Source organism: Akebia trifoliata, chromosome 14 (assembly GCF_017979445.1).
Source record: "Akebia trifoliata isolate Shusen 1 chromosome 14, ASM1797944v1, whole genome shotgun sequence".
Taxonomy (NCBI): Eukaryota; Viridiplantae; Streptophyta; class Magnoliopsida; order Ranunculales; family Lardizabalaceae; genus Akebia; species Akebia trifoliata.
Window position 1 is genome coordinate 4,266,103 of NC_141388.1, and position 138,797 is coordinate 4,404,899.

At 34.8% G+C, this 138,797-nt stretch overlaps 13 protein-coding genes and 1 pseudogene across 20 annotated transcripts; 6 read left to right on the forward strand and 8 right to left on the reverse strand.

The window, feature by feature from the left end:
• Nucleotides 1–9,846: 9,846 nt before the first annotated feature.
• Nucleotides 9,847–12,687, reverse strand: LOC147385654 (UPSTREAM OF FLC protein (DUF966)). Of its 2 annotated transcripts, none has more exons than XM_086424150.1 (4): nucleotides 12,298–12,685; nucleotides 12,085–12,154; nucleotides 11,115–11,987; nucleotides 9,847–10,144 (listed from the first exon to the last, which is right to left on the reverse strand). In XM_086424150.1, the coding sequence occupies exons 1-4, from the start codon at nucleotides 12,524–12,526 to the stop codon at nucleotides 9,979–9,981; spliced, it is 1,338 nt and encodes a 445-aa protein (XP_086280276.1). In that variant the 5' UTR covers nucleotides 12,527–12,685; the 3' UTR covers nucleotides 9,847–9,978. The 2 variants fall into 2 exon arrangements, with proteins under 2 accessions (XP_086280276.1, XP_086280277.1); XM_086424151.1 differs by having other exon boundaries at nucleotides 10,017–10,144; nucleotides 11,110–11,987; nucleotides 12,298–12,687.
• A 15,244-nt stretch (nucleotides 12,688–27,931) lies between these two features.
• LOC147385655 (transcription factor MYB59-like) lies at nucleotides 27,932–29,646 on the forward strand. Its single transcript, XM_086423398.1, has 3 exons — nucleotides 27,932–28,104; nucleotides 28,448–28,577; nucleotides 29,028–29,646. The coding sequence occupies exons 1-3, from the start codon at nucleotides 27,981–27,983 to the stop codon at nucleotides 29,536–29,538; spliced, it is 765 nt and encodes a 254-aa protein (XP_086279524.1). The 5' UTR covers nucleotides 27,932–27,980; the 3' UTR covers nucleotides 29,539–29,646.
• Nucleotides 29,647–35,113: 5,467 nt separating this feature from the next.
• Nucleotides 35,114–46,949, reverse strand: LOC147385656 (diaminopimelate epimerase family protein). 2 transcript variants are annotated; one of them, XM_086422931.1, is made up of 9 exons: nucleotides 46,606–46,946; nucleotides 46,343–46,510; nucleotides 45,893–45,963; nucleotides 40,168–40,225; nucleotides 38,854–39,033; nucleotides 38,502–38,586; nucleotides 35,850–35,909; nucleotides 35,471–35,544; nucleotides 35,114–35,370 (listed from the first exon to the last, which is right to left on the reverse strand). In XM_086422931.1, exons 1-9 carry the CDS (start codon nucleotides 46,867–46,869, stop codon nucleotides 35,254–35,256), a joined length of 1,077 nt encoding a protein of 358 aa, XP_086279057.1. In that variant the 5' UTR covers nucleotides 46,870–46,946; the 3' UTR covers nucleotides 35,114–35,253. The 2 variants fall into 2 exon arrangements, with proteins under 2 accessions (XP_086279057.1, XP_086279058.1); XM_086422932.1 differs by lacking the exon at nucleotides 38,854–39,033 and having other exon boundaries at nucleotides 46,606–46,949.
• Nucleotides 46,950–51,513: 4,564 nt separating this feature from the next.
• Nucleotides 51,514–54,495, forward strand: LOC147385657 (Protein-tyrosine phosphatase-like, PTPLA). 2 transcript variants are annotated; one of them, XM_086424422.1, is made up of 10 exons: nucleotides 51,514–51,728; nucleotides 51,834–51,919; nucleotides 52,003–52,050; nucleotides 52,161–52,249; nucleotides 52,422–52,475; nucleotides 52,886–52,953; nucleotides 53,083–53,132; nucleotides 53,261–53,358; nucleotides 54,083–54,231; nucleotides 54,266–54,495. In XM_086424422.1, exons 1-9 carry the CDS (start codon nucleotides 51,670–51,672, stop codon nucleotides 54,185–54,187), a joined length of 657 nt encoding a protein of 218 aa, XP_086280548.1. In that variant the 5' UTR covers nucleotides 51,514–51,669; the 3' UTR covers nucleotides 54,188–54,231; nucleotides 54,266–54,495. The 2 variants fall into 2 exon arrangements, with proteins under 2 accessions (XP_086280548.1, XP_086280547.1); XM_086424421.1 differs by having other exon boundaries at nucleotides 51,515–51,728; nucleotides 54,083–54,495.
• Nucleotides 54,496–63,885: 9,390 nt separating this feature from the next.
• LOC147385658 (uncharacterized) lies at nucleotides 63,886–66,750 on the forward strand. Its single transcript, XM_086423940.1, has 2 exons — nucleotides 63,886–64,039; nucleotides 65,892–66,750. Exons 1-2 carry the CDS (start codon nucleotides 64,013–64,015, stop codon nucleotides 66,648–66,650), a joined length of 786 nt encoding a protein of 261 aa, XP_086280066.1. The 5' UTR covers nucleotides 63,886–64,012; the 3' UTR covers nucleotides 66,651–66,750.
• LOC147385659 (receptor-like protein kinase THESEUS 1 pseudogene) lies at nucleotides 66,750–69,957 on the reverse strand (annotated as a pseudogene).
• Nucleotides 69,958–71,213: 1,256 nt separating this feature from the next.
• On the forward strand, nucleotides 71,214–71,573 carry LOC147385660 (50S ribosomal protein L16). The gene has a single exon (XM_086423178.1). The coding sequence runs from the start codon at nucleotides 71,214–71,216 to the stop codon at nucleotides 71,571–71,573; it is 360 nt and encodes a 119-aa protein (XP_086279304.1).
• Nucleotides 71,574–76,662: 5,089 nt separating this feature from the next.
• Nucleotides 76,663–88,839, reverse strand: LOC147385661 (SAND family protein). Of its 3 annotated transcripts, none has more exons than XM_086423936.1 (15): nucleotides 88,062–88,837; nucleotides 86,808–86,887; nucleotides 86,622–86,693; nucleotides 86,480–86,519; nucleotides 84,860–84,961; nucleotides 83,847–83,968; nucleotides 83,005–83,137; nucleotides 81,028–81,119; nucleotides 79,286–79,367; nucleotides 78,994–79,058; nucleotides 78,453–78,755; nucleotides 78,261–78,352; nucleotides 77,806–77,870; nucleotides 77,131–77,222; nucleotides 76,663–76,966 (listed from the first exon to the last, which is right to left on the reverse strand). In XM_086423936.1, the coding sequence occupies exons 1-15, from the start codon at nucleotides 88,572–88,574 to the stop codon at nucleotides 76,921–76,923; spliced, it is 1,899 nt and encodes a 632-aa protein (XP_086280062.1). In that variant the 5' UTR covers nucleotides 88,575–88,837; the 3' UTR covers nucleotides 76,663–76,920. The 3 variants fall into 3 exon arrangements, with proteins under 3 accessions (XP_086280062.1, XP_086280063.1, XP_086280064.1); XM_086423937.1 differs by having other exon boundaries at nucleotides 77,097–77,222; XM_086423938.1 differs by lacking the exons at nucleotides 86,480–86,519; nucleotides 86,622–86,693; nucleotides 86,808–86,887 and having other exon boundaries at nucleotides 88,062–88,839.
• A 1,951-nt stretch (nucleotides 88,840–90,790) lies between these two features.
• Nucleotides 90,791–93,513, forward strand: PNSL1 (PsbP-like protein 2). 2 transcript variants are annotated; one of them, XM_086422043.1, is made up of 8 exons: nucleotides 90,791–90,965; nucleotides 91,060–91,144; nucleotides 91,733–91,816; nucleotides 91,940–92,013; nucleotides 92,147–92,269; nucleotides 92,352–92,423; nucleotides 92,627–92,723; nucleotides 93,229–93,513. In XM_086422043.1, exons 1-8 carry the CDS (start codon nucleotides 90,912–90,914, stop codon nucleotides 93,330–93,332), a joined length of 693 nt encoding a protein of 230 aa, XP_086278169.1. In that variant the 5' UTR covers nucleotides 90,791–90,911; the 3' UTR covers nucleotides 93,333–93,513. The 2 variants fall into 2 exon arrangements, with proteins under 2 accessions (XP_086278169.1, XP_086278168.1); XM_086422042.1 differs by having other exon boundaries at nucleotides 90,793–90,965; nucleotides 91,048–91,144.
• A 145-nt stretch (nucleotides 93,514–93,658) lies between these two features.
• Nucleotides 93,659–106,576, reverse strand: ABCB6 (P-glycoprotein 6). The gene is made up of 11 exons (XM_086422041.1): nucleotides 105,722–106,576; nucleotides 100,772–100,826; nucleotides 100,495–100,670; nucleotides 100,171–100,371; nucleotides 99,239–99,498; nucleotides 98,815–99,125; nucleotides 98,484–98,707; nucleotides 98,044–98,384; nucleotides 96,473–97,263; nucleotides 96,111–96,352; nucleotides 93,659–95,424 (listed from the first exon to the last, which is right to left on the reverse strand). Exons 1-11 carry the CDS (start codon nucleotides 106,097–106,099, stop codon nucleotides 94,195–94,197), a joined length of 4,209 nt encoding a protein of 1,402 aa, XP_086278167.1. The 5' UTR covers nucleotides 106,100–106,576; the 3' UTR covers nucleotides 93,659–94,194.
• Nucleotides 106,577–113,797: 7,221 nt separating this feature from the next.
• LOC147385664 (large ribosomal subunit protein uL23-like) lies at nucleotides 113,798–116,974 on the reverse strand. Of its 2 annotated transcripts, none has more exons than XM_086424167.1 (4): nucleotides 116,876–116,974; nucleotides 116,706–116,763; nucleotides 114,790–115,156; nucleotides 113,798–114,090 (listed from the first exon to the last, which is right to left on the reverse strand). In XM_086424167.1, the coding sequence occupies exons 2-4, from the start codon at nucleotides 116,722–116,724 to the stop codon at nucleotides 114,006–114,008; spliced, it is 471 nt and encodes a 156-aa protein (XP_086280293.1). In that variant the 5' UTR covers nucleotides 116,725–116,763; nucleotides 116,876–116,974; the 3' UTR covers nucleotides 113,798–114,005. The 2 variants fall into 2 exon arrangements, with proteins under 2 accessions (XP_086280293.1, XP_086280294.1); XM_086424168.1 differs by having other exon boundaries at nucleotides 116,706–116,751; nucleotides 116,876–116,938.
• A 1,872-nt stretch (nucleotides 116,975–118,846) lies between these two features.
• On the reverse strand, nucleotides 118,847–121,779 carry RIBA3 (monofunctional riboflavin biosynthesis protein RIBA 3). The gene is made up of 7 exons (XM_086423298.1): nucleotides 121,685–121,779; nucleotides 121,272–121,596; nucleotides 120,957–121,178; nucleotides 120,542–120,870; nucleotides 120,089–120,218; nucleotides 119,546–119,842; nucleotides 118,847–119,445 (listed from the first exon to the last, which is right to left on the reverse strand). Exons 1-7 carry the CDS (start codon nucleotides 121,738–121,740, stop codon nucleotides 119,200–119,202), a joined length of 1,605 nt encoding a protein of 534 aa, XP_086279424.1. The 5' UTR covers nucleotides 121,741–121,779; the 3' UTR covers nucleotides 118,847–119,199.
• Nucleotides 121,780–123,195: 1,416 nt separating this feature from the next.
• Nucleotides 123,196–129,402, forward strand: LOC147385666 (serine/threonine-protein kinase AFC1-like). Its single transcript, XM_086422209.1, has 12 exons — nucleotides 123,196–123,557; nucleotides 125,073–125,244; nucleotides 125,376–125,402; nucleotides 125,609–125,762; nucleotides 125,846–125,894; nucleotides 126,010–126,124; nucleotides 126,352–126,443; nucleotides 126,650–126,800; nucleotides 126,891–126,955; nucleotides 127,579–127,676; nucleotides 127,767–127,872; nucleotides 128,941–129,402. The coding sequence occupies exons 1-12, from the start codon at nucleotides 123,450–123,452 to the stop codon at nucleotides 129,097–129,099; spliced, it is 1,296 nt and encodes a 431-aa protein (XP_086278335.1). The 5' UTR covers nucleotides 123,196–123,449; the 3' UTR covers nucleotides 129,100–129,402.
• Nucleotides 129,403–132,143: 2,741 nt separating this feature from the next.
• Nucleotides 132,144–134,347, reverse strand: LOC147385667 (glutelin type-D 1-like). Its single transcript, XM_086422210.1, has 3 exons — nucleotides 133,986–134,347; nucleotides 132,547–133,270; nucleotides 132,144–132,457 (listed from the first exon to the last, which is right to left on the reverse strand). The coding sequence occupies exons 1-3, from the start codon at nucleotides 134,179–134,181 to the stop codon at nucleotides 132,304–132,306; spliced, it is 1,074 nt and encodes a 357-aa protein (XP_086278336.1). The 5' UTR covers nucleotides 134,182–134,347; the 3' UTR covers nucleotides 132,144–132,303.
• Nucleotides 134,348–138,797: the final 4,450 nt, after the last annotated feature.

The window sequence follows — 138,797 nt, forward strand, 5'->3', positions numbered from 1 at the left end:
TTCGTTTGATGCTGATGAAGCCGTAACAAAAGACATGGTGCTGGTATTTGGGTTCATTACGCTAGCATTTAGAAAATGGAGGTTGCATTGGCAAAGGAATCTTGCAATCTTTATCGGTTAACATTTGCAGCACTTCAACCATATATGGCCTTAATGAAACCAACGCCTGTATGCATAAAAACCCAATTTGGAGGACGTTCGATACCTCCGTAACTGGAAAATTTCCCATCAAAGATGGGTCAACAGAGAGAGAGAGAGAGATCGGCTTCCTTGAGTCTTCTATAGATCAAGAGAGAGAGAAGAGAGAGCTGGAGTGTTCAAAGGAAACGAAGGGTTCGTTGAGAGTGAGAGGGAAACATAGTTATTTCCTTAAACAACTTCTCTATTGGATTTAGTTTAAAAAAAAACGAGGGACTTTTATAAAATTACATAAATTCTTTGGAATTGATGTCTAACGGGTTCTCAGTCGTTGGTTTCCTTTAATCCAAAACACGTCCCTCGAACTGCCCCATATATATATATGGGTCCCGTTCAGCAACAAACATTTTGGCAAACAATTTGGCAAAACATTTTTCAAAACATGGGTTAGAGGTTTTGGAATGGGCTGATCTTTGGTGAGGATGATCTCCTCGGTGAGGAGATCATCCTCACCAAAAATCAGCCCATTCCTCTAACCCATATTTTGAAAAATGTTTTGCCAAAATGTTTGTTGCTGAACATTTCCCCATATATATATATATATATATAAAAATAAATAATTATAAAACAAGTTAAATGGTTTATCTCGTCCAAAACAAGATGACTTGTCCAAGAAAACTCAATCTCGTCCATGAACAAGAAGGGATGTCAAACCAAAATTTGAAACCATGGTTGAAAAACTAAATATAATTTAGCTAAAATTAGAATCCTAGGCCTCAGTTGGATTAGTTCTAGTGGGAAGGTATTTATAATTGATTAATGTGTCAAGAGATGTCATCATTTTTAAAACATAGGGATATCTCAAATAATGACTAAAATTAGGAGCGGTATATCTAAATCACCAACAATATAGCCAAATAGATCATGTTTACTTTAAGGACATTTAACATAAAAATTCCCCGCCTATAATTTCTCTAATCAACCCTTGAAAATAGTCTTCTAAATTGTAATTCCTCCCTCCCAACATTTTATACCATCGAAATAGAGAGATATTTATTCTCTCTTCCAAAATCTACCCAAAATCTATTGGAGTTCACTACAGAGGATCTAAATTTGAAAAATAATAGTGAACCTTGTAGCTAAGCACTCTCGTGTTTGATCCACGATCTATTGAAGATTTCAACCAAATGTTGCTATCAATCTCTCCTCTATTTCATTCAAATTTTTTTTTTAAATTGTTTTTATACTCTTATAATCTTGATATATTTTTCTATATAAATGGAAAATGGTAGCAAAAAAATATGATTTCATAGAATTTTTGTAATTTTATTCATAATTTACCCAGTGTTGAACCTCGATACTGGAATGTATCATTGAGACTCAACGATATCTATTGTCGAACCTCGATGAAATTGTCTAACAAAAATTTCTATAAGTGAAAAATTCCACAACGTCAAATCTTAACAATAAAGGAAATAGAGGAGATATTGATAATCTTTGGTTGAAATCTTCAATAGATCGTGGATCAAATACAAGAGGTTATTACTCAAATCTAGAGTCTCTTTAATGAACTCCAATGACTTTTTGGTAGAGAGAATGGATCTCTCTCTCTCTCTCTCTTTCAATGATAGAAAATATTGGGAGGGTGGAAGTTACATTTTAGAATATTAATTTTCAGGGGTTTATTAGAGAGATTACAGGTGAGGGCATTTCTATCCAAAAATATGAGTTATTGTAGCAAATAGTCTTATTTTGAGTATTAAAAAAATGGCGTTTTTTTTCCATTGCCATAAACCTGTGGAATTTTTATGCTAAATGTCCTTACCTTAAAGGTCAGATGGATTTTTGAGGAAAATCAAAGATCTTTTGGCAAGTGACAGAATACAAGGATACTCCAGTCATTTTCGATTGACCTCTTCTAGAAGACTATGGTCAAGTGGTATGTTGTCAGTTTGAAAACCGAAAGGGAGTGTGTCAAAATCACCAAAATCATTTTTAATTATTTTTTGAGAAACATAACTCAAAGTGGGTCTCTGAACTAGACCCTGACCTAAGTTAGACTCAACTCCTACAATTGCACCACAGTGTCACAACGTTAAATTCATGAGATTCATTTTGTTACAAAGATTAGGAGAGAGAGAGAGAGAGAGAGAGATGAACGTACTAGGGGAAGGTGTATGTTACAGATTTGACGGGGTGATGTTCTAATAGCATTGGAACAAATTTTAGATTTTCAACAAACCCAATAATTAAAATAAAAAAAAAAAAAATCTCCCAATAGAGGTATTTGGGCCTCTTAGAGCATCCGACTAATCCTTAGGGGTGTAAGAGAATATGATGCATAAGATACATTGTATCTGTGTCAATGTATCTCATAATAAAAGAAAGGTTAAGGTTGTGATTCAGAATAAAATATTTAGCAATATCTATTAAGATATTTTACATTACGAATTATAGATAATTAATATATCTATATTAGGTAAGTTTCTAATATCTTGGTTGATGTAATTTCTATAATTACTCTAGTAGAACTCATGTAATATTCATCCAAGAAATCTCAATAAAATTCGAATTTCTTATGTGAAAGCTGATTTATTGAATATTCTTGGATGAATATTATATGGATCATAATAGGATATTTACAAGGATTACATCAACCAAAATAAGGAAACTAACCTAACATAAATATTGTAATTTATTAGAATTTCCTAATGTAGAATATCTAATAAATTAGAATATCTAAATTGATATCGCTACATATATTATTCTCCAACATTCCCTTCCTTTTTAGATGAGATACACTGAAATGATACAATGTATCTCATGTATCATAATATGTTACATCAAGTTATCTAACATTCTCCAACAATTGCATGGCCCTTTGTAGAAGGAATATGCAATTGGTTTCTCCGAATAATTTATCTTGGTCTCATGAAGAGACATGTTATTAGATTGTCAAAAATCTAATTCTACTTTTTGGTAGGCATCGCCTGTCTGTGAAGTCCATCACTGTCACATCCCGCTCTTCTTCATTTTTTGAGTCTGTCGGAATCAATGGCTTACGAGACTAAATATGACATGATCTCTCCCAAAAGCAAAAAAATTAGGATTGCGCTATTTAAATGAAAGAACTCTCGTTGGAGAGATTTTTTTTTATAAGGTAAAAAAACGTAATCGTAAGAGTTGAATGTATAGATGTGAGAGATTTGTAGAGAAATAGAAGGAGATATGAATTTATTGAAAAAAACTATAATAATAATTACATGAATCCTAATAAGATATTTATACGGATTACATCAACCAAAATGAAGAAAACTAACCTAACGTAAATATTCTAATTTATTAGAACTTCCTAATGTAGAATATCCTAATTGATATTGCTACATATATTATTCTCCAACATTCCCTTCCTTTTGAGATGATAATACAATGTATCCCATGTATCATAATATGTTGCATCCAATTCTCTAAGGGTACGTGTGATCCCCTCCCCCAAGTGCACCAAGTGAGTTTTGGGATAAATCCGAAGTGATTCAAACTCAAGACCTCCACTTCATGAGCCGGGCGTGGAGTTGGCCATCTCACCAACCCTTTGGGGGTTAACCTCCCAATAATTTGATCTCTCTATAATGGGTGTTCAAGATTCATGTTAGGAGGGGATAGTTTTTACACCAATGGTTAGTGTATTGAATTATTTTTCATGTATTCAAGCTCTCTCTCTCTCTCTCTCTCTCTCTCTCTCTCCTCTCTCTCTCTCTCTCTCACACACACACACACATCCTTCATCCCTGTAAAAGTTGATAAAATGCGTTGTCCTTCTTATGATTCGACCATCCATCCGTCATCCAACATTTTATTAAATAGACAAGCGGATGGTGGTTAGTAAGTAGTAGTTAATGTGGGATTTTGAACCCAAATCATGGTATCAACACTCACAGACTTTAATCAATTTAGCAAGTTGTCAATCTTTTTGTTATCGTAAAGGAAAATATTTACCATAACAACTTAAAGGCCCATGGCCCACCTAAAGCATGTAGGTTGATATGGGATATAAATCAAAATGATCATCAAGGATTTATTATTTTACTCAATTATGTCGAAAGTCAACTTTTTTTTTTCTCTCTTTTTGAATCAAGGTAACTGGGCCACTTAGAGCATCTGACTAATCTTCGGAGCACGTACAATCCCCTCCCCCCACACGCACAAGGTAATTTTTGAGACAAATCCCTAAAGAGATTTGAATTCAAGGCCTTTGCTTCCTGAGGCGTGATCTTGGCCATCTCACCAATCATGGTTAAAGGCCACTTTTTTTGTTATTGAAAGTATGTTTGTATCAACTTCACTATGTCAATATGTAATCTTAATGACTTCAACGTGCATATTCATTCTAATTGATGTTTGTTGAACGTTTTTGGATCAACTCCATCAATTTTCTCTTCAGATATTGAACAATACTTGACAAGATTAACATGGGCTTGACAATTGTGAGACGGCAACACTTCAAGCAACTCATGATTTTGACTAGAAGAAGAATCGGGATTACATAGGACATGCCCAACAAATCAATAGAGATGGTTCCTTCAAAATTTTGAAGTGGGCTGCTCGTTTCAAAGTTTTTTCCGGTTACCTAGTTGTCATAATAATCTTCTTTTTTTAATTTTTATTTTAATAACTGGATATCCTGTAGACAGCGGACCGGGCCCATATCTGAGCTTTTCCGAGTCCATAGACCATGGTCTTGTCCAAGGATTAATCCCGTTCTTGTCCAAAGACTAGTCCCGGTGCACGTGCAACGTCCACACATCACATGCATCAGGTAAGTGAGGGTATGCCCTCGTGGGTGGCCCCTATGGAATTATCGAACTCTCGACCTATGAGCATTAATTGCTCATCGGTCCAAAATTGCCATTGAGCCAATCCCTCGGGATTTTGTCCTGATAATCTTCGTATCAGTTCTGAGACTTATATTAAAGGAGCATTAATCTGTGAATAAGAATTAATTATTAAAAATAAAAATTATCAAATCTAATGATTAGAACTCATTAATCAAGTTGAATGTCAATTTATTGGTCTACAAGAAGACCCCCTTACACAATTAAGAGGCCCAAAATATATTTCACAAACCTGTACACATAAACGATACATGTAAATGGGCTACGACAAGGCCCAGACTGCTGAAGTTTGGGCTACGAGAAAATGAGGAATGGAGGATAGAAACTTCTTTTTAAGGATTCTGATGAACACGCCGTGAGAATGCCATGTGGAACGTTATTAATATTAGGGAAATTATTAAAAAGGACCCTCATGAAGGGACTTCTTTCAAAATAGTCCCTAAATTTTCAACGGTAGCTTGGCAGGACATTTAGTGAACTTTTCTTTTCTAAATGGTTCCTCGTTATTGGTGGACTCTATTTACTGTCGAATTACGGTAGAGTTCACAATTTTTACTATTGAACTCATCACTATTTACTGTCAAGTTCACCACTTTTATTTATTTTCTATTTATTGTCAAAGTCAACGCTTTTTATTTACGATCAAGTTCACAATTTTTATTATTGAACTCACCACTATTTACTGTCGACTTCAAAATTTTTATTGTCGAACTCACCACTATTTATTGTCAAGTTCACCACTTTTTATTTACTGTCAAACTTGACACTAGTAGAACCCACCCATTTTCATTTTTTGAGCTTTTTCGACTAAATTGCATGAAAAGATTAACTGAAAAATTTAGATAACGACTTGTTTAGATGATTTCAATTCAAAAGAATCATTCTGATCGATTTTCATCTAAAAATAAAGAAAAAAAAAGTGAAAAAAATCTCTAATTTTTTACATGCATCTTCAAAATATTAAAAAAAAAAAAAAAAATCCTTGATAATGGCTTCTTCTTCCTTCTTAAATCCTTTCCGACATAATGGAGTATCCGAAACTTGATTAAGATGCTAAAAATCTAATTTTGTTGGATGAAACAATGAGTTCGAACGGTTAAGACATTCAATTGTGAGAAATATGGGAGATGAGATCCAAGCCTGGCGTGTTTGCCCATTTCAAAGTCTTCGCCTTTAAATAAAATAAATAAAAATATAAAATATTAAAAAAAAGTGTTTGCCCCTTAGATCGCCAAAGAGGAGAGTTTTTTGCCTCAGAAGGGACATTCGGACTCTCCTACAAGCATACACCGAAATTGTCTCGTTCTTTCTCATACTTGAAGAGCTAAAACATCCAACTCAAGCTAGACCCGAAAGGCTCGTTTGTTGTATATGGGGGTTGCCCCAATAGGGACTGTTAAGAAAAGAAAAGAAAAATTTACCAAATGGGCTACTAAGACATCGTCCAAAACTTAGGGACTGTTTAGAAAGAAATCCCTTTATGAGGGTCTTTTAAGCAAATTTTTCTTAATATTATTATTAATAGAAGGAAATGTGAACAACCACGACAGGAGAATTTGGGGGGAGTTTGTCAGAGGGTTTATCATTATTCTTATATAAGTCTCGAAACCCTGAAATCCACTTGCAATTTTTTTAATTTTTAATTTTTGGATCCAATTCCTAACAACCCTATCCTTGGACGCGTTTAATGTGAACTTTGGAAAAAAATTATATTTCAAGTTCCAAAGTCAAAGTGGGTCCGTGATATTGGGACTATGACTCGAATTAGACCAAAATAAAAAAGTGTATAATTATTTAAAAATTTAAAATAAAATTACAAAATATAATTAAAAATAGTACTGAATTATTATCATATAAACCAAAAAATGAAAAAAAAAAAAAGGTGATTTAGACATACCCTTCATGTTTTCTTGAATATTAGATATACCCCCTATATTTTGAAACTGATGACATGCATCCCTTGACTTCAGTCTTCTAAATAGATTAAGGGTATGTTTGATTGCACATGGAAAATAGGGTGGAAAATCAATTTCCATAGAAAATGACATTTTTCAAGTGTTTGATTGCACATGGAAATGGAAATTCATTTTCCACCCCATTCAAAAAGTCCACTAAATCATGGATTTCACTTTCCCACCCATATGGGTGGGAAAATGAAATCCACCCATATTTTCCATCCTCAATTCTTCCCTACCACCACCACCACCACCATTACACTAACCTCGTCGTTGTCGTGATCGCCGTCGTCGCCGTCGTCACCATCGTCGTCACCGTCGCCGTCGACTCCGTCTCTGACCACCTTCTCTCTCTCTCTCTCTTCTTCTCCATCCCTCATCTCCTCTGCCACCGCCACCACCACCACGTTTTCCCCCCATCTTCCTCACTTACCGTCGTCGCCACATCCTCCCTCTTTCCTCTTCTTCTTCCTCTCCCCCTCCTCTCATCTTCTTCCTCCTTCTCCTCTTCTTCTTTTTTCTCATATTTTTCCATGATTTTATTCAAGTGAAATCAAACAATGGAATTTGATTTTCCAACCCTACCTATTTTCCACTACTAATTTCCCATGGATTTTAAATTCCATGGAAAGTGACGTTCCATGCAATCAAACATACCGTAAGGAGAAAAGACTGACATTCCCTTATTAAACATTAGCCAAAAAGATCATCTTGTTCTTCAACCTCTAAGATAATTTTAATTTATTCAACCTTATTTTCATCTATTCTTTTTTATCTTACCTCGTTTTGTAAAGCATTCAAGATTTTTCTATCCAAAATTTCATCATTTTATACTTCCTCAAAAATTGTATCTTGCCTTGAGATTTGAATGTTTAACATTTTAAGTAGATATAATCTTAAAATAGATGATGAGAGTTAAAAAATTTATCCAAAAGAGATTGAAGATGACTAATTTTGAGAAGAAAAATATAGATTTTTGGTTAAAAATTAAAAATGAGGGGCATTTGAGTCTTTTCCTCTTAATCTATTTAAAAATTTGAGGTCAAATGATGCATGTCATCAGTTTCAAAACATAGGGGGTGTCTCTAATATTCAGAAAAACATAGGGAGGTATGTCTAAATCACCCAAAAAAAAAGCAAAAATAATGGATGCTCTCCAAAACTATTGAATAGCTAGAAAATAATGAAAATGTAACATTCCTTCATGGATCTGGTCTTAAAAAAATATTTTCTAAAAATGGGCTCTAAAGAGAATTATAGGGGGGAATCAAATAAGAAATGTGATATATAATTGATCGTATATAATAATAGTTGTGGGGAAAAATAAAAAATATTACCTTGAGATACAAGAAAACAAGTCAAGATCTTAAGAGAATCTTATACTACATGGCGTAATAATAAGAGTCAAGCTCAGTAGTTGAAACCCCCGTTTAGTAGTCGGACTTGACGGACACCAAAACCTCAGCCATCTCAAAAGATGCGCAAACATTTGCTATTAACAAATTTTTGTGATTGGATGGTGGGGAGAAAATTTTTGAACGGTTAAGAGTTCCCATTTTTGCTCTTAACCGTTCAAAAATTTTCTCTCCACTAACCAATCACACTTGCTTTTTCTTTTTTGCAATTCACATATCATCATGCCATTGGTTCATCAGCTTAACATAGAAATTTGTTAACATCAAATGTGAACTCTCAAAAAATAGCGACAAAAACAAGAAAAAAGCACCAATTGTGCAACAGTTACATAATATGACTAATGTGGAAAAATACTACCACAACAAGTATAAATTATTATAAAACTAATAGTAAACATTGCTAAAATTTATGTCACAATAGGAAAAACGAGTAGATTATTTTAATGTGCATTACTGCATTTTAATTCTAAAAAATCAAGCTTTTGAAGTCATTATTAAATAATATTCATATTAACACTAAATATTTTTAATGAAGTCTTCAGTAAAGAGTATCGTGAAGAGAACTTCTTATCTATATTATTTTATATCCGCAGTGGCCAAGCTCCCTTGTTGGCCACCCACAGGAATTTTTCCTGGGGATATTACATATACTCCAAGAGACTTGGGTGAGATATGCTGCTTTAAGAGGTCAGTTGCCTCGCCCTTGTTCATTCGGCCTACGGGTTTGAAATCTTCAATCATAAATAAATAAATAAAATTTATTTTATATTAAACCAACTCATAAATTTTTTTTAAATTTAAAAATAAGAATAAAAGATAGATCCTTTTATCTAGCAAGCCCAAGTAGAAGTACATATACATTTTCTACCCAACTATCCCCGTACTGTTATTTTTACAACTTGATCAATTAGATATGCTCCATTGACATGAACCCCACACCACAAGACATGCCAAGTAAGCCACAATTCAAGCAAATTGTGAAGGGAGATACTTGAGATTTGAATTTCTAAGATGGTGGCTTACCTAACATGTATTGAACCGTGAGAGGAAGGTTTCAATGCTTCAACCAGGGTGTATAGGATCCGAGCTGATGATTAAAATGCCCTAAAATAATTAATTCAATTACCGTGATTGGTACGTGTACCAAAAATATTATAGTCTAATAGTATTTGAATGTAAGATGTTCAACACCAGTTAAATAACATACATATGATACCATCTCTTTATTAGTGTCCAACAACAGTCCCACTTAAACTTCTTTCATTGGATCCCACTTGAGATAGAAGTCTAATTATAATGAAAACCTATACCTAATCCCTAGTACAACTCCAGTAGATTAAATCAACATAAAATTTTTCAACCCACCTTAGAAGAAACATTTATCAAAAAAATATAAAATTGCTGGAAAAAGCAAGAAGAAAGAAATTTGGGGTTTTAGCATCAAAGTTAGCATAATATATTTATATTGATTTCTACAACTACGTGCCGTGGCTTGCAAGCTAACGGAAAACACTAAAGTCTCTCTCCATTGTTTTTTTCTCCGACTCTAGTTACAAAGCTTGTCTGTTTCTTCTTCTTTTATTTGACGGGTTCCTCGCTATTTCTCTTACTAACTTCAAGACCATTTGTCCTTGAAACGTTGATGTTGTTGCCTTCTTTCTTCGTTGACGTCTTTAGCTTCCTTGGTATGCATTTCGCTCGCACTCCATCTATTTCTTTCTCCCTTAATTCCAACTTCGAGCTTCTGATCACGGATCACCCAATTTAAAAGTAAATAAATAAATAAATAGATCAGGGGTATTGAGGTCAAAAATTAGTCTCACGTGGTGCCAAAGTAAATAAAAAATAAAAAAACATATGGGCCATATAAGCCATCCCCTTACCATCAAATCAATTGACCGAACGCTAGCAAACAACGCCATAGGGCGAGAAAATCGCTTTAAAGGCGCTCACACCTTTTTTTTCTATTAAAAAGTTAAAGATTTGACTTTTCTTTTTGACAAGTAAAGATGTGATTTGATTGGTGGGCCTTCCTGAATTCTATTACCCATTTTATATTTGGTGGGAATTTTTGGTATTTATCACTGTTCCATCATCAGATATGGAGTTGATTAAGTAGTAGGCCATTTTATGGTCAGTGGGTCCACATAAATCACCACGTGTCACTGTCTGGCATTGACAAACATACGGAGCAGGTACACGCGAGTCATACCAAAGTTTTTTTTCTTAAAAAAATTAGGTCAACTTGTAGAAAACTAAAATGGAATCTAGAAAAAGCGATTCGGGTTTTATTTCCCCCAATCATCATCAAATTAAAAAATAGATAAAATAAAATTAGCTGGCACTTTTCTAAAGCACCGTACGATTATCAGATTCAACTTTCAAATTGCAACAATGGCAGTTTCGTAATTTATTAATGTGCTTTCTTTTTTAGTGCAAAAATCTAAACTAAACACAAGAACTAGTAATAACTTGCAGTGTGTGTAAGAATGGTACTCTGGAATCTGAAGAAAAAACAAGGCTAATGATTTTCTGACTCGAAATTTCACTCGATTAATACTCCCCTGACGTCGCAGTGGTACAGAACCATAGATCATTTTCCTAGCGTATCCCGAAGAAAATGATCTATGGTTCTGTACTCTTGCCACGTCAGACAAGTGAAAAAATTTTAGTCCGCAAATCATTAGCGAGAAAAAAACAATAAAATACCTTACCGATCTGCATTGTAAGAAGACGATCTCTTTAAGGCTGGAAATTCGTCCTTCTTCGTCTCAATTAAACTCCCGCTGAAGTATTCTTTATCTTCCAATCGAATCCCTGCAAAATTAGGGTTTTCCATCAAAGTCTCCATCTCCTTGGAGGTCTGTTTCGGTGCTCCGCGGGGTAGCCTCGTTTTGTACAGCGAAATCAAAGAGAACCCTTGATCTTTCCCTGATGTGGACCCCAAATCTTTAACGGAGATTGATCCGCACGAAATCAATTGCATTAGCACTGTTGAAGCCTTGATTCTTCCGCTTGGATGATTATTAACCGTCTGATCTCGAACATCTGATTCATCAATGCTTCTAGAGATGTTTATTATGCTTCCATCAGCTTTAATCAGAGATTCTAGAGTTTCTGGACTGGAAGACGAAGGAGGAGGCGAGATCTCGTCTCTACTCAACTCTGTAGTGTGATTTTCACATTGATCCTCAAACGAAGGGGCATTATCGTCTTCTTCTTCCTTCTCATCATCTTCTCTAATTGTTCTTCTTCGCCGCCTCTTTTCGTCGGTTTGTGTTGATGCGTCCGCGGCTTTTCCGATGTACTCACCTGTGGATTCAGCCTTGTAAACCTTGTATTCGTGGAGATCGACAGAGCTCCATGACTGATTTCTCCGCCGGAAAACGACCGGAAACTCGCAATCTTCGACTGGTTTGTGTGCTTCCGGCTGCTTTTCCGAGCTTGAAGACTCTGTTTCTTGAGATTTGAAGCTGAGAGAACTTTCGAGAAGCTCTGATCCCTTGAGAACGTATTCTTGGCCGTGAGCAGGGTAAATGAAATCGTTTTCGGATAAATCATGCCATACGAATCCGTTTTTATAGCTCCTGAAGCAACAACAACAAAAAAAAAAAGAGATCGCATTAAACATAGAAAAATCAAAGATTAAACATGAAGAAATCGATAATTTTTGGTTGAATCTACCGTTTAGAAGACCAAGAATACATGCTCGCCATGTTTTTTCCTCGCAAACAGTTCAATCGATTGATTACATCTGAAATGCTAAGAAAGAGATTCAGAGGATAAACTGGAGAAAAATATTCAAACTTTGATCTCTCATCAATCAGAAAGAAAAACATGAAGGAATCATAAATTTTTCTCCCTTTTTTTTTCAAATATAAATAAAATAAAAAATACCTCTGAGATAGAGTCCTTCGGTTGATGAGAGAGGAACCTCCATGAAATGAGGATGCTCAAGATGACCCTCTCTGGAAAGATAGTAAACAACGGCCACTTTTCTCTCCATTTTTTTGGGCTTTGTGTTGGGTTCCATCCAAACTTTAGTTCTCTCAGGACTAATCTCTCTGTCTTTCCACTTCTTATTAAGTACTTGAGCCTCTGCTCTGCCTCTTGAAGCAAGCGCCATTATTCTCCTCTTCAATGTTCAGAGAGAGAGAGAGAAGGGTAGAAGGGGAAATTGAATTTATAGGGGAAGGGGTCGGGAAAGAGTTGAGAAAGGGTGGTGTGGACGGAGGCGGGGAGATTCAAAATGGGGATGCTCGTGCTCCTGAGTCTAAACAACAACAAAACAACAAAAAAACTTTACAGATTTCAGTACTAAAATCACAATAATTATTATTTATTATAAAGAGATGCCATTGGCAACCCCAACTTTACTTATTACACCTTAGTTTTTTGAATTTTTTTAACACACCCAAGACAATGTTTAAAACACACTTTTCATACAAATATTTATTTAAGTTACTATTTCAACATTGCAAAGCATTATAACACCTTGAAACAACTTCATCAATGATTTACAATTTGAAATAAGCTTATATAAAATTTTAAATCTAACAAAGAAAAATCTTTAAAAAAAATAAAAGAGAGAGCTTCTTTTGCCACTCACACTTTATATTATTCTCAATTATTGATTTATTATTATAATTTTTTATTGGAGTGTAACAAGTAAAAATTGGGATGGCAATAACAACTCTCCTATAGAGAAATACAAATATATAATATAGTTACTTGCCTTTATCCGAGAAATCGTAAAGTCTCGTACAATAAAAAATCTCGGAAAATTTTAAAGATGCAGCTTTTATTTTGCTATCATGTAAAGATGGACAACTATATCGAGTGTATTCATACTTTTCCCATAAGTTTTTGAGTCAACTAGTGTGACTTTGTGGAGTCAAAACGGTCAAACTCAAACGGCATGCACACCTTTTTGTTTATAGCTTTTCCTTTCATTTTCTTTGACTAATTGTATACTTTGCCTTTGGTATTTCATTTTCATTGACTACTTGCTTAAATTGGGCTATTCACATGTAATCGTGTTAGAGTAACATTTTCAGGACATGATGTAGATGTGTGCCATACTTATAGATGTTTTCGTATTTCGATGAAAAGTATCAATGATTATAACACATGTCTACATGGGCAAAATCATGACTCCACCCTCGTGATTGGGGTATGTGGGCTTTCAACCAGGGCAGGTTGGAGGACAAAGTTACGAGTTTCGAGTTCAACTCAACTTGGGTTGAGTTCAAGTTAACCCCAATTAGGTAGTTTTGAATGGGTTGGGTTCATTGCCAAATTTTGTTTTGATCAGTAATGAATTTCATATCTTAAATAATAGATATAATATCACCAGTGTACAAGAACATCAACCCCTAAAAACATGTCACAACAATATTCGTAAGTCAAACAAACACAAAACCAATTTATAATATAATTAATATAAAAGTATCCATGTCTTACTATACGGTCTTGGGTTCGAGTTGAGCATGATTTCTCGAACATTTAACTTTAGCTTGACATGAAGTAAGTCCAGAATGAGTTATTCTAACCTGAACACTACAAATGTTTTACATAACTTGACCTAGGCTTGCCTGTCAAACAGGTCTAAGTTGGACCAACCTGCCCCAGTTGCAGCTTTTCCACCTAACAACCTTATTTAGATGGTTAGATATTATTACCTAAGATGTGTGTCAATTGCTAGCTTTTTTATCATTTAGGTAATTCATCGATGTAGATCTTCATCCTTATCATTATTTACTAAAGTTTACCTGTGCCTAAAGTCCCGGGCATCCTTTTTAAGAATAAGAGGGTAAAAGAGGAAAAATAATAAAGTTAAAGGTATATTATTGAAAAAAGGGGGAGAAGAGAAAAGTAATAAGCTTCGAGGGGAGGGATAGTATTGGTAGTGGTTAAAAGAGAAAATGTAATAAAGTTAGAAGGGTATTTTTGAAAAAAAAGAGAAGATGAGTGACAATAAAGTTGGAAATTATCTTCAAGGTTCTTAGTGAATGAAATCCCAATCCTCTTTATCTAAAAGTTAGAGGAAGTGGGATCAAATCTTGACGTTTAAGGGGTTTTAAAGTTAATGGGCATTCAAGAAAAATGGATAGAAGATGAAATACAATAAATTTGGGATAGTTCTTGGAAGGTAAAAAAAGAGAAAACACGATAGTGGTAAAAATTATTTTCTCAAGATACGTTGGTTATGAGTATTAATCTTGAAATAAAGAGAGTGTGCCCAACAATTGTGTCTTTTTATATAAACTGTTCCATCAAATATAATAGATCATTGTCTTGATTTTGTGAAAATATGGGAAAAAATGGTAATTGGAATATATTTTTAGCCCTAAGTTATAATTTTTTTAAAAATTAACTTGAGTATTATATTGTACTCAACAAGAAAACCTTCTTAGGTAGAGAATAAATAGACAAAATAGAGATCTCAATGGGTGAAGGATGTGCATTGTTGATATATAAAAAAAATCACGTTAATTAATGTTTTAAAATTATAAAAATACCTTTAGATAAATTCATAAATGTATCAAAATAATCATTTTATAGTATAACTAGCAAAATGCACATGTGAACTATTAAATAATTATTAAAAATTATATTATTTTTTCTACCGACGACTAAAATAATTGACTTGTCTTTACTATTATAATGAGAGAAGGCAGATTAGGATTGTTTTGCCACTATATTTTGGATTATGCCAATGCCCTCACTTTTACATTTAAACGTAATATAATCAGAATCATTTTTGCCAAAAACCAATAAAATTGCAGCCCACAACCCGGTTTTTAAACTTACAAAACATCCTTTAAATAGCAGATAAACCCTTTTGATACGTGTGCATTCGCACATTCCATCTTCTAGTTTCTACATAATGACGCTTATTCCAACCTTTGAAGATACCTAAATGGTAACTTTCGTTAACATTGCAAGGATGTTTAGTATTTCTTATAAACTCTTTTTATATTATTTAAAGTTATGTATTTTATACTACTTTGAGAGAGTTTTGAATCTTAATCTTTTTTTTTTTCCTTTTTTTCGTGGGACGTTAATCTATCACATTAAATAATATTAATAAATTAATCTAATGATTGCAGGCATTCATATCTCTAACTATAAATGAATTCGTGTGTTTGATATATATAATCTAAATCATATATAAAATACTTGCAAAATAAAAATGACCCTCTACCTAATAAACCACTCACACGTATTAGTTGTGATATTATATCATGGATAGACATAATTCATAAGTTTAAATTTCTTGATGATAATTGAGCATTATTACGTTTTCCTTTTAGGTGACATCACATTGATATATGAACTTGGGATTATAAATATCACATCAATTTAAAGTTGAGAGATTTACCTCATAGATCTATCAAGTTTGTTACTCTTTCTTTCGTTTCTTATTTTGTAGCAATCAAGTTTGTTACTCAACAAACCTTGGAAAGAGACCCACATCATTTTAAAATATTTAATACCTATAATATCTTGAGTTTATATATATATATATATATATATATATATATATAAAATACTATTATATCCTCTTCTCAACATCCATTCTCCTCAATGGCCACAGTGGCTATCCAATGGTAAAATTCAAATACAAAAAAAAAAAAAAAAAAAAAAAGGACTTGATCATTGGTTTTACAAGAAAGATCATTATTGAATGGAGAGAGAGAGAGATGATATACTAAGTATTTGATTTAAAGTAAGAGTGAGGTGTGGACAGTGAATTTCTCTCATAAGCATAGTAACAAAGTCATGGTTTGGGAATAATTCAGCAAGAGAAAACTTTGTATAAAGTTGGCAAGAGTTTGTAAAAGGATAAATTAAAAAAATAAATAAAAATTTAAGTATAAAAATGTAAAAGAAAAATATATTTTATATATTAAATGAAAAATATATATTACTTAAAAATACTAAAAACAAAAAATAATTAATGATTTTTCAAAGAACGTTGATTAAATCACTATTAATCGTGATTTTTTGAAGAAAAAAAAAACCATTATTTAATTACAATTTTTTTCTTCAAAATAATAATAGATTTTTGTCATCATGATCATAAATTTAAAGTTTTAGAAAAACACTTTCCTATTTAGTTTAAAGTTTTAGAAAAATACTTCATGTAACTTCAAAGAGGAAAGTTTCCTCACCACATCATCTTGTGGCATCCAAAAACACGTTCTAATGCCATAAGGTTATAGAGGAAAAAATTGTAAGACCTTTGATTTTTTATTTTAATTTTTAATTTGGGAGTTATGTAGCTATCCATTTTAAGCACTTTGAATTAAGTTCAAAAAATATATACATATTTTTTAATTTGATTTTTTTCAATAAAATTTAGAAGGATGTGGTATTTGATTTCCAATGTGATAATCCATATGACCCAACGACCCTTAGTAAGATTTAAGTAAGGCTAACCTATTTCAAAGTTTTAACCACAAATAGTGTGTTGTGGACAATTATTAACTTTATACAGCAAGCTTCCTATAAAAATAATAATAATAAAAAAAATAAAAAAAATAAAAAAAACTTCATTAATTAATAAAATAAAATAATTAATTAAAAAAATACTTTTCTTACTAAATTCAAGAGGGAAAGTTTCCTAAATGCATCATCTTGTCGCATCCAAAAACATTATCTAATGCTACAGGGTTGTTGAGGATAAATTTCTAAGAATTTTATTTTTAATTTTATTTTTTTAAAGGGGCTAAATTTGGGATTTTTGTAGCCGTCAATTTTAGATTCAATATATATGTATATTTTTATTTTAATATGAGTTTTTCTATAAAATCTAGAAGACTGTGTTGTTAAATTTTCAGTGAGATAATCCATATGGGTCCAACAACCCCTGGTGAGAATTGAAATCTTACTAAGATAGTAAGGTTAGCCTATTTCAAATTACCGCAAAGACGTGTGCTATGAGCAATTATTAGTTTTATATAAGGAAAATGTTTGATTTCTTACATTAAACACTAGTTTGGCAATGTATAAAGAATCATTGATTTTTAAACTTGTATCTCAAGAAATTAAATCAATGGTTATTTGTGCACTGTCAGGTCAACTCAGTGTAGCACGACTCTAGATAATTTAAGCTTCCAATAATAGAGATGAAAATATCAATAATTAATAAGATAAATTAATTAGTTAAAAAAAATGTAATAAAAATAAAATCTCATATTTGCTTTTTATGGGGTAAGAAGGTAGAGGATATATAAGATATGAAAATATCCTCTTAACATGTAATTAAAATTTGCAAAACCACTATTTTCACAAGGCCTTTATTCTACATGTGCACATGTACTCGTTCCTTCTTTATTATACACATTGTACCATGTAAGTCCTTAGGTTTTGTAAATCGACCAAACATTTAGTTTTAAATGGACAATTTTGCCCCAACAGCAGGAGGTAGCCTACGCCAAATTAAACATCATGATAAAATAATTTATGTGTATTGTAGATACTGAATTTTGCTCAACATTTTTCCTTCCTCCCGTTGCTCGGGCGAACCTACGAATTAGTCCACTCCAACGATTAAGTTAAAGACAATAATATTCGAAACTGTAAATCTTAATCTATTTTTAGAGAGAAGAAGAAAAAAAGGAACCTCCCCTTTTACCCACGGTCCTCTTCTTTTCATAGGCGTCTATTATGATTGTTTTCTGTGTCATTCTTTGATGTAACTCATGGTAATTTGCTTACTCTCTAGTATGTCAGGTGCAGGGATAGTTGCAATTGCTCTGGAGTAATCAGAACTGATCTGATATGGTAAGGATTGTCAGAGCTGTCAACCAATGGCTCATCTATCGTATCCATCTTGCCAATCTATACTGACATTTGATATCCATAGAGTACTCCATCCGAACTACTTGATGGGTTGGTGGTGCATGTTCGAGCTGAGCGTCCGTGAATCCGAGGAGTTTTGTCAACAGTGCCCATCAAGCAGTCCATCCGAACTTCAAGTCCCTGCTTCAAAAAATCGTTCGAACCACGTGTCCATGTTCGAGAATTCCCCCCCCCCCCCCCCCCCTCCCATAATGTCTTTTAACCATTCGGTAAGAGCCAAGAGCCAATCTACTTTTGTACGTCTCACCCATTTATAGATCCCCTTTATACGGGCCAATAATTCGACACAGAATCCGTGACCCGAACTATTCCATAAATAGCCTGCAATAATATTACGAAAGGCCCACAAGTTGCATGATTGATGTTGTAAGATCAGATCAAATCCATGGAAAGATGGATCAGATTGACAGGGCAGAAGGTAGTACAATTATGTGGGGTCCGTTCAAAGATCAGGGCCCATATCTTTGAGATTGTACGTGTGGATCTCATTGTGGCGGTGCTCTTCCTTTATTATTTAAAATTGGGGCTATATTGTCATGTAGCGTTCGTCTCCACTCGATCAATCCTTGTCGCCTAGTGTGGATCAAATAAAAACATCAGGTGATGCGCGCAGGATGGAAACTCGAGTTGGCTCGGTACTTGATGACTCGAAACTCTATTTGAGTCAAAATATTGTCTTTAAGTCAAAGAAATGGACGGTAGTCCAAACAATCGACAGAAAGTCAAAGTCTATATGGTCTTAATGACACATTTTATTAGGCTTTCCCAAACAGTCACACGTGGTCGAAGATATTTAATGTCCAACGCCCTATTTGATGAAGGACGGAATGCTGTTATCAATCCGAGGGACTGTCGTCCCTGAGATCGGAGAGTTTATATTCCTCGAGATTAAATATAAAAATTTGAAGAAAAACCTTTCAAGCCATGATGAAATCATAATAAAAATACCAATTTTACCAAGAAATTAAATTTTCAATGGGTTTTCTCTCAATGGTACACACCCTAATTCTACTCTCACATTCTTTCTTGAAATTCTCAAAGGTTGTGTTTGGATCGAAAGAAGTGGAGGGAAGATAAATTCATTAAAAAAAGAGAAACTCAATTTCACTCCACCATATTTGGGTTTATAGAAGAGAATTTGAGATAATTTTGAAATTTTAAAATATCTTAAAAGAGATACAGGGGTAGAGTAGGCATTATAAAATATTTAAAAGGGTTTCTCTCCACTTTTGGAGAGAAAGAAAACCCACATATTTTTTTCTCTCCAATTCTTTTATCTTCTCTGCTCACTTAACAATCTAAATAGAAAAAATGGAGAGAAGCTCATTTATTTTTCTTTCTCTTCTCTCAATTTCTCTCAATCCAAACACAACCTAAGAGTAATGGTCTTGTAACTCAATTTGACAAGGTGACTCAAAAACTCACTAACATGGCATGGGCAAAGAACTATATATTCTTTCCCTCGAGATAACAATTGACTGGTCGTTTGCAATGTAGTTATGTATCCCGAGCAAAAGAATCTAATTTCTTTGTGCATGCCACTTCAATGAGTTTTTGAGTCATGTTGTTAGGTTGAGAGTTCCAAAAGTCCAATTAAGAGATTATTAGATCATTTATCCATAATTCTTTGGCCATGTGAATAAGTTTTGGAAGTCTATCTCATCAAATACATGTACTTGATCCTTATCAATGTTGTAATTTATGAAAATATTGAAAGTGATATTGTAAAAGAATACTAAATAGAAGATTAGTGAATTTTGGGTGCATCCCATGAAATGAAATCAAAAGATCAAGTTTTTTTTTATTTATAGGAATTTTATAAAAATGTCAAGGGAGAAATTGCAAATTTTCTCTACCATGATCCATTGAACAAGGATGGAGAGAACTCAAATTATAATACATTATTGTGTCCAGTGCAGAAAACAAATATGAATTTCTAAAACACAAGATAAAGGAATGTGAGCAAAAATGAAAACAATCTTTGTATGAAAACCTAGTGGATGTGAGCTACTTGAATAAGAAGATGAGCGGAAGGATCTAATATGGACACATCGTTAGAGTTACAAATATGTTGTATTCCTAAACACAAGGAGCCTGATGATTTTTGGATCTGTTAATCCTATACAACCGAGACATTAACATTCAACTTGATTGATAACTTCTATTGCTTAGATTTGATAATTTTTCACGATTGATACCCAACCACATAGTTGATCATTTTAGTCATTCAAAGAACCTTTTTCTTTTGTTTAGATATGACAAGAGATGGTTTGAATGCCATGGACTCAATTAAGTGTGCAACAAAGTATTTTTAGAAGAAATTTCGGACCAATAAACGATTAACGCACATAGATCGTAAGTTCGATATCCAATATGAACATTAATTCCTTAAGAGCTACTCATGAGGATGCACCCTCACTTACTTGATGCGTATGATGTGCAGGGATTGCACATGCCCTGAAACTAGTCTTTGGATAAGACCATGGTCTACTAATTGAGCAAAACCTAGATGAGTATCTGGGTCAGCAATCTACAGGGAAAACAGATATGTCAGCGTCTACACAGTTCACATAAAGTTTCTTATGCGGAAAAGGAATCTCATTTCTCAAATTCTTTTCCCATATAATTATGGTCTCGATAGCGATGTTTTCTGCTCGTACTTGAGATAGTTGCAAAGCTGATGCATATATATATTCCCATATAATCAAGAATAGGCTTATCAACATGAATTTCCTAAAGTTAGGGTAAGTAAATTAGGTAGGTGTAGTCATCCAAAATTTAAAGGAATGCTTCAATTTTCTAGTTTATAAAAATTTCTCTAGAAATCAAAGTTGGGCCGACACAGAAATTGTGCCCATTGGTTTGGATAGGCCTTCTAAATATTGGGTCTGGGGTTATCATAGATAAAGCCCATGATTCAATTTATAACGCTATCCTTACGATAAATTCAGCAATTGTTTGCTTAAATTTCAATCCTTACTCAAGCAAACTAATCATCCACACTTTGTAACTTTATCGCGATTGGTGACAATACCTTGTAACTGGTAAGAATATTTGATAATCCTGCAAAGGCCTTTGGAACTGTTCCAAGGATTGTGTTCCAAGCCCAATTTCCATGAAGTTTAAGAGTTATCCCTTCCCCACTTCTGAGATGCTGGTTAAGGATTCCAATGTTGGATTTGGGCCACATGTACCCAATTTTAAAGGGCAATTCCGGAATTACATATTTTAAGTTAACACATTTGTTATTCTAAAAAAATTTAGATACGAGAATGGCTATCAACTTAGGTTGATGATCCTTAGTACAAACTGCAACAAGTCGACGTGAGGCCCTCGCATCAAGCTTATTCAAAGCACATGGATACCCTTTATTACCTTGTGACATTGGGCCCAGTAACTTGATTAATGATCTATGGTTATTAAACTTGATGATTTTTCATGCTTTATTCTTCCTGATTGATTTGATCATTTTTTGATAATCATGATATATCATTAATCAAATTGTTGTTATTATTCTTATTATTAGCTTAGACTATACAATTACGGTCTTAATTTTCATGGAGTTGTTGGGCCCAATTGAACGTTCCACAATGCATTTTCAGAGAGTAGGAGTCATCAAAATTTTTATCAGTGAGAATAGCAAATTGCCTTTTTTTTATTTATTTATGAATATTTGAGATACCTTCAAAGTTCAAACGACTACCACTTGACCTCAGTCTTCTCTTAACGATTAATGGAAATGATCCAAATGCCCTCATCTTCAAACTATAGCTAAAAAAAACCCTTTCTTTTTCTTCCAAAAATCCATCATTTTAAAGCACTACAACCTCTATGACAAATTATTTTTAATTTATTCAACCTTATCTTCAATCTATCATTTCCAACCTCACCTTAGCCCTTTGCTTAAAAACCTTGATTTTTCTACATAAATTCCATCTTCTTCTACATCTTCAAAAATCCTATCTCGTCTTTAGGGTTTGAAGGTTGAAGTAGGTAGAATCTTACGATTAAAGATGACTGACTTTGAGAAGAAAAAATAATAGTGATTGAGTTAAGGTTGAAGATGATGGTATTTAGTTCTTTTTCTTCTTTTATTTTACAAAAAAAGACTGAGGTCAAGGGCATGTCATCAGTTTAAAATTTTAAAGGGGTATTTCAAATATTAGACCAAACCTTTATTTAAATTAAATTAAAATTAACTTTAACTAGAAGGGAGTATGTGCAAATGCACATTTTGAATTTTTAGGTTTATGACCAAAATGACTTTTGATTATATTAAATTTAAATGTAAAAGTGGGGCATTTGTGAGATTCAAATTTTGTTGTTGAACCACTTGTACTCCACCTTCTCTCGTTATAAAAGTAAAGATGACCTTTATTTTATAGATTTTACCTACTTAGATGGAACTTCGACTATCATGCACGAAGAGATTGCTAACATGTATGCAACTTTAGTCTATACTTACTTCTTACTTGGTTCACATGGACTTCCTGGTTGAGAACCCATGACATATGGTGAAGTGTCTTGCTTATCTCCTCTCCTTTTAGTCGAGCTGGCTCACAAATTTCCTTCACCTTCGGTTAAAGTGGCTTCTTTGGCTACCTCTCTCCTTCATGCTTTACCAATTTATCACTATAATCTACACTGGGTTCTTCATATTGAGAGGACGAACTCGTCGTATATGGCTGGATCTTTCTCCCCATGTACTTCATCCTATGTTTCTCTTTCACTTGCACGCATAAAGAATTTTTTTGTACTGTTTTTTAGCCTGAATCCCACATTTGATGTAATCATAGGTTTAAAAAATAAATGATTTTCTGTGGGGATGATCTCTATAATGACCACGTTGGAAGATCCAACAGATAGTAATTTATCTATACTTTGGATATCGTCTTTACATATCAACCATGTAACATTTTCCATAACGAATAATAATGCACATAATATTTGAATTTTTTTAAATTTCAGTCTTACTGAAAATCTTTTTACAATTTATGATAAAAAATAAATATTTTTATCGTAAGATGTTTTTTTTTTTACTAGATGAGTTGGAAAGCATAATTGGAATCAAAACTTTTGGCCCTATTTTTCCATTTCAAATAAGAGTCGTGATTTTCTAACCACCCCCTTTGACATACGCTCCTTGATGTGTCATGGGCTAGAATCATTGATTTTCCCTCAAGATACATAAATATGTCCAGTTATGTATATCGAGAAAAATCTATGATTTTAACACATGCCTCATCAGCGAGCATACATCGGGGAGGGGAGGGGGGAGGGGCAAAAAATCATTATTCTTCCAATAAATACAATTTGTTAATTTATTGATTTTGATTGAAAATATCTCGTTGTAAAGAAAAGGTGAGTCAAGAGGATATGAAACCATTGATAAGGTTGCCTTGGATTGCATTCGTCCACACATTTGAAAATTCCAAAAAATTAAAGTTGGAATGATGGTGTGATGTGCGCATCTACGTTTGATTTATTCATATTCATTATTATGTGATTTTATAAGGTTGATGAAATCTAATGAATGTGCGTGTGTTCACCACACGTTAATTAATAAAATTTGAAGTGGGGTGAGCACAAGTTGGTGGCATCCACGTCACATCGGTCTAGTCTTTGTTTTCTCACCACCCACTTGTCTGACCCCTCACATCAACACGTCACCTTCCCCTTAATAAAATAAAACACCATTTCATACTTTAATTGTTTTGTATTTCCTGTGTAAGACGCGTACACACTCAACTATTTGGTTCCCTTGCCTACTATTTTGGATCACTCTACGAATTTGGATTGGTTAGAAATAAGTTATTTTTATGATCAATAACTTATATGTATTCATCTCTCATTGATAATTTTTGTGGGTACTTAAAATTTTACTCTAACATCCACCACTAAAATCTGTTTTAATAGCACATTAATCCATAGAATTTGAAAATTCTTACGGGGGCAAGTGCCCTTACAACCCCCACTGTAAATCCACTCCTAAGTACCTTATTGTTAGGAATTCTAATAGTGAAATATGTACACTTGGAATTGCATATTTGAACCTTTTATACGTTAACAATTTTCTTTTCGCTAGTCAATTGTCCACAAATGGCCAATTGATCGGTGGTTTGATTCCTAGCTAGACTATGATCTATCTAATAAGATGTGATCCTTATTTTGATTAGTGAGTTCTAATTCTATTATTATCTAACAATAGTATACAGACACGCGCTATGGAGAATAGAAATTCTAAATATAATGAGGACGGAAGTAAAATAAAAAATGAAAAATGTTGGAGTGACTGAAATTTATCTAGTTTTACATTGCACTGGCGTAGATGCAGAGCCATAGATGCTTTTCATCAAGATACAAGTCAAAAACATCTATGGTTCTGTGTGCATTTTCACATCATCACAGTGTGAAATGCAGTGAATGTCGCAATCACTCCAACACGACTCATAAAAAATAGGTTAAAACATAGACATTAACTGAATTTATAACATAGACATTAGAAGAAAAAATTTTAAGAATAAAATATGGTTTCTTGTAAATGAATTGCGTAAAAACCTAAACCATCTCATGCCAATTGAAACAAAATATCATTTATTTTGGGGGAAAAAAAAAATCAAAATTGCTGAGTAAATTTAACTAATTGACTTGGTATTTTAAAAATTATTACTTGATGAAGCGTATGACATGTAAAATTTTCAAGGACACCGTGTAAAGAAAATACTTTTCTTACTAATTTAGTAAGATTTCAAATCTTACCAAAGGTCGTTAAGCTCAAATGAATTATCAAATTAGCAAATTCAACACTATCTCTCTAGATTTTAAGGAAAAACTCTTTTTAAAAAAAATCAAAAAAATAATATTTTTTTAAACTTAAAATTTAAGTGTGAAAAAAAAAAAAAAAAATCTTTTTAAGTTCATATAATTTTTTCTTCTACATCCCTATAGAATCATATCATATTTTTGGATGCCATGAGGTGAGCTCAACTTCCCTCAGTGAGACTAGCCTTACTCAATTGTGAAATATTTTTTTCTTTCTAACTACTTTAAATATAAAAAATAGTGTGGGGTCATACACCGTCCACATGTCACTCAACCCATGAAACTGTGAAAATTTTATTTTCTCAAGAGTTTATAAAAATTTGTGTGGGGGAGGCCACCGGCCACACACACATACCATCCACCCCATATAGTTCACCACTTCATCTCTGGTAAAGCATATATATATATAAATATATATATTAAATATTTTCTGAAATATTTAGAATAAATATGTAAATAAGGACAATCCATAATTGTTGATCATCTCTCACGTTTTCTTGAGTGTGGTAATCTAAAAAACAAAATATAAATAGAAAAAGACACAAATCACATATAGAAACACAAATTTTTACGTGATTCCATCTAGATTGAGATACATCCATAAATCACACCGATTCTTTTATAAAGAGAAAACTCATAATTACAAATTACACTCTTTTACCCAAAAATAAAAAATATAAACAGCCTAAGAAATCAAATCAGTACTATCACGCTCCACAAATCACAACACGCCAATCTAAAAATGTACCTCAATCGATAATAGTATCGATTTATTGTGAATGAGAGTTCAATAAAAAGTCCCCGAGTGAATTCATTTGAATTTTTTCTTCCTTAAATGGGATGCATTTTCCCAACATGAGATCAGGGCATGGTTTTAAAATTTGGTTTCGCTTCTCGTCTAGGTCCGATACCAAGTCGTCTTGGACGAGTTTTATAATATGTTTGAGACGTCTTAATCAAAAAATTGAACATGAGTTCTAAATCTCAATAAAAAAAAGTGACTTTGTGAGTTGATCTCATTGAACTCTGATACTGAATTAACTCAACAATACGTCTCGGTCTCGAATGAATTTTAAAACCATGGATCAAGGACAAGGAGGGCCCCCCTCCTACTAAGGGTTTTTCCTTCCTTTTCCAATTTCCATTTAGGAGATTATCTCCGACTTTTTAGTAAACAAAGGGACACTATCATCATTTCTTTGTCAAGCACAAAATGCTTGTCGGCAAAAAATAAAATAAAAATCTGTTTTGTCCGGGAACACACAGAGAGAGAGAGAGAGAGAGAGAGAGAGATAATATAAAAGTAAGTACAGACAGCTCTATATAATAGACCGGGTTCTTTATATCCACAATATTCTTTCGGAATTATATTTCTATAAATGTAAAATAATGATTAAATTGTAATTAAAGAGGTATAAAAGAAAACAAAAACAAAAACAAAAGTTTAGGAATTCTCTGTTAATAATTACTAAAGACAAGTTTAGGAACTCTTTCTTCGATAATATTAAAGAAAAGATTTTTATTTTCTCCTCCCTGATTCATTACGTATGTTTGTCATGCCTCCCTAATTCAGTAAATTTAAACTTACACCACCCCACTATTAAATATAGAGTCGTGATAATCTGATACCCCCCTTTGACATACACCCCCATCATAGAACCATAGATCATTTGCCTCGGGGTACAGAAGAAAAAGATTTATGATTCTCCATATCCAGAGGGAAATGATCTACGATTCTATGATAGGGGCGTATGTCAAAGAGGGGTGTTAGAAAATTATTGTTCTTAAATATAAGCATTTCTATATATAACAAAATAATGAGTCGTGATAATCTGACTCCCTTTTCTGTACGCTCCTTTCATAGAATCGTAGATCCTTTGCTTCAAGATAAATAAAGAATCACGAAGTAAAGGATCTACAATTTTGTGACGGGAGTGTACAAAAAAAGAGTCAGATTATCACGGTTGTTAAAACTAAGTTTTGTGAACTGTGAATGATGATTTCATTAATTGCTTAAGAATAATGATGGATATACGCTGCTGGCATGGCAAGGGCACATAAATGCATGTCTTTTTCTTGTGTATCCCAATGAAAAAGATCTAAGGTTCTATGCCCTTGCCACATCAACCGCATACCAAAACTGCATGCATTCATCACAACTTATTGCTTAATTAGTTTATAAAATATAAAAAATAAATTAATCAATACCTAACTAATCATAATTAGTTAATTTAATCAATACCTAATTAACCATGATTAGTTAATTTATCGTCTCGATATCGTCCACCAACGAGACGGATAGACAACTCAATTTATCAGATGAGATTTTAAAACCCAGGTTCATTTTTTTTCATTGTTGAACGAGACGTCTCAAGCATATTAGAAAACTCGTCCCAGACGACTCAATCTCGCTCATGAACGAGACGTCAAAACGAGTTTTAAAACCATGATGCCAAACCATTATAAATTGGAAGAGAAATGATATGTTCTCTTAAGTAGCATGAAATTGCAATCATAAATCTGGCATTTTGTCCAAAAATGATGCAAATCATAATGATCATAACCATGATTAATTAAATTTTCACCAATTGAGACCACTTAAATGACCTCAATGCATGTTAATAATAAATGGCCAATAATATACAATCTGATCTTTTTCATTTATTTATATAATATTTTGCATCAAATCTCAGATGGGATTCTTTACATGGTCCCCATTGAAGAACAGACAACAAGTGTGTGACGAAGACTAGATCGTCATACCATAATAATACCATATAAGTCCTTAATCATGGGAATTTTTCTTATATAAATAAGTAGTAGTAGAGACACCTAATTAAGAGCAAGGAGGAGAGGAAGCCCAAAACACCATCAAAGGATTAAGGATAATGAAGATGGTGCACGAAGAAAGTCATCGTAAGGGTCCATGGACGGAGCAAGAGGACCTTCAATTGGTCTACTTCGTCCGCTTATTCGGAGAACGACGATGGGACATCTTAGCCAAAGTTTCAGGTTCGGAGGTGGCGGGGAAACACAGTAATAGGTAGGCTTATTTGGAGGGTTAGGGGTAACCTCCACAATGTGAAAAAACCCAAATTTGACGGCCTTGGGCCGTCAAATTTCATAAAATTCTACAGACCAAGGGTCGAATTTTTCATTGTCAAATTTTATTTTTCGACATGCTGAAACTGTCAAATTAATGAAGAATGGGAGAAATTCGACAGCTCTAAGCCGTTAAATTTGAGAACATCAAGAATTTTAACGGTCCTAGTTTCTAAAATTCGTGAGCCTTTGCCCGTCAAAATTTTCTGTCGAATTTTTCAGTTTTCACGTAGTGCTCCTGGTTTTGTTGTAGGTTTGAACAGAACAGGAAAGAGTTGCAGGTTACGTTGGGTTAATTACCTACACCCCAGTCTCAAACGTGGGAGGATGACACCTCATGAAGAACGTCTCGTGCTCGAACTCCACTTGATATGGGGAAATAGGTTTGATTAAATATATGTGAAATATTGAAGTATATTAGATATGATATATTGTTGTAATGAGGTGTATACTTATTGCGCGCATATCATCTTTGCATGGAGATTAATTACGAAAAAGATTAGAACCACATCAGTTTGAACTTTAGGTTTCTTTCTATTATTTTCTATATAAACCTTATCATGATCTTTGTAATATAGGATCTAATAGTCAAAAATTAATTCCTAATCTTGGTATCAGAGCCATGGTACGTATCAGTCAAGTCTTTCTCTTCTTCCTTCTTTTTTTTTTCCTCAACGATATATACACCTATATTACAATACATAGTATCTAATACACTAACATGAAATATGAATAATTTGATCTCTCTCTTCTTTTTTCCCTTTTTAAGATGCTTATCATTGTTGTATCTCAATTAGCCATACTTAAGATGTAACATTAATGATTGCTCACAGGTGGTCAAAAATTGCTCAAAAATTACCTGGCCGAACGGACAATGAGATAAAGAATTATTGGAGAACCCATATGAGGAAGAAAGCTCAAGAGAGGAAACGAGCTTCATCGGCGTTGTCATCTTCTAGTTTTTCTTCTACGTCATTGAATAATCCTCCAAAGGGTTCGTCTCCAAATGGCAAGATCGAAGAAGGAAGCTTGCGTGACAAAGGAAGTTGTAGTAATTTAGTCGTGAGAGGAGAGGGAAGTGAAGAAGAAGCTGCACATGGGTTCTCTATGGACCAAATATGGGAGGAAATTGCTTCATCAGAAGAGGTGAATAGTCTACAAGTTTATGAGCAATGTAAGGGAGAAGGGTGCAACTTCTCTTGTCCTCCTATGGATTCTCCTTTGTGGGATTGTTCTGATGCACTTTGGAGGATAGATGAAGAAGAGAATAAGACGTTGCTTCCGATGGGGTCGGGGAGTGAACTTTTTGTTTCAAACTCTTTTTGTTTCAATCTCTTGTCCTGATGATCCAATCAGTTTTAGTTTATGGCTTCTTTGTTCATAGCTTCAATATTTTCCCACTAAACTCTTTTTGTAATATTTCTGAAATTCAAAATTTTATCTATGTTCTAAGTCAGTCTTGTAATAGTTGTAGACATGTCTAGGGACAGTTCCCTGTTTGTGTCCTTGTGTTTTCTGATAGAAGGGAGAAATAACCACCATGAAGCCTCCTTTTAAGAGGTTTAAGACCATGATCAAGAATGTTAGATACGTGTTAATTTTATTTTAAGTGTTATTCTTGAATTAAATTAAAGGGTGTTGGTAATATTTATCGTACTCTAACTGAATCTAAATTATATTAGAACAAAATTTTCGAAGATCAACAAGAGGATAAGTAATCAACATTGTATGATTCAAATGTTTGCTATTGTATACGTGTGTGTGTGTGTGTGTGTGTGTGTGTGTGTTTGTTTTTAGAATAATTAATAAATGTTAATTCAAATTATATATTGAGTCGTGATAATCTAACTACTCCACGTGGCATACTCAATCGACTACCTAATGTGACAAGTTTGGGAACTGTAGATCTATGCTTCTTGGTATACATGGTTCCCTTGAGATACACTTTTTTTACTGGGGAAGTGCAGCCGTGTACCCTAAGTAGCACAGATCTACGGTTCTCGAAATTGTCACGTCAGGATAGTCGACTGAGTTTGTCATGTGGGATAGTGAGTTTATCACGATTGTTATATAATTTAATAATAAATAAAGAATAAATGTAGAACATTATGTAAATATATCTAGTATTTGTTGAGTTGATGTTTTAATAGTGAAAATATCATATTGAATTAATTCACATGAATTGATGATGTTGAAATAAGAAATCTTATCAATTAATTTTTTTTACATAGATTGAGAAGTTAAGTTTTGATATTGTTTTCCTATTATTTATCATTTCTTACATAGATTGAGAAATATAGTTTGGAGGGAACTTGATGAATTGTAAAACTCATTTTGAAAGGAAAATAGACTCTATAATAAGAGCCCTATGTCCTAACATTTCTCAAACCAAGTTTAAATGAGCTTTGTAAATGTCTCTTTTGAGATTACTATCTATATAAGAGTGACTAGATCAATCAACAAAACCATTACAAAGTTAACCTCTCTTTCTTGACTCAAATCTACTTGTTCATATAAGTTTAAGAAACATTGGTATATTAATATGAAAGAACATGTGTTTTAGGTTTTTGTCAAAGGTAGAACATTCTAAAAGATAATATATGGTTTCAAGCAACTTAGACTCTTTTGTATCTTGAAGACGTATTCGTTAAAAATCAAATAATATTTTCATCTTTCTATCAGAATGATAATGTCTATTTTTTATAGACAACACAAATCACTATGTGCTTTAGAGCAATTCTCAATACCTTCTTCTAATTTCCTTTTCTTTTCCCTATTTAATCTCAACATGTAATGCCACAGACTTGGGGTGAAGACCAAGTCTTCCCACTTAAGCTAACATACAAAAAGTGGGAAGGGATGACTTGCTTTCCTCATTAATGGTACATATGGGGAATACATCCCTGAATTTGAAAAGTCAAGTCAAGCTACAAATAGTTTTAAAAAAAAAATCCTTTATTATCTTTTTTTTTTTTTTTTTTTTTCACGTTAAATGGTTGATCATTTCGTCTTTTATTGCCAGAACTTGTAAAAGTAAAAGATCTAAAGGAGCCTACACTAATCATTTCAGGAGTGTCTAACATGTCAAATTAACAAAGGAAGTAACACTAAAAACTATTAAAAGATGTTAGTTCCCTTCATGCCTACATCCGCATGCAAGTTTTACAGAAGTCCTTGGTAGTTTCTAAAGTGTAAACCTTTGAAGTTTAAATAACTTATAGACAGGAGACAGAGTGGGTGACAAATGCACTCGCTTTCTCAACTTGTATTTTGTTATATTTTAAATTTAGAGATAAGAAAGGGTTAAGGTGTTAATTATATATAAGTAGTGGTTGCTAATGAAATAAAGAAATATTTAAAGTTGAGAGAGGGTGCTCTATCTTTGGATTGAGAGAAGTGGAGAGAAGAGAAACTCATTAAGAAAAGAGAAGAGAAGAGAAATTTAATTTCTCTCCACCATGTTTGGAATGACAAGCGAGAAGTTGGGACAACTTTGAAATTTCAAAATATCTTAAAAAGAAATTTAAGGCAGAATTGAAATTATAAAATATTTTAAAAAGATTTCTCTCCATTTCTTTCCTCTTCTCTTGATTTTTTGAGAGAAAAAAAAACTCACATTTTTTTTTTCTCCTCTTCTCTCCTCACTTAACAATTTAAACGAGAGGAATGGAGAGAAATTCATTCATTTTCTCTTCCCTTCTCTTCTTTTTTTCTCCATTTCTTTCAATCCAAAGGCTGCCTTAGTGGTCCTTAATTGTAAATAAAGATGTTAAACAGTAGAGTGATAAGCACTTAAGCTGCTCGATATGAGAGCTTTAGCTTTTCTTGGGTTTGGGAGTGGTCCACCTAATTTTTATTATTTTCTTCTTAAATAAAATATGGGCTTAGTGGCCCAAACCCATCACCCCACTAACAGGAGAATGGTATCTCAAATTCTATCCCAATGGATCTATATGAGTTTATCGGCCTTAAGGGCCCACAGAAGATTTAGTAAAACTAAATAGGGAAAAATGGTAATTTTATTTTACAAAAAGGGTACTTTACCTTTTGTTTTCCTTCTACCAAATCTTGAACCCAAAGTTTTAATTCAAATTTTTGTGGAAAATTAAATTTCAGAGATTCTCAGTCGTGTGTTTTTTTTTTTCTTTTCGCTTCTTCCTGAAGGTTCAATTTCATATTGTATAGGAAGAAAGGAGTTTTGAAGTTCACATACAATTTAATGATAGGGAAAGCCGTCAATCGAATTGATTAGGACTTTTCAATATAAAATTTAAAAGACGATAATGGCAAACTAGAGGAGTGTATAGTTGATCATGGTCAAATGATCGAATCAATGTGTAGAAGTCATGTATGATATATATATATATATACTAATGATAATTTAACACTCTTTTTTCAGACGCCCCCTATACGCTCCTTGACCTAGCAGTTACAAAATCATAAGTTTTTTTCTTGTATATCCCAAAGCAAAGGATCTATGATTCCATGGTGGGGGTGTCTGGAAAAAAAAAGTATCAGATTATCACGACTCATAAATATATGAGTCGGGATCAAGAGACAAAATTCTAGAGAAAGTGTTATGTCCTATATGGGCTAAAAGTTTCATAATGAGCTGATTTTTTGCGATTATCCTCACCTAAAAAGTCAACCCATTCTAAAATTTTAGATCTAATTTACAAGTTGAAGAATCATGGACTGTCAATTTTTACTATTAGCTTGTAACCACTTTTCATGGAATTAGAAATTTCATAATGCGCTGATTTTTTGTGAGAATGATCTCTTCACCGTCTTAACAAAAAAATCAGTCTATTTTGAAACTTTTTTGTCTTATAGGACAAAACCTTGTCTAGCAAACGTTGTCATATATATATATATATATATATATATTATTAGAAGGGTTTTATATGATTTTATTTAAAATAAAAGGGATCAAAAATCCGCACTCATACTTCACCATCCTCACAAAAAATCAGTCCATTCTGAAACTTTTTTATCTTATAAGACAAAACTTTGTCTAGCAAACGTTGTCATATATATATATATATTATTAGAAGGGTTTTATATAATTTTTATTTAAAATAAAGGGAATCTAAAATCCGCACTCATACGTTTTTTCTTTTCTTATTTAGGTAAGCAACCGGCACTCAAACTTAAAATATTGATTTTTGTTGGGACGGGTATTGGATCTTTGGGATCTTCTGAACCGAACTGTATCCGACTCTGTCATCCTTTACTTACTCTTTTTAAGGGGATGGTCCCCTCTGAGTTGCTAACGTAGGGGTGTATATTGTAATAATAAATAAAGTTTAGAGGGCCTACTACTACTACTGCATATAGTGGAGGACAGAAGATCAACATGACGATAAGATGCATTGGGCGTCCATCTATGTAATCTTTAAAATGCGCACCACTTATCATCTCTAAATCTCTAATGCCTTTCCTTTGATAAAGTTATTTTCTTATTAAATCCTTTTTAAGTTTTGTCTTTTTTCTAATAAGGCTGGCTACTTTTATTTTATATTTTATTATTACTATTCTCTTCTTCTGGCTCTATTATATTATAAGGTAAAAAATGAAAGGTCAACCCCTCACTTCTAGAGTAACTTATCACCAATCAAGTTGATGGTGATTCACCACCCATTTTATGACCTAATTGAGTCAAATCATACTGATCAAAACTCAGGCCCACCAGTTTTTTTGAATGAGAAATCTTTTCCTTACTAAGATAGTGATAAAATCTTTTTGGATGATGATATCAGAGATCTGGGTTCACATCCCACAAGAATCGAGTTACTTAACTCATTAAAAACAGGCTTACCAATAAATGAAAAAAAAAAAAAAATAGTGAGATAAAAGGGTTTACTAAGCTTCATCCACCGTAAAATATACCTCAAGATGCATAAAACTTGACCTTGAGATTTGTTGTGAATCTAAAGAATTTTTTTTTTGCACATCTCAAGGTCATTTTGACAGTGGATGAGGCTTAGTAAACTCCCTCTTCCTCATTATCTTAGTAAGGCTAGTTGAACTCTTTTTGAACCATGATGTTAAGTTAAAACCCATCACCATCAATGGGTTTAAGACTCAATGTGAATCGTTCGTCATATTGACTCATCTCAATGATGCTTTGTCTCTGCCACTCGAGTGGTATTGGTTTTGTAAGAAGGCAGGCTAATGAGGTTTTTTGTACAAAAAATAACCAAATCTATTGAGGGTTATGTTACAAGCTTCAATAAGTAAATTTACAGTCGATTGCGGTTCAATCTCATAAATTTGAGCTCAGATGAAGAAGATGAGCTCAACGTTAAATAACATTAGAGAGATGGATTGACGATGGCCTTACTCTCCTCAAGATGGCTTAGACAGATTGATTATAGATTCTTCTTGAAAACTTATATGTTTCCCTCATTTTTTTAAGTGGGGGTAATTAGCAAAATTTGTTGCGACTCATCTGAAGTAGGGACCGAGTTTTTAAACCATGCTTCCCTCACCATGTAATCACAAATAATTTTTTGATCTATCTTACCATTTCAAAATCATACTCGCAAGAGGTTTTTTTGGATGTGTTGTGGACTTTGGCTTGCATAAATTAAAGAAGCAAAAGCACCGGACGTAGCAATAGAAATGCCATTGAAAAATTATCACTTAGTAAGAGGTGCTTTTGTGAAATACTTTCTTGGACACATAAGTAATTAAATTAGATGTTTTTATTTTTATTTTTTATTATTAGTTTACTTGGGAGATTATGAAGGGTATGGGGCATTATTTTCCGAAAGAAAAAAAAATTGCAGGCTTGAACCGCTTTTTCTAACCATTTTTGACTTCTGGCAGAAACTAAAAGCACTTCTTAAATGTTTTCTAGACAACAATTTGGATCTCAAAAGCATTTTTGAACACTAAATAAGTAAAAAATGCTTCCTACATGCAATCACAGATAATTTCATTGATTTGGGGTGTTATAAGGAAAAACTGATGTGGCAAAGTTTACAAGTAGTTCTACAAAATTCACATAAATAAGTATCCTTCCTGAGAAATTTGAGATTATTTTTTGTAGATAAATTAAAGGGGCACAGACCCATAAAAGACCACCTCAGCAGGCCCAGTCATGTAAACATGATTGTCTTCCTCCTTCCACTCGATCTCCAATGGTCCCCCAGGGAGATCAACCGTGCAGCTCTATTTAACATGATTAAATACAAGAATCAAAATTACATAAAAAATATAAAAACAAGTTGGAGCTTCTAGGGTAACATGATCTTGAAATCCATCTACTTACCCTCTTAGAACGACCTTCGAGGACTGCTGCAACCACCACTGCACAAGCTCCAGTTCCACAGGCTAGTGTTGCTCCTACATTCACCATTTTTCAGATTTAAATTCCTGATTGAGCAACTACAAGTAAACTAAATCCATTTTGGTAGTAGATGGCTCCTACAACTGCAAGCCACCCAGGGACACATTATTTATTGACCATCTTTTCTTTTCCAGATTGAACATCCATCCAAAAATGATCCTATTTTGTAGCTCACAACCCCGCATTAAATGGTCACAAGTGATCAAGTGTTAAAACCAAGATGATCAAAGGAACAGGAACAGAATCCATACAAGCACATCCCAGCATAAAAACAGTGTTGATGTTATAGATTATAACTTACCAGCACCACGCTCCCAAACACGCATTTTCAAGTGTGATGGGGAGAAAACTTGCACAAACTCTGCAAAATAAAAATAAGGACTTGTGAATAGTTAAAATTGCCGAGGAAAATGTGATCATGGAATAGAAAACAGCAAAGGAACCATCAGCAATGAATTCAATTTAATAAATTAAAAAAAAATATCAACGCTATTAGAGTTACATTGATGGCTATCTAATAACAATGCAGGTGGACCACATAAGAAATGGTCTGCCTCCAATACTTAGTAGTTCATCGGGTGCCGCTACCCCTTCTGAATATCTTAATAGTTGGCTTAGACCAAAATATAGCTTCTTTTATAGTTGTCCCACCTTTGCAGGGCCTCCTGGCCTCCAGCTACTTCTGACAACTAAGGTCGAGTTCATCTCCAAATAACTTAAGTCATCAACTCTTGAAATCAATCGGAGATGCCTCCCCCCCCCCACCCACCCACCCACACAAATAAAAAAAACACCACCACACACACACACACAAGAACTAGTGTAAGGTTTTGAAAACAACAGCAATGATGATGTTGATGATGGATGTGGAGATCACCCCAGTAAAAAATTTCTTAGATCAATGTTGAGAAAATCTTGGCTGACATTTCTATCAGATCCAAGAATCCATGGAACTGCAGTATGTATATATTTTGGGGCTCAAAAAGCGGGCGCCAAAATCCAAAATAGAGACAACTGCAGCCAAAAGAGCAGTACTCCTAAAAATTAGGAAGAGTATTTCCAACATACTAGGTTCCTATATTACACAAAGTGAGTACAAACCCATAACTGCATGATATGAGAATGCCATTTGCACTATGTTCAGCACTGGCACTGCCTAGTTTCTTTTATTCTTTTACAATACTGAAATGTATTATTGGCTAACCCTTTTTTTACTTCTAAATTCCGAATAACTCTAATTCTCTTGAAATATAAAATATTTTAGTCAGATATTGAAAAGAATCTTACTGAAACAATCTTTCAAATACTCCCTTTGATATAACATGTTTAAGAAACTGAGAAACTTATCCCAGCTTGAGAAAGAAAAATTAAGAAGATAGTACCAATCAGTTCAATCAATACCCTTACTGTTAATTGTGTCTATGAGTTTGAGAAATGACAAGTCATATCTCCACTCCATGTATCTATTTCTCCCTCTAATTATCTAGGCATCTTGGCCAACAAATACTGAAAATGAACCATGCCCATACAAACAATTTTTAAAAAAACCTACGCCTCAAGGCATGAGGCATACTCCTCACGGCGAGGCTTAGGCTTCATGCCTTCAGGTTTAAGCCTCATCAAACATTAGTAAGGCTTACGCCTTAGAAGTATAAGGCGTACAGTTACGCCTTCGATACGCCTCATACCTCGCACCTTAATATGCACTGAGGGTTATGACTCAATAGATTCGGTAGAACCCAATATCATGGGTTAAAAAAATCATTTATTTTATTTTATTTTCTTGCTTTATTTTACACAAATAACCCCCTCCACCCCCAAATGTCTCTTATTTATATAACCCTACTTAGATTATCAAGAGATCTCTCAAAACCTCTCTTTGAAATCCTAAAATCTCTTTACACCAAGATCCAATATTCATCCGAATTCAAATCTGTCGTTTCCTACAACTTTCCTACGAAGATTATGATCAAATAGAACCAAGAAATCAAGGGTATTCTAAGGTTTTAAGGTATGTGATTTTTCTATGTACATTCTTAAACTTTTTACCTATTGCACTTGATAGATGGAGAGGATTATGAAGACATAGAAATAGATCCAAAAGATGATAGAGGAATCCGATATCATGATGATTCTTTGAAAGACCCTACCAGTGAAGATGATGGAGATGACTTTTAGTTGTTTTAATTCTTCTCTAGTTTATAATAGGGTCTAAAGCTCCATTCCTAGGCCTAGAATAATTGTTTATTTGATGTTTGACACTCTATGAGTGATGATACATTGCTATTTTGCTACTATATTACATTGCTACTTCCCTACATTTTAAATGTTTAATTTTTATTTGATGCTTGAAGGTTGTTTACTTGCTTTTATATTTTTTCTGAATTTATTATAATTTTTATATATTTTTTAGGATTTTTTTTAAAAAAATTAATTGAGGCTTACGCCTCACCTCAAGAACCCAAAACATCTCAAGTACACCTTTGGTACTTTAAAACACTGCGTACAATAACACCCTTCACTTCAACATATACCAGTGGAGACACTTTAAAGGCTGGCAAAGACCTGAACTTTAAAGCTATTGGTTCAAATTTCTTACATTAAGTAGTCACCCCCATTGTGCTCCACATAGAGCTCAAAATCACTCATTTCCCATCCACAACCAAATCAGCATCGACCCCAAATACCACAAAAGACAGATAAACAGATGGTGCTGATGTTGTTTCAGAGTCAAAGCAGCCATGTTCGTGAGACAGCCATACCAAGTTCCCAAACTCTTCATAGCCAGTATGTGTTTTGTCTTTTAATCAGATTGGCAAAAGTAATAAGCACCTTTTTAAGTTGCTTCCCTAGGATTCCTCATTCTAATAATGAACACAAAAGCATCAAATTGCTGCACGGTACACATATCAATACACCCACAAGAGCTCCAAAGGGAAGGATACTAACTAACCTGTGTTTGTTCGAGCAGGGAACACTTGATGATGCTCAAATTGTGGACCAATCTCTGACAAATTTAAGTCATCAACCTGCAAAGTCTGTCCAAAAGGTAGTATGAGGCATTGAGTATCCATTAACAATCGAGGTAAATGATATCATAATAAGTTAATAACTAATATTTTGACAAATTACTTTGGTGTAAGGTTCTTATGCTTGCCTCCCCCCCGCTGTTCTTAATTGACAAATTATTATGATATGTTTTTCATTTTATGATCAGTAATAACTGGATCTGAGGGCAGGAAGAAGATCCTTCGTTGGGAAGGTAGAAGACACACCCTCCCTAATGTGATACATGGACTCCATACCTCACATTGTTTTGTACTGAAAGTAACGCAATGAGGATTGCCCATGCTAACACACGTAACATTCCAGGTTACACCATCTACTTCTAATCCGACTTTGACAACAGCTTGATCCCTGGAAGCTGGTAATTTTGTAGGCACGTCTGATGCTGTAAGTATTGGTTGACCCATATCAACTCTAACCTGCATATCCAACACTTTCAGAATTGAATCAGATGTGTGGAAAAGGATTCAATTGAATAGGGATTCAGATGATTTTATCATAGGATTCATAAGGATTTCTCTCAATTATAAAAATATGAAATAATATATTAAAAAATATGAAACTAAGGGAAAGGAAAGAGTGGCAGAACAAAAATTAAGGGGAAACAACAATATAGCAGGGAACCAATTTAGTTTTAAGCAAGGAAGGTTTACCATCGAGCCTATCTTTCTACTAAGACAAATAATAAAGCTTACAGAAAAGAAAAGAATACCCTAATGGTTCTTCTTGACTTAGAAAAATATATAACAAAATACCTAAAGAGTTAACTTGGTCGGTACTGAGAAAGAAATGAGTCTTGACTCTTAAGTGGGTATATAACAAAATTACAGACAGGTATGAAAGAGTTGTTACTAGTGTGAGAACAAATGGCTGAGCCAACAGCCAAAAAAAAAAAAAAAACAATCCCAGTTACTATTGTTTACATCACGAATCGACTTTGAGACTATATTTGTTTGATCTAATTATAGTTGAAGTAACTGCTTATATTCAAGAGTGGGCCCCTTGGTGTATGTTATTTGCAATTGACGTAGCATTAGTTGATGAATCTGGTGGAGTCAATACAAAACTAGAACCCTGAAGAGCTGCTTTGGAGCCCAAACACATTCTTATAATCTGGGTCATTACAGTAAATTCACTAGCTAATTTTTTTTCCCGATAAACTCCAGAAATGAGTTCTTGAAAATAGTAATTTGATAGCTGTTATAAATTTTAGTTAAAGGTAAAATAATTCCACCTCCTGAAATTTTAGCAACTGATGAATGTTAAGCCATTCGTGTACATTCTATAATTGACAAGGCAAAGGCACTTCTTCAATCAGATCATGTTGAATGGTGCCAACAGAATGCTACAACCTAACATTATAACACAGAATAAACTTCTGACAAAATATGAGTGGAAGCTTGACATGTACAAGGATAATCACATAAATTTGTGCTTCTAACTACAAAGGAAAATCATACGAATCCAGAATATTGAACATATTAAATGCTTACTATCACAAGCACTTCATAAACCGTACAAAGTACAGCACAAAACCTCAAAACAGAGTATACCTGTCCATCATCTTGGATTTCCGGAACAATTAGACCAGCACCAGTATGTACAGTAAAACTGCAAAATATACCAAAAGCATTCATAGAAAAACATCAATGACACTAGGACAGTTTTTTTTCAGTTGTGAATGTGTTAAGCACAAGCTTGAAATGTAAATTGTTATGGAATGCAACAAAAAAAAAAGTACGCGTCAAAGAATAAGTATCTGATGTAGAACAATTAAATGTAACACTTTACACAACTTCATTCAATCTTATGAAAATCAAATAGCTATATTATCATCATGTTTCTCTATTCCACTCTGTCATCCCAAAGATTTGGATTCAACTAAACGAACCCTGTTTCCTCCATTCTGCCATCTCCAGAACAACGTTTTCTATTATTGAAAGTGTGTCTATATCTACTTTCGTTGTCTCCATTCACGTTCTTTTGGGTCTTCCTCTCACTATTTTAGAACCTTCAACTGAAATATTTTTTCTAACTAAGAACGCAATTGCCTACATTTAACAGGCCCAAACCATCATGGTTGACTTTATCTAAGTTCATTGCCAATTTGAGCCACTCTTACATTTGTCGAATGCATTCAGTTTATATTTCCTTAGTCTTTCCATTCATCCATCTCAACATCTGCATCTATGTCTCTACTACGCTCACTTTATTAACATGATGCTCCTTAACTGCCCAACATTCAGCTCCATAAAGCATAGTTGGTCTTATTGTTTGTCTCATAAAATTCAATAAAAATTGCAAGTTCTAACCTTCAACAATTTAAAATATAAAAAAGAAAGCATATAATTATATAGAAATCTTAAATTTACTCAATAATGCTAAATAGATTTTGTATGTATTAATATTGAAGTATCAATTACCTGTTGGAATTTTATGTGGCTTATCAGGACATCTACACACTCTAATCATACACATATTAAAATTCTCTAGCTACATGGGACCTCTATTTCCCTTCGGAAATGAAGTGTCAAGGCTATAGAAATGACACAATGTTGTAAACAATCACTAAATAAATCAAGTTGTGGTGAGAGTACCATGAGATCAACTATTGGAATATGAATTGACCTTTATACAAATGGTTGGAATTACCATAAGGGCGTGTCTAACAAGGTCACCATGACCGGGAACATTTATGAATGAGAACCTCGAGAAATAAGCCTACGACAATTTTTAACATAATAAAACTAGTGAATTATTTATGAAATTAACAAATAAAACTGCATTCAAATATTGCTAAAAAAACAAATTGGCTGACATGGGATTGTTCAAATAATGAACAAACCCACCTATTACTACTCCCAGAGCTGCTGCCACCACTACTACCGTTATTGATATCGTTATTATTGTTGTTGTTATTTAACTCCACCTGTTTAATGTCTCTTTTATATAAGATTGCCAGTCCCAACCCGGGTAAAATAGGAGAGTTACGTTAGGTTGGTAGTCTGTGTTAAATTCGTTACCTCCTAATGAATCTTAATCATACATATCCTTCAGTTTATGCTAGGGCATGAGTGGATATGAATACATTTGCAATAACAAGAGATATATCTATAGACAAAGTTAAATAAAGGAACATGATTCATTAAAAGCTCCCATAAATTTTTGGGAGAAGATGATGAATATTTATTTGTCATCAATTGTAGTACTTCACCAAGAAAGCAAGGAGTTCACTAATGCGCAAACGGTCCTTGGCTTCTACTGAAGTGATAAAAATAATAAAAGAGCACATGAGAGAGAGTCTCATGTATTATATGTGTAGACATGAGAAATTCACCGAGTGAACCTCAATATTACGTTAATTTTGGAGTTGTGACCATTCCTTTTTAGAAAATGGTCTGAATAGTCACCCGGGTAATTATTTTATAATTTTATTTTCTAAAAAATTAGTGACTCTTAAAATCGGATAAGAAAACCTATCTACCTAAAGATCTAAGTAAGGGGTTTGGTTAGAGGTTGGGGAAGGTGTTAGACACCACTCCCTCTCCACTTTAAGTGGTTACCTTAGAAACATGACCATTTTCTTTTAAGAAAATAAAAGGGAAAGAAAATTCGAAAAAAAAAATGTGTACCCTTAAACAAGGATGAACATTGATTTCGACCTAGATCATGAGAGTCTCCTCATTCAGAGGTATGGAGACCCCTAATTTCTTTCCTTAAGAATAAATTTAAAAAAAGAAGGAGAGAGAGATAGAAGAGGAAGAAGAAGGGGGGAGAAAAAAATTATCTACATGATTCTTAATTTAACTCACCTTGAAATTTGACTTGTTTTTCATTCTTCTTCTTGTTCTTGATGATATGTTTGTGTTAGATCCTTTTTTGGAGAAAGAGAGAAAAAGTAGAGATAAGTATGAATTTTTATAGAGTTTTAGGTTGAGAGAGGGTCTTGATAGCATTAGTTGGGTTTGAAGAAATATGAAGTTTATATAGAGTTAGTTGATGAATTTTGAAGGTAAAATGGTCCAACCCTAAAAAAAAATGGAAATAACATTAATTATTTTGTTTCCTTTTAGATTTTTCTAATTGTATGAGGGTAGAAATGGAATGTCTTAGGGGTTTTGGGAAGATGATTGTGTGGGCGACATGTGGAAGGGGTACATGAGTGTGTTGGATGAAAATGGTGTTTAAATTATTCTATTGGGTGGAAGAGAAGCATGGGAGACATGAAGTGAGAAGATTTTGAAATTAAATTATTTTAACGGGTGGAAGAGGAGCATGAGGGATATGAAGTGATGGGGTTTTGAAATTGTATTATTTTAATGGGTGGAAAAGAAGCATGGAAGACATAAAGTAATAAAGAAAGGAATTTATGGAGAATATTAGTGTTATTTATGCAAATGTAGGGGACATAGTAACATAGGGTGATGGGTTGAGGTATGGGTAGATTAGATTTGAGAGGTCAATTGTGGTAGTGACATGTGTCCACCTTGATGCACATGGGCTTTGAGGGTTTAGTAGTTGGATTTAGGCTCAGGTTAGGAATATGAATGTTTAAAGAGATTTGAGATTGTATTTATAACTGGATTGGGCTTCGGAGTTGGATACGGACTTCCTGATGAGACTCGTGGGTCTTGTGTGTTATACCCTTGGACCGAATCCTTCTTCCACACACTTTCTTGATCTCTCAGGCTTGATTCAAACAAAAATGAAAAGAGAGAAATGCAAAAAATATTCAAAAAAGAGAGAGAAAATCATTTTTGCAGGAAAGCATGATCGAAAACAGACCAACTCTTGAGCCAATCCCGATTCTGCATGTTTTCAACATTCTCGAACGACAATTCAATTTCGTCTAAAGTGTACACAAATTGAAGTCATTTCTCATTTACAATCTATTTTGAGTTTCAGATCCCTACATCATGTCGAAAAACTTATTTCGAAAGTTTCAAAGAGCCACACATCGAGCCAGAAGCCTAGAAACTTAGGTCTAATCCTTGTCAGACTCAATGCGTGGGAAGGCCACTCTACAATTATCGTTAAAAATTCAATTTGAGTTCATCAAGACAAGATCAAAGAAACTAACAAGCTCGAGCTCGATCCGACAAAGGTAGTTTCAAGTCTACATCTTTGTAATTCGTTACAAGCAACTCTCACAATAAGAGGCAGTTGTAGATACCACATTTTTATCCGGATTAAATCCCAAAGATCAAGAAAGTGTGTAGAAGAAGGATTTGATCTAAGGGTACAACACACAAACCTTATGGGCCTCATTAAGAAGCCCGCATCCAACTCCTAAACCCAATCCAATCTCAAACCTCTCTAAACATTCATATTCCTAACCCGAACCCAAATCCAACTCCTAAGCATGTGCACTAAAGTGGACACGTGTCACCACCACAATTAATCTTCTAAACCTAATTTACCGATACCTCAACCCATCACCTCATGTTCCCTATGTCCCTCACATTCTTATAAATAACACAAATATTATCTACAAATTCCCTTCCCCATCATTTTATGTCACTCATGCTTCTCTTCCACCCATTAAAGTAATACAATTTCAACATCACATCACTTCATATCCCACATACTCTTCTTCCACCCATTAAAATAATCCAGTTTCAAAATGCCATCACTTCATGTCCCTCATGCTCCTCTTCTATCCAATAAAATAATTTAAACACCATCATCATCCCACACCCTTATGTCCCCCTTCCACATGTAACTCACATAATCATCCTCCCAAAATCCTATAACAAAATTCATTTTCACCCTCATACAATTGGAAAAATTTTAAAGGAAAAAGAAAATTAAAATCATTTCCATTTGTTTTTAGGATTGGACCCTTTTACCCCCAAAATTCATCATCCAACTCTATAAAAATCTTATATTTCTTTAAACCCAACTAAACTCTACAAAAATTCATAATCTCCACTTTCTCTCTCTCTCTCACTTCTCTCTTCTCCAAAAAAGGATCTAACACAAATATATCATCAAGAACTCAAGAAGAAGATGAACACGAACAAGAAAGAACAAGTCAAACTTTAAGTTAGCTAGATTAAGAATCATGTAGATAATTTTTCTTTTCCCCTTCTTCTACCTCTCTCCCCTTTTTTGTAAAATGTATTCTTAAGGCAAGATATTAGAGATTTCATTCTCTAAATGAGAAAACCCTCGTAATCTTCACCGAAATCAATGTTCATCCCCATTTAAGGGTACAAACATTTTTCTCAAATTTCTTTCCCTTTTATTTTTCCTAAAAGAAAATGACCATGTTTCTAAGGTTACCACCTAAGGTGAAGAGGGAGAGTGCCTAACACCTTCACTAACCTCTAACCAAATCCCTTACCTAGATCTTTAAGTAGATTGATTATCTCATCCGATTTCGAGAGTCACTACATAACCAATAAATCAAAATTTCAAAATTATTAATGGGGTGACTGCTCACAACATTTTCTAAAAAAGAATGGTGGCAACTCCAAAACCAACATAGCATTGAGGTTCACTCAGTAAATTTCGCATATCCACATCTTGACGACTCCACTAGGGATGGGATTTTGAAATTTGATTATTTTAATAGGTGAAAGAGAAGCATGAGAGGCATAAGGTGATGGGGAAAAAATTTGTGGATAATATTTGTGTTATTTATGAGAATGTGAGGGACATAGGGAACATGAGGTGATGGGTTGAGGTATGGGTAGATTAGGTTTAGGAAGCTATTGTGGTGGTGACATGTGTCCACTTTAGTGCACATGGGCTTTTGAGGGTTTAGGAGTTGGATTTGAGCTCGGGTTAGGAACATGAATCTTTAGAGAGGTTTGAGATAAGGTTTATAACTGGATTGGGCTTAGGAGTTGGATACAGGCTTCCTGGCAAGGCCCATGGGTCTTGTGTGTTGTACCATTGGACCAAATCCTTCTTTCACACATTTCTTAATCTCTCGGGTTTGATCCGGACAAAAATGAAAAGAGAGAGTATGCAAGCAAAAATTAAATTTATTTACCCTTGGATCATTTTTTTCTTCCATTTTTTTTTGCATAACACACACCTATTAGGCATAGAAAAACACAGCTGATAAAGGGATCAACTATGAATTTTTATCCAACATGGATGTCCACGTAAAAAATCACCTTTTTTACGCACATATTGATGGCTTCTATAAGCAATGATCAGTCAGAATTCTATCAACAAGAATATATATATATATATATAAGCAATTCTTTTTTTATTAGTACAAATGACATACAAAAACAAAAATCAATAAATCAGTAATAACAGCACCTCTGCTTCCCTCGTAAATTCTCAAGTTCAGCAATGAATCGGGCAAAGCAACGTACTCCATTCCCACACATCTGGATTATTCAATAAATAACATAAAATATCAAATATCAGCTTGGTGAACAAACAATACAGATAATTAAGTAGAATTAGTTAAATCAATTAAATATATAGACCAACAAAGGCATCCTAATAACTAAAAAGTTACTAAAAAAAATAGTACATTTCACTCATGGTGGTGAGATCACTTCTGTTTGACCACAATAGAGCCAATACTACAGAAAAAGAAAAGATCACAAAAAAGCTTACCTGATGTGGCAATTTACTCATTCAAATCTTTTCTTTTTTTCACGGTAAGAAAAATCATATTAAAAACAAGACTATTTCAGTTTAATTTTCAAATTGAACTATGAAATTAAAAGAAAGATCACTTTTTTATGATAAATTAATTACCTCGGGCTCGCTACCATCCGAATTGAAAATCCTCATGGAGTAATCAGTCCCGTTAATCCCCGGCATTGCGAATATAACACCATCAGCTCCAACACCAAAATTTCGATCGCAGAGCTTCAACGCTTGATCTGGCGTTACTTTAGGCTCTAAAGAATCTCGATTATCAACCTATTGAAACTCTCTTCCATGAAGAAAATATCAGAAAAAATTGATTGATTGGAGAAAAAAATATCGTTACAAATGAGAGGATTTTGATGCCTTACCAATATGAAATCGTTTCCAAGGCCATGATACTTGACGAAGTGGAGAAAACCAGACTCCTTTCGATCTAAGAAAGAAGCTTTTAGAGTTTTCTCGGGAGCTTCGATGTTCATCGAAGAAGCTAATATGCGAGAACTAGGGTTTCGAAGACTGGATCCTGATCTGAAAAGCTTTAGTTGAAAAGGAATCTGAAATGGTTTGAGAGAAGTAACAGAGCGGCGAGAGGGAGAGGGGAGAGGGACGGAAATGGAGGCCGCCAAGGCCATGGCTTCGCTGCCACTCTCTTTCGAGTCAAACCTCAAAATAGAACAGAGAGCGTGGTAGGTGAAGCCAGGCTACTTGTTTTTCTGGTTTTGATGTTATTTTCATTTCGTTCTTAAAGTTAGTGAGGGAACCGATGAAACCAGTTGCAAGTTACGTTCTTTATGAAGTAGGGATACTATATTGTCGGAAGGTAGTTTACAATTCGACTCCAGATTACGTGGGACATTTTATGAGGTCCAACTGTAATATTACCACGTGGAGTGTAAAGAGCCGGGCTCTTATTGCAACTTAGCTCCTGGAGTTGGATTGAATCGTCAAAACTAGATTCAGAGTTTGATGCGATCTCTGTTCGAAGTCCGGATAGACGTGTGATGTCAAACCACTTTCATATTTTTTTCTTATAATTATAAGAGCTCGACTAGCATGGAAGGTGGAAAAAAAAAAAAAAAAAAACTTACTAAGTCTCATTGGCCATCAAAAAAATCTCAAGATTTGTAAAAAAGATTCTCGAGATTGAGATTTCTTTTACGCATCTCGACGTCTTTTTTATACAGGAAAAAGACTTAGGTGTTGTTTGTTAAATTGAAAAAAATAAGTGCTGAATAACATTAAGTACTAAAACTTATAAGCGCTGAATTTTAGTGTTAAAAAATTTATTTGTTTAGATGCTGAATCATATTTGTCACACATTGCTAAAGTTGGTAAATAGTCTTTATTACCCTTACAATCATATTATACATTGTTTGCATCTTTCAAATGCCTATTTCTTATCAAATACAATAAAATATATTATTTCTAATAAAATTAAAATACAATTCATTTTTAAATAATAAATAATATTAAAATCTTCAATTTATAAATAATAATTTATATTTATAAAAATCAAAAAATTTTAAATTAAAAATAATAATGTCATACAAGTCATCAAAATTTGAAATAAACATTAAAATAACTTAATTTTGGATGAATAATTTTCGATGGAAATGAAGGATGTATTATAAAAGCACCCTATGAATTAATAAGGGCAACCCACACCATAGCCAATTTTTTTTGTTTTATATAGGTTAAAGTTTTTGGAATGAGCAAATTTTTAGTGAGAATGGTTTATATGGTCTAGAGATCATCCTCACCAAAAATTAGTCCATTTTGAAACTTCTAACTCGTCAAAAATAGTTTAAAAAAAAAATGGACGATTTACGGTTCTTGAACTTGTTTTGATAGGGTTAGAAGTTTCAGAATGTGTTGATTTTTGGCGAAGATGATCTCCTCATTGTAGAGATCATCCTCATCAAAAATCAACTTATTCCAAAACTTTTAACTCATATAAGACAAAATAATTTAGCCATGGTATGGGTTTATTAATTTGTGGGGTGCTTATGTACTAATGAGGAGATCATCCTCACAAAAAATCAACTCATTCCAAAACTTTTAACCCATATAAGACAAAATAATTTAGCCATGATGTGGGTTTATTAATTTGTGGGGTGATTATATACTTATCCATGGGATATAAGAGGTAATATCCTTTTAAGAATAAGGGCATACTTGTCTATGCTAAAAAAAAACGAAGGACATACTTGTCCGTGTTGAAAAAAGTGAAGTGCTTACCGCTTCAACACTTTTTTCTCAGCATCAAAATAGTGTTGAATTTTTTTTCAGCAATAAGCGTTGAAAATATAGAGTAAACAAACACGTTATTTTGACAAAAAGTGCTAAATTTAATTTTTTTCAACAATAAACGTTGAAAAATAGCACAAACAAACACTGCCTTAGTAAGGCCTTTTCCCTTACTATCTTAGTAAGAAAAGAGTTTCTATAATCGTAATAGACATTGTAGTTGTCAAATTTGATATTTTTTTGTAAGGATAATGTTGAAATAACATTATGAGGGACATCATGGGGGACATTTCTAATGATGAAAAGTATCTATGGTTCTTACACACTTCCATGTCAGAAATGTCCCCCACAATGTTACTCTAGAATGACTATTTTCATAATTAATTTTTAAATGATTTCATAATTGATATTTATAGAAAAAACATTTACTTGACTAAGTTAGCCAGGGACGCCTTGTAGCTTCTCCTTGTTGCATCCAAACACACGATCAATTTTTATATTTTTTTTGAAAAATGCTAAAGTAACATTAAAATTGACATCAATTCTCACATTGCTGACATGGATGTATGTATAGACCTCAAGATGTTTTTCATCGAGATAAAAGTGAAAGGCATCTATGGTTTTGTGTGCACCTCCATATCAGCAATGTGAAAATCGATGTCAATTTTAACATTACTCTAACCCAACTCATATTTTTTTTATCCCATCATTTTTTGCAGTATTGCACGTACCCTGGGGATTTGGAGTTTGATAATTGTACATTTTCAACCATTTGTGGACTAGTGCACCCCTAAAAAATAAATTTTTTTTTCCATTTTTAAGCACTTTTTTTTTCTAGGTGTGATCTCCAACTAGTCTTTAACGGTGCAGACCCAACCCTAACTTTTCAATTTGGTATTTCTTTGCAAGATCATTTATTTTTAAATTATAAGATAATGTTATTTGTTCAACATCATTAAAGCATTACTTATTTAAATGATAAAAATGCTCCCATGCTTTCATTGGGATCATTAAAGATTGTATCGTCTATACATTTTAAACTTGAAAATCAAGGTAGATTTCTTTTTTTATCTTGTTACATTCTAAAGTAGTACTAAAGGGAGCAACAAGATAACATATTACCTAATTTTATTGTTTAACTATGAACATGTATTTTCTTTTGAATTGTGGTAATTTGACTTACCCATGTAGCATACTCAATCGACACCCTTGACGTGACAGGCTCAGGAACCATTGATTTACTTCCCCTGGGATACAGAACTACACTTCCCCATAAAAAGGTGTAGTTTTGTATTTTGATGAGAGCAGATCTACGATTCCCCAACTTGCCACGTCAGGGGTGTCGATTGAATATGTCATGTGGGTAATTAAGTTAGATAATCACGACTCTTTCTTTTTAAAAACATATTATTCAAAAGTATCAGAAAGCTGTGATTTTTTTTTTTAATTTATATTATAAATTAATTTAGAGCATGATTGTTAATGGAACCTAATATGATTTAGATTTATAAACCTCACAATTCACCGTAAGGTTATGCCATTAGATGCACCTCTATTCTTAATGCTCCTACATAAGTTGTAAACTTTTGATAAACACACCTCCACCGTTTACTGCACCCACGTATCAAATGCCAGACCGTTTTTAATCTTCTTTCCACAGTCTTCGATTCCACCACTAGCAAATGAACTTCCACCACCTTCTCTTCTTCAAATTTTCTTATTCTTCGTATCTACGAAGATTTTGTGCTACAAGAAACAATATATATACCCTTGAATCTAAGAAGCACAATCCATTTTAAATATGGTTAGATATATAAATTTTTTTCTTCAATTTTTGTTTGTGTCAATAGGCACTATTCACATAACTAAAGCCGTGTTATAAGTGTCTGTAACACATAAAATAAATAAATTAACTTCTTTTTTATACAAAAATTAAAGGTAAAAATATATCAAACCATAAAAGTCTACCCAAATGGTATGATACTCCAAAATTTTAATCTTTGAAACTTTAGAAATGAGGAATCCATATAAGAAACAAAAATGTGAGCTGATCACTTAGTCTTCTCTACATGCAGGGTGTGAATGTTAAAATTAGGGAAAAATATTTGAAGGACCCCTAGCGGAGGGATTTTTTTTCATAATAGTCTATTTAGTAAACTTTTCTCTTTCTAAATAGTCCCTATACCTCATAACCCACTTTTTTCACGATTAAATGTCCTAACCGTTTAAATTATTGTTTTTATTATAAAAAAAAGGATTTTTGACATCTCAATTGAGTTTTGGAGATTTGATTCCGTCGAAAATAAATTAAGAAAGAAACAACAATCTTCCAATATTTTAAAGATGTATATAAAAATTAGGATTTTTTCAAATTTTTTCTTAATTGTTGGATTAAAATCAATTAAGAATAATTCTTTTGGGTTGAAATCATCTAAACAAGTCGTTATCTCTAGTTTTTAGTCAATCTTTCAAAATATTTTAGTTGAAAAAACTCAAAAAATTAAAAATGGGGTGCGTCTTACTAGTGTTGAGTTCACCACTTTAAAAAATGGTGAACTCGACACTACATAAAAAAAATGCCGAGTTCTATAGTAATAAAAAGTGGTGAAATCGTTAGTAAATAAGAAAGCGATGAGATCATTAGTAATGAGGGATCATTAAAAAAGAAAAGCTTTACTAAATGTCCTACCAAGCTATGGCATAAAATTTAAGGACTATTTAGAAGGAAACCCTTTCGCTAGCATTTTTTAAATAACTTTCCTTTAAAATTAGGATTTATCTTTAATTGTGATTGGTGCACATATCAAAATGAAAAACACATTCTAAGTTCAATTTTAGATTGTAATTATATATCATTGTCTCTTTCTGATTTAGATTTTTTCAAAGTTCAATTTTGTCTCTTTCTGAGTTTTCAACAATGCAATTATATATCATTGTAAATGAGGAAGTTCTGTACAAATCCTACGTGAGATTGTAACTTTCATTTCGTCAGCTTCTAATTATTTAATGTTTTTTAATTGAGGTGGTTGCACGGTAAATGCAAATAGTTGCGAATCACCAATCAAATTGCTCCTCTTAGGCCCTACAAGCGAGAGAATCACTGATCCCTACGACCGCTAGATAAGATTCCTGTAAAATAGTGCCTCTCGACGTTGAAACCAGAACTAAACCGCGCCATAGGCACGATGTCTCGACCATCGAAACTCTATCTCTTCGCGTACAATTCTCTGCAGGCATTCGGATGGTATCCTCTCACGTCTTCCATCTCTGCATCTCTCTCTCTCTCTCTCTCACACACACACACACACACACACACACACCCACTCACATATGTCCATTTCCCTTTCAGGGCAGTTTCTCTATCTAGGGTTTTGAGCTGTGTTGTCTCGACCAAGTCCTTCAATGGAGCATACGCCTCTACTGGAGATCTCATCTGTAATTCATTTTCTACTTAAAAATGTCTTTCATTTCTTGTTTTCTGAACCAATTTTTAGAATTTGACTTTTGTTACCGTGAAGGTTTGCTGCAGACAATCTCATTTTTCGAAGTTCTACATGGTGCCATTGGTAGGTTTTCTAGGGATCTAACTTTATCTCAAAATCTACACTTATTTATCTATCAAAATCTATCTAATTTGATGTAATTTTGATTTTTTATTCTTCCTTTTGAATTCGAGGTCTTGTTCCAAGTGGGGTGCTGCTACCTTTAATTCAATGGGGTGGAAGGACCCATTTCTTGTTGGCAATTCTTCGAAAAATCCCTGAGGTTTTCGATTTCATTTCGAAATCTAGCTTTTTATTTATTTAACACCAAATGAATGTAAACATTTTCTGCCAATTATCGACGGGAAATTCCACTTTTATCGATTAATTTGGTATCTTATATGATCTTATTCCTAACTAATCATGATGCATTTTATTCTTTTTTTTCCTTGAAGGTTCAGGATCACCCTTCGGTTTTTGTCACTTTTTTTGCGTGGAGTCTAAGTGAGGTTTGTTTTTTCACAATTTCTCATGTTCTTGATTTCCCGTATTAAGGACGATAAATTAGATATTAAAATGTTCTATCAATGCTTTATACCCCGTTTGTCTGATCAAGAAGGCACCCTTCCTTCCTTCAATATGATCCCTTATTAGTTCATAGTTTTCCATCTAACGTAACCTTAATCCATCTTTTACCCATCGATCTTACATTTAATAAGAGTAGCATAATATTACCCCTACCCTCACTCACTTCACATTAGCACTCCAAAACTATTTGATCCACATTAAAGGGATGGCTTTGATTTTCATATAGAATAATGGGTAATCGAATTTACTGATTGTGATGCCATTGTTGTTAGACTAAATTTGTGGTACGTATAAGAGAATTGCATATGAACACTTCCTTATGCAAACACAGGTAATCAGATACCCACAGTATGCTTTGATTTGCGTAGGAATTTGTCCCTACTGGGTCACCTACCTCAGGTTCTATACAGTCTCTAAAGCAATATTTTTTTTCCATACTTATATGTATATTTGATTTGTGAGTACGTGCCCGCGAGACACCTACAATGCAATCTCCAAGCGAAACTAATCAATGTTTTTTTTCCTTAGATATACTGCATTCATTGCATTATACCCTGTCGGTGTGGCCCTTGGAGAAAGTGAGTTCCTCCCCCCGAACCACATTTCATCTTTACTTCTAGTTATTGAGAAAAGTATCATTTTCTTTTCATAGTATTTTCCTTTTATGTATTTAGTTGGTGAATATTGATTGTTCATTTGCATGCAGTGTGGCTTATGTATCAAGCACTTCCATTTATAAAGAAGAAAAGTCTCTATGGAGATTTCTTTGATGGGGTCCCCTTCAGTTATTATTCTTTTGTCGTGGTACGTAAGGCAATGTGATTGTATTTTTGAGACCTAAGCTATTCTTTAGAAAATAGGTGTCTCATCCTGTGTTACTTGGTTCGCTGATATAATGCTGAACCGTGAACCGGTACAAACCAAAACAGTTCAAGGTTTGGTTCGTAGTGGGTTTGTAAAAAACAGCGAACCCGATGAATTGTTTTGTTGAATTTTAGAGTTGCCCCCATGGTTTGGTCAATACTAGAAATACCCCTTATTTGGAAAATGCCAAGATTTGGTCATCATTAAAGATAACTCTCTGTTTTCAAACTAATGATATGCCCCCCCCCAACACACACACACACACATCCCATAAATGTGGCAAATTTGCGGGTTGTATGGCCTGCCATTCAATGTCCCCTAGCTGTGAGATTATTGCGACTTAATCGGTTTTATTTAAAGATCTGAACCATAATCCTCTCTGATCAATATATTATACTTAAGAAAAAAAAAAGAAAGATCTGAACCATCTGATCCAGGGGTCATCACCTATATCACTGCAAAACATAATATGATAGATCAGATGGTTACAATCATCTAACCTAGTTGACTTTTGGTTCTAGATGCCAATTATGCATTCACATTGGATCCCACTATGTATTCCGGTACAACTGTACACATAGCAAGAGTCCTGTTTTTTAAAGGAGACCTCTTGTTTCTATACTTGTTTAAAGTTTACTTATTGTCTGTATTTTGCTTGAACCAGGTTTTGCTTGTGTGCTATCCATTCCTATGGTTTAAGCTATACCTTCATCTATTTAAGCAGCGACGGTCAAAATTGGGGAAGCAACCAGAGAAGAAGAAAAATTGAAGGTTTGGTATCAATTATTTTACTTACAAATATCGTGCAACTTTCCATAGAGTCCAAACGTATAAATCATCAACAATCCAATGGCATACATTGGACCCAATTCAACATTCTCATCTGTCTGTAGCCACTAGATGTAGTGTAGGACCTTGTACGCTCATCCCTCTTACTTCGACGTGCTGTACCCATTTACGCCCCATGTATGCTCATCCACATTACTTTGACATGCTGGATAACTAGTTACTTGTTTTCAAGGAATTTAGCATTTTGTGTTGTAAAGTGAAAATGCAAGGAATTTAAGTTTTGCATCATCCACATAATTGTTTGCAATCCAGTAATAATCAAATCCAATAGAGATCTAACTTTGCAAGTTATTGAGTTTTATCCATGTCAACCTGATCTGATCCAGAATTGTTCCATATGAGAAAATTTTAACCAAACAACCAGATGAGGAAATCCTATCAAGCCATGATCTCCTTTATTCTGGACACTTGCACGGATGCCATGAATGCGGCACATATGTTCATCAATCGTGTTCAACATTTAGGTTGTGCCCAGGACAAATTTTTCGATACTCTCTATCTAGCCATTATATCTTGTCTTTTTACTCCACTCCATTAATGGGCTTCATTTAAAGGCCCACGGAAACGTTACAAGTCCGTCATGGAAATATGGTACACTTCAACACCCAGAAATCATAGATCAGTTTGATTTTTAGTGAGTAGGTCTATTCTGGAATTGACAAAAACCTTCATTGGTTGGTGGGGACCAACGACCACGTGGTGCGAAAACGATACCAGAAAAGAGGGTATGGGACACGCTTTTGAAATGCGATCCAATACAGGACAACATAGGTGAGTCATCTTCGTCTCTGAGGCAACTTATTCTTATCTGAGTAAAATTTTCTACTGAGATTCCCTAAAGGCCAAGAAAGAGCTGTAATGTGGCTTGGTTTCAATTGACCAATGTTTGGTTAACCAACCACAAGCCCAAAACTCTTTCCACAACCCCAGCGCCTCGTACCAATTTCAAGTTTGCGCTAAGCCCAATATAAGCTAATCACATTTAGCCCATAATAAGCATTAATGTCTGGACTCAGTCAAGGCAGTGAATGGGTTGGACTTTGACATGGCCCAGCCCGAGAAGAATCAGAATTTACAAATAATATTTATCTACTTATATAGAAGAAATAGTAAATCATAGAGTACCTAAAATTCAATTTGATAGATATTGAAAAAAATTGGTTCCAAACAAGTATCCTAACATTAGAGCAATTGGTGGTATGATGATGGGTTTTCAGTTATAATTGGTTTGCACTATTGATTTGCAATAAATAGTACAATTCATTTATTTCTCATATTAATTTGCATTAGGATTTCTACTACAATTGGAATTTAAATAATATTAATTAGTATTTTTTTTAAAATCATATCATGTGGGCTACATAAGAGATAAATCTAACATGATGAATATAGACAAAACTATACTTTATGCAACCGAGTATTAGATGGCCAAAAAGCACCATTCTTGCAAATTGAATTTAGCAAGGATGATGTTTAGATGATGAATGAATATATTAGAAAAGAAAGTTAAACGAGTTAGGCATGTTAAATGAAAGTCGATTACAACTCCAGTTAAAAGAAATATTCAAATTAAAGATCTCAAAAGAAAAAGAATAAAACCCCAAAAGAGTGTGGATGGAGATAGTGAAAGTAGATATAAACTCACTTTCAATAATAGATGATTTAGCTCATGAAAGAATTGAATGGATGGACAAGATTCGTTTTTAGCCAACCCTAGATCTTCGAGATGAAGTTTTGTTCGAGTTTTAGAATTCACTTTTAGTTAGGTGGAATAAGATTATTAATTGGCATATTAAAAGCTTTAGCATAATCGTGTTTCTTGATTGTGACTCTTTTAGAATTTATTAGTAAATGATTTTGTTGATTAGTGTTTGGTTGACTTTGTTGAGTAGAGATTTCAACAGTTTTAAACGACTTCACACACACACACTCACACACACAGACACACATTAGTTGTTATGTGGTTTTTTCAAACAAATAATCTCAGTGGAATCCAAAAGAAAAGTTATTTTCATGGACCCCATGCGTTAAAGCAAGTCATCATCATAAGTGCTGGTTAGCTGTTGTTATACATTAGGACTGATTCACATTGAAGTCTATCTCTCAAGACTACCTCCCTCCCGAGTCCCACACACACCCCTACTTGACTTACTTCCTACATGCCAACAACGGAGGAAACTTCTCTGCAGCTTCTCTTGTTTATGGAAGTCTCACTTTAACTCTGTTCAAACTCAAACAACAACCACCAATATTACATGAGAATTAAATAAGAAATAAAACAAAACCATGATTTGAAATAATTGCCACACCAATTCCTATGTAAATCACCAAAGAATTGCACGCAGTTGGTGTGGCAATAGCAGTTCTCTTTAAATTTGTGTAGCTATTTTATGTGAAATTCATTTTAAAAATTGGCCTTTAAAATATTATTGTATTAGTTTTTAATATAAATTTTGAATTTAATCTTAATATCAAATTTTAAATCCGCATTTCTTTTTGAGACACTATTATCTATAGGAACCACTTTCATAATGTAACGTAACAATAACGATTCCTACTAACTATCGTTGTATCGTTAAACCAATGTCTTAAAAACTAAACCATGGTCAACATGTAGGACATGCATTTGTGGTCAATGGAGAATGAAATAAAAAAGGGCTCCTTATATATAAGTGCATTTGAGCAATTACATAAAATTAACAAGGGTATTTAAGGAAATTTAATATGTTATTTGTTGATAATGGATTTGTATTGAGAAATTTTTTCCATATAGACAAGTCATTCCCGAATTTCATAGAGTCTGAATTGACCAATAGCATGACATCAAGTGTATTGAAGGCATCCTCAATTTATAAAAAATACCACACTTTAAGCAGGGTGGGCCCCGAGAACTTCACTTGTCGGGACCAAACTATTAGTATGAAGATGAATTAATAAAATTATAAATAATAATGCATATACTTTGTGTTCTCAAACAAATCCAAAGTAAAAGAAATTATAGGGATTTGAATTATTATTTTTACCCGTGGATCCCACAATTGTGCTTCTTCTCATGGTTTTAAAATTCGTCCGAGACCAAGATGTATTGCCCAAATCGTCTCAATATCAGGTATGAACGAGATGGACGAACAAGTCAATTTTTTGGACGAGATATAAAACCTCACGTTCATTTTTCGTTTTTTTTTTTTAATGAGATGTCTCAAATGTATTGGAAAACTCGCCTGAAACAACTCGATATCTGGCATGGACGAGACGAGACACGAAATTGAGTTTCAAAACCATGTTTCTTCAGTGTTTTATATAATGTAGAGTCATCCCCAAATGAAACCAATGGGATTGGATTCTGAGTCCTCAGAGAAGTTCCGTGTAAAAGAGATTATAAGAATCTGGAATTTTTAGGGATCTAAAATTATAAAATGTTTAGAGTTCTAAGGAAACTCTAATGAAAGAAGAATATCTGAAATTTGTGCACTCAAAAAATCCCAAGTAAAAAAAAAAATTATTTTCGCCTTATAATTACATAAATAAGAGCATTCTAGCAAACCCACCACACGAAAGCAACATCATCAGTTTTATAGGAACTATAAGGAGAGAAAAATCTTACATTAAGTAAAAATATCCATCATTATGTCAATTTCAGATGAAAAAACTAAGATAAAAAAAATATTTTTGAACTTGATCCAAAGTTTTGAAATGGACAACTATTGAACACCTCCCCTCCCCACCGACCGAACTCTAAAATTTAACGGTGAAAAAAAAAATCATTTTTAAGGTTTTTTTTTTAAAGTTCATAGAATTTTGTCTTCTAAATCCCTATGGAATTGGATCATGTTTTTGGATGCCATGAGGTGAGCTCAACTTTCCTTAGTAAGATTTAAAATCTCACTAAGCTAGTAACACTAGCTTTACTCAACATGAAATATTTTTCCTTTCTAACTATTTTAAATATAACATTAGTGTGGGAGGCTAAACACCATTCACATGCCACTCAACCCATGTAACTGTGAAAATTTTAAAAATCATTTTAGTTTCATTTATTTATTTTCTTTAGTTTTTCAAATAACCATTAGAAACTTATACTAATATGTAAATTGAAGAAATTGTCATAGAGGTGCTATGGTCTTTATACAGTATAGACCACGAAGTTTTATGACCTTAAGAGTATTGACGACGATATGGCTTTGTATAGTGGAGTGCTTCCTTTTCTTCTTCTTTCTTTCCAATGTCGAGTGCAGACTTGTATTATAGAAGAATCTCAAAGACTAGCTTAACATACTTGCTACGACATGACCCTGACTTGGTCAGGAGTCGAGGAAGGTTCTTACATCCTCGTGTCAATAAAACCTGTGATGTGAGTCCCACATAGTAGTGGACCTTTATAGAATACTTATCTTAAAAAATATAATTTCGCCATGACATAAGGTTCATGGATTACAATTGTTTAACATAAATTGGGTCAAAATGGTAATTGGTCATCCAATCAAAAAAAGTGGCAGTCGAGTAAGGTGTCATGTTCCTATTAGACCGATAGGAACAAAGTCTACGTGGCTCATTTTCATTGGAGAATAAATATATCGGGATGCATGTTACTTAGAGAACAGCTTGATTAGGAGTTCAATGTGTTTTAAATTCCAATTAAAATGTGTCACGTAGATACAAAATAGGAACGGAATACATTATCGGATCCTGATTCATCAAAAACTGGATCGTGTAGATGTGCTAGGTTTTTTTTATTTTATTTTATAGAAGATTATTTTTTTGTAGATTAATTATGGGTAAATTACTAAATAATTACTGAAGTTTTTAATATTTTCTGAAATGTTGTTAGTGTTGACCCAACTGGCACATAATGTTATCAAATTGTCAACATTACCAACATTTTGAAAATACCGAAGACTTTTTTAATTATTTGAGAATTTACGCATTAATTATTCCTGGTAGACCAGCTTGAGGATTGTGAGAGTTATCGATGCATGTTGGATGGGGTAGGACCACCTCTGCATGATCCTTGCATAGGGTTGTCGATCGATCTGATAAAGTCAGATTGGCTCTAAATTTGATCTGATAAATTTTGGATTGGAATTTATTTAGACCAAATCTTTAACAAATCTCAACATTCTATATGCACACCCAAGATATTAATGAGACATTGGACACATTTACAAATGTATTTTTCACATTCTTCCCTAAAAGGTTTAAAATAAAAAATAAAAAATCTTCTATAGCAAAGAAGCAAAGGTTTTATACAAAATGTCATTATAATACAATTACCAACAAATAAGAAATGCTTTTCAAGAGCAATTGTGAAAATAAATACAAAAGATTTGCAGCAGTTTTTGAGCTGCAAACTATTTGCTGAAATTTGTAAAGGGCTTAAGAGTTTCATGTAAATAATTTGCAATGCAAAAAAATTTCATAAGGTAATCAAGCATCTATAAATTGGATTCCAACAAATCATTTGCATTGTACCAAGTAGGGCTGAAGTTGCAAATGCCCCATTAAAGTCTGCGACGTTAGCGTGTATATTTATATCAAATCACGATTTTTATGAAAAAAATGTTTTTGCACTTGATTGCATAATGGTCAAAATGCATGCCAACCATCAATGTGACAGACGACAAATAGGCAATATCCTTTACCTCTTCGTGTGCTTAAGTGTATTAGGCGCACACACGTGCGATCATGGTAATGACATCCACCACCTTAGCTAAGACAATAAAGTGAAAAAAATCCTATTTGGTAAAAAATATCATTGGTATGCTTTGGATGGCAAATTGGTAAAAAATAAAATAAAATATGTACTTTTTTATTTGTTTGGATGACAATTTGGTTAAAAAGAAGATTTAAAACACACCTTTTATAGCATAAAAACCGCTTTAGCAAATTATGAGAATGCTAAAATAATGTCAAATATAGCATATGTTATATTTGAGACAAGTGTTAGAGTGCAATTTTGAGAGGCTATTTTAAAATTTGGAATTGTCATCTCAATTTGAGACATCGTTGGAAGTGCTCTAAGGATATTTAGGAACAATTTTAACTCTATTCCCTTTTCTCTTCCCCCTTTCTAAGAATACCCTTTCAACTTTATTGTTTTTGTTGTTCTACCCTTCCAATAGAGAAACACTTTCCTTACAGTTTAGTAAGATTTCAAATTTTATTAAGGGTTATTGAGCTAAAACGGATTATCAAATTGGCAATCCAATGCCATATTATTCTGAATTTTGGGGGAAAAACTCACATCCAAAATATAAAAAAATGAATTGGACTTAATCCAAGGTTTTGAAAATGGATGGCTGTTAGACTCTCAAATTCAAAATTAACATTTAACGGTGAAAAATAATCTTTTTAATTTTTTTTTTTTTTTAAAGTTCATAGAATCTCATTCTCTATATAGCTATGACATCAGATCATGTTTTTGAATGCCACAAGGTGAGCATCGACCCTTACTAAGATTTCAAATCTTACTTAAGAAGTCTATACTTACTCTTTCCAATAATATCCTTCCAACTTTATTTTCTTTCTTCTTCTCACCATTTTTTAATAATATATATATGGTCTGTGATCCGTTGACTTATGGAAAAAACACATGACGCCAACTATATAAATATAAAATCCAACGATTGAGATTTATCTTCAAAATAAGTATCATTGAGATTTGTGTTACTTGGATACATATAAACACATGACCATGTGTTTTCTCACAAATCATTCTTTACAAGTCATTGGAATTTGATATTATATATAGATTGGGAAATGCTAACGTCCAAGACTTCATGGGGACATTAGTATTGTCCAACACATTTTTTTAATAATACTTCTCATTCTTTTGTCTTTTAATGAAAAAAAAACAAGGGTATCTTAATCTTTTATATAATAAGTATATTTTTTTATGTCATTAATAAATGCAATTATTATGTTATCATTGATTGCCAAAATATTTATTACAACAAAGATTTCTAATTCAAAATACTTAAATACTCATAGTATTTATTATGTAAATAAATATTTATTGTGTAAAAGATTAGCATACCCTTGTCTTTTTCACTAAAAGATAAAACGATGAAGGGTATTATTGAAACAAAATTTTTTTTGGACAATGCTAACATCCCTATGAAGTATTGGCTATTAGCATTTCTTACATATATATATAACGTTCTTCTGACAAAATCCCAGACAACATTCTAGACAACACATTTTGTTTTATATGGGCTAAAAGTTTTGGAATGAGCTGATTTTTTGTGAGGATGATCTCTATGGTGAGAAAACTATCTTCATAAAAAATTTGTCAATTCTGAAATTTCTAACCCTAGTTTATAAGTTGAAGAATCGTGAACCATCAATTATTTACTGTTAGTTTGTAACCACTTTTCATAGGGGTTAAAAGTTTTCGAATTGGCTGATTTTTTGTGAGGATGATCCACTCACTATAAAGATCATCCTCACAAAAAATCATCCCATTCCAAAACTTTTTAGCCATATAAAATAAAATTTTGTCTAGAATGTTATTTAGGATTTTGTCAAAATAACTCGACCCATATATACAACTGTAGATGACAGGTCGTTTGTGTATCCCAAGGGACATAATCTATAATTCTTTGCCCATGCCACATCAGTGAGTTTTGAGTTTCCCTGTTAGGTTGTATATATATACTCTCGGTCCGTTGACCCTCCAGCAAAGCTTTCTTGGTACCGCGTGATGCATTGTGACAAGGGTCACGCATCACATGTGCACCGCTCATAACACTTTATCTGGACACATGTCTCCACAAGAGGGAGTGATACATGACTTGAACCTAACCTCATGTGCATTTGGCACAAGAGGACCGCCGCCTAGTCTCCCTACCAAGTAACTAACTTCTAGATATTTTCCTTTCTGTCAATGTTTAGATGGAGACCTCTTAGTTCTATCTTTCCACAAGAATGTTTCAAAAACTCACACCAATCGAAAAATTTATTAAATAACCCAATTTGATTGGAGTGATTTACATTTTTTTAATAATTATTTTTCATAAAATAATAATACTCACAAGTGGATTTTATTACAAAATCTGGTCGAACAATCAGTTCGGTCTGATTTTTAAAATACTACATAAAAAATACGAAGATACGCCTTTTTAGTAAAGATCTTTACTATTGTAATGGGAAAGTGTTGAACCATACCAAGGATCAAAATTTTCAAACTCATACTGGGACAGTCTAAACTCTAAAGGCCATCATATCTTTGGAATTATCGGCGTCAAAAGTCTAAAAAATTGTGTATAGTAGTCAAAAGAAAGAGAGGTTAACGTTATTAGAGCCCAAATATCATTTGAATCAAGTATTTTTTTTTTTTTTGTCCATCCAATATGATAAAAATTAGTTTAATGATCTAGAAAGTCAATTGTTTTTTACCATAGATTTTTATCAAATCCAAAATTGAGTCTAAGTCCAACTTCAATCTGAGCCCTTTAGAAGCAAGTCGAGGCTCGCTAAAGATAGAACCGAACTACTAGAATTGGGTCAGGGCTCAGCCATATGCAGTCGTTGAACTACTAAATCCATTGACACCCATAGGTTGTGACATGCAACATAAACACAAACAAGATGAAAGCTAATAATAATTGGGAGAATGCCTTAAATGAAACTTTTATTAATAACTTTGGAGTCCGTTTTGATACAGTTAAAAAAATATTTTTTTAAACCTTTTTGAAGTTAAAAAGGTTATTTGAATTAACTTTTAAAAGTAAAAAAATTTAAACCACTTCAAAATAAATAATTTAAAAAATATTTTCTCCCACGGCTATTTTCTACTTAAGAAAATCTGTTTGAAAAGCAAGACATTGTCAACGAAGTGTGAAATGAGCTTAATGTGTTAAGGTCAATTTTCTATTTATTTATTTATTTTTTTTCTTAAACTTTTATGACCTATAAAGACATATTACTTGATATTTTTCATATGACTATTGATAATCTAACATTTTTTTTTAGATCTTTCTTGACTTGGTAGTTTAAAAATTATAAATCTTTTTCTTATATATCCCAAAGCAAATGATCTTCGATTCTCTGATGGGAGCATACAAAGAGCGTCTGAAAAAAAAAAAAGTTAGATAATCATGATTCTTTTCCCATTAGAACTTATTTACTTTTTGAGGAAAAATCTTTTATTATTTTAAAAAGTTTTTAAGAAAATAGTATATTAGGAAATTTTCATTGACCAACTTTATTTAATTTAGGGTAAATTACACATTGACCCCTATAGTTTGGTGTAATACCATTTGATCCTTTCATGTTTTAATAATTGCACTTACCTCCTTTCTATTTTTCTAACTAAGGGGGGCATTTTACCTTTTGTTTTAAAAATGATTTTTTTAATAAAAAATAACATGAAATACGAGGGTAAAATAATAAAATAATATTCGAATTTTAACTCCATTAGTGGAAGCGGAAGTGAATGTAATTATCAATTTACCCTTTTACTTAATAGGTGCACTCTATTACAATATAAACGTACCAACGGTTTTCTCGAATACGGAAATCTAACTGGATTGACCTAAAGAAAGAGAGAGAGAGATTACTGACAAGTCTTTCTAGTTAGAAGTTTTTGGATACATTCCTTATTTTCTATGATGTGGATTGGCACTCTGCACTTTTATGCATAAATATAGTCTCTCTTTCTGTAAATGACTCACAACTGTTAGCACCCAACACTTATAGAATTTTTTCTTCTTCTTTAAGTTCAGAGAAAGAGAGAGAGATTGAAACAATGGCTTCTGTTTGGAGTCGTCAAGAGGTGTGTGTGTCTCTTCATTTCCCTTTCTGAAAGTTTTGGACAATTTCTTGTTATGGGTTTTGGGATCTAAAGCTTTTTGGGTCACTTCATTTGGATTATTATAGGCATTTCTGTGTTCATTTAATGATTTTAAGCTTTTTGTTTATTGGGTTTCTTGTGAATCAATTTTTGGTGGGTTTTCAACCCTTTTCATCTCTTGTTAATGGGTTTGTGGTGGATATTGGATACATTTTGTATAAATGTGAACGAATAATGGTTTTCATGTTTTAGCTCTGACTCTGTGTTTTGTGGTTGATCTTTGAGGATGACTTTATGAGCACTTCATGGACTTTTGAGTTGTTTAGTCATTCAATTTGTTGATAATCAGAGAAATAACCAACTTTTCTTCTACAAATCAAAGAAATGTGGTATGTTTATTAAATGCTGAGGTGATTTCAGATAATATTTTAGCCCAAAAAGAAGGTTAATTTTGATTCTGAAGTTTATATATTGGTCGAATTCTTTGTTCTTCAAACAGATTTTTAAATATACATATCTGATTCCTGAAATCAGACAACTAGTGTGGATCTTTATTCTGAAATTAAATCTTTGTGAATTGTTACTTTGTTTTAATTTTGACTTAGAAATTTACAATTGTCCATCGGACTTTCTGATCATCCAAGAAGTATAGTACAAATACTCATCTGTTTAAAATTTTAAAAAATTTACTTTGGTGTGTTGTGTTCCTTCTTGCTCTGAACTTCCTCATGTTGATTGAAATTGAGTAAAAAAAATTGTTATTTTTCAAGAATGCGTTTATTTTTCTTGTTGTATCGGCAACTAGAAAGAAGATTACTGCCATTTTTTTCAGAGTTGAACTCCAGAGTTATTATTTGTTGGTATTAATGGAAAATGTGACATTTCAAACAATGCTTTAAGAGCACAATCTGATGTTGGAATTAGGAAGCAAATGCTGAACCTTTTTAATACACAAAAACAGAAAATAGCTGTTTTGACTAAAGAAGCTTTGGATCTGTATTGCCCATTCCTTTTTTAGTTGCTTTGTTGATCATCTTTATTCCTCCGAACTCAGATGAGTTTGTACTCTTGTTGAACTTTTGAGCTTTGAAGCTGTTTAACTAACCTATGTAATTTTACAAATTTGGTAAATGATGTTGATTTTGGTTCTCTGTTGAAGAAGTAAATGCCGAGTATTTTGATGGTTATGTGATAATTTATCTCCTTAGAAATCAATATTTTTCTCCATTCTAGAGTTAGGATTCTACGATTTTCTCCGAACAATATGTTTCTCATAATTAAGACTTTATTTAGGAGTCGCTGCATTGAAATAAGGACTCATCTTGCTTTTTTTTTAGAGTCGTGATAATATGACGCCCCCCTTTGACACACGCCCCCATCACAACACTGTAGATAATTTACCTCGGGATACACAAGAAAAAGATTTAGGGTTATACATATCCCGAGGCAAATAATCTATGGTTCTGTGATGGGAGCGTAGGGGGGAGTGTTCCAAAGGGGGCGTTGGAAAATCTTTATACTTTTTTTTTAATCAATTAAAGTTTTTATGACATAGATTGTGAAAGCATTTACTTAAAAAAAATATTTAATTTAAAATACCTCATAGTATTTATTATGTAAACAAGCATTTATAATGTAAAAGATCAATATATCCTTGTCTTTTTCACTACAAGACAAACCAAGGAGGGGTATTTATTGAAAAAAAAAAAAGTACTGAACAATGCTAACGTCTTCATGAGATCTTGGACTTTAGCATTCCCCATATAAATATATATTTGTTTTTCTTTAATTAATTGAAACTCAAATCCTCTTTTTATTGTGATTATTGTAACAGAGTATCAATGAGTTGAAGGGCATGCTTCTATACATGACATTTGAGCTAGAATCGGCAAGAACTAATGCAAAGGAGGAGATGAGAAAAAACGAAGAGAACATAACGAATTTGCTTAATCTCTTGAGGGTAACTTGCCAAGAAAGAGATGAAGCAAGGGATCAACTTCAGAGACTACTAAACAAGTTGATGCCATCTAACCCAACAGAAATTTTCCCTATTCTTTCGAGTCTCCAACCCGAGAGTCCCCCAATGTATCCCACAATAGGAAACCCGAGCATTACAGAGTCCGATAATAGCCTATCTGAAACATATAATCACCATTCCCATGGTTCATCCACTAAAGATTCCTTGTTTGATGTGGTTTCCTCACCCGACCTGTCAAACATGAACGTAGCTGATTCGACTATCATGGGAGTGACACATCAGCCATTTATCCAAGAATATAATGGGCCCACCTCAATGGGAAAGATTGATCAGATTTCTGCAGTAATCGACGATATTGTTAAGGACAAACCTCTTCCTCAGAAAGGGAAACTATTACAAGCTGTCACTGAAGCAGGACCACTACTTCAAACACTTCTTGTATCGGGACCTTTACCTCAGTGGCGCAATCCTCCCCCTCTACAACCCTTTCCATTGCCAGCCATATCCATTAAAGGTTGTGACACTGAAATAATTAATCTGGAACAAAATTTTTTGATGTCGTCTTACCCTGAGTCCACTCTTGGATCTGCTGAGATTTATTCTTCTCCAATGTAAAATTTTACAAGTGGGTCTGGAACATTTCTAAACAAGGAACGGGTGTTATCTACTGGTGTACTTGCGGATTTCATGCACGATCCAAGCTTCCTATGAGACCATGAACACGTACTTACTTTGTTTTGTTTAAAAAAAAAAAAAAACAAATTTAAACTTTTGACATTGATAAATGGACTGATCTTGTTATTGTAGTTGAATACATTCAGCCAATATTAGTTTACTTCATTAGTGGTCTCTTTGTTCGACTTCATTTCGAACATTTTTAGCTTTTTAATTATCATTGTTACTTGTTTGGAATCAATGGTATTGGTTTGGAAATTATCTTTCAACAAGTAAAATTATCCATAACAGACTAGTGGCATTTGTGCCAAAATACAAAAAACCTTACATAACTATCTTCCCTTTGGATTCATCAGTTGTGAGAACACTCCACTTATCGAGCCTTGATTGCTGACTATTTCGGTGGTACTATCTTGACCATTGGGTTCAATCTGAGGAACCCAGTCTGGTAGTTCAGGGATGTAATTTGTGCTGTTTTCATCTACAACAGATTGTGTTGAAGCCACTTGAAGCTGAAGAGCATACTCTAGGTTCCATAAAACATCTCCCATTGTTGGCCTGTCGACGCCATGTTCAGCCAAACACTTCTCTGCTGTCACCCCAAACTTTCGTAAGGAATCAATATTTATGGACCCCATGAGATAGGGATCAATTATCTTCTCAAGGTTGCCTCTCTTTTGCCAATACATAACCCATTCTGCAATATTAACTTGTTCTCGAGGAAGAGAAGGATTGATGGCTGGTCGAGCACACAACACTTCCACGAGCACAACTCCAAAAGAATACACATCAGATTTCTCCGTGAGTTGCTGCCTACGAAAATATTCTGGATCGAGATACCCAAAGCTCCCTTTCACAGCGGTACTCACGTGGGTCTGATCCAACGTGGGGCCTAACTTAGACAACCCAAAATCTGCCACCTTCGCAATAAGGTTCTCGTCAAGAAGGATGTTAGTCGTCTTGACATCACGATGGATAATACTCTCCGCTGCTCCCGTGTGAAGATAATGCAAACCTTTCGCAGCCCCAATGCATATCTCAAGCCTTTGTGTCCATGTAAGTGGTGGAGAGTCTGAACCATATAAGTGTTTTCGGAGGGGTCCGCCTGCCATGAACTCATAGACCAGGATCATCTCATTAAGCTCCTCACAGTATCCTATAAGAGAAACTAGATGGATGTGTCGAAGCTTGGACAACATTTCGATTTCCGTCCTGAACTCGACAAGTCCTTGTTGGGATCGTGGGTTGCCACGTTTTACAGCGACCACAACCCCATTTTCTAGAACTCCTCTATAAACTTTTCCAAAGCCTCCGACGCCTAGAACCAAGCTCTCATCGAAGTTCTTTGTTGCTTCATGTATTTCCGAAAATGCTAAAATACGGCCTAAACCAAGAGACGGCGATGTTGAGGCATTACTACCTATTGAAACCTTGGTTTCAGAATTTCCTACATGGGTTGGAAGCGGCAACCAAGCCAACTTGTCGTGCTTTGGCTTCTTTGGATGTCGGAAAAACAGCCAAAGAGCTGCTACAATGACCATTAAGAGTGCAAATCCTGCTAGGGAAAACAGAATAGCTACTTTGGATGCCGTCCTTTTTGTAGGGACCTTGGGAGCGATATAATCTGCACGATAGAACCCATCATGACTACTAATTTTCATGATTTCCAACCCATTGAGGATTGCATTGGGTGGGAGATTCCTTAGATTGGGTGGGCCTACCTGGACCAGAATCCTATCTGAATTAGCCGAAACATTGGCTAAAATATCCAAAAAGTACGCAGCGGCTAACTCATTCGTCTTGCTCGAAATATCGAGCGAGTTCAAAGCAGTTTGGTTGTTAATGTAGACATTGAAGACTAGATTGTTCAGAGCTTTACTTACAATGTCGCAGAAATGCATTCTAATCATATAGGTGAAGCTATGATCGACTTCAAATGCCCACGAGATGTTAAAATTCTGATCTCCCACATTCGCATCTGCCATTTCTTGGGCTGTCGCATAGACCCAATTCGGTGCAATTTCAACCGATGCCCTAGCTGGGAATTTGATCAAACTTGGGTCCACGGAAACATTACGGGCAGAAGCAGCATTAATGATGAATGGTTGATCAGGTTCCCAAAACCTCCACAAAGTATCGTTCTTTGGAGTAAGAAGTGGTCCTCCCATGTTAATTCTGTAAACTGTCTCGAAAGCTACATTGGTCGGGAACTCGACTTGAGAACTAAGTGGAATGGGGATGGCAGAGGATGGAAACACGTCATCAGGCACAGATATCACCTCAATACCATTGATGAATGCGATCGAACTATTCGAAGGAGATAATGTCAATGTCAAAGTCAATGCCTTTGAGCTCGAATTAACTAGATCAACCACATATTCCTTAAGAAGTCGAGATTGACCCTTGGACAATTTCTCGAACGAAAATTCATGAAGCAATTTAATTCCATTTGCCACAACAGAAAAAACTGAAGATTTCAACTTATAATTGGGATTTTTAATTGGACTAAAGTGTAACCGTAACCAATGGTGACCACCCTTATTGGTGCTAATGCTATAAGTCGATGTTTCTTTAAAAACTCGAGCGGTTTTGTACAGAATCAAAGAACCCATTTCAGTATCCGAAACCACAATATCAGAAATGGGAGATAAACTCACATAAGAGTTCCCCAAATCGGGTTCAAAGATTCGACCGTCGTCAAGTTTTAATGTTTTACTTCCACCACAATCAAACAAAAAATTGTCTATAGGAATGAAAGCAGGGGAGACTGATTGAACACAAAAAACACATACAATGCAGATATAAAACAACCAAATTTGACAACCCATTTCTTCATTCATACATATAATAAGAAATATCTAAGAAATTAAATGGAAATGGAGTGAGAGAAAGACATAGATACCAAGTAGTTTCAGTGTTCTTGAGGAGCTAAAGAGAGGGTCAACAAAGGAGAAAGTGGTAACACTGTTGGCAAAAAAAGAGTTGGGTTACAGGGAGGAGAGTCCCTACTCCATACTGGAAAGAAGAAAGTGTTTTTGGAGTAGTGGGTGGTGGTCACGGTGGTGGCTACAGTTTCCAAGATCTGGACTGTGAGGAAATACTGAGCATTAAATTTAAAAATTTAATAAGGTTGGTGTGGAAACTTTAAGGTGATGTGGGGTCTGTTTGTGTTTTGTTTCATTTTGGGTAATTTAGATTTTAGACATACCCCCTCCATGTTTTAGTGAATATTTGAGAGACCCATTTATGACAGTTGTATAACAAATGATTTTAGTCTTTTTCCGCTCAATCAATTCCATTCAATCAAAAATAAAAAAATGAGTCATTCTCTTTTTTTAGTTATTTATACTTCTTAATTCTATAGGGTTCAATAACAATTCGATTGAGCTTTTCTTTGGTATAATTGCTATGCTTAGTGTGTGACTCGTTGGTTTTTTATTTAATTTAGGGTTAGGATGAAAAAAACAGCGGACCAGCCCATAGTATAAACTAATAACTATACAACTAATAACCAGCTCATTGCTTCGTATTATCTGGATCCAAGGAACCAGTCACTATATGATATATCGATCATATAGTTGTAACAACTGAAATATTTTTTTTCATCAAAGAAAAATCAATCTGATTATATTATAGGTTGTGAAATGAAAATAAAGGGATGTGGATAAATGGAAGGGTGAAAGAAAGAGAGAAAGAGAATATCAATGATATAGGATTCCAATATGTATGGTCTATGAATCATCTTATAAGCAGTGTAATAAAGCATCAATACGGATTCGTCCATAATTTATAATTCTAATTAGATGAATCATGTTCATATATATATATATATATATATATATATATATATATATAATATTTATTATAATTAAATAATGAAATTAAAGAGCATCGAGTCAATAAAGACTGAGGAGATTGACTCAGGAACAAATTTAATTAAGAGCTCCATTGCAGAGTTCAGACCTAACCATTAATCGAGAAGCGATGGGAACGACGAAACCTGTGACTGCAGAAGATTCTATTGAAAACGAATCCTAATGATTCATTGGGTGGGATGGCGGAACGAACCAATTCATTTATTCTAAGAGGTTATGGAATGCCCCTACGAATGAAACAGATATTGAAAGAGGAAATATTCGCCCGCGAAAGCCTTAGTGGATTGCTTAGTTTTGGGCGATTCAACAAAAGTAAAAAAGAAAATGCATTCTATCAGTCTAAAAGACGTTATAATATTATAGATAATAATATAAATCTACGTCTAGTTGTATATACAAACAAGGTATACAATTCCTACGCGACGGATTAGATCTCAAAAACTCCCATGATTCGGAGTATTATTCATTAAATACATGAATATCTTTAATATTATTGAATCGTTTCATTCGCGAGGAGCTGGATGAGAAGAAAGTCTCATGTCCGGTTCTGAAGTAGAGATGGCATTGAGAAACAACCATCGACTATAACCCCAAAAGAACCAGATTCCGTAAACAACATAGAGGAAGAATGAAGGGAATATCTTATCGAGGAAATCGTATTTGTTTCGGTAGATACGCTCTTCAGGCACTTGAACCCGCTTGGATCACATCTAGACAAATAGAAGCAGGGCGACGAGCAATGACACGATATGCGCGTCGTGGGGGAAAAATCTGGGTACGTATATTTCCAGACAAACCTGTTACAGTAAGACCTACGGAAACACGTATGGGTTCGGGGAAGGGATCTCCCGAATATTGGGTAGCTGTCGTTAAACCGAGTCGAATACTTTATGAAATGGGTGGAGTATCCGAAAATGTAGCCAGAGAAGCTATTTCAATAGCTGCGTCCAAAATGCCTATACGAACTCAATTCGTTATTGCGGGATAGGGATGTGGAACCAAAGGAAAGGGGTCTTTGTAATAAAAAAAACAAACGCAGGTTTATTTATTTTTCGACAAACAATATTTCTTGTTTTTTTTTTTCTTCGCCCCTTGCATTGAAAGAAAAGATAAAAAAAAAAAAATGATATGATTCAACCTCAGACCCATTTAAATGTAGCAGACAACAGCGGGGCTAGAGAATTAATGTGTATTCGAATCATAGGAGCTAGTAATCGACGATATGCTCATATTGGTGACGTTATTGTTGCTGTAATCAAAGAAGCAGTGCCCAATATGCCTCTTGAGAACCACGACCGGGACTGCCTCTGACTCCGACTCAATGGATTATGGGTCAACGGATGAAACCATTGCCTTGGACCCCGTGGGTGATGCCCCATGTAGTCCATGCCCCTGCTCCCTCCAATTTTTAGCCGACTCGATCCATAACTTGCTGGTGGCTCTCCCTCCGACCATGGCACTGAATCTGCAGAAACTAAGACAGAATTGGTTCTCCTTCTTATTCCCACTTTTTTTTTATCTTTCCTTTGTCTACTGCCCGTCCTTGACCTTCTTCCCGCACTCGTTAACACCGGAACACCCGCCATGAAGGTCTTGAAGAGCCGCTAAATAGTTCTCGTTTAGGAACCTTATAAATAAATGAGTCTTCTTAGGAGCGGGAATATGAGTATTGGCTATTGAGAGAACTCTTGCTCTACTGATCTCTAAGTAAACAAACTAGTCATTTATAGCTCCTGAAACGAAAGGTAGCTTGATTACCGACCGTTAGCAGTAGCAAGGGAGCGAGAGCGACCCATAAAGAAACTCCTTCTAGCGATAAGCAAGGTAGCGAGTAGCGGTAAGCGCTAGTTCTGTTCCGGTAGCCGTTCTTGGGCGGTTCAGAGAAAGATTCCCCTTTCGTACGCTAGTAACGGTTCCGTTAAGCAGCACAAGTACAGGCACTCGTCAGGTAGTCGCCTATCTATGTCTTTCAAGTTATTTAAAGCCGTTAAGTAGGAACTCCAAGCGAGTCGGAAACACGTTCAGCTCAGGCGGTTGAGAATCAAATCCTTCTCGCTCTGGTTACGGCAGTAGATTCAATTCAATCTATCTTTTCTTCTCTTGCTAGGCGCGATAGGTTGGTTAAGAATGAATTTGCCTAAACTAGGACCTCTGAATCTCCCCCCCTCCCCTCTATCCAGTTTCGGGAAGTCGCTTTCCGCTTTTAAGTCACATAGTCCACTACACTCGCTTATAAAGGGATCTTGTTGTAAGGTTATTTGCTGCTCTTTCATTGTTCTATTTAGTTCCTTCGGAACCTTGACACGTTGTTCAAGCTCAATTGGCTTTGAACTTTGTCCGGTTGTTTCCGTCTTTCAGTGCCGGTCCGGGTAAGCGGTAGATGATAGATTCCCTGTTGCATTCGGCTTTCCTTTCGGATAGGAGACAAATCCTTGTTTTTTTTCTCGTCCGGTCGTTGATGCCCTATATGAGAAGGGTCTCTCGAGGCCGTTCTTTCAAGTTGTAGCCTCCCACGTTGGGAGGCTCCACTTTCAGGACAGGAAAGGGCAATCTATTTATTTCCAGCCTAAAAACACCCTCGGGTCGTTTTTCAAGCACGAATAGAACGATCTAAGGGGGGTGTGCACCCTATAGAGATGGCCTTATCTCTTTGATGAATGTGGTATCGAGGTTCGGTTCATTTGGAAAAGAGGTCAGTCTTAGGGGAGACCATGCGAATGGTTGAATTGATGACTTCGCTTCGATCTCTTCGCCATTCGAAGTACTACGCCTGAAGGAGACTTCGATCATTCAACTTTAGCTTCTGAAGGAATCATGTCACTTGGAATTCCGGAAAGTGAATCTGATCTACGAGCACCCTGGCCTTGGTAGAACTTGTCTTTGATTGGGATTTCGATTGAAAAGATGTTAGGCCGGTTCCTCATGTGCCTAAGAAGCCGAGGCAATCTCGGCCAATTCAAGCAAGAGTGCCTACTCAATCTTTTTTATAGAAATAGCACTCGATCAAAGGGGAGCATAAGCAAGTTCATCATCATTAGCCAGAGAAGGATTTGAAGAGGCAAGCTCCTGCTTGGAAGCTGAAGTAGAGCAGAAAGCGACCACATAGAAAGAAGTCACTGCTTTTGACTCTCGAATAGATTGTCGTAATTGAGGACCTTGTTCAAATCCATCACGTTCACGTAAGTAATGACGTAATAAATAAGGTGCATCCCATAACCCAACCACGAGCAAGTTTGAATCCTGTCCCTGCCTAATCACTTGAGATGCTGGGGAAGCCGGCAGCTGTTCCCTAACTCACTCCTGCGAGTAATGTAACAGTATTTTAAGAGTGACTAATGATCAAATGATCAAAACACCCCTTTGTCTTCAATCTCTTGTGCTAAACACAAAGCCTTGACTTTTACCAAAAAAATCCCATATTTTCCACCTCAATTCATTAAAGGAAAGAAACTGAATTATGGGCAAAGGGGTGGAAAAAAAAATGTAAGTATAGTACACCATTCAAACCCTAAATCGAAAGACGCAAGAAACTAAAGAAATGTTTTAAAAATGTACATAAAAAAAGGCCTAAAATCTCTCAAAGCTTGCATTTAAAATACGTAGTTCCTTTGATTTATTCCTAAAAGTTCAGTATTTTTCTCAAGAAACCCATAATCTTCAACTTTGATTTATTTGGCAAATTTATGTAAAGAAAAATATAATTATCGGACAATCATCTTCTAACTGTTTTTAGCAACAGGTTGAAGAGAAGGGTGTTTAAGCCATTTTCAATTAGTCTCCCACAGAAGACTGTAGTCAAGAGGGTTTATCATCAATTCGAAAACATTGGGGGTATCCCAAATATTCATCAGAACATGGAGAGAGAAGTATGTCCAAATTACTACTTTTCTTTTGTTGTTATTTTATTTAATTTCGCGGCCATCAAGGAAGATGGGTTTGACTGTACACAACTCACAACTGTCTCTTACTTCAAGTTAAAGTTAAAGATGATTAATTGTTAGTTATAAGTTCTACTTTTTTTAATCCTAAATTTCTTTTCACGTGGTACCAGGATCATAGAAATCGGGTGCCACTGGGATGCCCTGGAAAGTGATCTACGGTTGAGATTGCTCCATCATTCAAGGATCGGGCTTGAAAGTGGATGGATCATGTGTACAGTGCCCCGAGAACATCATGTTAGCTGACCTACCCAGAGAGAAAATAAAAGCAGTACTAATAAAGGGGTTGGGCCATGGTTTTAAATCTCGTGCGAGACCAAGACTACTCGCCCGATATATCTTGGTATTGTCCATCAACAAGATGGATAGACAAGTAAAACGTATCGAACGAGATTTAAAATCATGATTCATTTTTCTCATTGTTGAATAAGATGACTCAAACGTATCGGAAAACTCATCTAAGATGACTTGGTCTCGTTCAGGCATCAAAACAAGTTTTAATACCATGGTTGGGGCACTCGACCCTCTTAAAAGAGAGGCTCGCTTTTAGAAAAGAGAGGGAGCCATGAAGTTTAGGGGAGTTCCTTCGCCCTCTTCTTCCCTTTTAGCTATCGATTGATATCATCTATCTCGTAATGAAACATGCAGGAGTACGCACACATTTTTGTAATTTAAATTAATTAACAGGGACTCACATATCTCATAACATTAAATATTTGATGTAATGTGGAGGCTTTTTGGAATTTAAATTTGAGTCGTGAGAAAGTGGGGCTAACACGTATGCAGTTGACGTGGCAAGTGCATAGAACGATTAATCTTTTTCTTCGGGTTACACAAGGAAAAAAGATCGAAGGTTTTGTGAACTTGCCACATCGACCACACATGTGTCAACATGTCATTTTATCATTAGTCTTTAAATTTTGGTGTCCACAATATTCTACTTCGGCTACTCTTGGCATGACAGTAAAGAAATTTATATACACTAGAAGGTGGCACATGTATCGTAAGGGCTTGTTTTTAATTTAAAATGTTGATTAAAGGATTTTTGATGATCACATAGTATAAAAGATATTTTTGTAATTATAAAACTAACCAACTTGATTATAGGACTGTAAATTGCAGTTTTCTTGATTTTGACAAAAATGATCAAATGAAAATGTAGTGGTATTTGTGAGATCCAAAATTTGATGTCGGCCCACTTCTACCCCACCTAGTTCTCTCATTATAAAAGTAAAGATGTGACATAGGACCTATTTGAAAAGCAATTTTCAGCTAAAGTGAAAACTAACCATTTAATGTAATCTTCCAGTTGGCTCTTGCCACTGTAATCACTCAACCTTGGGGAAGCAATTTGATGCTCATTGGACAGATGGTCCTTGATCTAATATCTTTGATATTTTCTAGTCAAGAAGCTAATGATTCCAGTGTAACAATCAATGGAGCAGCTCAGGGGATGAGCAAGAATCCATGCTTGTGCCGTCTGTTTAGCTTTCTCAGCAGCAAGTTAGATCATGAAGAGAGTCTCTTAGCTTTTCTCCCACTTTGCAGAACAAAACAATCTTACCTGTCAACATGGCTAATCTGATTCTATGTTTCACTTTGTTGGACTCTTACGAGGGAAGATTCCTGATATAAAAAAAAAAGGGAATCAGGGTACCAAGTTCTTCGGTCTGTTGCATTGCAAAGAATCCAATAGTCGTGCAGAACCCAACAAATGCCAGTCAGCTTGACCCACTGTCAGTGTCTGCCCCAAACATCGTTTACTCTGCTCTGCTGAAGCGGGAACACTGGTCCTTGTGTTTAGGCCTCACATGAGTATGTATTCATCTGTGGAACCACTTCAGGGCCCTGGGTTTTAATTGCAAACCATACCTTATCCTAAACAAGACCATATGCAAAATTATATTCATGTAACCAAGCGCACATAAATGATAATTCATTTCAGCATTCCCAGATTCTTTGGTGCTTAGAAACAATAAATGTGTTTCTTCCTCTGGTAGCACAAAAATTTTATAAGACCGACAAAAGTTGCAAGTTAATGAACATCCAAGGTGAAATTTGTGTAAAACTACAGAGCTATCTTGTTCCAATTATCAAACAGTTGTCACTTGATTCAAACAGTTTCCATTGTCAGGGAAGAATTGAACAATGAGAAATTCTTATAAATATAATCCATAAATTCCAAGAAAATACCAAATAAAAATGGTACAAGGCTATTAAATGATCTATTGAATGTTTTTACCTCCTGTGATGGATAGAAAAATATTTTGCTTGCTAAATTCCAGTGCCTGAATCCGAAGTGGTAAGAATTTAATTCCCAAATCCAGCGGTCATTACAAGCCTTGTTTATCGTACAAAGATACAAAATGAATGCTTCGTCATAGTTCTAAAGATCTCTCAAATAACAGTGGAAGCCACAATGACCATGGAAGGAGATTCAGACCTACAAAAAAGGATTTGAACACAATAAATGCTGGATTGCAAGCAAAATTGTTTTGCTTGTTCAGATCAATCGGGCAGGTGGATGAAAAATATTGGAAATTTTTATTAGAAAAAACACAAAAATAGCATACATCGTGTGTACATAACTACTGATGAAAATTTCACCATGAAAAGGGGCTGGCTCCCAACAAGAAAATCTCATTTTCCACGTCTCTAACCCATTGACACACTTGGTTGCAAGTTTTTATCGCCAAAGCCTGCAAATTCCATTTTCAACCAAAGTTAGAAGGGGAGATGTCTACATCTGCTAAAGAATATAAAATCATGGATAGCCAATATTAACATGCTTTCGTTTATGAAAATATAACAGAAGATGGACAATTCCAGTTTTACTAACAAGCCAAGCCAAGCCATCTTAATGATGGCCCACAAGCTGGGGAAGTATGTCAGACACAACTGAAGGTCCACTAAGCATCCTCAGAAGAGTGGTCCACCAAATGTGATCACATATGGTCCAAGTAATCAAGAAAAAATATTTACATCTGATATGTATATATATATGGTTCCTTGATATAACCATCAAATCATACTATGTATTCGTTTCGTTACTATAGATTATTTTTATTTAATATAATAATGCCTAGATAGCAATATTACATAGAGACATTTACTTTCCAGTCACATAAATCAGACCCAACATAACATGCTTTACCTAAAACTTTTATCACATTCAACTCTGCACCATCCACATTGAAATTCTTGTTCAGCAGATATTAGCTTCCCCTAAAATATTTTGAATTTCCATGCCAAGGATAATTTCAAGCGCAAGCAAGAACAAACCTTGTCTGCAAGTGGATCAAATGCTGCATAAAGTTCAAAATCCTGAGTGATCCAGCAGAGTAGCACTGCCAAATAACCACATTTGTATTAAACTGTCTAGTGAAACTTTACAGGCGACAGAAGATTTCAAAATGGAAAATTGAAAAGAAAACTTGAACATTTGTCTCCATTGTGACATAATTTTTACCTACTGAAAAGGCTGTATTGAACATGAAAAAGTAAAGTCACAATTTTGAGTTGTGATAACCCCAGTCTACACATTTTGTTTTTAAATTATTTCTTTATAGCTCGTGATATATTTAAGGAAAAGAGAAGAGGGTACAAAGAAGAAAAGGAATGGCTCAAAAAGAAAGGATGAAAAGGCTTTAATGCCAGTCATGCAAACAAATCAACATGCTTTGCCATTCCATCATCAGGGGTAACTTTTATGTATCAGGAAGATATGGCCATCATACCATAGTTTTCATCTCTTCTGAATTGTGTTTTATGTGGCCCAGTTGCTCTGTCATGCATGGAAGCATAAAGCTTTTGATAAGCCCTATATAATCTGCAACACAAGTATAACGTCATTCAATAAATAGAAGCAATATTTTCACAATGCAGGATCACAAGCCAATGTCGAATAAATTTACAACAAACACTATCACCTTTTTTGTTGGCTGGAACTGTTTATTGGTGATGAGAATTCTGAAGATACATACTGGTCCAGGTTAATACTTCGATACATGAAGTGCCAAAGTCCAGCAGGACCACCAATTCCAAGGTTTGCTTCAATAGATCTCTGGGTAGAATCAGTCGCAAATCTGTCCTGTCCCAAATGAGGAGATAAAGATGTGGAGCGAGGAGAAGGATCAATGGGTAGATCTTCAACATGCATACCACCTTCTAGTATGGACCTCTGAACTTCGCTAAGAACATTCGACTTCAGAAGGACCATTTCAATACGAATCCTATAAAAATAAGATTATATATACTAAGATACTGTGGAGAGGAAAACATAGAAGGAACTTATATGTGTACTGTAGGGTTTGAAAGTAGTGCCGTGAGTTGAGAACACAAGGGTTGCTTTCCAATCAAACTCATATTAGTTATTCTTGGCCAAGAACCTATATATGCAAGAAAAAACAGGACTAATAAACCTAAATCTCTATGGCCGGTACTTTAATTCAAAAAGATAAAATGGTATACCTGCAGTCTTTAAGATGATAGAAGGCATCCGAGTTAGTAGTAAGCAACATCAAGTATGTATCTACCTGATATAAGTCAGTAAAAAGATGTCATGTATTGCACCAAAGATCTAAACAATAGCCAATAAAACAGTTACAGATTCTTGTTAATTGAAGATCCAGGGATTTAATGGTCATGCAGGTTCCTCATGCAAAACCCTAGGTCGCTGGTAGCAGGATCCCCCACGGACACATTCAAAAATTGTATGACATAATCAGGGATTTATTTGTATGACATAATAAATCACACTCACATCAAGATAATGGACGTATGCATAGAGAAATGCCATAGGATTATATCTTGGTAAGCAAATTGGTGAGAATGATTCAGATGTCCTGCATAAAGGATAAAAAAAAAAAGAACATGGTGTAAGATTACAGTCCCATTAAGCTTCATTCGCCTCCCTAAATGAGATTCAGACAATTGCAACATACAGTGGATACATCACCAACCAAGCTTTGTTCAGTATCACAATGTTAAATTTCTTTCATGTTTTCAATATGAGATTTAAAGTGCATGAACTATAGCTTTTACCATATCAAGACCTTTAAAAATGTGTACAACAAAACAGAAGATATTACAAGAATCACCTTTAAAAATGTGTACAACTAAACAGAAGACATTACAAGAATCACCTATATATATATGCACCAACTTCTCAGATGCTTAGTTTAGCTATAGGTCGAAAAAGAATGTAACAGCTCGGCAGGATAGGTATCCATGGAAAACAATGAGGTTTTAAAAGGATTATACATGCCAACTGTCCATGAAAATCTCTACAAAACAAAGAGCACAACATTGCTAAACAAGCATGTTTTTATCGCAGTAACAAACTCACAGCATCCTGTTCATTATTGGAAGAAAAAACTTATATTGTAGAACATTTTTGAGAATGAGGACTTTGTGGTAAAATAGTTAACTTAGGTATAGTTACATTGTTGGTCTAAGGCAAGTATACAAGATGGACAATGTTCCCACCAAATCCTAGACACAGACAAGTCAGTACAGTTGATTTCACATACTAGAAGATATTCTTAAAGTAGCTTTGGCTCAAGTAAGACTTCAATACCAAACAAGTTGGTAAATGTTAAAAGTATAAAATCAATGTGATATAATAGCAGAAAGAAGAAATTTGATAAGAGATGAGATTTGCGCCCCTTATAGGGTGCCATCAAATGTCTGATATGCGTGACCATTTTTTTTTCTGAAGGTTAAAGTTGTCTTCCATCTATACACATCCAGGGCTCTAGAGTCTAGAGAATATTGATTCAACAGTTTTGCATTCAGACGGGAGGATTTGATTGGAGGGTAGGGATGTTGGGTTGATTTGTATTGTTGTGCACTCGAGGTCAGTGAGATTCTCTCAAACTGTTTCCCTTTCCTTCCTATGGTGAGCTTTCTTGCTTCCACTATTTAATATAGTTTGATTTTACCTTTACAAAATGAGTCCTATTTTGTGGCTTGATTGACTTAAAAGTGCTGAACAAAGCTACCTATCAGTAGAAAGTATTACAAGTTTCATTATTTTTTTTTCTTTTTGAAGTATAAGGGTCACTTAAGATGGAAAAAATAGAACAGTCCGAAAAAGGTCAGGAAGACCATCCTAGAAAGACTGCAAAGCACAAAACTGAAATAACGAACAAATACACCACCGACAAAATCACATCACTAAGCACAGAATCCCACCTAAAAATGAAATCTTTGAACCAGAACCCCTTAAATTCTTGAAAAATCGTATACCAATAAAATAGCAATCCCAAAATACTAATGATAACCTCACATTCAAATCCGCACATGTCAAGCAAATTAGAGATGAACTTATGATGTGATTTTGTCTAATACAAACAGTATAAAAGTGGATATTTCAGTATGCTTACCAATCAAAAAAAAAAAAAGGTACACTTCCCAATCATGTTGCAATTTTTTTCAAAATTTGCAAATGACTTTGACCAAGATAAGACAACAAATGAAATAGCAAAGCAGAACTCTTCTTGCCTGAAGGATTCTGAAGATAGGACGAAATTGGCAAGTAGCAGCATATCATCAGGATGAAGAGACGCCTTTTGTGCACCAACAAGACTAACAACCTGCAATCATAAATATTATTTGATAACATGTTCTACATAGAACTAAGCTTGAAAACTAGAAAACAATTAGGCCACTAAGACTGAGTATATCTTAAAGAAGATATCTTCAATTGGCCAATGGATTTCTTAAATGTGACAACTTAAGACAGAACTTAATCTTAATCAATACAAAAACAAAATCAGTGCATGTCTTTATTGATTAACGGCATTTAAGAACAGAGTTAAATGTAAAGTTGGGAGCAGGACCAAGGTAAGGTTCTGAGAAGACTGGTGGTGTGGGAATAGTCCTCTCAAGGACTCTTTTCCGGATCTTTTTGGGTTATCCCTAAAAAAGAATCTAGTTGTATCTGCATTCACGAGATTCGAAAATGGCACGCTTAAGTGGATTTTGGGTTTAGAAGAACTTTTAATGATTGGGAGGTGGATAGACTTGGAAGACTGATTCTTAAGGTGGAGAACAACTACACGCAGAATTCCTCAGAAGACAAGAGAGTGTGGGTTGGAACTCGGGATGGGAATTTCACAGTTAAATCCATGTATGACAGCATTGCTTCAAGCAGCACAGAGAGTTTCCCTCATGCATTTGTTTGGGGTGGTAAAATACCTCCCAAGATTTCGGTCTTCATCTGGATGGTGGCTTTAGGGAGATTGGCAACATAAGATCAGTTGATCAGAAGAGGTTTTATTTCACCAAACCAATGCTGTATGTGTAGAATCCAGGTGGAATAGGTGGACCACTTATTCATTCATTGCCGGGTGGCACATCACATGTGGTCACATTTTTTGTCTCTATTTGGGGTAGTGGGCTGCTTTCCTTGGTTAGTCAAGTCGGCATTGGAATCTTGGTTGACGTGGGGAACTCTATTTTCGGATTCAAAACGGATTCTTTGGTTCTTGACTCATTTTGCTATTTATTGGGGTATTTGGACAAAGCGTAATTAATGCATCTTTGAAGGGAAAGGTTATTCAACGGAAGGTTTAGTTTTGTCTATTTTGGAGCTCTTGTACTCTTGGAGTAAACTCCATAAGGAATTTTTAAGAGGATTTTCTTTGAAGATTTTATTGTGAGATGGGATAGGCTTTGTTCGTTAACGTAAGAGTTTCTCGTCTATTGCGTGTTGTTTGTCTTTTCTTCCTTGTTTTGTTTTTCTTGTTGCTTCTCTTTGTTTCTTGGGTTGGTCATCTCGACCCCCTCGTTCTCTTTATCAATAAATTTATCTTTATCTATCAAAAAAAAGAAAAAATGATGAAATGGCAGGCACAAAATTTGAAAAATTGATGATAGATGAAAACTTGCTAGAAATTGGCAATAAAGTAAAGAAAAATTAGTTCAATCTTTCTTTTTGAAAAAAGATCCTTTAGATTATGAGTTTGGAATAGTGTGTGTGTAGTGCATATTGGAATTGCTAGGTAAATTATTTGTACAGAACATTCTCATTATATGAAGAGCTATGTAGTAGGGCATAATGCTTATCAAAAGATGAAAAAAAATGTAGTAGGCATAATACATATTTCTTGTAAGGATTTTTAAGCTGTTCAATATTTTTTTAATTCAGATTCAATGATTAAATCCCAATTGAAATTGAATCCTACCACTTACCATTTTATGATCAAACAGCATTGCATACAAAGACTGCAGCCACAAGATAGTCATTCTAAATGGTGAAAACCAGGTGGGAATTTTTTTCAGTAACAACCAGCTAGGATTTTATGCTGAAGTAGAACATAATTTTTTTTATTAGTAATATGAGAACATCAAATCTTGTATTAATGCTTCCCAAATGGATTTCAGGCCTCTATCTTTTTCTTCTTTATAAGGTTAGTAGCTTCCCATGCATTATAAATGCAAATCCATCTATTTCATTACTGAAGTATAAAGACAAACCTTGTGCTTACACATCAATATTGCAAACAGGACACCTGAATCAGCAACATCTTGCAATATAGCACCTGCAGCCTGCCTTGTTGGGTAGGCAAGAGGGAGGCAAGTATATGCATGAAGAAATGTGGCAGGGTTCCTGAAAATAAGAAAGAAAAGATGGCAAATGAATCAACTGAGCTTCTATGAATGTGTAAACAAATCTTCCTACATTGGCATCATACATACGACCATCTCTTGACAATGAAACCAACAAAGTCCGCATATCAACTTAAATAGAATTGAGCATGTGCTTTTTTCATAGTGCACAAAATTTAAATAAAATGATAAAAACTAAAGTAATAGGGAATTTGTATAGCTTCGACTCAAGTGCAAATAAAACAAAATGGGGAAGATCATGAAGGTGCCAGCTTGAGAAGTTAGCACCACAGACCTGGGTTTGATACCCAACCCACACCCTCATCACTTGCCTATCAACAACAACAGAAAAAAGAAACAAGAGAGAGCAGGGCCACATTTCCTGATTTTAATCCACAACAACGATGATAAAGAAACAAGCACACCGCACACTATCTCACGGACATGCTATAAACCCAATTCAACTTTCCTAGAAATGCACATATTACTGGTTTCATCTATATAGAAGTGCACTCGTGCACAAATAGATGGAAAATATGTCAATATGATCCCCAAAAACCAAAATCTTTACCTTAATGGCGTTGGAGAGAAAACCACAAATTCACAAAGAAAAAGAAAGATCTCCTGGTATCAGAGCTATATAGAGACGATCCGGTAAAATATTGTTTTAACTTCAAAGTAGTAACAGCAAAAAGAGCAAAGAAACGAACCAACTGAAGGCATGAATCAGAGATGAGAAGACAACATCTGTTCCCCCAAGCAAAGGTGTCATATCGAACTTTGGATTCTTCTCAAAGCATCGGTTTACTGACTTTGTTAAGATAACTAGCAGCTGCATCCATATCATTATAAATATGTTAGGAAGTAATATTAGAAAACTGCAGTAAGTACGCCAATTCATATTATGAAAATATAGAAAAAAAAGGTGATTTAAACATGCCCCTCCAGATTTTGGTGAACATTTTAGATACAACCATGTTTCTCAAACTTACGATATAACACCCCTAACAGCAGTCTTCATGAAGAAATTAACAGAACATGACCTAAATGCCCTTATCTTCGACCTCCTGCCAAAACTCACCATCTTTCAACTCTAGGGCAAAATTTGTTTACCTCGCCTTTAACCCCAAGATTATATCTCCCTCAAACCTCAAGAAAAATAAAGAATTTTTGGGAAGGTGAAGACAATAAATTGAGAGGAAAAAATCAAGGGTTTTTGGCAAGAGGTTGAAGACGAGGTCAACCTGGTTAAAAAAGATTTACCCTAGAGTTTGAAGAGTTCGACTACAATGGGCTTATGGGAGAAAAATCAAGGACTTTTGGCTAGAGTTTGAAGACAAGCGCATTTAGGTCATTTTCTGTTAGTCTTTTACAGAAGATCGGGTCAAGGGGGTTATATCATCAGTTTGGAAACACAGGATGGTATCTCAAATATTGACCAAAATTGGGAGGAATGTGTCTAAATTACCCCTTCCACATCCCAGAAAAATAAAAATAAAAATAAGCCATCAATTGATGTCAATTTCATAAATAGTAATAGTAATAAAATAAAATCGGAGAACATGTCTTTACAGAAGATATCAATGGCAAAATAAGATTCATATCGCCAACCCGGTATTCAAGATGATGTTTAGATGAAGCACAAGTTATAAAATATAACAAGTAGGCAGTATCAAATGAAAAGTTTCCAGAAACAGAACCTTAGGTACAAAATATTAAATACCTGACCATAAATAAGTTCCAATTGTCCCCTTAATGCTTCCTGTGGCTCTTCAGTACAGCTTATGCAGACCAGATAAATAGGTCCCTTCACAAGAAAAACTACCTGAACATGAAACAACTTCAAGTCAACCAAGTATTTGTTGATAGGCAAGTCGACCGATTATGAAACCTATTGCCAATAATCTAGGCATCTCATGTCTGCTGAAGAAGGAAGTTACTTGATTCTGGAAATGATTCGAAAATTAATAGTGGACTGAGCTCTTACTCCGGAGCCTAAGGGAGTTCTAAGAGATGAAGATTTCGGTCTTGGTGAGCATTTTTTTTTTAACAAGTAAAAGGTTTCACTGTAGGATAAAGTCAGTACAATAGGAAGGAGGTTGAGGAGATCTTCCTAGAAAGAATGAATACCTTAATGGCACATAGAAGCTAAACCCAAAAAGACAAAACCCACGTCGTCAACATAAACAAACCCACTTCGTCAACAATCATGAAGTCCCTCCAAAAAAATTGGAACCTTCAAACAAAAATAACTAAATTCTTGATACGTCTTACATCAATAGAACAGTAAACCCAAATTAGTTGTGATCATCTTCCTTTATTTGTGTCCGTTGCCATCAAACACCCTCCTATTCCCCCCTTCCAAATGCCCCGGTAAATTGCAAATGAAATACTACCACACAAGATCCTCCTTCATGATCTGAATGTAATGAAAGTCCAACATTGAAGAAGTTTGACTAGTTTAGGGAACAGTCACTCGATGCCCTTATGATGGAAAAAAAATGCACTAAATGGGTCTCACAAGACTGCTTTATATAAGAAGCGGCAATTAACAAAGTGGATGTGTCCATGATTAAGATCTTATCTAGTGTTGCGGACCACATGAAAAAAATATACTTTTGACGGAATATTTGATCCCCAAATCAAGATGATGGGGAAATATGATTGACAAGAATTCAAAAATGACTGGCAAAAAGATTTAATGGAAAACAATCCAATACATGTCTTAGTCCAAACCCTTGCATCCTTGGTCAATGGAGATAGTGGGATGTCATAAATAGCTTTAATTGGGCCACCAACTAAGTCGACCTTCCAATCAATTGATTTTCCTCTTAAAGACAAATTCCCCCGATAGCCCTCCTTCATGCTACTCCAGAGAGTTCTAAATCGATAAATTCTAGTCAAAAAAAGGAAAAAAATCACTAAATTGATTTTAAGGGGCCTCTACAAGCCAGCAACCCTCCCAAAAGTGTAGTTTGTCTCCCTTTCCAACTCAAAAAACAATGTATTTTGTGACCTCACACAAAAAATTTTGAATACCCTTCCACAAACTACACCCATAAGTTGAAGTCACCGTATCACTTTCCATATGAACCCCCCCCCCCCCCCCGATCGATATCTAGACTAGATCACTTGTCTCCATAAATTAGTTTGTTCGAATCCAAACCTCAAAAGCCATTTTCCTAATAAAGCAATGTTCATATTATTAATGCTATGGAGTCCTAACCCTCCTCCCCTCATAATGACATTTATTGCCCATTCAATCATGTCTGTCCAAAGCCACATCATATGTTATTTATAAATCATTTTGGTGTGATCAAGTAATGTCAAAATGAAAGCCGACCTGATGTTTTCCAGCCCGCACAAATTTGACACGATCTCCCCTAAAAGAAATCAAAAGAGAAAAACCAACAGAAACCTCCTGAGCATATTAGATAAGAGAAGAGCATACTAAGAATGATCGAGAAAGATGGTTGAGGACATACCCATTCTCCACAAAGGAAATGATAGCTTGCAAGGTTGCTGAAAACCCCGCTAGTTTATGTTCATCTCCGTACCTAGAAGTAGACTAAAGATGTCATTCAAAAGATTAACAAAATCCATAGCATGTATCACGTTTATTATTGACGTACACATCTCATATTCTAACTTTTTGAGCAGCTGAGAATAACCTGGAATATATCGGTTTGCCAGAGTGACTCAACACAAAAAAGTGCTTTTTCCTTTTCCTCCAAGAAACAGAAGCCTCATCCTGCACATCATTTATAGATCAAATAATCAATGATGTTACTCAAATTTTTAGTGAAGCTAAGAGTTGAATCATGGCAGTGAGACAAGAATGACATTTCATACATGTGCTCACCAGCTTATAGATCAGGGCAGCTCAATTACCGACCTCTTGGAGAGGCATGACTCAAAAACTAAACCAATTCTGCTGGATGTTTTGGACCATTTTGCTATTTCTGTCCTATTCCTGAATGATGATGTTCCTCTCTTGGTCATGCCCACCAAGAGACCGGTGGTCCACAACTGAACAGTCAAGATCAACTAATTGTGGTAGCCCACCTATTATGAGGGTACGGTTCCCATTGAAACTAAAAGCCACTATAATTAATGTTTTTTAATAAACTGCCATGTATGTTTAGGAGGTATAATATTTGTTGATGGTGGACTAATGTTCTACACTTTCAAAAAGAACATACCCAAAGACAGCACAAAATGTGTCATAAATATATCCAAAAATAAATCAGACGCCTAGCTTCTCACCCACAATTAATTCTTTTATTTTATCAAGCTTTGCAGTGAAACAATTAAAGAATTATTAAGAATAGAAATGCTGTCTACAGAGGACTACAAATTTGGTGTTACAACCAACTTAACAAATCCGATTATTAACACCAAGGGAACAATCTAGCCCCTGAACCATAGAACAACATTTAAAGCACTGCCTTTAATATAAAAAAATTCACTTATAAAAAAAAAACTTATGGTCAAACTTGAAACCTACCGATAGAACAAAAGAAAATGGACTTAGTTATTAGTGATAATTTTGTACTACTTCTAGATTCTATAATAACCTACTCATCTTCATTGAAAAATAATCCAATAATTCCATTATTTCTTGAAACAATTGTTTGCCTAATAAAACTTCAATTAGTTCTCCGGTTGCTAAATTATCAAATCACAACCTTTTGTTGAAAGTTCTTGAAGTACATAAAAAACTGAAATTGTGTTGTTTCTCAAACTATTAAAAACAATTATGGTGTCGTTCTATTGTTCTCCAAGATAGCTTTTTTCCAAGAGCATAATATATGGTTCATGAGAGAGTTAAAATAGCAAAATTGGATTCATGTTTCACACTCAGCAATCAATACAAGGTGTAGGCGATGGTAATGATTCACGAATTAAGATAACAGATGACTGACCTCATCAATGTGCCGTTTCCCGGGGACCCACGAAGCCGAATCTGAGGTTGCATTAATCGAATCACCCTGATGAACTACACCTTCATTGAAATTTCCATCATCAATTTCTTGAATCTCAGACGTAGTCGATGATGCGCCACTACTGCCCCTCTCTCCAGCGTAGCCACTGCTACAAGGACTCGAAGGGACATCAAATTCAACCTCTGAATTGTCTCTCCGGATAACAACACCAGAAGACGAACTCTCTCTAACCTCATGAACGACTTCAAGTGCTGCCTCCACAGGTGTTGGATCGACAGAAAGCTCTTCTTCGATCTGGGGCTCATCACTTTGATCATAATCGGTGTTCATAGATCCATTTACGAAATCGTTAGAGGCTTCGTGATTTGGAGCAACTTCGACATCGAAAGCATTGTCAGATTCGTTCAGAGATAGAGATTTCATGTGATTTTCTTCGGAAGCATTGGGAGGGTTAGGGTTTTGCTCGGTTGATGAGCTCGAATCGGATTCCATGGGTTTTGGGATGAGACCTTATTTCACTGTTAGATTTGGGGGGGGAATTAGGGTTAGGGTTTGGGCAAAAGGGAGAGCTCGGAGTAGAAGGAAGAAAATAGATTGATTTGTGGTGACGCGTTGTCTCCTTCTTCTACCCGTCAGTCACTCTTTCTCTCCAACTGACCACCCAGAGATGGTACCGTACATTGACCAGTAGTTACTAGTTAGCTGAAGCTATATCGCACGTGTGAGTGTGTGTGGTACTATAGTTAAAAATTTGCAGTTTGATGCGTTGCTTTGCTTGGCCTCTAGTTAACAAGTGTTTTTCTTTTTAACAAACACTTTAGGGTGCGTTTGATTGCTTGAAAAATCAAAGGGAGAATCACTTCCCCAAATACATTAAGTATGTGTTTGGTAATACTTCTGAAGTCTGAATAAAGGTGGTCCATCTTTAAAATTCATATTTTAGAAACTTTATTTCTGTTTGTTGCATTTCAAATTTCAGATTTCAAAATCAAAATTCAGAAGTATTGAACCAGTGAAAAGGGCACATTGGATGAAATTTCTAAAATCTGATTTCTACTTTCTAGATTTCAAACTTCAAAAGTATTACCAAATATAGCCTAACTCGTTATCAAGAGAAATTATGATTATTAGACTCTTGAAATAAGGAAGAATTGAAATCTAATGTCAAAATATTTTGTACGAATTGCTTAAACAAGAATTCTAAAACAGAACAATAACTAGAACTTAAGAGTACCCATTACATTAGGTAAAACAAAATTAATGAAACATGTGAACCGATGATTTATTATTGTATCAAATAACAAAAAACCATGGTTGTTTGATTACATGTCCCATAAAATACTGCAAAACTAATGTTTATTTCATCACAGGATTTGGTTAATCCCATCTTAAAAATGCAACATATGCAGCACCTTAATCAAATCATAATATATCATTCAATTTTCCACTGTAATGCATTGTGTTCCACGGGGAAGCCATACATCTTATATTGAAAGTTGATGATAAAGATCGTCTAACACATGAGATATAGCGAGAGTACTAGCCAATTACACTAAGAAGTCCAAGTCACACCTCATGGAGGCACCTCGCTCGTAATCAAGTGAGGAAGTGATGACATGGTCGACAATTAAGTCAGGCACCTTCCTTGTTTTTTTTTCCAACATTGTGTACCTCAATGCCTAGCCATTAATCTGCTAGTGTGGCAATCCCATGCTTATAGGTATTTGCACGATTTTTTTTCGTACATCTTAGCCTTATGTACATGGACCTCTACTGCTACATGTTCCTGTTTCTATTGCCAAGCCAAATTTTACAAAGACCACCCCAATTCATGTGATACCATAGAAGAATTTAGCATATATACTCGTCATTTAATTCCCAAAACATTTTTTTCTAGTGAATTCGTCACTTTTATAATCAAAGAATTCGTTAAATAAAAAACCAATGATTTTGCCATGTCAATGATCTCGTTGGTAATTTATCAATGAATCCGTTTATTATAAAAGTGATGAATTTCCAAGAAAAATATGTTTTGGGAATTAAAATGAATAGGGTACAGAAGTTGGAATTTTGCTATAAGTTGCATACATTTTAGAAAATATTCGTGCTGGAGTGCTCTTGAAAAAATTGGTGGGGGCAATAGAGCTCTCTTTTTCAATTATATTTTTTAGAGAAATTCTATTGCCACACCAACTTTTGCTAACACCATCCCAATTCATATGTAAATGATCAAAGAAAGGTGAATCTTCATTTCGTGCATTGAATATGACAAAATTTCAAGTTCAATACACTGTTTATTTTAATTCCCAAAACATGCATTCTTCATTTTTATAACCTATGAATTCGTGAGTTCATCATTTTAAATATCTACGAATTCGTAGATACAACAACGAATTCATTAATTATAAAAGTGACGCATTCACTCAAAATGCATCTTTAGGGAATTAAAATGAGCACTGTACCGAAATCGGAATTTGAACGTAAGTTGTGCATATTTTGGGAACAATCCCATCAAAGAATTAGCACAAATCTTGGGGTGTCCTTAGAAACAGTTGGTGTGGCAATAGAAGCTCTCTTTTTAAATTGGATTTATTGGGTTGATTCTGCTCAACGCTTTTAAGAAGTCGGTTGCAAGCATGCCCTTTCTCTTAGGCCAAAGAAACGCTCTCTCTCTCTCTCTCCGTCTCAATCACACACAAATACACAATACTCACTCACACACACATTATCCCTTTAAAGGATAAACGAAGAGAAAATGACAAATAAAAGACTCCAGCGAAATTCCAATATCTGTTTAGAAGCTACTGCCATTGCTTCTCACAAGCAGGAATGGCTGCAGCTTCATCACTTACACTGAGCTGGGCTTCAACACTTCCCAAGTTGGTGCGTCTCCTTTTACATTTCTCTTCGTTAAGATTCACTCTCTTAACCACTAAGCTCTTCTCTATCTGATATTAATTTCCAGTTAAATGAGCAGAATTTGATCGTTGTACCTCGTTATGCTTCATGTCCAACATTTACCATAAATGCATACTCAAGAGAGACAGTCATTAATGAAGAAAGTAAGACACCCATCTATCTCTCCCTTCAAATTCACTTGTAAACTTGCATCATTCTTGATTTGTGTTAGAATATTAGTCATGGGTTTCTGTTAATTTTGAGAATTAGATATGGCTGATGCACCATTGGTTAGTGTTTTCACGAAGAAACTGGTATTTTTTTAAGATACCCAATTCAATCTCTTCAATTCTGATGTGGAATCCTTTAAAAATAAAAATAAAAACTGTTATATGTTGGGAATTTAGATGTGGGTTTCTACTAAATTTGGGGTTTATGCACTTTTGGAGGACAATTGATTAGTTTTGTCATCTAGAAGATAGTATTTTGTACAAGCGTGTATTGTGGTTTATCAATTATGGATTTTTTAATTGAGCTAGTTTTAATAGTTAATTCACGGTTTATAGGAAATAAGATGTAAGTTTTTATTTCTCTCATCTGATTTACTAGCTTTGGTCATTGGTGAATTCTAATACAGGTAGATAAGATGTGGGTTAGAAGCTAAGTATACTTACCACTGCAACTAAAGATTATCTTTGTAAACTCTCTTTAAGTTCTGTCCAATCTTATGGTTTTATAATGAGGAATTTCAGGTTGTTCTAAGAGAAGATCAATATTGCTGGGAGCAGGGGCGTTAGCCGCTAGTTTACTTCCTGCGAGTTTTGTTTTTGCTGAAGGTATCGTGGTTAATTGTTGTTTCTGCATGTAATATGTAAAGACTTAGCCTCTTTTTTTTCATTTCCATATAGATCTTATAAATTATGAACTTATTGTAAATTTTTTTCTCTTTTCTTTTTCAGAAGTACCTGAAAACTATCGAGCATTTGTTGATTCTGCGGATGGGTACTCGTATTATTACCCTTCTGATTGGAGGGTAGGCACAATTATTTGTTTTGACCTATCAAATTTTTTTTTTATTTGTTTTGAATTTTACAAGCAAAAATCCAATTTTGACCGTAACAGAAATTTTTTCCAACTTGAAGTAATTTCTATTTTCTCTTGCTTAGGACTTCGATTATAGGGGGCATGATTCAGCATTTAAGGATCGGTATCTGCAGTTGCAAAATGTTAGAGTGAGTTTTATACCAACCGATAAAAGTGACATTCATGAGTTGGGTCCGATGGAAGAGGTAAACAAAGTTGATCTTATTGCATCTTATGTTGCCTTTGATTGTCTTCTGTTCCCCAGCCAATATATGTTTCCTTTGTCAGGTTGTTTCCAATTTGGTGAGACGTGTATACTCCGCACCTTCTCAAAGGGCTACCATATTTGACATGCAGGAGGTTTGTTCTATACTATAAGCTGGATCACATTCAGGAAAAAATAAAAAATTTCAAACAATAAGAGCGTTGTTAGAGATAAACTATGAACAGATACCTCCATGACATGAGGGTGCTTTGCTTAATTTCATCTCACTTTAGTCACCATTCGTCAGATTGTCTGTTGTTCAATTAACATTTCTTTTATTGCTATCTATTTAATGCAGCGAAGTGTTGATGGAAAAAACTACTATACCTTTGAGTATGAACTAACATCTCCAAACTTCTCTCGCACTGCCTTTGCAACCATAGCGATTGGCAATGGTATGATACGAAACCATCTTAATATAACTTTAGGAATTAAAATATAGCATTTGGGGTTATAATATGGACTTTTGACCTAATGTAGAAACCACAAAAACTTGTGCCGGGTGTAATCCTTCCATGAAACATGCAAAGTCTGTGTTATCACCCTTGGATATTAGAATTTATAGCCATAGGGATTGTAATGTTGATGGTAATAAAACAAACATAAAGGAATTAGATGACGGTTCTTGTGACAGATTTCTGTAGTATGGAAACGGGCTTTCACGATTGGGATTTAAGTTAAGAATTTTCTTAGACATGGGTTCTCAAGATCTGGATTTTTATGATAATTGATGTAGTTGAGGGTGATGATGACAATAACTTGGTATTGGTTAAGGTCTGTTTCTGCACACAAATTCAGTGCGGGATACTGGCACCAGAACCTTCCCCAATGAATTGAAGAGGCAGTCTTGAAATATGCTTCATAAGGTGATTATTAGTTTTCGTGTTGCATTTTGAACAGGGAGACATTACAGGCTGATTGTTGGAGCAAATGAGAGACGGTGGAGAAGAGTCCGAGACAAACTTAAAGTAGTAGCCGACTCTTTCAAGATATTTGACATCTGAAATGGATAACGTGCGAAAGAGAATCTGAACCTGTGATTTCAAGTTCTTAGACATCATAGCGCCCAGTAATCTGGACAGTGTAATAAAAAATGATGGTGTTGATGATTATATCTTTTCTGACAACAACTATAAATGTCTTCTATACATATATAGATTTATCCACCAGTTCATGTTTTTTGCATCTAATGTGCCTTCTCATTTTGCAAAAACGCAACCATTATCTATCACATTAGCATTCTGGATAAGATGGTAAGCATTTGCAATGGACCGATGCTAGCACACATTAGGGAGAGAATTTGCAGAATCAAGCATGTCTAGGGGGGATATATCCAAATATAAAAGCGCAGAGAAATTTATAAGACTGGTAAAATACATGTACAAAACTGAGATAGACAAGACTGCAACTGTAACTCTCTTTTTTTCTTTTCTGAGCCTTTTACATTACTCATTAACCCAAGGAAGATGTAAATTAGGAATTAGAAGTAACTATTCATGACAGGCTCCACCCTCTTTTGATTAATTAACAAATTAATATATGATAGAGACGGCACAATCTCACACTGAGAATGCAAGTCTCCAAAAGAATATGCATCACACATTGCTCCGAGCACCACTCCTCAATCCCCCAACTCCACAAACTCTTATCTGCAGACCCTACTTTTGAACATTAGCTACAACCATACCAACCCAAATAAACATGGTTAAAAACCCAACAATTCTCTTCACCCATTCTACAAACTCCCACCAACAGATACCATCTACAAAGCTCCGGCGGGTGCCTGAAGTGATTCAGGAGATGTGTGGAACAGGAACTCAATCAATAATGAGCCTACTGTAGATTACATCAATCAAAAACCCGGATCTAAGCAAGTCGACGCTGGCGAAGACCCTTGCCAAAGTGAGGTTGCATCAACCGTACATATAAACTATTCATCGCTACCAGGGAATCATGGGTCCCTTGTTCCACAATTTGCCCACCATTGAGAACCACAATGTTGTCTACATGTCTCATCATTGCTGCTCTATGGGCAATAAGAATTGTTGTCTTGTTCCCCATGATCAGTGTATCGAGAGCCTCCTGCACCACTCGGCTCGACTCAGACTCGATTGAGGAGCTGGCCTCGTCCAATAACAAGATGGGTGCATTTTTCAGCACGACCCGTGCAATAGCAATTCTTTGCTTCTGTCCTGGTGTCAGATCCACACCCCTCATACCCACATGTGTGTCATAACCATGTGGCAAGCTACTAATGAAATGGTGGGCATTTGCTATTCTTGCTGCCTCTTTCATCTCTGCTTCTGTTGCATTATGCCTTGCATATATTATGTTCTCCCTTACAGTCGTCGAGAAGATAATAGGTTCCTGCTGAATAAGACCCAGATGGTTCCTCAGCCATCTCACATTGAACATCTTCAAATCTCGGCCATCCAATAAAACTTGACCAGCAACGGGATCGTAGAATCTCTCTATCAAAGAGATAATAGTACTCTTTCCAGATCCAGCAACTCCAACCACCGCTACGGTTTGTCCACCACTGACTTTGAGACTAAAATTGCTCAGTACCATAATCTCGGGACGACTTGGATAACAAAAATCAACATTTTTCAGCTCAATGCTTCCATAGACGTTGGGAGGTTTCAGTCCGGAGCTATCATCCGGGTCAATCTTTGGGACACAGTCTATGATTTCAAACACTGAAGTGAGAGATTTTCGACGTTTAAGTATGTAAGGTGCTAGGCCAAAAGGCTCCACCAATGCAAAAGTAGCAAAAGAGAATACCATGTACTCCTTAAGAGCAGTGGGCAGATCCACACGGCCTTTTTTAACAATGACAGCAGCATACCAGAGGAGGAGAGCATTACAGGCAAAAAGAAGAAACTGTGAAAAGCCAAAGGCAAAACCAATGGCCATGCCATGGAGGAAGCTCTGCTTAAATATTTTTGCTAGTTGCAATCTGTAGAGCTCCATTACCTTGTTACCAGCACAGAAGGCCACAACCGTGTAGATGTTTCTAACTGCATCCTCGAGGACCAAAGATGCTTTCCTGTGCATTTCTTGAATACCTCTTGAGAACCCTGCAAGCCACAGCTTCTGCAAAAAAAAAATATATATATACAAATTCACAAACTCAAAGTTGCAATGATAGAAGAAATAAATTATTAACGAGGTCATCGTGCTCTAACAAATCTCCCCCTATACCATACCGTTATACACCAATCGGAACTATTTGATCTCTGGGCACATCTTGTATAGGGTATGGTCCAAACATTTGCAGAACTAGAGCTACTGGATTGCCATCAGTCCCGTTAGGGCTTGGGCCAAAAAAGCAAAGCCAAATAGGTTCCGGGCCAGGCTAGGCCTGTCTATAAAGAATCTTGGCCATGGGCTAGGGTGCAAGCCCATTGGGTCATTATTATATAAGGAATATTCGGGAAAAGCCTAGCCCATTTACATGCTAAATTGGTCATCATCATCATCAAATCCTTATCCCTAAGATCTGGGTGTTCCTTATGGTAGTTGACTATTATTGATGATGGAAAACCTGCTTCTAACAAGACAATTGTATACTCCACCTTCCCTTACAGCACCTACTTGTGGAATCACAAACAATTAATGCAAGAAGTATAGCAATCACACAACAGGAGTACAATATGTATCAACAGACATTAATTGATAGAGGGAAGAATTGACAAATAAGAACTAGATGAGAACCACATAAAAAAAATGTAAATAGAAAGCTTCTTTGTAGTAAAGCATAGATAGGCATGAGAGCAAACCTGTGCAAAAGCAGAAACTGTAAGGATGGGTAATGTTGCCAAACCCACAAGTGCTAACCGCCATTCCAGTAACAACCCAATAAGTACAGCCACAACAACAGCTGCAGTATCCTGGATAAATATAGAAAGTCGGTTGCTGAAAGCAGCACGGACAAATGTAGCATCATTTGCCAAGCGCATGGATAAGGTGTCGGCACTGTTCTCCTCTTCATCAAACCATCCAACTTCATTGCGTAACATTGCTGGATGAAAATGAGCCTGCATTAGCTCAAAATGAACGCATACATACACATAATGCAGTAGCACATGAAGGATATAGAAATAAGCCTCACGAAGGCACAAAAAGCAGAGGTGTCATTTACCTGAGAACATCATTCTTCTAACACGTTCGGTCATTTTCTCCCCCATTATACCAAAATAGAAGTGCTGCAAAAAATTGGATACCACTGTTACAACACCCATGCATGCAATTATCAAGCACCATTTGTTCACTTCATCATGGTGAAGATGATGGCTATCATCTCCATAATATACCACCACTATCAGTGCAAGGACGTAAGCGAGAAGAGGATTGAAAGAACCGAAAATAGCAGCACCAATGCTCCCCAAAAGAGCATAAAGCCACTCCGCAAAGCTGAGTTCTGCAAGCCTCCAAAATGAAGGTGGTTTCTGTGTTTTTGTATCCTTTGATTCCCTTTGCTTTACAGGTATATCATCAAAATGACTGGGGGGACGACTAAAGGTCTTAGAGTGGGAACGTTCATTTTTAGGATCAGATATCAAAAGTGGTGAAATAGGTGATTCGGGATCTGATGCATTTGATGTCTGTCGATTTGCAGAATTAACGTCAATTTTGGGTAGCTCGGGTAATCTCATTTCGAAACTATCCTGCCTTTTTATGGATGGAACCAAATCTGCTGTGTCTAAAGCCACTCCATTTTCCAGCATTTGATCTGAAGTTGGGCTCTCAACTTTTGGTGATTCTTGTGAGTTGAAGGAACCATCTTGGGGGCAAAATGCATGGATACTATGCACCCTCTGAAGGGAGGGAGACCTAATAATCTTAGGAGAAGATGGTTCTTGAAAGCTGTGACTTGCAGATGAGTCTCTTTCAATTTGGAAAGTTGTTTCCTTGTAACTCCGTATTGGCGTCCTACATGAAGACACAAAACAGATTAGTAAAGGAAAACTCTGCTCGTCATCATCAATCTGAAGCAACTAGAGTTGAAAAAAGAAGACAAAATAATAGTGGGAAAAAACATAATAGTTCATATAAGAAGAAAACGCACCAGAATAATTTTGAGCAAAAGCAATAGGCACTGGCATTATATATATATATATATATATATATATATATATATATATATATATATACATAGGGTTGTGTTCAACAGCCAAAGTTTTCTCTTATATGGGCTAAAAGTTTCAGAATGGCTGATTTTTTTGTGAGGATGGTCTCAATGGTGAGGAGATAATCCTCACAAAAAATCAGCCCATTCCGAAACTTCTAACCCCATCAAAAGTGGTTTATAAACTAACGGTCCACAATTCTTCAACTTATAAACTGGGGTTAGCAGTTACAGAATTGGCTGATTTGTTGTGAGGATGATCTCCTCACAAAAAATCAGCCCATTCTGAAACTTTTAGCCCATATAAGACAAAACACTTTGGCTAGGACTTTGGCAACCAAACGCTACCCATATATATATATAGCCAAAATGGGGGCCAAAGTCCTAGCCAAAGTTTTGTCCTATACGGACTAAAAGTTTCGGAATGGGCTGATTTTTTGTGAAGATGATCTTTAGGACAAAACACTTTTTCTAGGAATTTGGCCGCTGAACCCGATCTATATATATATATATAGGAAGAGGACTATGTCAAATAATGCAAATAATAATAACAACTAATAGTGGAATTCACATTTGCATTATACCTTTTAGGAAGCTTTGCTGCTTCTTCACATCTAAGAAGCTCTGCATATAGGCCATCCAAGGTTAGCAATTCATCATGTGTACCCATTTCAACAAGTTGGCCCTCTTCCATCACAGCTATATAATCAGCATTTCTTATCAGGCTAAGCCGTCGAGCTATTATTATAGTTGATCTTCCCAACATGAGGATATCTAAAGCCTCTTGAACAACCCTTTCTGCTTCAAAGTCAAGGCCGCCGGTGACCTCATCAAGCAGAAGAATAGATGGATTTGAAAGCACTGCCCTAGCAATGGAAAGTTTTATCTTCTGCTCTTCACTTAACACCAAACCAGCTCTACCCACCTGAAATGCATATATCAGAGAAATATCAACATACAAATAATAATTAAAGATGCAACCATTAGGTAATGTACTCCCAACTTGACCTTTTGTCTTTTCTACCTGGGTATCATATCCTTTCTCGAGCGAGCTTATAAATGTATGGGCATGCGCTATTTTAGCGGCTTCTTCGATCTGATCAGAAGTAGCACTTGACCGTCCATAAGCAATGTTATCTTTAATGCTCAAACTTAGCAACGCAGGTTCTTGGGTGACCAATCCTATTTGACTTCTTAACCATTCTAGTTTCAGGCTTTTAATATTCTCACCATCTAAAAGGACTTCTCCTGCAGCATGAAATTTGAAATGCATTAGACAGTAAATAATCCAATGAACTCTTGAAAAATAAAAAGAAAACCAAAAGAAAATGTGGAAAATTATATGAACAAAATACCTAATGTAGGATCATAAAACCGCTCCATGAGAGGAATTATACTGCTTTTTCCCGAGCCATTCCTACCAACAAGTGCCACAGTTTTTCTAGCAGGTACAGTCAGGTAAAACCCACTTAAGATAGGTATTTCAGGACGAGAGAGGTAGCTGAAATAAACATTCCGGAACTCAATGTTTCCTTGCACAGAAAATAAGGTATTTCCATCTTGATTAACAGAAGACGTTGAACGACTTATCATCTCATAAAGTCTATAAGCAGCAATCCGCCCTTGCTCAAATGAATAGAAGTTTGTTGCTGCTTGATTCAACCCACTACAGGAGAAAGCAAGAGGGGAAGAGAGATTGTAATCAAGACAATTTGTAAATAAGAGACGAGATTGCCAAAATATAGGGGGAAAAAAAAAGAACAAGTGAAAGCTGCTTACAGGCCACTCAAAATAACCGCAAACAGAGCTGTTATGATTTCACCACCATGGGCATTCCCATGTGAAACCAGGAACCTTCCAACCCAAAGTTGCAAAGCACATGAACATATTGCAAGACCATATGTAAAGCCAAGTCCAAGGCCTTGCACCAGACTTATCAATATACCATATCTCAGTGTTGCTTGGAGTGAAGCAGCGTAAGAATACTTAGCTAATGTTTCATTTGTAAATGCATATAAAGTCCTAACGTAAGAGACTGCCTGCACAAGTAACAGATTTCCTCCATTACCAATCAATTATGATGATATGCCTTACCAGAATGACAACACAACCAACTCATAGGTATACTCTTACGGTTTTCAGCAAAATTACATCTGTTTATTGTTCATTTCAATAATGAAATGTATATCCATGCATCAGTTTATTTAAAGCCTACTTAAAAAAGTGAATCCTAGACTTGCATGTTGATGCTACCTTGCAGTTAGAGTGAAATGTTAGAATTTAACTATGAACTTTTATGGACATCCTGAATTTATATATAATGCAAGAGAATTTTTCTCTTTTAAAAGACTTCTAACGTAATAAAAGGTCCATGACCTAAGTAATGCATGTTGAAAAAATAACAGCAAATAATAAACGCATCAAATTATAAAGACTAAAAGAACAACTAAAACTTTTTATCATTCATAAAAGCACAAGGACAACCGCAACCAAAAGAAAAAAAAAAAAAACAAAACAAAAACCCTACAAGAAACTACAAGAAGCGGTATTAAGAAAGCACATTATTGAGAGATGCCTAAGCTAAAGGGTACAAAAGTACAATAATATCTAACAATGATAATGGAAACCAACATGGTCTATGTTCTTATCTAGTTTCTGGTTCCAAGCATTCTTGAAAAATGACATTGATATGTTAAAAAAGGGAATATAACCTGTTCAGCAATGCTTGCTGCTTCAGCATATGCATCTTGAATATTTTCAGCAAGTCTGTGGAGAAATATATTAGATATTCCCCCAGCGGCAACAATAAATGGACCAGTGGCTAATGTTATGAGCGCAATCTGCCAGCAGTTGATCAATCCAATGACAAGACCACCAAAAAATGTCGCCATATTATGAATATAGTTTCCAACCTGTTACAAGAAATTTATATTACAAGAGGTACATCCAATAGATGAAACAGTCCCTTTCACCAAATCAATTTCAATATAGATCCTTTCACTGATTGAAACAACATTTTTGAGATTGAAGAGTACTTTCTCACTAAGGGCTGATTGAATAAGCAGCACATCACTCAGTACTTGGCTAACAATGTCCCCGTTGTTTCCGTACGTGTCGAAAAAACTCATGTCCTGGTTAAGCAATACTTGAACATACTTTGACCTGATGACCGCAGTCTGCCTCTCTCCAGTAAGAATCCAACATGATACCTCTATTATACAGAACAGAATTAGAGATGAAGGTTGGAAACAAGCTTAATCTACAATACAGAGAATGCAACAAGAACCGACAACGAGGAAAGTTTGATCTTACCAATCCAACCAGCAGCGAAAACACCAGAAGCTATATAAACAATATATAGAGCATGCTGCCAAGCAAGAACAGAGTTAATTAAAATGAATTCAGAGTTTGGAAATTCTAATGAGCAAAATCAAATTCTGATTAGAAGCAGGTCCTTTAATGAAAGCAATACTAAATAAGTCCCAAGGTCATCACGGATAAATCTTGTCAATCCTAGGAGAAGAAGAAAATCAGTAAGAAAATTATCAGTACTGGAAACCTTTTTCTGGTAGGCAAGTGGCTGAATATGGGTCCATTGCATTTTAACCCTCAGATCTAACCAACTTAAGGAAATCTCATATTTTAGGAACACAGATTTAACATTCAAAAGCTATAATTACGTCATAAAAAACCTGGAAGCCATATATGCAAGGGTCGCATATTGTACATTGAAACTTTGCAATTATTCAACACTTACATGACTTTTACCGAATGTGTCTTTAGGAAAAATAAAACTTTGCTAACCAAATGAAAACAGAACTAAGGATCAGTCAGTTTAATGCAAGAGATTCCTTGTGTACCAAGGATTTCAATGGAACCTTCTAAGTTAATTTGATCTTCCCTAAATAAAACCCAACCACAAGAGATTCATCGGACCTTCTTTATAGCTAACATAAAAATGTTGGTTTCATGGGATGGAATGTCTAACATATATTTTTTCAACAGGATAGTTGCGACAATCAATGGCATCACAAGTGACTATACAATACAATACAATAATATTGTGCTCATATAGCTATATAGTGAGAAACAAATATATGGCAGTTTCTATAAAGCATATAGAGGTATTAAGTTTCTTACGTCACCCCTAGACTTTTGTGATAAGACTTTGATGAGGAGGACGACGGTAACAATGAACTTTGTTAGGTCATCTGAAAATTCCATATGAAGCTGGATTCAACATATCAATTATTACCGTTGAAACTGCAATAATTCATCCTATGTTTCATGCTCCCATCGTTCAGAGATAATTGCAGATTATAGTTGAAGCACAATGTAACATTGAGAACAATATATAAGCAAGAATGCTGTTCAAAAGATAATGAATATGTCAATCCAACCTCACGAAATTAGCAAATTGCAATGAGAAGATCATTAAGGAGCTTTGGGGGGGGGGGGGGGGGGGTAATATCTATTGGATTGCTCTTCTTGCTTTAGGTTCAGCTGGTGGTATTATAACGATGTAGAACAAGGATGTGATCCAAGTATCGGATAGTCTAGTGGGGGCCTTCTCTATTTCTATTTTATGCAAGGGTTGTAACGATGATTTCAAGTGAGTGTTCTTTGGTATCTATGGGCCTACTAAGAGCAGGGAGAGATTGAAATTTTGGGAGGAGCTTGAAGATGTAACAGGTTACTGGGAGAATCCCTGGGTTTTAGGCGGGGACTAAAATGTTACCAGATTTACCCACTAGAAGAACCAGGGCACTCACACATCCAAGAGCATGAAAATTTTTAATGATTTCATTGGTAGACATTGCTTAATGGACTTCCCTCTCTTGGGTAAACGTTTTACATGGTCTAACAATCAGGTAACACTAGGATGTCCAGATTATACAGGTTTTTGGTTGATAATGTGTGGGAGGAGAAGTTCCAAAATGTGGCGCATTTAGCTAGTTCTAGCCCTGTTTCTGATTACTCCCCGTCTTTCTGGAGGCAAGGCACTCTAGAAGTCACCCTCTTCCGCTTAGATTTGAAAATATGTGGTTGTTCCAACCCAACTTTCTTAATCTAGTTAGGAATTGGTAGAATGAGTGCCCTTCTATAGGGAACCCGGGTAGTGTGCTCAAGAACAAGTTTAAATGGTTTAAAGTGAAGTTGAAGGCGTGGAATAAAGAGGTTTTGAGCGAGAAGGAGTAAGAGGGAAAATTGAACATAAAAGAAAGAGGCAAAAGAATGGAATAAAATTGGAATTTCAAAGAGTGACCTTGATAGAGGAGATAAGTTGGAAGCAATAATCGAGGATCAAATGGTTGAAAGAAGGGGACAACAATACCAAATTTTTTCACAAAATTGCCAATGCTCACAGAAGAAGCAATCAGATTAATAAACTCTCTATCAAAGGTAGCATGGTGGAAGGCGAGAAGGAAATTAGGGACGGTGTGATGGGTTATTACAAAGATCTTTACAGGGAAAGGGAATCCATAAGACCCCGTCCTGTTAATTTAGAGTTCAATTCGTTAAACTAGGATGATAGAGTGTGGCTGGAAAGACAAATCGGGAGGAGGAGGAGGTTAGATCGATCCTCTCCTCGATGAGTGAGGATAAGGCTCCAGATCTGGATGGGTTTGCTATAGAGTTCTTCAAGCATTGTTGGGAAATTATCTCGAATGACTTCATGAAAGTCATCAAGGGGTACAAGAAAAGAAGTGTCTTGATTACAGCTTTAACAACACCTTTGTGGCTTTGATTCCCAAGAGAGTTGGGGCGGATAATCTTAGAGACTTCAAATCTATTAGCTTGGTAGCTCAGTGTATAAAATTATATCCAAAGTGCTAACTTCGAGATTGAAAGAAGTTCTTCCTAAATTTATCGATGTCGAGTAAGGGGCTTTCATTAGGGGAAGAAAAATTTTAGATGGAGTGTTGATGGCCAACAAGTGTCTTGACTCGAGGATTAAAGACAAAAGAGAGGGGATTATAGGGAAAATTGATTTGCAAAAGGCTTATGATCATGTGAGTTGGGATTTCTTGGAATACATGATGGGAATGATGGGTTTTGGAGCGAAGTGGACTAGTTGGATCATAAAATGTATTACTACGGTGTCTTATTCTATCTTAGTCAATGGGAATATGGCTGGCTTTTTTAAAGGCTCAAGAAGGTTAAGGCAAGGGGATCATTTATCTCGGTTTCTATTCCTTTTAGTAGTAGAGGCCTTGGGTACATTGTTTAGAAGAGCGGTAGAATTAAGAGGCTAGGTTGGTATGGTAGTGAAACGAAAGGCACGTATGGGTGTAGTGTGTGGAAGGGGATTCTCAAGGTGATGGAGGATTTTGATAGAGGGATTAGATATAGAGTGGGTATGGGGGACATAATAAGATTCTAGGAAGATCATTGGTGTGGCACATCATCTTTATCAACTCAATTTCCGTCCTTGTACGCTTGTTCTCTAAAGAAGAATTGCTCAATTTAGCATTGTTTGATTCGCAACGTGTCTAGTACTACTTGAGATTTGGGGTTTAGGAGAAACTTTAATGATTAGGAGCTAATGGAGGTGACATCTTTCCTTGATCTCTTGAACTCTTTTCATCTCAAAGATAACGAACATGATAGGTGGGAGTGGACGGAGGCGAAGGATCTAAGATTCTCCGTTCGATCTTTTCATGAGTCACTTATCCCTTTTAGTGGCCACTCCTTCTCGGAATCAATCATTTGGTTAAAGTTAGTCCCTTCTAAGGTATCTTTTTCTCATTTGGTTGGCTTCCATAGGGAGGATTCTAATGATGGACAACTTAAATATCCGAGGTTGGATCACTCCTAATTTTTGTCCCCTATGCTCGAGGGATGGGGAATCTGTTGCTCACACCCTAATTCATTACTCTTTTTCTCATGACATTTAGTCTCTCTTTCTTAGGCTTTTTCGGATTAAATAGATCATTCCTCTTAATTTCTTGTGGGCTAAGAACGTCTTTTCCTTCAGAAAAAAAAACACATTTGGCCTATTCTTCCTTCAGCTATTGCTTGGGGGTTATGGAACGAAAGAAATAACAAGGTGTTCAAAAGTAAAGCGACAAGCTCTCATGGCGTTTTCTTGGAGATTATGGGCTACTCGTACCTTTGGTCGAAATTGAACAAGGAGTTCTCGGGGATTACTTTCGATGATTTTGTTTTTAGATGGAATTCCTTTTGTAGCACCTAATGTATCGCTTTTATTTGGTTCGTTGTGCTTTTTTCCTTGAGCGGCTATCTCGGCCTTCTCTTTTTGTTTCTTGTTATTCTTCCTTCTTCAATTAAAAACTTATACTTATAAAAATAAAAAAAATCAAAAATCAACAAGCAATTGGAGTTCAGAAATATTTTTTTAGAACATTAGCTTTCAACATTTCTATTGTAAATACTTGGCCGGTTGTATGCATTTTAAAATAAATGTGGGCAAATCCAAACTGAATTTGGATATAACCTCTTCCTAGGCAATTGATTTCAAGTTAAACCAAATAAGATCACTGAAATTGAACAAGCATCTCAAACCAAATACATGTGGTAGTATGGCTCAAGCTTTGCAACAATAAGGTAGTGGGTTCGATAGATTCTGGATAACCTACCAGAAGCAAAACACAGCTAAACAAAAATGTTGCAACTAACATTTTTCATTAGCCATCAAACTAATCTTACCTACAATTCTAACGAAGGATTTCTACTTGGAGAAAAGCCAATTCAATCCTTGAATAAAAACCCATACTATGCTTCGACCTAAACTAGTAGAAAAGTAATCAAATTGTAGAAAATCAAATGAGGGATTTCTATGTGGAAAAAACCCAAATCAATCCCTGAATAAAAACCCGTTACTGTGCTTCGGCCTAAACTAGTAGAAAAGTAATCAAATTGTAGAAAATCAAATGAGGGATTTCTATGTGGAGAAAACCCAAACCAATCCCTGAATAAAAACGCAAACTGTGCTTCGACCTAAACTAGTAAAACAGTAATCAAATTGTAGAAAATCAAACAAACACAATAAGAGTAAACATGTCCAACTTTCAAAAAAAAACAATTGAAGCAAAACAAATTCGATTGGCCATTGAACAATATGTTTAATCATAAATCATTGGAAATTTGAACTAGAATTTCGAAGGACACAATAAGAGTAAACATGTAACTTTCAAAAAAAAAAAAAAACAATTGAAGCAAAACAAATTCGATTCGCAATTGAACAACATGTTTAATCATAAATCATTGGAAACTTAAACTAGACTTTCGAAGACCCACCTTGGTAAACTCCCGAAACAGCTCGTCAGGTTTCTCCGAAGGATCCTGAAATCTCAGTAAGTGAATAATCTTCCCGAAGAAATGCAAATAAACAACAAGCGCTGTTCCATGTGCCGCCGCAGCGATCGAACCCACAACCATCAGAACCCAATCAAGCTCATCAGCACAAGCAAATAATCTCGAGAAAGGCACAGCAGCCGGAGGAGGTTCGATTTCCTCTGTTTCCTCAACCCCTTCTTCATCCTCCACTTGTACTGGCTCTGCGTTCGAATCCAAGTATGGTGATGGCGATTCTGGTGGCTCGGATACTTCAGAAACTGGCGTTAACGGCTGTATATGAGGCGGAGACCAACCAAATAGCCCTCTTGATATCATCATCTTAACGACAATTTCGTAAATTTGTAAACTTTAATTCATCCAAATTCAAAACCCTAGCTAGAATTTCCAAATTCTAAGATAAAATCGAAGACAAATTGAACCAATCGATATGTAAATTTGAAAAAACAAAATAGCAGAAAAATAGTGGGAGATGATTTCTCTAGGGTTTAACTCTTTGAATTTTCTTTATTCGTTTGAAGAATCGAAGAATCAGTCAAATTAGGTGGATTTCTTCACACACGCACGCAACTTCTTCTTCTTCTTCTTCTTCTTCTTCTGCTTCTGCTTCTGCTTCTGAATTAAAGATTTTTCTATTTGTTTCTCTGTTTCAACCCTTGTTGTCGTTAAAAGCTAGGATTTTTTTCTCTTTTGCTTCTCGAGACTCCACCCATCACCAGCCGAAGACATCATTATGGTGTCACTTTTGGTCCCAATCCATCCACCTCTCTGTTTTCTCCTCCCCTCTCTGTTTTTCCATTTTTTTAATATTTTTTAAATTAAAAAATAAAAAATATAGTTTAATAAATTAAAAAATTATTTCAATTTTTTTTCCTTTATAATAATACCACGTAAGAGGAAAATATTCCAAATTCCGACGTTTTCAAAAATAAAGAATAAAAGATTTTATTGACACACCAACCTTTTGAAATTAGGGATTTTTCCCTAAACATGTTCAACGTATGTCCAAATTTCATTTTAATTCCTAAAATATGTATTTCGAGTGAATTCATCACTTTTTTAATTAAGGATTCTCTGATATATCTACGAATTCGCAAATATTAAAAAAGATGAACTCACGAATTTGTAGATTACAAAAATGACGAATGCATATTTTGATAATTAAAATGAAATATACCAAACTTGAAAAAATAATGATTTTCTAACGCCCCCACTATAAAATCATAAGTCATTTGCCTCGAGATACATATATAATCATAAATATTTTTCTTATGTATCCCAAAACAAATGATCTATGATTCTGTGATGGAAGCGTAAGGGTATATGTCAGAGGAAGGGTGTCAAATTATCACAACTCAACTTGAAATTTAATCATTCACCTTCAAAATTAATCAACTATTTACATATAAATTGGTGTGCTATAAGTAAAAATTGATGCATAATTTTACGAATAAAAGAAGATGGCCACTCTCATGGCTCATGATTACCAACAATATGATGGTGTGGCTTGATGAAATTTGAGGTGTTTCGCTTTTCTTTTTTCGTTTTATTTATTTATTTATTTAAATTTCAAAATGATAATTATAACAAGCCAATGGTATTCTGCTAAGGGAAAAGTTGTTGAAATCTGAACGGTAAGGTTGAAATCTTTGACAAGTCTGGTCATTTTAGATAGTGGAGACACCATAACATCAAAATCTAAATTGTCTTAAATGACATTGTAAGAAGAGGTGGTGCACGTGTGGTTGTGTGGGACCTACCATCCAAATACCAATCAGATATTAAATAGTGGAATTTAAAGTGGAACCCATTATTAGTGATGATCAGTGTGGCACGTGTGTAATTATTTTGCTAATAATGATCCTAGACTATACTTATATAACGTTATTATCTACTATTTTACTATTTTATCTCTTTTACTGTCTCGCACGTGCATGATTCGTGTCAGATATCACCATCTGGATTAGTGATTGCTGCAATTGACAGAGCCCATGCGCATAGTTGGCTTGTACTGAATTGACTTTCTTCTTTCGAAGTTCTCGAACCATGAGGGTGGCGTGACGTGGCGTGGTGGGACAGAAATGGAAACTTAAGAGTACATTTTAGTGTCCGACGACGATGGATAGTGAAATGAGGGAACAGAAGTACAGGATCACAAGGAAACACTTTTATCGAGAGAGATTTACCCGGCATATCTAGCTGTTGCTTTTTTTATTTATAAAACTCCCTTGGAGTTCTGACAACTCCAAAGAAACCTTAGTTTATGAAGTTTGTTATCCACCAAACCCCATTTTATCAAGTTTGTTAGGACCAAACCTTGGAGTGGGGATCCTGATCATAAAATTCAAATTTATGGAGTTAATTTGTTATTTAACATATCTTGGAGTGGATTCTAACCACGTGTCTTTCAAAACTTGATGTGATAACATAGGATGATAAAAGATAAAATTATAAGAATTATTAAAAAAGTCAAAAGAAAAAGTTACTTTTCACTATTGAATTTTAATTTTAAATTTAGGAGTTTGATAGCCATTTTACTTTCAACACTAATAATCAAGCTCAAAAAGGACTTTTTATTTTAGATTGTTTCTATTGAATTTGAGTTTTTTCATAAAATTTAGAAGGTTGCATTGTCGAATTGCTTATTTGATGATCCATTTGGGGCTAATGACTCTTAATAAGATTTGAAATCTTACTAAGTTACTCAGGGTAACTTGATTCATAACGTAGGCTTTGTTCAAGTAACAAAATTAATAAAGTAAGGGAGTTTTTGTAATAAAATTGTAATAGGTAGGTATGATCGATAAATCTCTTTTTTATCAATTCTGATACTCAGTGGATTCAATTCTATGATACGTAATTGTAATAGATTATAATAAAAAGAAATCTAGAATAGGGATTTTTGATTGACATCCTTACTAAGAGCAACTCCAACGCACTTATCATTAGTCTTTGCATCTCTCTTCCCAACTGTTAATTTAGAATGTCAGAGTTCTTTGAAGATCCCCAACATACTATGCAACTCTCTCTCTCTCTCTCTATAATATATATATATATATATATATATATATATATTGAAAAGTTCAATTTTCAATTGACAAAAAGAAAAGATGGAGATCTAGGATCCCTACTTTTTGACCGCAAAAAATGATGATAGTGGGTAGAATTTTATTGTAACTAAATTTTATAAAGTGACATCTTGAATAGTATAATTGAAATGCAGACTCCTTTAATATCTAACATAACTATCCATAATGCAGACTTCTGTTGACATTGCTCTAACATGCGTCCATCATAGAAGAGCCTGCACACAATCTAAAAAAAAAAAATTATGTTGTAATATTACGAAGAATTAGGAGTAGATCAAAATAAGATATGACCAAATTTTTTGAAAATTGTCACAAACAAATGTGATGAAGGTAAATATACACAATGTCATTAAAATATACCCTAGTTGTTATTATATCAAAGTTCTGATTGATTTAATTGTCAAAATGTAATAGTAAGGTTAACAAAGCAAAAGATTGATCGTTGGAATTCATCGATAAACTGAAAAAGAAAGTTTTAGTTGGAAGAAAAGAAAATTACAATAAAAAGATGCATTGATTGTCTTAATAACATGACTTCTATCCTCACGAGCCACTCTCTTGTTTCATTGGTTTTGTTAAATTCAAGGAGCCTTAAGTAGAGAGGATGACATGGGAAGTGATTTGGGTGTGTGCTCTTCTCATCTTCCCCAAACTAAAGTCCATATATCTAATGATCCTCAAAGCTTAGGTTATTATAGAATTTGAATCAAATTGGATTTTGATATTAGGATTTTGTTAAGGGCACATGTTAAAGTGCAATAAATACACTTTGAAAATTGAATTTTATATCAAAAATAATCTTTAAAAAATTATTTTTTACCAAAATACCCTCAAATTCCAACTTTCAAGGTGTATTTATTGCACTTTAACAAAATCCTTGACATTACGATCTTATCAAAATTTTAACAAATGGCTCACAAAATGCCATTCGTAACGATCTTATCCCTACACTGATCCACATATATAATCATTTTAGTTGTTAAACACTAGACACCTAACCATACTGGTTGGTGAATCCTAATCGTTGACTTGATGAGTTGATGTTGAGGAAAATTATAATGGTGACAAGTCATCCATAAAAACAGAATGTGGTAATCCATCATTTAAAAGTAATCAATGATGCTGATTTTTGGTGAGTTGGTAGAACAAGAGATGGAATAAAAATCCGTCAAGTTCGGTGGCTCCAAAGATGGTACAGCGTGAGAGTTTGGGAAGTATTTATTAATTAAAACTTTGATAAAGATTTCTTTATTAATTAAAACTTTGACAAAGACTTCTTTACCACTAAGTAAGCCAGTCTGAATTTGATGTAAGCATTTCCTATCAATCAAACAATATAAAAGCTGTAAAAAGCAACATGTGGCATTAATAGAGTTTATAATGGCAAATTTTGATGCCCTTTCGTATCATAATGGTCTTGAAATCTCATCACTTGAAACTTTTGACACATTTTTTTGGACCCCCAATCTTATTAAACATCAAACACAAAATTAACGATAAAATCTTTATAATTTCTTGTTGTGTAAATGTCTTGTATGCTGTTGCATTATGTAGAGTTGTGGGCAAGGGCAGTGTTGGAGTTCGAATTTTTTAAAGAGTACGAAAAGGGTAATCGTGTAATATTTTCTTAAGAATTTTTTATTTTTTGAGGGGGAGTTTTTCATATTTTGATAACTCTCGATTATATAAATAGAGATTTATAGGACTGTAAAATTTATGAGAAAATAATGATTGTTCTTGTTTTGTTTCATAAACGTAGGGACACTACCGTATCACATAAATTCTTGTGTTTTGTGTGATTGTGTTATCTTTACTATTTCATTTTTTCACATTTCCTAACGTTCTTTAAGCACTCTTTAAATAATCTAGCCAAACAGTAATTTTGCAATCGTGCCGTAGAGGTAGTATACATGCCCTAGGAATACTCTTTACTCTTTTTTTATTGGTAAAGATCAAGATAATTTCATTAAAAAAATAGGGTGGAGGTGACCATCGAGAAAAGTACAAAAACAAATATCCAAACAAAAGAACACCAAATAGTAGACAATATTCCATGACTAGATTACAAATTCTCTCCCACCTTAGAACAAAATCCCTTAAAATGATGTCTCGAAACTCTTTAAACAGTTTACACCAGAAAAACAAAAGAGTTAAAATGACCGACACAATGTCTTGAGGATTGGAAACCCTCCTGTTAAAATAACGGTTGTTTCTCTCCTTCCAGATGTTGTTTTATACTCTATAGAAGCTCATTCGTAGGAAACATCGTATTCTATAAAATGGTGCATATGTAATTTTTTTTAAAAATTATTTATTTTGAACATAAATTGGTCATAACTTATCCTAAACTTTGAAGTGGATAACCAAATAATGTAATATTTGAATAATTTTAGATTTACTAACTATTACTTGTAAAAGACAACAAGTCAACAAAAATTGTAATAATCATGCCTTTGTTAGGTCACCAGTCGAATCTTTAAACCATCTAATTTCTTCTTTGTTGGTAGATTTGTTGCTTAATGCATCAGACAAGGCTCCACTTATTTCTACTGGCTTTTCTTTTAAAAAATTAAAATTTAAAAAATAATTTACAAGTGTAGGCAGGTTAATTTGATGGGTTAGGCATAAATAATAATAAATGATATTAATAAAAGTAGCTTCACACTCTAATTAATTAATTATTTATTTTATGTGATGTAATTAACTGAGTTCGAATAGGAGAATGTTGACATAAATTATGAGACTCCATCATTAACAAATATCAACGCGTATCAATGCATTTACAAGATCGCCCCGATGAGGCCAAATCACATAAAGAGGACACTAATGATCGAGATTTAAAGGGTAGGGGCAATTTGAATAAGATTAAATCAAATAGAACTAAGATTAACTATCATTATATAAAGAATCAATTTTTAGAAACAAAAGTTATGCAATTTACTATCCTAAATCTCATTTACTCTACCAAATTACCATTGAATTGATCGTTGGAGTATGATAGGTATGATCACAAGGTTGGTAAAGTAGAAAATTGAAAAAGAAGCACTCCGAGGTATTAAAAGATTAATTGCTAAGGAGGTGAGAAGGAAGTCACACCCATCATCATCATCATCATCATCATCAAGAACATAAAAAAAGCGGCCCACCTACTTTAGACAATGTTGTTTGAAATGGGAACGCAAGCTAAGTTTGTGCTTGAGCAAGTCGAACGTCATATAAGGGCGACTTTAAAAATAAAATAAAAACGCTAATGACCTTTTTAGTAAAAAAATTTCATTCGATCTGTACTCGACTGCCGTGGCAAAGGCATAGAACCGTTGATCGATTTCCTTGTGTATCTTGAAGAAAAAGATCTAAGGTTTTGTGCCCTTGCCACTCAGCTACGTATATACCGAGAGAAAATTTTCGAATCAGAAAATCACAACTCAAAAAAAATGTTGCCAAGATCGAGAGTTTTATTTCTTGACCAGATATTATTAAAAAAAAAAAAAAATTCAAACTTTCATATACTTTTATAGATTATATTATTAAAAGTTGTATTATTTTTATTCATGACCCCATAAGTTGCTTGCTGGAATTCCTCATAGCAAGTGCTTGACAACTTAGTCTTAGACAAGCTAATAATCATAAACAATAGTATATATAAGATAAAATCATTCCTTTTTAGAGATTCTTCTTTTCAGTTGAAAGTTGCACGTGGCGCATCATCACACCCACTCTACTGTGTCTCCTCTTTCAGCTCCATTCTTTATCTCCTTATCATTTGGACATGGAAATATGGAAGTAAAGGTCCACTGTCCACACCCCACACCCACAGTTTAGGTTTCATGATGTTTCAAAATGAACGATTATTATAATTTGACATAATTATCAATATTTAGGTAGAAGTTCAAGTCATATTAGGGCTGTCAATAGCTCAAACCAGAGCCAAAACCCGATTCATTCTGATCTGATAATTTCAAATATGGATCAAAGGATTTAGGTTTCAAGCAGGACCCAATCCATTAAAGGTCTAATTTGATGGCCTATCAGATCGGTTTTGGATCAACCATCTCTCAATCCTATAGGATCTAGGTAATTTCTGGGATAAATCCTTCAGGGTGGCCCCTTAGATAGGTTCAAACTCAAGACCTCCGCTTCCAGAGGCGTGGTCTTGGGTCAGTTTCCCTCATTCTCGCAGAACAAAATTTATTTTGTAGTTTTGTGAAAAAATTAGGGCAAGTATCACATCAAGGACTGTTCTGATAATTCTTCTAGGGAGGTTCAAGTGGAAAATAATTGTACTTCTGAAACAACTTCGTCTAGATAGGTGTTATAAGATGACGATATTCTGACTCGAACAAAAAAATTCCCCTCGTCTGTACTTAATCAAAGTGGCAAGTGCACAGAACCATAGATCTTTCTCTTCAGGATGCATGAGGAAAAAGATTTAGGGCTTTGCTAAAGTAGATTCTGAGTTTCAGATCAGTACCTGTCTTTATTCATTTTTAATCTGGTATCATTTGATCTTACATCAGTTTCTTGAGTTGATTATAAATGGTTAGTATAGTTTGCTTAATTTCCTTTGTATCACATTTGCAACAGTATTGTTTTTAAAATTTTGTAAATGTTACTTTTAGGGCCCATGGATTCAAGATGGGTTTGGAAGGTTAAACAAGTTTTGGGGTAAGCTGGTTTGTTCAACTAGGGTAAGGGCCTTGAGACAACATCCCTTCCTGTTTATAATGATGGAAATCTTGGTTGTTGGATCTTGTTTCTCGTTGAACGAACATGTGGAGGTGCAGTTAATGAATGAACCAAGGCCAGTTCGACATCGGTTAATTGCCAAAGTGGATCGAATGGCGGGGAGTGCTACAATCTGACAGCCCATCAGATAGTAAAGGCCAGCCTTCCAGCCTTAAAATCATTCACTCTTGAAGAGGGAAGAATATGATAGCATGTATTTCTCTTAATTAATATGAAATGAACCATTAATAAGAACACCCCAGGTGTAAGCACCAATAGAATATCGCAGTCTCGTCTCTCTAATATAATTTCAATCAAAAACAAAAAAAACAAAATTACTGCCAGTATAACTACAATTTCATTTTCATTGATTAAGAAAATGAAATCTTAGAAATCAAGGAAACCTGTCCCATTTAAATTATTCCAATCTTATTCGCCACATCCAATGCATCATGATCTGGCGTCAACCTCACGTAGGCCTTCTTGGTTCCATCGGGCCTAAAATTACAACGGAAGATATCCAAGTAGGTAAAGTTGAGGAAGAGGAATCAAACGAAATGAAACAAGAATCAAATGTCGCAATGGGTTTGACAACAATCAAGCAGAGAAAAAACATAATTTGATGTACACTTCCAGATAGAAGAATGCAATAAATCATAATGTTAACCATGTATTCATATTCACAAATCCATGAAAAAAAGGAAATCAATGGGGAATTCACACTTATTTGAGTTTGATTGGAGCCCTGCAATGGCTTGTCATCATCATCATGGCATAGTCCCAAATATTTGGGTCGGCAACTATGGTTTCTCTATATAACCACCAAGTTCTATGTGGTAAACAGCCGAACATCTTGATGTCCCTTTTTTCACAACTTAATATAAACTAACTTATGTGGACTAGAAATATCCTTATGGAAGAGGTTTATCAGGATGTTTGTGGCAGTGGTTTCTTTTGGATATATAATCGAGGTGGTCATTTTTTTCAGACTTTGCGGAGGTGTTTACAGAACCATAAATGCATTTCACTGAGTGAAAAGCATCTATGGTTCTGTGCACACCTCCACATCAGCAAAGCGTGAATTGAGGTCACTCCAGCACGACTCTTTCCAAAAATATAAACACGATCGATTGGGTCAATTTTGCATTGCAATAAAAGCTACTATAAAAAGTGAAATAGAGGCGTAGAAAGGTTCACCTGATCAATGTGTTGACTTTCTTAGTCTGAATGTCATACATCTTCTTGACTGCAGCCTTGATCTTCTTCTTGTCTGCACGGATATCAACAATGAAAACCAGAGTATTGTTGTCTTCAATCTTCTTCATCGCAGATTCAGTGGTGAGTGGGTACTTCAATATCTGATAGTGGTCGAGCTTGTCCCTTGGGGGTGCACTAATGCGAGGGTACTTTGGGTTCCTTTCCTTCTTCAATGTCTTTGGGCGGTGAAATGTGACAGATGTCCGGATCTTCTTAGCTTTCTTCTTCAAAGTTGATGCACCTGATTTCACAGCCTTGGCAGCCTTCAGGGCCTGTGCTTTCGGATCAGTCTTCTTCGCAGTGGAAACTATATAAGAGACAAAGCCAATTAACTTCGGGTTGAGCAGGTAGCAAGAGATAAAGCATTGACAACATGTTCAACTATGGTATAATCAAATAAATGAGAAGGTGACCTAAAAGGGATTTCAAGAACGATGGTTATGATCCCATTAATGCAAACAAATGGATCAAACTATCATACTTTAAACCGTAAGCATCTTTAAGCAATCGTGGATAGAATAAAATAAAGGGAGGATTAAAAGAACAGCCTACATTCAGAACAATGAGGGAAACCTATGATCATGAGAGAAGTATTGATTGAAAAACTTTGTAACACACGGTTTACTATAATAATAAAAACAAACTAATACAATGTTCAGGTAAATAATTGATTAATTCATTTCTTCAAGTTCTACCATTCATGAGTATAAAACATTTTCACTCACGCAAAGGAGATCTCGACATACAATTATATATATAACATCTTGTAGCTTCATCAGTTCTTTGAATTGGATAGTGGACAGCTTCCAATTATACTAAACCAATTATTACATGTAATTGCCTCAATTTTAAAGATTTATATATTATGGTTCATGACTAAATTTGGGTCTTGCTAGGTAGTGCTACCAAGTTGGCCACATGGTAAAAAGTCTTGCCAAAGCAAACTTCATGTCGCAATCCACAGGCGAGGTTTTGTCGTCAACAAAACCTCACAAAGCACTTGGGAGATTACGGATACTTCCCTATAAATCTTCCAAATGTTTATCTAAATGATAGGGTAGGGGCCGCATTAAAGAGGGTCATGACTCATTATTTGTTGTTTTTCACTAGGAGATACTCTAAGTCAAGTCAAACAAAAATGGGAAATGGGAAAATCAACCTGATCCATGATTTTAAATCTCGTCCAAGACCAAGACGACTCGTCCGTGGATAGACAAGTTAGCCGTATTAGACAAGATAAAATCAGCAGTTCATTTTTCTCATTGTTGAACGAGACAACTCAAACGTATCGAAAAACTTGTCGGAGACGACTTCGTCTCGTTCATGGACGAGATGCCAAAACGAGTTTTAAAACCATGAATCGATTGGACAAGCATATTCACTTGATCTCAAAACATAAGGTGAGTATTCTACTAGAAAATAAAAAATCTAAAAAATAAAAATAAAAATTATGATAATTTCATCAGATTGATGAAAATGCATGAGAATCCCAAGGCGGGATCCATGAAATGGTTAGTAACAGCACACCCCAATACCCATAAATCTAAAAAATAGATCCAATTACGCCATTTAACACTATTAAGAACCATTTTTGACAAAAAATTCTGGTTTACTTAAAGAAAACTTAGAAACCCAGTTATTCAGATAAAGCAAAATCTACCAAAATTTCTTAGATCTACGAGTTATACCAGCAAGATATTACACAATAGATGAGAACACACATAAGTAGTAAATCCATTAAGTTATCCAAAATGTATTATCGATTATATCTATAACAAATCCAACTACACAGAGAAATGTAGAGATGATCACATGTGTTCATACATACGAAACGAAAAATGTTTTGAGGTTAGTACCTTTAGAAGGGGGAGCCATTGTTTGCTGAAGAAACTCAACTAAACACTGTTGAAAACCCTAACAGAGAAAATTAAAACTTTTAAAAATGTTGGTTAATCGAAGAAACTTCGAAAGAAAAAAAGAATTACACCAAGAGACTGCAACTCAAATTGATTTGGCAAAAACAGACCTTCAAGAAGAACAAGAACAGAGCGGGAGACGAGGGCTTTGCTAGGGTTTCCAGGAATAATAAGAAAGATTAGGAACATATATATCTTATTGTTACCCGAAATTACTATAATATCCCTATCATTTAGGAAAAATTACTTAGATTTGTTTTTATGGTTGAAGTCAAAATGCCACGTGTTATACTTTTGACCTACTGAAAGTTACATAGTTGGCCTCACAGTCCCTGCAATATGATATTAGAAAATTTTTATTGACACGTCAAAAAAATATCTGAACCTTCATAATTTTAGGAGTTTCTCTAAAAATCAAAAAATTCTTGTGGGCACTCCATGTCAAAGGGCACTGCTTGCCTTCCTTTTATCCTTCAATAATTTCGATGACTCGGGCAACTCTATCAAATTCGATGGTGATCAAAGAGAAAGAGAGGTCGAAGGAGGAGAAGAAGAAAAAAAATAGAGAGAGAGAGAGAGAGATCCGAGGAGGTGGAGAGAGATCGAAGAAGAAGATTCTAGGTTATGGTCAATTTTTGGAGTGTTGGTTCACTAAAGAAGATAAGAGGTGCTCTTAAAAATAAATTTTCAATTTTTTTTTAATAAAAACTTTGGCCCACCTTCAGAGATCCATGTCGTGTAAATCAAAATTTCTTTACTATTAATCGATTTAAATCTTTATAATTAAAAAAATAGAGTGATTTAGATATGATACTTTTTCATGAATATTAGAGATACCCCCTTATGGTTGGAGATTGATGGCATGCATCCCTTGACCTCAAATTTTGTAATAGATTAATAAGAAAATACCTAAATGCTCTCATCGTCATTTTCTTGTAAAAAACCTTTGATTTTTCTTTCTAAAACCAATCATCTTCAAGTTCTCCAATCTCTAAGATGTTCTTTTGTAATCTACCTAACCTAATCCTCTATTCCTTATTTTCAACTTAAGATGAACCCTAATTAACAAAAAATCAGAGTTCTCCTCTTCTCAAAAAATTTTATTTATTTTTTTCTTCCCAAAATTATAAATGTTCAAGTTCTTTAACTTTCCTTTAAAGTAGCTTTAAAGTCTTCTATCTTGTCAACAAGTTGAAAAGTTGAAGTAGATAAAATCTTAAAGTTGAAGATGGGATTATAAATTTTATTGAAAAGAGATTGAAGGTTATTGATTTTTTAGAAGAAAAATCAAGGGTGATTTTGACATGTGGTGGAAAAGAGAGCCTTTGAGTCTTTTTATATTAATCTACCAAGAAGACTGAGGTCAATGAAGGCATGTCATCAGTTTCAAAACATAGAGTGGTATCGCCAATATTCATGAAAAAGTGGGGTGCTAAGTCTAAATCACCCAAAAAAAAAAAAAACTTAAATCTAATAGTTAGAAATCACCAATTAGTCTAATTGAGCATTTTTGGACTAGGTTTTTAGGTTTGATTAACATTCATCCCTAGTGTCTACTTGAACGATAGTTGTTTACACTTTGCCCGAAAACACTAAACAATCTCACATGATCATCCCATTATCCAAAATAATGCTACTAATCATATGGTAAGGATCATCCAATTGGTGTAAATTATGGGTTACAACCCAAAGGGCTGTAATATTTTGTGTTGAAATATCTTTAACCGACAGCCTTGGGATACAAATTTAATGAAGAGAATGAACAAAAAAACAATAATCAATAAATCAATCACAACAGATGAATTTACTTTAAAAACAACCATAAATTAGGGAAAACCCATCGAAAACATATATATTTCACTATGCTCAAAGGTCAAAAGAAGAAGAAAAAAAAGGCGAAAGAAAAATAAATCAATCACAACAGATGAATTTACTTTATAAAAATCATAAATTAGGGAAAACCCATCGAAACCATATATATTTCACTATGCTCAAAGGCCAAAAGAAGAAGAAGAAAAAAAAAGGCGAAAGAATAATTACAATCATTTCACTCTTAGAAAACTACAAAAATACCCCAAAATGAATTAAGGTTAATGTAATACTATCACAAGTATGGAATTGTTGTTCGGGCCACCTCTGGACCCCTGGGCAAAAGGGTGCGCTTATGCGTTCAGCACGGAAGCTGTGGCTTGATTAACAGTGCATCCCTATAGACCAATGGCATCAGGTTTGACAAAATATTTTACAGAAAATCCAGATTTATGACAATGATAACAGCACTTATACATGAGTAAGTTTAAGTAGAAAATTTTGAACTATAATATAATACAGAAATGGACTCAAATGAACAAATAATTTTTTTAAAGAACAAATTGAACTCTAATATAATACAGAATTTGCCTTATGGTCTCATAAATGTACAATGAATCAAGTATCAATCACTTTGCTGCTCTTGCCTGGCCTGGTCTTCAAATCCAGCTAAGGATCCTGGTAGATCAGAGCCATAAACATGGCCCATCTTGGTACGTTTAGTCTCCAAATACTTCTTATTTTCTTCTGTTATGGGCGAAAGGACCGGTACCCTTCCTACGACAGCCAAACCGTAGCCCTTCAAACCAGTAAATTTCGCTGGATTGTTCGTCATTAAACTCATAGTGCGCACACCAATATCCCTTAGAATCTAGAATCAGAAAAAGAAAAAAGTGATACAAATAGTAGTAATCAAACAAACTGCCAAGTACATAGCTGATTCAATGAAAAAATGTTTTAGTCCTACTGACCTGTGCTCCAATGCCATATTCTCGAGTATCGGCAGCGAACCCAAGTTCAAGATTAGCTTCAACAGTGTCATGCCCTTGGTCCTGCAAATTATAGGCTTGAAGTTTATGACCCAAGCCAATTCCTCTACCCTCGTGGCCCCTGAGATAAACAACCACTCCTCGCCCTGCCTTCTCAATTAGCTTCATTGCCAAAGCTAACTGGCTTCCACAGTCACATCGTGCTGACCCAAATATATCGCCCGTTAAACACTCGGAGTGAACCCTGACAAGTATGTCTTGCCCATTTCCAATACTTCCCTGTCGGTTTGTAGAAAATATGCAGAAATACCCATTTTTCAACTTATGAAAATGTATCCAAGGCATGGATCAAGATTTATAGAGTGATCTGGTTGGGACATTTATGTTCCATTAATGCGTATGTGCTTTTGGTGCATTAGTCAAGTTTGTATCAATTTGCATTGAAAAATTTCAAGATTTGGGTATGTCGACTAGAGTTACTAAGAGCCTCAAGCAAGGCAAATGAATTAAATGGTGAACACCAACCTTTACAATGGCTACATGCTCTGTTCCATCTAGCTTCGAACGATAGCAATAAGCCTCAAACAGACCCCATTTAGTTGGCAACCGTGAAACAACAGTTCTCTCCACCAGTTTCTCCCTCTTTCTTCTATACCTACAAGTATTTGGTGTTGCAGTGTGAGTTGACGAGATACAAATGATGCATAAGGAACAAAGGAATTGCACACAAATGGTCTGCACTAAACAAGGATTTTGATCGTAAATAACCTCGATAGGATGTTTGGATCTAAAACTTTTATAGTTCATCGAGTTTCCTACAATTTGTGGCGCTTTTGGAGATTATAAACTGGCTAGAAAGTCATTTTCTAGTCTTGTGAGTAGTAGTTATAAGGGTACATTTTTCAATCAAATTATTAAAAGGAATGTTTAAAGCAAATATGCGATTTAATCCTAGTATATAACCAATGCAAAACTCACCGTATCAGGTCAGCAATCGATACGATTGGTAAGTCATGTTCCAAGGCCATTTTTCTTAAATAGGGCAGACGTGCTAACGATCCATCTTTTTCTGCATCAACGATAGCTGAAAGAACTGATATTGGCCGCAATCCAGCAAGACTAACCATATCAACTGAAGCCTCGGTATGACCGAATCTCCTAAGAACCCCACCTTCTCTGTACTTAAGGGGAAACACATGACCCGGCCTTCTAAAATCTTCGGGCTTAGAATAAGGAGATGAAAGAGCAAGCACGGTCTTCGCCCTGTCCGAGGCCGACACACCAGTAGATACACCAACTTTTGCATCCTATGAAAGTGAACCATATATGTTGTCGAGGCTCTTATACTATTTAAAGAACTTAAATGAATTGGAGATCGTTGTCGTGCACATACCACTGTGATTGTGAAGGTTGGGGCTGATGGGTCTTCATGTTCGCCAGTCAGTGACATTAGGGGAAGCTTTAACCTCTCAAGATCATCTTCTTTCATGCCAACAGATACAATTCCTGACCCATGTTTAACCATAAATGCCATGGCCTTGGGACTTGTAAGAGATGCAGCCATGATAAGATCTCCTTCATCATTCTCATTTTCATCATCTACAGCAATCACAAACTAGAGTAATAGAACAATAAAGGAGTTTAGATGAGATTGATAAAAACATACTTTCATCCAACAAAAAACCAAATACATCATATAAGTCCTGACCTTCCCTTGGCGTAACGCATCGAGTGCCTGATCGATAGAAGAGAACCCATCCGATGGGCGGTCAGGATCGCCTTCTGCATCACTAACAAAGAAATCAACAGTTTCCTGAGTGATTTCTGCATTTAAAGTCCCAAAAGGCACTATAGTCGACTCGTTGAGAGAATCTAAGAGAGACCCATTTTCATTTCCCTTTAGAGAACCTCCATCCAATAAGTCCCCACCTCCAATTCCAGCTATACCAACTGCTCGGCGACTATAATTCAACCGCCCGATTCTGTTCGGCCTAATTACTAGACTCTGAGGAGTGACTAAGTACTGATGACAGCTGAAACACAAACACACACACACACACATTGTAATAAGAATTTGATGCAAATTGGGAAGAAATTGTGGAAATTCTTTCATTTATTTACCTAGAGTTGATGAAGATGCGAGGAAGCAAGGGATGTTGAAGCATAAAGCAGTCCATGAAACTGAGGCTTCACAGAGATCTTGAAAAATTCAATTTTTTTTTGTCTTTTTTTTTGTTTCAAAAGTAGCTTAGGTGACACTTGAAACAAAGCCCACCATAAGTAATAGATTTGTTTGAACTTTGCACTCCTTACCTTGTTATCCAGTCTGGCATTGATGCACAGAACCACATATTATATCAAATAAGAAGCCAATCCATCAAATAAAATTAAAAAAAATAAATCTTTCTTATCTCTTTATATGTGTTTGTTTCATGTTGAGGAAAATGACTCATAATTTCCCTATCTAGTAAGTACATAGCTCCTGAACTTTGAAATTCCCATCCCATGGTGGTTAACTGGATATGCACAAAAAAGAATATTGGACTATATGGGCCCACTCCTTAAACTGTTGATGGACTGGGTCGGAATGTATGGATCTGTATTGGGTCAGGCCATGTTGGGGTTCAGCCCAATTCAAACCCAGCCCATAACACATCTAAGTAGCATTGCCCATGAAATGCATTGGTCCAATCCTAATTAGTCCTCATGATTCACACCAAGCATTGTTGTCTAAAGTGAAATAATGTTGATTTTGAAGTTTTCTCAAAATATCCAAAATGTACCCATCAATTGAAATTATCGAAATACGGTTCATCTCTTCATCTAAATTTACTTTTAACTCAAATTTCTTTCTCATTCTATCAAATCGATCTGTTTCTTTGATTATGCTTATACAATCGGATCATGTATTTTTTTTCCTCAGTCGATAGATCCGACCACAATTTCATCTTGAGATATTCTATTGCCACATGAATTTTTACTTGGAGCACCCCAAGATGTATTTTAATCGAGTCATTCGATTTGGATGTGTGGCAACAAAAAAAACTTTATTTTTCTTCCATCAATTATTTAAGGGTATTTTAGAAATACCCCCTATTAAATTGGTGATATTAGACTTATCTTTTGTAAAATGCAAGATTAAGTTTACCCCTTAATCAGAAATCAACGTTACATTTTCTTGATGATTTAAAGGTGTAATTTTATTTATTTATTTATTTTTTAGATACTCTTCAAATACTTAAATTACTGAATCAAAATTTGAAAAATAAAAAATAAAAATTTTACCTAATATCACCCGTAACAACGGTAGAAGTTAGAGCAACTCCAACACAATACCCATTCCTTTCCCTTCCCCTTCCTTACTATTGTTTTGGATAGTGGAGTCCAAAAAATAGTGGCTCCAACTCAAGACCCATCCTTCTTTATTTTTTGGGTCTTAATATTTTTAATATCAAAAAAAGGTATTTTCACTTGACTACCTATCCTAATTGGAGGGAAAAAATTCAGGCAATTACATAAAAAAATAATAATAAATAATTTCAATCTTTTAAAAATATAAATTAAATTTAAAAGTTATTAAATAATTTAAGGATAACAAGTTTGGAGTGCATCACATGAATAGCAATAATACCTAAAACACTCATTTATGGGTGTGGGTAGAGAGGGTGCTTCGTTGAAGATGCTCTTATAGCTGGAATAACCATGGGTTAGGTAACGATTCAGAGTTAAAAACTAACCACGGTTAGTTTCACCACAGGTTAAGCCTGTTAGAAATTGGATTTGCTTAAAACTAGGGTTACAAAATCGGAGCGTTTCGTCGATCTATCTGTTAAATCTTTCGATCTCTCTATATGTATCTGCAATTCTTCCATAAAAGGAAATTTTAATGGAGACTCAGTGGATAACTGAATTTCCTCACACGAACATGGACAAACGTCCTAGAAAAAGACCTAGATTAACATGGGACATGCCCCATCCTATTCCTCCCCCAAAGGTATCATCTTTACTGGATTTTGGATCAATTTATTTCCTTTTTTGTTCATATTAATTTTTTATGCTTGAGTTTCATTGAATTTAATGTGAGATCTGCACGATTGCCATCCTAACCATGATTTTATATATTATATATATTTGACAATTATCATCCTAGAATATGCTTCAATTTTCGATTGTTCAAACATATAACCATGATTTTTTGTTTGATTTCGTTTTCAGTATCAATCTTTGATGCAATGTTTGTCTTAAATTTAGGGTCGAGTGATCTTTGGTTCTGTTTTTTTCCCCATTTGAAATGTTATTGTTCATTAATGATGTTTTGTTTCTAGATTATTATGTGATCAATTAACATGGACCATTCAAACTAATACAATACAGCAATTTGACAAATTCTGAAATGAAAATTGTGGGAGAAATTTTTGAGTCGTTGTTGGTGCTTCGAGATTCCATCCACGATTTAATCCAGGGAGCATCTATCCACACAAGACAAAAAATAGAGGGAGAAGAAGAGGAAAGAAAAAAAAACAAAATTTGTATGAGGTTCACCGCCTAAACTCACCGCCTAAACAAGGTTGTGAGGATTCTTACCATGAAATCAAGGAGAACAATCCCCCTTTAGGTGTTCAATTTGACTAAGGCGTTTGGTCTGCGTTGTTCATGTTGGATGCCGTCTGTAGCACTATAAGAACACCATTTACAATAGTGAAGAGCCGCAAAGCCACCTGATATTTAGATCATGCCTCTTGATGTGGTTGCAATGAGGTAACCACCAAAGAATGTCTTGCTGACATGGCCCCCAAAGGGTACCAACAGTCTCCACACAATCTTAGGACATGACGGAGAGATGCGACAAACCCAAGCTAATACTTTGAAAATTTGGATAATGATTTAGGCATTAGAGTGTAATATGCAGGCATCGAGGCAAGATGAATGGTTGGAGAAGACAACAGGAAACTTCGAAGGACCCATATTCTGTGACACACATCTCAAGGTGTTGGAGGAATTTTCCCTCACAATTACATTCAAGGAAATCTAACAAAAGCTTTAGTAGGAGATAAACTGAATGAAAGTTGATTCAGATGGATTGGACCTTACAATAAAATCAATGATGGCATTAATGAGAATAGGCATTTTGGTGTAAGTTAAGTCCGCTAAAATTTTGAGAGAGGAAAGCTGTAAACATTGTGGATTGAGGTAAGATATTAATGATAAATGCTGGCTTGACTGAAGGCATGGCCTAAGTTAGTTTTTAATTTATTTATTAAAAAAAAAAAAGAATGATTCATTTGGCCGGTGCTTGACCCCAATGATGATGATGATGATGATGATGATTGAGGTTGATTTTACCTCCATAGTTACTTTACGTTTGAACAAATGATCATGCTTTGTTTCCTTTTAGTTATTTATCTGGTTGGAACTTGAAAAAGTTTGGAATTAAACTTTTTTTTTTTTTTTAAATAAAAATAATCATATGATTCGAAATATGGAGGAATGAATGATTGACTTTGTGTAGGCCCTTCCAACAATATACTGTGGGCAAGAATTTGCTAGGGGAGTAGCCTCCAACCGTGCATGTGCTTCTCTGTATTACAAGGCACAGCCTTACAATGGATCTCCACCTTGGCGGAACGATGATAAAGACGGCCATTATGTCTTTGCTCTTGGAGAAAATTTAACCCCTCGTTGTAATTACAATCTGACCACCACATTGCTACCTCTAGACCATTTAGTTTTGGATTGTATCTTTTTTCTAAAACTATACATCTTTCTTTTAAAACCAATTGTGATACGTTAGTTTATTTGTTAATGTTTGCAGACAGGATTCTCAGTAAAATGGGTGAAGGTTAGTTTTTTTTTTTATTTCCTTTCTTTTTCAGTCTTGGGAACTTTGTTGTTCTTCTACCTGTTGATCACAATCTGTGCTCTACTGGTTATTGAGTTTGAGACATGCATGTTCAACTTTCAAGACAAGATTTTATGATTTAACATTTTAACGGTTATCTTGGATTGTTATGTTATTTTCCCCCATTCCTGATGGGATTTGTGCAGGGACATTCGGACAAGTTTTGGAATGCTGGGATAATGAAAAGAAAGAAGTAGTGGCAATTAAAATTGTGCGTTCAATTCATAAGTATCGTGAAGCTGCCATGATTGAAATTGACGTTCTTCAAAAGCTTGCCAAATATGACGTCAATGGCACTCGGTAGGACTGTTTTACTCATCTTTCCATTTTTCAGCTGTAGAAGTTTAAGGTGAATTTGGTAAAAGTGGTTTTACTCTTTGCAGTTGTGTGCAAATACGGAATTGGTTTGACTATCGTAATCATATTTGTATTGTAAGTATTTATTGGTTTTTGTTATTTGATTAATTTGGGTGGGCAATGCATTTCCCTTCATGCCTGAATATTGTGAGAGTTAAAACTTGCGAATAAGTTTTAATGGTTTCAACAGGTATGTGAGAAGCTTGGACCAAGCTTATACGATTTTCTACGCAAAAACAGCTATCGTTCCTTTCCCATTGATCTTGTTCGGGAGCTTGGCAGACAACTTTTGGAGTCTGTAGCATGTGTGTGGACAATATTTGGACTATTCCTTTATCTATCTTCAATTTCATTTAATGCTCCGGTGCCCTTGTATGAAATATGGAGAGTTGGGCATCAAGACCACTCCATCTCAACCATTCTATTACTTCTATCAGGATTCTTTTAAATTATGGTGTAATTTTTCCTTCTGTGGAAAAAACATTGCGGTTAGAAATACCAAGCCTGATCTACCACTTTTTCACCCTTGCAGTTATGCATGATCTAAGGCTCATTCATACTGACCTGAAGCCTGAAAACATTCTTCTTGTTTCCTCGGAATACATTAAAGTGCCTGATTACAAGGTGTTGATCAACTAAACTTGTTCCTCTGGATTTATAATCACATGTGAACCTTATATTGAAGATTAAGCAATCAATATGGATTTTTGTTTCTTTTAACTGCACAAGATTTTCCAAAGCCAGGGAAAGAATTAATTCTTGTTTAGTTAAATATCTGCTTGAGGTTCTTACAACTGATACTTGTTTTGTGTTGGCTGCAAAAATTTCAGCCACGATCCACTAAAGAAGGTTATTATTTTAAGAATCTGCCAAAATCCAGTGCAATTAAGCTCATTGACTTTGGGAGTACGACATTTGAACATCAAGATCACAGCTATGTGGTGTCAACACGCCATTACCGTGCACCAGAGGTTATCTTGGGTAATATTTCTTTCATGCAAGGTAGTTGCTGACATATTTTTTTAAATCGCCACCTTAATCGTTGTTGCTTACAATTATTGTCTTCTGCAGGGCTTGGATGGAACTATGCATGTGACTTGTGGAGTGTGGGTTGCATACTTGTTGAGCTTTGTTCAGTGAGTTCAGTTGAATTGGTTATTTTTTCTTACAACTAAATTATTTCTCCACTCTATGTAACAGATAATTAGTTAGAAATGTTAGGAAAAAATGAGCTTCCAAGGGAACCATGCAATATCTGCCTCTTATGAAGTGCATAAATTGTATAAGATCTTCTGAATGTTAAATCAAATGGTATCCAACCATCATATAATTTACGTGGCATGGAGGCTTAAGCTTTCACATGTGAACTCTCTCAAGCCCCATTAATATTTGTGCTTGTGATCTTGCGGAGAAAGATCGATCATCAACTACCACAGCTTGTTCCAAGCTTTTCTCGACTTTTGGGAGCATGTTCATACTTGTTAATGCTTATCTGGCTTGCATGGTTGAATAATATTTTGATGCATCATGGGCTAACGTTTTGGAGATGAACGTATTATGCTCATAATGCGCTAAACCATCAAGCCCCATTCACCCTAGAATGATTCTACAACAAATCTAACTATCTATGTAGTGTGCAATGCTTGGGCTAGGCATCATAAGTTGCGATGTTTTTACATGTATCATGAAATAATTCCATTTGACTGCAAGAGCTTTGGCTTATGGTTATCTTATTTTTCTTTCTTGTGAGTGATGACAGGGAGGAGCTCTCTTCCAAACCCATGAAAACTTGGAACATCTTGCCATGATGGAGAGGGTGCTAGGTCCCCTCCCCCAACATATGGTTATGAGAGCTGAGTAAGTGCTTGTATTGTCTGTTCTTCCTTTATACTGGTCTTTTTCGAACTTATCTGAAATCAATTCCCTCTGTTTCATTGTCTTTTGTAGCCGGCGTGCTGAGAGATATTTTAGGAGAGGTGCACGTTTGGATTGGCCTGAAGGTGCAACTTCAAAAGAAAGCATAAGGGCCGTGTGGAAATTGCCTCGTCTTCAAGTAATTATTTAAGCATTGATGCTTTTTATATTTTTTGCTGATAATTTATGTTCCAGATGTTTGCAAAAAATGGATGATTTTTTTAGTTGCTAAAATTAGATTTTAAAGCAAAGAAAGGCAAAGCCAAACAGCATACAAACCATACAGAAAGATGAAAAAGTTGGTAGAGATGCAAAAATGGCTGATCAACCACTGTCCTATTTAAAAAACAGAAAGTTGTTTTAACTTGGTACAGATATGCGGACCAGATTGGCATAACATAACTAAATGCAAACAGGAATAAATTTTCTCTTGCAATATGATTTGGTTTTTGCCAACTATTTTATTCAAGTGCTTGCTATTGATACTCAACTTCTACTTGAATGTTCCAAAATTACATCCAGGCTATTCTTTAAAGGAACAGTACCCCCAGTTGCAAGTAGAGCTACCTTTGATCTGTTACATCTATGGTGTTTTTGGTTTGTTCTGGGTTGTGTGAACAATATGATTGGCACGAGTATCCTATGTAATCTTTGGATGTTTGCCTACCAAAAAAAAAATTTGTAATCTTTGGATGTTTGACATCTTACAGTAAATGAAATATTTTTTTTTAGTTCTATACAACGACAAGGTAGACACAGAGAAGGGTGGTTAAGGTAAATAACCACTTTTGTTCTGCAACATTTGAACTCCCAGATGGAGAATGGAGCTTTTATCATCCTTCCTCTTCCATCAATTTCAAGTAAAAACTGGAAAACATCCATCCTTGAATGTCTTCCAGTCTTCCATATAGGTAACGGCAACAAGATGGCTGGGATATGCATTTGGTCTTTTGCTAAATTGTAGTTTTGGCTATTAGCGACAATCTTTTGGCTGAGTTCAAATAATATCGTCTTTGGACTGGATTTCATCTTCATGACAGGACAACTACTTAATTGAAATAATAGCTGAATTTTGTCTTTTTTGTTTTATCCATGGAAAATAATCATATGAAAGCATGAATATCTACTCATGTACCATGTTGTGTCCCCAACATTATGGTTCACTTTTGTGTTTGTGAAATTTAACCATTAATTTTTTGTGGTGCAGAACCTTGTGATGCAGCATGTAGATCATTCTGCAGGGGATCTGATTGATCTCTTGCAAGGCCTCCTCCGTTATGATCCAGCTGAACGGCTCAAAGCAAGGGAAGCACTTAGACATCCCTTCTTCACGAGAGATCTGAGAAGGTGTGGCTATTCCTTGTAACTGATAGAGCTCAAAACTCTTGTTTTGGGTATGTTATGAGCATAATTGCTCATATACACACAAAGTGAAGGATCTGTTGATAGTGGAACCTTCTGCCGGATTGATTGTAAGATTACCTATTACTGTACAGAGAGCGTTACTTCATTTACTTATTTTTGTTCTTTGCTCTCTTTCTTGCTTAAGTCTTGGGTTTTTGGCCTTGTTATAGCCAATTTCATGGTGGAAAAGTTTCAGTTGTGCTCTCGTTGAGAAATGATCACAAGTTTGATTTTATAATTTATTTTTATTATGATCTTTCCCCAATAGGTTATCCCCTATTTATTTATAATGAAACACTATTATGGCTTCTATGGACAAAATAACTTTCCATTTCTAGATTCATGCACTTGTATCATAGGTGAGATCAATCAAAGATGGTAGCGCCTGACTGGAGTATTTCCTGAAGCTGACATGTAAAAGCAAACACTATCAATTTCAGAACAACTTCAAGTTATCACAGAACCAATCCGGTCAAGAATGATGAGTTGCTCGACCCAACGCCCAAAAGGTTTAGTGTCTTGTTCTCTAATTGTCTTCTGCTCTTTCAAGTTATGGTTCTACTAACTTTTGGTGTTTTGATGGCCTATTGTATAGGTAAAAGATCTTTTACATTGTCGATTTAGATTCCTAACTGCTAGACTTTGTGTAGATACATTCTGGCCGGACCGTAACAGGTGGATATACTACTAAAGTCAGGCTATCACTGTTTCTATTTGGCATATGGTGGAGCCATCAGAAGGGGGGGGGGGGGGGGGGGGGGGTGAGATGGTTAGCTGCAATGTCTGGAAAGTGTGAAGATAGAGAAGTCTGTTGTGTCGATTTAGATTTCGGTGTGTCGTGGTCACTGAGACACTCAGATCATTCAATAATCACGGAGAATTTTTTTTAGCACAAAAGTCAATCTGGGTTTTCACAGAATTTGGATTTTGACCAATCGTAGGAGTCTCGTGTATAGAGGGCATCTCCAATTTTTTTATAAAAAATCTCACCTTAAGGGAGCCCTGTAAAGAAACTGATCCAAGAACAATAAAGAAGAAAATAAGAACTGCCTTCCAAAAAAAAAAAAAAAAGAAAGAAAAGAAATGCACAAGATACGATTTTACGTGGTGGTTCTCTCAAGATTGAGGTCCATTCATAGATTCACAAACTGCTGAAGATGACCATTAGGGGTCCACAAGGCTTAACAAATATATGCGAAGTCCTATGATTGGTTAATCTGGGAAATCTTGGATTGACCCAATCCTATTAAACCTTAAACCATGTTTTCGGGAGCTGTCATTTTGGGAAACCTAGCTTCCAAATTATTAGGATGTCACTCTCAAGTTTTATATATTCACTATTCCAAATATTTGAAATCTAAAGAATTTGATTTTTCAAAAAATATTAGATATTTTTTATACAATTATGATGAGAGGAGTAAACATTGGTGGCTAAAATTCGCATTAATTAAATTGTTTTTAAAAGTATAAAATACTATTATAAATTCATTGTTGCGTCTATTTATATTATTATAAAATAAAATTGTATTGTGCTTTCAAATCTTACTGAGGTTGGTTGAGCTCACAGCGTGGCATCCAAAAAAAATGATCTAATGCCACAGGATGACACAAGTATGTACTAAAAGAAGAAAATGCTGAATTAACATTGAAATTGACATTGTTTTACACATTGCTGATGTGGATGTGTTTATAAGATGATAGATGCTTTTCATCGAGATATGAGTGAAAAGCATCTATGGTTTTGTGTACACCAATGTCCCAAATGATGTCAATTTCAATGGTATTCCAGCATGACTCACTAAAAAAATAAATTCATCGTTAAATTTTAATTTTAATTTGGGAGTTCAGTGTTAAGTGGTAATTCAGTAGCCATAATCCAGAGGGCTGTGATGTTGTCAATTTGATAATCCATTTGAGGTCCAAGGAAATCTTACTAAGGAAGTGTTTCTCAATAGCCACACCTACTTTTATCAAGAGGACTCTGATTCTTGTGATATAAAAGAAGAATTCAGTATGCATCTAAGGGTGTTCTTAGTAAAAATTGGCATGCCAATAGAATCTCTCTAACAATATGTTTGGAGACTTTTACCATAAAAAAACCTTAAAAAACTTTTTTTTTCCTTGGATCAATGGTGGTCATCCATTTGTGAAACCTTTGATGATGATTTATTTTTCCTAAAACTATGACACTTCGTTTTTGTTGTATCATTTGGGTTAAGATTGGCAGTCTATGCCACCTTTAATTAGGGCTGTCAACGGATGTTTATCGGTTCGGATACAATAATATTCAAATCCGATGGATGTTTTAAAACTCTATCCGAATTCAAATCCGATTATATTATCGTATATCGGATAATATCCGATTAGAATTTGAATAATTTGTATATAAAAAATTTAATCAAATAAAATAATATATATTATATATTATATATTATTTCCAATCAGATGTGATCGGATTCAAAATGTTAATATATCTGAATTCGTATCTAATAAGGATTCGAATATATAAAACTATCCGAATTTTCAACGAGTCTTCTTGGTGGATATTTTGCCTGCACCAATAATTGCTTTTTTTTTTAATTTTTATAGAGAGAATTAATTTTTTTAAATTTAAATATTTTTTTATAAATAAAATTAGATCTTGTGAGTAATATTCTTCTAACAATATTTTATAAAGAACTTGTAATTTTTTTAAAATTTAAATGTATAATAATAAATCATTTTAAACAAATGATGATTTATGTTCTGCGAGATTAGAGACGAAATACATGTTCCCTAAAACCATGTTATAAAGAAATATAACCAAACTAATATATAAACCTCAAATATCAACATCAAAACTAATAGATATAGAGAGTTACTATTGCCCCCACCAACTTTTACTAATGCCACACCAACTGTCTGCAATTCTTTGATGAATTACATAGGAATTGGTGTGGCATTGGCATATTAGCAGCCCTCAAGATATATTACCAAAATCAAAATCCAATATCCAACCCACCAAAATTTACCAAAACTTAATGTTTTTTTATCAGAGACCCAAAGTTACTACAACCTTAGGAGTAGCAAAGAAACTAGCTTCAAACCATTTATTGTCATGGCAAAACAGGAAGTAAAAGAGACCTTAATCTTCATCACTAAATAAAAGAAAATTCTGAAGTTGGTCTCAGTTTGGTGGGGGGAAGAAGATGGCGTCTGCAGTTCTCTTCCCACGGAAAAGCTTCTCCACATCTGGAGCCACATTGAAGGAAGCCTCGAGCACTTGAGGAGACAAAGCTTTCCACACTGATGTCCTTCCTGCTAAGTGGCTAAATATTGGACTGCAACACAAACAAAACAATCAGTTTATATTAGAAAACAACCAGGGCATTTAAAGCAACAAATGTTGGAACTTGAAAGTGTGACTTACTTAGGAGTAGTAATGATGGAGAACCACTCCATCCCATCTCCATCACCAATCTTCGAGACGACAAAAAACCTAGGAACTATGAACAAACAACCAGCCTTCAACGTTGTCTCCAGAACACGTCGACCATCAACTCCTACAACTTGAACACGACCGCTCCCCCTAACAATGTAAGTAACTTGGAAGGCAGAATCACAAGAGAAACCGGGCGAGCACATGGCATTCCCATCTATCCTGACAAGATCAGCACCAAGCCCAACCTCACCAACTAAAGGCAAATTCTGAGTGTTTAACACCACAACGCGTCCCCCATTCTTGATGTCGACATCAAGTGGAGCTTCCTCGCAATTCAAAGCCATTCCATCTCTATCTTCCTTTTTTGGTTCGGGCATGTTAGCACCATCCTTCAGCTTAACAATGCCGCTGCCTGTTTGGCTTGCGACGAGTTCCTTCACCTTATCTTCTTCTAAATCCCACGCTCGACTTACAAACTCAGAGGAGAACCCAGTGAAAATACCGTTAGTACCGGTGAGAAAGAAGTCGGTGAATTCACCAGCTTTGTGGGCTTTAGACGTATCACCCAAGAAGAGAACAACAAGTTCGGTATCGTCTTTGTTGTACCACCAAGTAACAACACCGAAAGGAAGGGCTATCGCATCACCCTTCTTGATTGAAATTAACTTCTCCTTCTCGGCTTCGGGAAGGACAATGCCGGCCCTACCATTGCCTAAAAAATCAGAAAGAATTCAATTATGGATATGAGACCACTATTGTATTTTTATTAATCAATCGACACCACAACAGATACAAATCAAGTAGAGTTGAGCAAAATCCAAAAGGTGTAGAAGATCAATGAACTATTGGGTTCATTGATAGGTTTGTTTGATACCGAACTTAGAGTTACCATTTTGGGAGTTTCGTTTGATATCCAAAAATTAGAATATTAGGAAAATTCCTAAAGAGCATTCGAAATTTCCCAACTGGGTATCCACCAAGACCTAATTGACTCATCTAGCTCTAGTACAACACAAACTCTTTCAAACCAAATTAAGCATGTATTGCTCAAAGATATAAGAGAAATTTCCCAAAACGTGAAGAGCGATATCACATGTTTTTCAAGTCATAATCTCGCTAATATAAAGTAGCTCAATCGTTGATATTTTTTTTTTGAAAGTGACAATCTCCATGATTATAAAAATGATGATCTCGCGAGTTTTGGGAGTTAAAATGAAGAGTAGAATTTCATCATATTCACCCCATGAAATGGTAATTTGTCCAAGATATCGATTTGTTATTTAAATTTCAAAAAATAACTTATTTAGTGACAGATTATAAGTAGAGATTAGCTATAATTCTATCTATATAACTTAAAATTGATCTCAATTAACAATTAAAACTGTAAAATAAAAAGTTCAAATCAAATTTAAAAAAAAAAAACCTACCTTGAAGAACATAGGCGACCTTAGCCGAATCAGAATAGCGAGGAAGGGCGAAACCATTCTTCTCGAGAGCAAGTTTTGAAGCTCCAATGTTGCCTTGACGAAGCATAGGAAGTTCAGAGGGCGACCATGTGTAGTAAGCCCCACCATCACCACCATATGTTTTCTTAGCCAACTTTGGAGACAAATCAACCTCCATTTTCTCGATCTCGATCTCGATTTTTCTTCTCTAAATCAATCTATCTAATTTAAGATCAAAATATAAAACTGGGGGAAGAAGAATGAAAATAACTCTATGTGGATGTCTATTTATAGATTAGAATAATAAGTCTTTGAATCTCAGTCTTCTTAAAGTTTAGATATTTTTTTTTTAATTGAAGCTGTGGCTATCTTTTTGCAATTTTTAGTGGAGATAAGCCCGAATCATAAGAGGAATCTTTGAAGGGTGATTGACACATACCCCTCCATATTTTGGTGAATTTTGAGATACCCCTATGTTCTTAAACGGATGACATGTCCCTTGACATCTGTCTTTTTTGTATAGACTATTAGATAATGACATAATTGCCCTCAACTTCAATCTCTAATCATAAACCTTTGATTTTTCTTTATAAAAAAAAAAATTGTCATCCTCGGGTACATAGAAAACCCTATAGTAAGTTATTTTTAACCCATTTAACCTCTTCTTTAATCAATCATTTTCGACCTTTCTGACCAATGTAGAAAATCCTTGATTTTTCCTACCCAAAATTTTACTTTATTTTGCTTTTTATTTGAAAAATATTATCTTGACTTTAATGCTTGAAGCTTTAAGGTTGAAGATGAGGGTAAAAAGTTGTTTAATTTGGGAAGAAAAATCTGATTATTTTTTGCTAGAAATTGAAGATGAGGGCGTTTTGATAATTTTGTTCTACTATATTGGGAAAGACCAAGGTCAAGGGATATGTCTCAATATGAAATATGCAAAGGTGTCTAAAAAAATTCACCAAAAACCTCTTATGCTGCATGCAAGCCACGTACTTAAAACTAGGCACGTAGCAGGCTCTACAGGTTTAGTCCACCGAAATGTGTGCCGTACGATCGTGGAGCCTCGAAGACAAATCGATGGACTCGGGATAAACACCAACAAATGTACTATTATAAGGCCCGTTCTATTTGCACCCACCTTAGTGCACCGATCCCATCCCAAATTATGCCTTTAGTGGGTGCAAATAGTCTAATCCTTATTATAACGGCACGTGCATTATATATATATTTTTAGTATAAGTTGTTTTTAAAATATTATATGAGGAGTCAATGATTTAATTATATTAGTTTCACTTTCATATTTTTAATTTTTTAAACTTTATATAATTTATTTACTTTTCATAATAGCTCAGATTATTAAATTTATTATGTATCTATATATAATAGATAATATTTTAGGTTTATGTGAGTTATCATCTGCAATGATTTTCTATTTTTTAATTTTATTTACATCGAATTCTTTTGAATATAAGATATATTTTCATAGGAGTCATGCTAGATTGACTTCAATATTGTACCTCATATGGCACAACTTGTCGTGAAAGTAAATAAAATCATAAATGCTTTTTCACTCATATCTTGATGAATAGCGTATATGGTTCCATACAAGTTCATGTCAAGATGTGTGATGTGAGGTACAATCTTGAGGTCACTTCAACACCTTTCGTATATTTTTATTTTCTTCAAACACAATATAAAAAAAACACACACCCTTTCGTAGAATATAAATGTATTTTTATTTTATTTTTCTTTTGTTGTGAGATACAATTATGTGATTTTAGTGAAGTTATTCTTAATTGAATTATATATATGTGACTTTAGACTTGTAATTAGGGATACTTCAACATCAATTGAAAGATGGACATTTTACCAAGAAGAAAAGATCAAGAGTTGAATCATCTATAGAATCATTTCATCTTTAACGACTCTATTATAACTATTTTAAATATTTTTCACTCAAAACTTAAAAAAAAAATAGTATTTTTGAGCCAACACATCAAATTTTTTTTTTAATTATAAATTTTAAAATTACTATAAACAACAATAAAGTCTATTTATTTTTTTTTTATATAAAAAAATATGTTTAACGTCATAATTTTAAAATTAATTGTTATAATAAATAATAAAGTGTGAAGTTGCTTTTAAATAACATTTTTGAATCACGAAATAAATGATATAATTACATTGCCTTCAAAGGGATATCTCAAATGTTGTGAGGGTATGTATTTGGTTTAAAAAATAAGGGGGGCATTTGAAAAAAATAAATAAAAAATACCAAATGTGGTTGCATGTATTTTTTTTTTATAAAAAGGGGCTTTGGAAAACATACGGATATACCAAACATGGTGAAGACAATTATATAAGAAATTATTTTATTGTATTTTTGGGTGATTTAAACATACCTCCTATGTTTTCTTAAATATTAGAGATACCCCTTATGTTTTGAAATTGATGTCATGCATATCTTGATCTCAATCTTCTAAATAGACTAAGAGAAAAAGACTTAAATGCTCTCATCTTTAATAATTAGTAAAAAAACTCAGATTTTTCTTCTCCAAAACCAATCAACTTCAAGTTCTTCAACCTCCAAGATAAGTTTAATCTATTCAACCTTCTCTTGGAGGTTGAAGAACTTGAAGTTGATTGGTTTTGGAGAAGAAAAATCTGGATTTTTGGCTAGTGATTAAAGATGAGGGCCTTTGAGTCTTCTTCTCTTAGTCTATTTAGAAGACTGAGGTCAAGGGATGCATGATATCAATTTCAAAACATAAGGGGGTGTCTCTAATATTCAAGAAAACATATGGGGGTATGTCTAAATCACCCAAAATAAAAAGTTTTATTTACTTTAAGGTAGATGATTATGTAAGGTGATTTTGCATTTAACATAAAAGAGATATTTTTGTAAATTTAAAATTTTAATTAACATGATTATAAGGATCGTGGGATTGTAATTTGACTTGTTTCAAGTTAAGATGTAAAGATGGAAACCTCGAGGGATTAGCTCAATGACAATTTTGCATCGATAAACGGTTAATGTTGATAAGTCGTGAGTTTGAGACCCAATATGAGCATTAGTTCCCCTAGGGCCACTAGCAAAGGTGCATTCTCACTTACATGGTGCATGTGATGTGCGGGTGTTGCACATGCCCTAGGACTAGTCCTTGGATAATATCATGGTCTATAGATTGGGCAAAGCCCAAATACGGGCCTGGTCCACTATCTACAGGGATACCTGATTATTAAAAAAAGAAAGAAAATGTAAAGATGGGAGCTTCTGTGAGATTTAAAATTTTATATTTGAATCACTTTTCCTCAACCCTCACTCATTATAATAATAAAGAAAGAGTTGTGTTGGAGTGACCATAAGCTAAAACCCCGTATTACACTTCTCGACGTGAAAGTTGATAGATGCTTTTCACTCGTATCTTGATGAAAAACATCTATAGTTCCTATATACTTTCACTTCAAGAAGTGCGATATGAGATTCCAGTCTGAGGTCATTTCAACATTATTCATAAATAAATTTTATTTTTGTGGCTAACACCACACCAAAGGAAGTGGAGGTCTTGAGATCGAATCGCCCTTAAGGCTACTCTTAGAGGTTTGTCCCAAAAATTATCAGGGGATATTGTAATGCCGCAAAGATTAATTAGGTGCTCTAAGAGCCATAGAAACCTTAGTTAAAAAATAATTAATTTTAATCTATAAATTTTGAATTTCAAAGAGAAATTTTTCTACAAAACATTTGTATATTAAAACAAGTCACACAAGCCCTTGAAAGAGAAAAAAGCCAAAAGGAAAGGGAGAGGAGGGGATGGTCTTAAGCCGTGAGAATTATGTCATATACTTTTAAACACAAATCTTTACTATTATGTGAGCAGTTTTTACCACCATGTTTCCTCTTCAAGGCGTCTCCACTCAATTAATGTCTTTTAAAATAATATTTTAATATATTTTTTATCAATTTAAAATTAAAATTAAAATTTATTTTAATGTCATATACTGTACATGTCTTCCATTTTGGAGTTTGAAAAGTTGAAATTTCAAAATTAAAGAATTTTTTAATTTTATTTTATAAAGATGTGGTGTTGAAAACATGGAGCTGCTTTTAGGCCAATCACGGGTTAATTATGCAAGTATGCCACGTGGTCTTATTGAGGGACGTGATGGTTGTCAAATTCGTTTTAACTTAGGAGAGCAAACTTGATCTCACCTAAAGAAGTTACAAGTGCGTGGGCAGAGGAGAGAGAAGATATTCGCGCGCTCACCGAAACTGATTACCACATAATCAGATAAGAACAGAAACAATTATAGTCTGAAACCTTGTTCGAGAATACGCATCAAACCAACGACTGAGATGAGAGGATGTTGTTAAAGAGTTTCGTTGATATATAAATCCCAAAATTTGTCCTAATCTCTAGGAAAATTGTGTTCTTCTTCCCATGTCACTCGTAGATATTCTCAACTTCCAGTAGTACAGGATTACCTCTCCGAAAGTAAATTTTTAAGAATTCGGTGGGCACCACGTGATTGGGTGATGGGCCCCACCTTAAGCATTGAATTCTTTTAAATCTACTTACAATAGTAATTAAGGCTAATAATAATAAGGTGGTTTAGTAAATTTTTGAGATACCGCGTTTTTCAACCTGATGAAATACCCCTTGAGCTTGGTCTCCTTTCCAAGAATTTATAGAATGACCTAAACACCCTCATCTTGATGAGGTTTGAAGGTTGAAGAGATAAGAGTATTAAGGTTGAAAAACATATGAAGATGATGGATTTTGGAAA

Coding starts and splice junctions, on each gene's coding strand:
- ABCB6 (XM_086422041.1), bottom strand. CDS start 106,099: ATGATGATATCAAGAGGGCTATTTGGTTGGTCTCCGCCTCATATACAG. Junction 99,499..100,170: donor CAGCAAGCATTGCTGAACAG/GTTATATTCCCT, acceptor TTACTTGTGCAG/GCAGTCTCTTACGTTAGGAC. Junction 95,425..96,110: donor CAGTTTCTGCTTTTGCACAG/GTTTGCTCTCAT, acceptor TTTTTTTTGCAG/AAGCTGTGGCTTGCAGGGTT.
- LOC147385657 (XM_086424422.1), top strand. CDS start 51,670: ATGTCTCGACCATCGAAACTCTATCTCTTCGCGTACAATTCTCTGCAG. Junction 52,250..52,421: donor TTCTTCGAAAAATCCCTGAG/GTTTTCGATTTC, acceptor TTTTCCTTGAAG/GTTCAGGATCACCCTTCGGT. Junction 53,133..53,260: donor CGGTGTGGCCCTTGGAGAAA/GTGAGTTCCTCC, acceptor ATTTGCATGCAG/TGTGGCTTATGTATCAAGCA.
- LOC147385667 (XM_086422210.1), bottom strand. CDS start 134,181: ATGGAGGTTGATTTGTCTCCAAAGTTGGCTAAGAAAACATATGGTGGT. Junction 133,271..133,985: donor GGTCGCCTATGTTCTTCAAG/GTAGGTTTTTTT, acceptor CTGATTTTTTAG/GCAATGGTAGGGCCGGCATT. Junction 132,458..132,546: donor TCCATCATTACTACTCCTAA/GTAAGTCACACT, acceptor TTTGTGTTGCAG/TCCAATATTTAGCCACTTAG.
- PNSL1 (XM_086422042.1), top strand. CDS start 90,912: ATGGCTGCAGCTTCATCACTTACACTGAGCTGGGCTTCAACACTTCCC. Junction 91,817..91,939: donor GAGTTTTGTTTTTGCTGAAG/GTATCGTGGTTA, acceptor TTTCTTTTTCAG/AAGTACCTGAAAACTATCGA. Junction 92,424..92,626: donor CCATATTTGACATGCAGGAG/GTTTGTTCTATA, acceptor TATTTAATGCAG/CGAAGTGTTGATGGAAAAAA.
- RIBA3 (XM_086423298.1), bottom strand. CDS start 121,740: ATGGACTGCTTTATGCTTCAACATCCCTTGCTTCCTCGCATCTTCATC. Junction 121,597..121,684: donor CGCATCTTCATCAACTCTAG/GTAAATAAATGA, acceptor TTTGTGTTTCAG/CTGTCATCAGTACTTAGTCA. Junction 121,179..121,271: donor ATGCGTTACGCCAAGGGAAG/GTCAGGACTTAT, acceptor CTATTACTCTAG/TTTGTGATTGCTGTAGATGA.
- LOC147385658 (XM_086423940.1), top strand. CDS start 64,013: ATGGCTTCTGTTTGGAGTCGTCAAGAG. Junction 64,040..65,891: donor CTGTTTGGAGTCGTCAAGAG/GTGTGTGTGTCT, acceptor TTATTGTAACAG/AGTATCAATGAGTTGAAGGG.
- LOC147385655 (XM_086423398.1), top strand. CDS start 27,981: ATGAAGATGGTGCACGAAGAAAGTCATCGTAAGGGTCCATGGACGGAG. Junction 28,105..28,447: donor CATCTTAGCCAAAGTTTCAG/GTTCGGAGGTGG, acceptor GTTTTGTTGTAG/GTTTGAACAGAACAGGAAAG. Junction 28,578..29,027: donor CACTTGATATGGGGAAATAG/GTTTGATTAAAT, acceptor GATTGCTCACAG/GTGGTCAAAAATTGCTCAAA.
- LOC147385660 (XM_086423178.1), top strand. CDS start 71,214: ATGAAGGGAATATCTTATCGAGGAAATCGTATTTGTTTCGGTAGATAC.
- LOC147385664 (XM_086424167.1), bottom strand. Junction 114,091..114,789: donor AAAGTCAACACATTGATCAG/GTGAACCTTTCT, acceptor TTGTAATTTTAG/GCCCGATGGAACCAAGAAGG.
- LOC147385654 (XM_086424150.1), bottom strand. CDS start 12,526: ATGGCGCTTGCTTCAAGAGGCAGAGCAGAGGCTCAAGTACTTAATAAG. Junction 12,155..12,297: donor CGAAGGACTCTATCTCAGAG/GTATTTTTTATT, acceptor TTAGCATTTCAG/ATGTAATCAATCGATTGAAC. Junction 11,988..12,084: donor TATTCTTGGTCTTCTAAACG/GTAGATTCAACC, acceptor TTGTTGCTTCAG/GAGCTATAAAAACGGATTCG.
- LOC147385661 (XM_086423936.1), bottom strand. CDS start 88,574: ATGGAATCCGATTCGAGCTCATCAACCGAGCAAAACCCTAACCCTCCC. Junction 86,694..86,807: donor GGCAAACCGATATATTCCAG/GTTATTCTCAGC, acceptor GTCTACTTCTAG/GTACGGAGATGAACATAAAC. Junction 77,871..78,260: donor CAGAAGAGATGAAAACTATG/GTATGATGGCCA, acceptor GTTATTTGGCAG/TGCTACTCTGCTGGATCACT.
- LOC147385656 (XM_086422931.1), bottom strand. CDS start 46,869: ATGGCCTTGGCGGCCTCCATTTCCGTCCCTCTCCCCTCTCCCTCTCGC. Junction 40,226..45,892: donor AATTTACGAGGGAAGCAGAG/GTGCTGTTATTA, acceptor TATATTTTGCAG/TTTTACTGTACATACTGGTG. Junction 35,371..35,470: donor TCGAAGGTCGTTCTAAGAGG/GTAAGTAGATGG, acceptor CATGTTAAATAG/AGCTGCACGGTTGATCTCCC.
- LOC147385666 (XM_086422209.1), top strand. CDS start 123,450: ATGGAGACTCAGTGGATAACTGAATTTCCTCACACGAACATGGACAAA. Junction 125,403..125,608: donor TCTCAGTAAAATGGGTGAAG/GTTAGTTTTTTT, acceptor GGATTTGTGCAG/GGACATTCGGACAAGTTTTG. Junction 126,956..127,578: donor TACTTGTTGAGCTTTGTTCA/GTGAGTTCAGTT, acceptor GAGTGATGACAG/GGAGGAGCTCTCTTCCAAAC.